The sequence below is a fragment of the Thamnophis sirtalis genome, unplaced genomic scaffold (genome assembly GCF_051295495.1).
Source record: "Thamnophis sirtalis isolate CommonGarterSnake01/CBP01778 unplaced genomic scaffold, rThaSir2_p1.2 scaffold_13, whole genome shotgun sequence".
Classification (NCBI taxonomy): domain Eukaryota; kingdom Metazoa; phylum Chordata; class Lepidosauria; order Squamata; family Natricidae; genus Thamnophis; species Thamnophis sirtalis.
Genome location: NW_028261393.1, coordinates 47,365,906 through 47,508,287, shown reverse-complemented (window position 1 = coordinate 47,508,287; position 142,382 = coordinate 47,365,906). Strand labels below are relative to the sequence as shown.

The following is a 142,382-nucleotide window of genomic DNA, read 5'->3' as shown; positions in this document are numbered from 1 at the left end:
CTAGATTTTTGTTTTAACTCTCCTAAGGAATGAAACTCTTTGCCTGCAGTGACTTTGGAGCTTAAACGCAATTCATTTCCTCAACTGAAGCAGAAAGTTATCTTGAATGGCCAGATCTGGGCAGTCTGAAGAGCAGGAAGAGAAGCAGCTCACACAAACAACACTTTCAAAGAGATAACACTTCAGTCCCAAACCAAGACAGAAATACTGTACATTCAACATGATGGCAAACCTTCCTCGATTGAACGTCTATTTCTTGTGCTGCTGTTTTCAGTGGGGTTTTTTAAACTTGCCATTCTGACATGCGGTAATCTCTGAGCTTCATTGTTTACCTGAAAATGTTTCATTAACAAACTAGGTAACACCCTGAGTGCTCATTAAAAGTGTTAGGAAATGTCGGATAAATGAAATGTCTGCAAGAAAACAGCCAATCCAGAAAGGACCCAGGACATAGTTGAACCCTGAGCTACAGATAAAGCCATGCCCACCAAGCCAGACCCACAGGACAGGTAATAAAAAAATTTGAATCCCAAATGCTGGCTTGCTGCTCACACAAATCAAGCTACACATGTGCACACCAGCTCACTACTTACGCAAGGGCTGTGTGTGCACGCATGTGCATGCAGTGGCCTGCTACCTCCATGGCCTGGTTCCCCTTTCCCCCAGCCAGGCCGCCAAGTCATAAAGATTGGGGACCGCTGTCCAGCCCCTTTTTGAAGTCTGCCGACTCTTATCTGGTGCCAATTCACCTTAACTGTTAGTAGTTCGTATCCTTGTCTATAGTTGCATGAAATACACTTGCAGTGCTTTGGAACTCTATCCTGCATGCTGATTTCTTGCACTTGACAGGAAATGTGCAACTTCCTGAATGTATAGATATATGAGAGTTAATGTAGTGATTAAGGCATCTGGCTAGAAAGCAAGAGACTGAGAATTTTACTCCCACCCTAAGGACAAAGATCGGCGGTTCGGCGGTTCGAATCCCTAGCACCACGTAACGGAATGAGCTCCCGTTACTTGTCCCAGCTTCTGCCAACCTAACAGTTCGAAAGCACGTAAAAATGCAAGTAGAAAAATAGGGACCACCTTTGGTGGGAAGGTAGCAGTGTGCTCTGCGTCCCTTTGGCATTTAGTCATGCCAGCCACATGACCCCTTCGGACAGCACTAGCTCTTTGGCTTTGAAACGGAGATGAGCGCCGCCCCCTAGAGTCGGAAACGGCTAGCACATATGTGTGAGGGGAACCTTTACCTTTACCTTACTCATCTTAGTTCTCTGATAAATTTGTGAAATTCCAGCTTTTTTCCTCCCGTGCACCACACTCTTGGGAAGAGATTATATACCTTTCAGGTGATCTGGTAGAAGTCTTCGCTTTCATTTTTGAAATTCCAGAGGATTGCGACAGGAGCTGGTGATGGGAACTTTTGTCACCATCCACCTGCCTTCTTTTCCAGTTGGACGTGAGAAGGAAAACCGCAAACTAACGTTGGAGGAAGAGGTGAAGTTCTGAGTAGGGATCGTGGCACGCCGATTGCAAGGTGATCCTTCAGAATCCTCCCTGCCTTCCCTTAAATGGCTTTTCCTTCTCAAAGGGAATCTGTAGAATTTCTCATCGGGGCTTGGAAAACAGGCAGCTTCTATTGTCAAGCAGTGGAATAAATTCTACTACGAAGAGTCTCTCCAGGCAACAGTTTCTATGGAAACCCGGGACTTGTCCTGCATCACCAAAAAGCAGGGGGGGAAACCGAAGAGAAGGTCTCCAAAGGCCTCCGACTATATCTTTCGCTGAAGGGATTCACAATACATTTGACAATGGATCTCAGGACCCCAGAGGCTTAAAGAGTCTGTGATGAAAGAGGCAGACACGGAAACAGAATCCGGGCCAGTAGGACGATGTCAAAGCCCTCCTACCATCCTTTTCAAGATGGTCCACGCCTTGTCATTTTGTTTTGTTGGTATCCGTGTGTTGCGCCTGTTACAATAACACTTCACTGATCTCCAAGTTAATTTTGTTGAGCAGCTGCGGATTCAATTTTATTCCAGTGTAGGAAGTTAGCACCCAGCTCTCTCCTAGAAGAATGAAATATTCTAGAGAATGTTAAAAAGGCAGAATATTATATTTACCTGGATGAAAAATTGAGAAATATGTTTTGTTTTTTTTAGGCAGGCAGCAGACTCACTCTTCATAGCCCCACACCCTCTTCAATAGCCCACAGCAGATGTCAGCACTTAAGAGATAAAGAGATAGCTAGGTCACTCCTCAGTTATTTTTACTAGGTATATGTACTGACTTTACAGCGGTAGAGACCAATTTGGTTCTGCACCTAATAACGGCAGCAAGACTGTTGGTGGCGCAATACTGGAAGAAGGAAGATGTGCCTACAACTCAAGAATGGACATTGAAAGTTACAAATCTAGCCAAGATGGCTAAAATATCGGCATATCTTAAAGACCACTCAAATGAGAGATATAAACGAGACTGGAAAAAATGGATTGACTATACACAAAACAAATATGGGACTAAGAAATTCCAGATAGCCTATGCTTAAGAATAGGAATAAGTTAAACTGCTTAAAGTTTGTGTAACAGCAAGAAGCTGATTTCAACGTAGAGATCTTATTGACTTCCTTTCCTTTTTTTTTTTAATCTCCTTTGTTTTAATATATTTTAGACTGTGTTTGTTAAAAAGCTACACCGTGTACGGGCTCTGGGAAGTCGGGGGGGGGGGAAGGGGCTAGGGGGGAGGGGGGAAATATAGTATGTGCTAGATTTTAAAGTAACACGATTGCACTTGTATACTGTTGCTCTTTAATTCTAGTGTAAAAATAGGACAAGCTGAATATATTGATAGATAGTAGAAATACACCGAAGGGAGGAGTAGAGGGAAAGAAGAAAGAGGGGTAGAGAGGGTGGGAGAGAGGATTGGAGGGAGGGCGAGAAGGAAGGGAGGGAGTGTATTGGGAGAGAGGAGTGATAGAGGGGGAGGGGAAGTAGGGTAGAGGGGAATGTTGGAGGGAAGAAGGAAAGTTGGAGGGGGGCGAAAGAAAGGGTGTATGGAGGGTCGAAGGGGTATATTGGGTTTGTATTTTGGGGGGTATTGTTGACAAGAGGGATGACTGTGTTTATTGTTCAATGTTATATGGCCCCGGTTATGCACAGTATATATGTGACTGTACGAAATGAAATGGAAAATAAAACATATTTACAGAAGAGATAGCTAGGTCTATTCATAAGCAAATGCCCTCACCCAAGATCCAACAAAGGTAGGATTAGCCCTCTACCTATCTAGCAACAGAACTCATCACATGGCACCTGGGGAGATTACATCACCCAGCAAGATTCAACCAAGCCTGGGGCTCAAAGGATAACCTACAAAGTTAACCCTGCATGGCCCCATGAGAGTCTGACACCCAATCAGAACACAGGCTCAAATTCAAAAGCCCAGAGAGGGTATAAAACCCAGGCACTCTCAGCATCTCTTCCCTTTTTTTCATCCAGGATCTCAAACCACGTGATCCTGTCTATCAATAAACCTTCTTTCCAAGCAACGTCCATAAATCCAGTCTCTTTCTCCCCACTTGGAACTGGACCCAGATGGACATGTCTTCCAACACCAGTATGAAACTTTTTGTTAAAAAAAACAATCCTGATTAAGAACCTCACACACACACCCTTTCTCTTCTCTCTCTCTCTCTCTCCTTTAATATAGAAAGTTGAAGCATTATAACGGTGGTGAAATTCAATTTTTTTTACTATCGGTTCTGTGCGCATGGCTTGGTGGGTGTGGTGTGGTTTGGTATAGCTTGGTGGGTGTGACTTGATGGGCGTGGCAGGGGAAGGATACTGCAAAATCTCCAATCCCGCCACACTCTGGGGCCAGCCAGAGGTGGCATTTGCCAGTTCTCCAAACTACTCAAAATTTCCACTACTGGTTCTCCAAACTACTCAAAATTTCTACTACCGGTTCTCCAGAACCTGCTGGATTTCACCTCTGCATTGTAAGCTATGAACATTTCAAAAATGTCAAAATAAATAAATAAAAATAAAACAAAGTGCTTCAGTGGAGCCATTAGCTTGGCTTAACCTTACAATAATCCAGATGTCCATTAGCAATACCGACAACTGGGCTGAATTTTGCAGCCCAGATTTGGTATCCCTATACTCTCCAGTTGAAATATGACACATCCTCAGGGTCTAATGTTGCTGGATTCGTATTGCATTTAAATTGGAAGCGGGAGTGCCAGCATTTGTGGGATTCCCCCCCCCCCCAATAAAAAAAACGTTTATTGCTCCTGGAGGGGATTAAAACTTTTGGAAACCTGAGCTCTGCTAACATCCTAGCACTGTAAGCCTAAATAAGGGAAGCAGGAAGAGGCTCCTGTTTTACTAATCATCTTAAGAGTATCTTAAATTTATGGATAGACTTGAGCTCAGCCAAGTGGAATAAAATCCATGTAGGGCCTTGACGGCTGAGGGAAGGGAAGGCAGCCCGCTCTTTGGCATGAAAACAAGATCCTTTAAAATGCTCCCAAGCTGGAACTGCATCGCCTTCGGTCCAACCTAAGCACAGTACACAAAATTGTCTTGATGAAAGAAATGTCCTTCTGGGTTCGGCTCCAAGTGGGGAAAAAGACACTGGAGACATGGAGGCTGCTTGGAAAGATGGTTTATTGGTGGACAGGACCACGTGGCTTGAGTCCTGAACAGAAAAGGGGATCACATGCTTCAATGTTGGTGGAGAAGAAGAGAAGGAAGGACTGAGATGCTGAGTCTCTGGTTTTATGCCCTCTCTGGCCTTTGATCTTGATCTTGTATTCTGATTGGTTGTCAGACTCCCATACAGGGGCAACTCTCTAGGCTGCGTTTTGAATCCAGGTTTGGTTGAGTTCTCAGATGCCATGTAGTGAGTTGGGTAAAGTGCCAATATTATCATGCCTTAATCCCATCCCCCCTGGGGCTGAAGTGGAGAAGTCTTTATTATGTAAAGGGACTAGCTTGCCCTTCTTAATGGCCCATTGACAAAGTGGGGATGGGCAGGAAGCTGCAGGCAGCTATTCTGTCTTTTAAAACATGTTTCTTTCTTTTCACATCCAGAGAAATATTCTGCCTTTTCGATATTTCCTAGGATATTCCATTTTTCTGGGAGAGGGCTGGGTGATGACTTCCTACAGTCTGTTACAACGTCCTACCTGTCAACGGCTTCTTCAGCCTCAAGCGGAATAATACACGGGCAAACAATCAATACAAACTCAAGGTAAACCGCTCCAAACTCGATTGCAGAAAATAAGACTTTAGCAACAGAGTGGTCAATGCTTGGAATGTTCTACCCGACTCCGTTGTTACATCTTCAAACACTCAAAGCTTCAACCTTAAACTGTCTACCGTGGGCCTCACCCCATTCCTAAGAGGTCGGTAAAGGGGGCGTGTATAAGTGCACCAGCATGTCTTCCGTCCCTGTCCTACTGCCCCATTTATTTGTACTCATTTCTTTTGTTCATGTCCATATTTATACTTATGCCCTGTTATCTTGTACACGTTTGACAAACGAAATATTTTTTTTAGAAAAAATCCTTTACCAGTGGCTCATAACTTTCTGGTTTGGAAACGAAAGACACCCCCTGCCTGCCACTCCTTAACCTGTGTAACTTTTAAAAGAAACAAGATAAATCTTGAGCAATGCCTGCTTAAGGGTAGAGTCTGTCTTGCAAAACAAAATGCACTGAAGATTGTTTTCCTCTTCCTAAATAAAATACCGGTCGTTTTGCCAATTTTTTCCTGAATCATTCCAAAATAGAGTCATGGAGCTGCCAAGATGCCTGGAGCCAACCCTGACTAGAACTCCATGAAATTTATTTCCACCTGGATTTTTTTTTTAAAATTTAATATAGATGTAGATACAGAATAACAGAGTTGGAAGGGACCTTGGAAGTTGTCTAATCCAACCCCCTGCCTAAGCAGGAAACTACATCATTTCTGACAAATGGCAGACCAGTCTCTTCAAATAGAATGCCTTCATATAGAATAGAATAGAGTAGAATAGAATAGAATAAGAATAGAATAAGAATAGAGTAGAATAGAGTAGAATAAGGAGTAGGGTAGGGTAGGGTAGAGTAAAGTAGAGTAGAGTAGAGTAGAGTAAGGAACAGAACAGAGGAGAGGAGAGGAGAATAGAGGATTATAGAGGGGAATAAGGAGTAAAGTAGAGTAGAGTAGAGTAGAGTAGAGTAGAGTAGAGTAGAGTAGAGTAGAGTAGAGTAGAATAGAGTAAGGAATAGAACAGAACAGAACAGAACAGAATAACAGACTTGAAGAGACCTTGTAAGTTATCTAGTCCAACTCCCTGCCCAAGAGAGACCCTACACCATTTCTGACAGATGACAGTCCAATCTCTTCAAATCGAATGCCTTCATATAGAGTAAAGTAGAGTAGGGTAGGGTAGAGTAGAGTAGAGTAGAACAGAGAAGAATAAGGAGTAGAGTAGAGTAGAGTAGAGTAGAGTAGAGTAGAGTAGAGTAGAGTAGAGTAGAGTAGAGTAGAGTAAAGGAACAGAACAGAATAGAATATAATTACAAACTTGAAGAGACCTTGTAAGTTATCTAGTCCCTGCCCAAGAGAGACCCTACACCATTTCTGTCAGATGACAGTCCAGTCTCTTCAAATAGAATGCCTTCATATAGAGTAGAGTAGAGTAGAGTAGAGTAGAGTAGAGTAGAGTAGAGTAGAGTAGAGTAGAGTAGAGTAGAGTAGAGTAGAGTAGGAATAGGAATAGGAATAGGAATAGGAATAGGAATAGGAATAGGAATAGGAATAGGAATAGGAATAGGAATAGGAATAGGAATAGGAATAGGAATAGGAATAGGAATAGGAATAAGTTTATTTATAGGCTGCCCTTTTCCCTGAGGGGACTCAGGGCGGCTAACAACTTATAGGAAGGGGATACAAACAGTAACATATAACATAACACATAATTAAAAAATAAACAACATTCATTCAACATTTGGGTGGGGGCGGATCAAATCTTTACCCCCAGGCCTGGCGGGATAGCCAGTTCTTGAGGGCTGTGCGGAAGGTCTGGACGGTGGTGAGGGTACGAATCTCCACGGGGAGATCGTTCCAGAGGGTCAGAGCTGCCACTGAAAAGGCTCTCCTCCGTGTAGTAGCCAGCCGGCACTGGCTGGCAGATGGCACTCGGAGGAGGCCTAATCTATGAGATCTAATCGGTCTCGAGGAGGTAATCGGCAGGAGGCGGTCTCTCAAGTACCCAGATCCACTACCATGAAGGGCTTTATAGGTGGTAAGAAGCACCTTGAAGCGCACACGGAGATCAACAGGTAGCCAGCGCAGCTCGCGGAGGATAGGTGTTATGTGGGTGAACCGAGGTGCACCCACAATCACTCGCGCGGCCGCATTCTGGACTAGCTGAAGTCGCCGGATGCTCTTCAAGGGCAGCCCCATGTAGAGCACGTTGCAGTATTCCAGCCTAGAGGTCACGAGAGCGCAAGTGACTGTTGTGAGGGCCTCCCGATTCAGGTAGGGTCGCAACTGGTGCACCAGGCGAACCTGGGCAAATGCCCCCCTGGTCACAGCCGACAGGTGGTGACCAAAGGTCAGCTGTGGGTCCAGGAGGACTCCCAAGTTGCGAACCCTGTCTGAGGGGTGTAAAATTTGGCCCCCCCAGCCTGAGTGATGGAACGCTAACCAAATTATTGGGAGGGAAACACAACAGCCACTCGGTCTTTTCCGGGTTGAGTACAAGCTTGTTAGCCCGCATCCAGTCCCTGACGGCCTCAAGACCCTGGCTCATCACATCCACCGCTTCATTGAGTTGGCACGGGGCGGACAGATACAGCTGCGTATCGTCCGCATATTGATGGTATCTTATCCCGTGCCTCCGAATGATCTCGCCCAGCGGTTTCATGTAGATGTTAAATAGTACGAGTAGAGTAGAATAAGGAGTAGAGTAGAGTAAGGAACAGAACAGAACAGAACAGAACAGAACAGAATAGAATTACAAATTTGAAGAGACCTTGTAAGTTATCTAGTCCAACTCCCTGCCCAAGGGAGACCTACACCATTTCTGACAGATGACAGTCCAGTCTCTTCTTGAAAGCTTCCAGTGATGAAGCTAGAATCTAGGTCTGCTTTTCCCTGAGAGCCAGCTTACTGCTTTCCTTTGCTCTCCTCTCCACTCTACACATACGTGCATCTGGGATAAGTCCCATCTGTTCCTCCCCCTCACTCAGCTTAGGCCCTGAAGACAGCTGCCTCTCCACCTCCGGGAGGACGGAAGACCCCAGCTCTGCCTCTGTCTCGCTGTTTCCTTATTGGAGCTTTCCAAAGGCCCCGAAGCTGGTCCAGGACCTCCTTCAACCTCCTCCTTGTCTGATTCTGCTGCTAGCTCTGCTGGCAGCCCACAGGGGCCACAACATTCATTTCACTTTAAACTCTGAATAGGAATGGAAGCCAAGTCTGGATTTCAAGCTCTTTCCCCAAGACACATAGTTATTTCAGAATACTTAGCGGATAAGCATGCTTTTCTGCCAGCCATCTTCTCTCAGGATTAAGCTAGCCTGCAAACAAAATGATTTATTCAGTAAGATGCGCTTGTCCTACCAATTACTCAATACTGTTTCCTCAACCCATTTAAAACCTATGTCAGATCTGATTGATGCTTCCTCCAGAACCCTGAACTACAATCTGTTAGGAAATGAGACATATCTCTCTCTCTCTATCTCTATCTCTCCCTCTCTCCCTCCCTCCCTCCCTCCCTCCCTCCCTCTCTCTCTCTCTCTCCCTCCCTCCCTCCCTCCCCCTCTCCCTCTCCCTCTCCCTCTCCCTCTCCCTCTCCCTCCCTCCCTCCCTCTCTCTCTTTCATTATGCTGAACTGGTGTTTGTTCAACATGACAATTTTTACAGGGTTCAATTTACTGCAGGTTTAAGGAAAGGGAGGCAGGTATTTGATCCAGATTAGAATGAGGAGGATTGCGGCAAATTAACCAACAGGACTGAGAATTTGGAAGCAAGAAGCTGTGGAGAATGCTGGGTTTATTTTCCTATCGCTTCCTTTACCTCAGAGGAGATATTTGTAGTCAGACAACAAATTCTGGTTCTAAGGTAAACCCAGCCTAGGAATTTCATCTTGCCGAGCCTTTCTCAATATGTTGTCTTCTAAAGCTGCTGAGCAGAATCACCTGGGATGTTCGCCACCAATGTAAAGCTAATTTCGAGAATACCAGAAAGATCTAGAAGGAAAACCAAAAATGCATAAACGTGAAACAGAGAGCAGGCTTTCTATCTCAGGACGGATCTCCATCGTGATTGAAGCTGCTCTTATTCTGAGCTAAAGCCTTAGACTGACTTCAGCCAGTCTCTGACATTTTGATTTGATTTGATTTAAATTTTACTTTATTTTATTTATTTTTATTTTATATTTTATATTTTTATTTTATATTTTATATTATTATTTATTTCATTATTTTATTTCATTATTTTATATATTTTATTTTTTATTTTGTAGTTTTTAGGTTTTAGGTTTTTGGTTTTAGACAATTTTAGATTTTAGATTTTAGATTATATTATATACTATATATACTATATATACTATATATATATATATATATATATATATATATATATATATATATATATATATATATATATATATATATATATATATATATATATATATATATATATATATACTTAAAGTCATTTATTTATTTATTTTATTTATTTATTTATTTATCAGATATATATATATATATATATATATATATATATATATATATATATATATATATATATATATATATATATATATATATATATATATATATATATATATATATATATATATATATATATATATATATATATATATATATATATATATATATATATATATATATATATATATATATATATATATATATATATATATATATATATATATATATATATTAGATTTTTTACAACCCCTGGTATGCCCAAATATGGGAGGAAGATTACTACTTCCATTCTCTGTCCTTCGGCTCGTCACAAGAGACCATCCAGGCAGAAACCCAATATTTTTACTGTTGCCTTTTTGTTACATTTTGTTGTATTTGTGCTGATAAATAAATAAAGGGAGACTAGTATAGATCTATTTCAAGCTATTTAGCTCTCATCAGCTAGCCATTCAAATCCCAGTAAGGGTATGGCTAGCTGATGAGAGCTAAATAGCTTGAAATAGATCTATACTAGTCTCCCTTTATTTATTTATCAGCACAAATACAACAAAATATAGTGTGTGTGTGTGTGTGTGTATATATATATATATATGTTTTTATTTGTGCTGATAAATAAATAAAGGAAGACTAGTATAGATCTATTTCAAGCTATTTAGCTCTCATCAGCTAGCCATATCCTTACTGGGATTCGAACCTGTGCTCTATTGCCTCCCAGGCAGGGAGTTAACCATTTGAGCTACAGAGAACGACTCCTTTTATCAGCCAGCCAGGGTGGGAGGTATATACTTAAAGTCACAACCCCTGGTATGCCCAAATGTGGGAGGAAGGTCACACTTCCACTCTCTGTCATTAGGCTCGTCACAAGAGTCCATCCAGACAGAAACCCAATATTTTTACTGTTGCCTTTGTTATATTTGTGTTTTTATTTGTGCTGATAAATAAATAAAGGAAGACTAGTATAGATCTATTTCAAGCTATTTAGCTCTCATCAGCTAGCCATATCCTTACTGGGATTCGAACCTGTGCTCTATTGCCTCCCAGGCAGGGAGTTAACCATTTGAGCTACAGAGAACGACTTGTGACTTTAAGTATATATACTTAAAGTATATATATATATTATAAATATATATTATATATTATAATATATAATATATATTATAAATATTATAAATATTTATATATATATATTATATATATATTATTATAGTATATATTTATATTTTATATTTTAAGTTTTTTTATTTTTTATTTTTTTATTTTACTTTATTATTTATATTTTATTATTCATGTTTTATCATTTATATATATATATATTTTTTACATTTGTAAACCACCCATCTTCCTCAAAGAGGGACCCCCTGTCTATGGCCCCAAAAGGGCACATCTATGCAACTGCTATGCTCTTTCCTTTCCTATCTTCCTCCCCTCCCCGATAGCAAATATTGTGTACTGCGGCAGGAAATACAAAATACCCCTTCCCAGATGCTCAAAAGAACAGATCTGTAATATACGGCTGCAAATTGCAAAACGGCGGAATTTAGTTACACTGTAAGATAAGCTTCTGAGCCACACAATAGAAAAGATTAGCCTTGTTTCGCAGGATTTATTTAAATAGAAACTCTCTGTTTTCCTTCAGGGGTAGGAAGAGGAAAAATAAACACCAGAGATGGCCGTTGTGGAGTGTGTGTGAAATAAGTTACCCCAAGTAAGTTTTGCTAAAGTATATTCAAACGCCACTTAACCTTGTTTTTCCTTCCTCGTTCTATTATTTCCTCAAGTTTTAAATTGGAGTAGGAACTCTGTGAGGTAGAAACTATGCATGTACTCTATCGTTATCAGTGGTGGGATTCAGCCAGTTCGCACCTATTCGGGAGAACCGGTTCTTAACTTTCTAAGAGGTTCAGAGAACCGGTTGTTGGAAGAAATCTTCTTTTGGTTTGTTTTTTTTCTGTTTTTTTTTCTGCTAATCCTGTAAAGAAGGCAGGAAGGAAACATTCTGGTGTTGTTTCTAGCTTAATCTTTATTGCCCTGCTTACAGAAACTGCCTCTCCGGTTAACTCTTATTACATTGTAACAGCTAAGGCAAAGTGCCCATTGACCTGAGTGACGTTGAGTTGGCCATGCCCACACGGTCACATCACCACTAAGCCCCGCCTACCCACCTGGTCATTAGGACAGAGAACCGGTTGTTAAATTATTTGAAACCCACCACTGATCGTTATAGACCCGTAATGGTGTACCTATGGCATATGTGCCAGAGGTGGCAAGCAGAGCCCTCTCAGCTGTTCTCTTGGTTTCGGGAAGGCACATGTATGCTGGCCAGCTGGTCTTTTCGGGTGCTGGAGTGCCAGAAAATGGCTCGAAAAATGGCCTGGAAAACGACCTCAAAACAGCCCGGAAAACGGCCAAAAATGGCCAAAAAACCAGGCATGTGCATATTGGCGAGCTGGTCTTCTGGTTTCCAGTTTGGGCACTCAGTGCAGAAAAGGTTCGCCATTACTGCGATAGACTATTAACGATAAATAATGTCATTTTGGAGACTCTATAAGAAACCGTCTCATTTTGAAGACTTCCTATTTTACTTTTCTCTTGAAAAAGGAATGCTTTCCTGTCTCTTTAAACCGACAAATGAAAATGCCTGTGATCACCACTTCATCCGATTGTTCCATTTTTGAGGTGTTACGCTCTCCCCTTACAATTGTCGCTCTAAATGTGTATCCCATCTGTTGTTGATTCTCTCCCTGTCACTTGTTATGTTATTTTTATATACTTGGGTGTTCTATTTTCACGTGGTTTTACTGGTTTCAGTGCCTTTTAACTAATGATTCTATGCACGGTGCATAGAAAAACCATTATTGGATTGGATAAAAATTCCATGCACAGGTGTAAAAGCACAGCTCTCAAATGTTTAGACGCACATGTTGGTTTGGCTAAAGAGCAGGTAAAATCCGAAGGAAATGTTATATGCTCTGTGATTGGATGCAGGAGAATTATCCTTTACAAGGTAAAGAGCTGAGGTGGTGCAGTGGTTACAGAGCAGTACTGCAGGCGACTTCAGCTGCAGTTCGGCAGTTCAAATCTCACCTGCTCCGGGTTGACTCAGCCTCCCATCCTTCTGAGGTGGGTAAAATGAGGACCCAGATTGTTGGGGGCAATATACCGACTCTGTAACCCCCTACAGAGGGTTGTAAAAGCACTATGAAGCGGTATATAAGTCTAAGTGCTGTGGCTATTTTCCTCCCTCCCTCCATCCCTTCCCTATCCATCCATCCATACCAGCTCAAGGTTGACTCAGCCTTCCATCCTTCTGAATTGGGTAAAATAAAGACCCAGATTGTTGAGGGCAATATACCAACTCTGTAAACCGCTTACAGAGGGTTGTAAAAGCACTATGAAGCGGTATATAAGTCTAAGTGCTATTGCTATTGCTAAAGGATGTTATTTTCAGCCAAAAAGTTAAATTAGGTTTGTTTGTTTGTTTAAATTGAGCTTTAAAATGATTGCTATTACTATAACCAACCTTGCTAATTGTAGCGTTCTTAATTTTGAGAAGGTCTCTGTATATCTTCCCTCTCTTGATCTGACCGTGGCATTTATCTGCACAGACAGAACGGTTGCCAAGACGATCAAAATGAAACCTTGGCTGTTTACGGAGTAATCAGTTCCGGTCTGATCTTCTGCCATCCTCACCCATCCTCTCTTTCAAGTCAAATTAGCTCTCAGCCAGGCCTGAATCCCAGAAGAATCACTATAGAAACCCCAAATCCCACACTGGGCCCATCTTTAATGTGAAAATGGGTCTGTCACATATTGCTTTCCGCTAGAATGAAGATGTGGCGTGTAACACGTAAAGACCCGGGAGGATGAGTTTCAACTTCAAGCTTGCTATAATAAGCACAAAGACTTTCCAACCATTTGCAGATTTTTAGCAGATTAATAGAGTTGGAAGGGACCTTGTAGGTCTTCTAGTCCAAACCCCCCACCCACCCAAGCAGGAGACTCTACACCATTTCTGACAGATGGCAGTCCAGTCTCTTCTTGAAAGCTTCCAGTGATGAAGCTCCCACAACTTCTGAAGGCAGCTTCTGTTCCATGGGTTGATTGTTCTCACTGTCACAAACTTTCTCCTTATTTCCAGGTTGAATCTCTCCTTGATCAGTTTCCATCCATTATTCCTTGTCTGGCCTTCGGCTGCTTTGGAAAATAAGCTTGACCCCCTCCTCTCTGTGGCAGCCCCTCAAATGTTGGAAGACTGCTCTCATTCCTCCCCTGGCCCTTCTCTTCACTAGACTAACCATGCCCAGTTCCTGCAACCGTTCTTCATATGTTTTAGCCTCCAATCCCCTGATCATCCTGGTTGCTCTTCTCTGCACTTTTTCTAGAGTCTCAACATCTTTTTATAGCATATGACCAAAACTGGGTGCAGTACTCTAGGTGTGGACTTACTAAGGCTTCATAGAATGGCATTAGTACCTCATTAGTGGTGAGAGGGCAGGATTTCAGAGTTTATTGACCCGTCACATTAGCTGTGGAGTGAATAGATGCTCAAAGATTTTGCATAGGAATCTTTCTTAAATCCAACAAGCTCATGCATGAAGCTTGTAGGATCCTGTTGGACAAACTACTTCTAGTTGCCTAAGACTACAAACCCCATCATCCTCTATCAGCATGGGCATGGCCCCTTTGGTAAGAAATGATGGGAGAAGCAGTTCCACATACGTATCCAGAGCAGCTAAACCAAGGAGGGAAAGTTTACAGAAGTGGCGGGGGATTTCCGATATCCTTCTACTAATTTTCTTCTAATCTGCAGTTTTCTGAAAGGGGCAGCGTTCAGCATTCTTCAAGTCAGAGTAGTAGTGCTGAGACCATAGTAAGGATGCTGTAAAAAAAATGTTTATTTTGATTGTCAGGTGTACGGGTTAATTAGATTTATAAGGAAGGGTTAACTGCAGCAAAGGCATCTCAGTGGTGTTTACCTGCAGCAACAACCCATGAACTCATTCGGAACATAGCAAAATGCAAACTCTGTTGACTGTAAAGTCAAGAGGGCTAAAATAAAAACAAAAAAGGGAGCGATTTTGGAAAGAAAATTGCAGGCAGGAGACGCAGAAGCTGCTCTCTCATTCATTCCCCCATCCTAATTGTTGTGTTCTCACTGCTGCTTTCTTTAAAGGGAGCAAGGCTTGTTTTGGGTGTTATTAGCCTGTCATCTTTAAAATCTGTGGCAAATAATTTAATTTCTCCTCCCTGCCTGGGAACAGCTCCTAACACCCTTTTGATTGGATAGTTTTAAAAAAACGGATTTCTTTCTGCAGATTCATTTCCCATAGCGATAGCACTTAAAACTTATATACCACTTCACAGTGCTTTACAGCCCTCTCTAAGCAGTTGACAGAGTCAGCCTCTTAACCCCAACAATCTGGGTCCTCATTTTACCCACCTCGGAAGCAGGGGTGGGTTCCTGCCAGTTCTAACCTCTTCTATAGAAGAGGTTCCACAAATCTACAGTGCCGTTTAAAACCGGTTCCTGCTCCCTCTCCCTGCCCATCCGCACATCATCAAGATGAAGATTGAGAGGAGGAATTCTGGGAGTTGAAGTCCACAAGTCTTAAAGCTGTCAAGTTTGAACACTCCTGGGTTTTTTTTTCTAAAGGGTTAGGAGTGCAAAGGTTTTGTAACTTGACAGCTTTAAGACTTGCGTGCTTCAAATGCCAGAGTTTCTGAGCCAACATTTTGGTTGCTAAGCAAGAGCGTTGTTAAGTGAGTTTCATCACATTTTACAAGTTAGCCACACCCACCCAGTCACATGACTGCCAAGCCACTCCCACCCAGTTACATGGCCGACAAGCCACTCCCACAAAGCAGGCCACATCTACAGAAGAGGTTCTAAAAAAATTTGAAACCCACCACTGCTCAGAAGGATGGAAAGCTGAGTCAACCTTGATCCGTTCAGGATCGAACTGCTGGCAATTGGCAGAATTGTCCTACCATATGGCATACTTGTCCCTGTGCCACCATACCACTACCATAATCATTATCCATTATCGATTTCCCACATCACTTCATAAATATTGAGTCGTGGTGGTGCAGTGGTTAGAACGCAGTACTGCAGGCTATGTCTGCTGCCTGCAGTTTGGCAGTTCGAATCTCACCAGTGTTTTGACCTAGGCTTCCCCAAACCACGAAGCAGACTCCTTGTCCTGACAAAAAAAACCACCCCTTTTTATTAAGTTACTGTGAATTCCTCTCATTCACATCCAGCAAAGTTTTTCAAGGGTGAATTTTACAGTCACAAACCTTATCTGTTTTCTTTCACTTCCTTCTAAAAAAAAATGCTTGTTGTTCTTTGTCTTTATCATGGCATTGCCATGAGTGACGGATGGAACTAATCAAAGAGACAATCAATCTAGAAAGAAGGAGAAATCCCCAACAGTGAGAATAATTAACCAGTGGAAAGTCTTGACTTCAGAAGTTGTGGGTGCGCCAACACTGGGTATTTTTAAGAAGAGGACTGGATAGCTATTTGTCTGAAATGGGGATAGATCTCCTGTTTGAGCAAGGGGCTGGACTAGAAGATCTCCAAGCTCCCTTCCAATTCTGTCATTCTGAAAACCAAGATCTCATCTGTTCTTTACACTGTTACAGTTGTGCCACGTGACTTACTGTATCGTTCATGACTTATTTATAGTCTGGCAGGAAAAGAGAGTGAACTTAGTCTAAAGGGGGGAGGGAGGTTATTTACTCTGCAAAACCATATGCATAGCTGAGGAGAGAGTCGAGATCAAGAGATCGGAACATGATATCTGCTGGAAAATATTGATTAGTTTCCTTGTAAGGCCACTTGGAAGACGAGCTGCCATTTGTGTTGTTTCCAATGACAAATGAGGAGGCTCATACCTGAAGAAAGAGAAATCAATTAGCTGTTCTTCTCTTTTGTAATAGAGAAGATAATATCTCCAAATATTGCTAAAAATATATATATCCAAATATTGCTAAAACAATTGCTAAAAAGATAATGGCACAATGAAGGAAAGGAGAATTCCTGGAACATCCCCAACAGTGGCGGGATTCAAACATTTCTACTATCAGTTCTGTGGGCGTGGCTTAGCAGTTAGCAGTTAGCCTTATATACTGCTTCATTCGGCTTTCAGCCCTCTCTAAGCGGTTTACAGAGTCAGCATATTGCCCCCACAGTCTGGGTCCTCATTTTACCCACCTCGGAAGGATGGAAGGCTGAGTCCACCTTGAGCCGGTGAGATTTGAACCGCTGAACTGCAGATAGCAGTCAGCTGAAGTGGCCTGCAATACTGCACTCTAGCCACTGCGCCACCTCGGCTCTGGTGGGTGTGGCATGGCTTTGTGATGTTGCTTTGTGGGCGTGGCAGGGGAAGAATACTGCAAAATCCCCACTTCCTCCCCACTCCAGGGGAAGAATACTGCAAAATCTCCATTCCCTCCCTACCCCACTAATCTGCTTTCCAGCTCGATTCTCCTGTGCAAGGCAACAAAAGAAGACCCAGCCGATCAGCTGGGACTCGGGAGGCAGCGAATAGATAGGGGCGGGGCCAGCCAGAGGTGGTATTTGCCGGTTCTCAGAACTACTCAAAATTTCCACTACCGGCTGAATATCATCTCTGATCCCCAGAATATCATACAGGAAGTGTGCATTAGATGCATATGTGTTTTGCAAAAAAAAAAAAAAACCTTCTTACTTTTAAATTTTTTTTATTTCATTGAAGAGTTTCATAAACAGCTTAATGATTGGTACAATGCCATCAAATTGGACACCTGAAAGCGATACAATGGTCAGATTTAAAATCAAAGTTACAGTTAACTTTGTTAAACTGGCGTCTATTCCACAGAAGGATCTAAACGGATCCTTATTGTACTCCAGGATCCCTGGGCATGTGGAGAAATCTACCGGATGGATCTAACATTTGAAATCTTGTGAATAATCAATCCATCTTCTACGTCTGAAGGCCAAGGAGATAAGTTGAAAAGGAGACAGGCCACGCCTAAGGGAATCTATCAAGAAATGGCAATATCCAGTGAGTAAAAATTTCAGTATTCAGTATTACTGTCAATCCTTATGTTGAGGGAAGCAGACTTCTTATACAAAACAAGCCAGCAGTGAAAATAGGTATATTTGATAAAGGTTACAAGCCTCAGTTTTTTCCCCCAGATCTTTTGAAAAGGATTCAGAATTTTTTTTTCTTTTGCTAAGAATATGTCTGCCACCTGCTGTTCAGTTAAGTACTTATATTAATAACTTTTAAATAATAAGAATTCAATTGCCGGTTGAAATGCCTTTGTTAGTAAATCAAAACCAGTCGAGTAAATTTATGCAGTGTTGAAAGCTGAATTTTAACAGACCTCAATAAATTTGCTTGCTTCAAAAGCAGCAAGTGTTTAGTAAGCCTCATATTCTTCATCTTACTCCTGGATTTTTCTGCTTCCAAATACAGGTAAATCCTCGACTTATCACAGTTCATTTTTGAGCAAAGTTCAACAGCTCTGAAAGAGTGACTTATGACCATTTTTCACAGTTACAACCTTTGAAGCGTTCCCCCATGATCATGTGATCGAAACTCAGATGCTTGACAATTGGTTCACACTTACGACCATTGCTGCATTCCAAGGTCATTTGATCTGCTTTTGCCACCTTCTGACAATCAAAGTCAATGGGGGAAGCCAGATTCACTTAACAACCGGGTTGTTAACTTATCAATTGCAATGATTTACTTAATAACAGTGGCAAGAATGGTCGTAAAATGGGGCAAAACTCACTTAACAAATGTCTCACTTAACAACAGAAATTCTGGGCTCAATTGTGGTCATAAGTCGAGAACTACCTGTATAGCTCTCTTCACAACAGGATAATCATTTTGTGACCCGGATCCATAAATGCTCCCCAAATTTTCTCTTGGAGCTTCTTATGATTATTGTCACCGAACATTGGGGGTATGGTTCCCTTTTATTTTAAGGCACAGATGCACAAAAACAGCAGCATAAAACTTTGGACAGACTTAAAATAGCTTTTAAAAATATAACAACCCTTTTCGGACTCTGGAAACAAAACCAAAAATCCCATTGATGGTCATGCATATCATTACCCAGTTTTCAGGCTGCTTTTGTGGACTTCTACAGAGTTGGCTAGAATAGAATAGGGTAGGGTAGGGTAGGGTAGGGTAGGGTAGGGTAGGGTAGGGTAGAGTAGAGTAGAATAGCATAGAGTAGAGTAGAGTAGAGTAGAGTAGAGTAGAGTAGAGTAGAGTAGAGTAGAGTAGAGTAGAGAATACAGAATAGAATAGAGTGGAGTAGAGTGGAGTGGAGTAGAGTAGAATAGAGTAGAACAGAGTAGAATAGAGTAGAATAGAGTAGAATAGAGTAGAATAGAGTAATAGAGAAGAGTAGAGAATACAGAATAGAATAGAATAGAGTAGGGTAGGGTAGAGTAGAGTAGAGTAGAGTAGAGTAGAGTAGAGTAGAGTAGAGTAGAGTAGAGAATACAGAATAGAATAGAGTGGAGTGGAGTAGAGTAGAATAGAGTAGAATAGAGTAGAATAGAGTAGAATAGAGTAATAGAGTAGAGTAGAGAATACAGAATAGAATAGAATAGAATAGAATAGAATAGAATAGAATAGAATAGAATAGAATAGAATAGAATAGAAAATACAGAATAGAATATAAAGAGTAGAGTAGAATACAGAATACAATATAAAGAATAGAATAGAATAAAATACAGAATACAGAATAGAATATAAAGAGTAGAGTAGAGTAGAGTAGAGTAGAGTAGAGTAGAGTAGAGTAGAGTAGAGTAGCAATAGCAATAGCAGTTAGACTTATATACCGCTTCATAGGGCTTTCAGCCCTCTCTAAGCGGTTTACAGAGTCAGCATATTGCCCCCAACAACAATCCGGGTCCTCATTTTACCCACCTCGGAAGGATGGAAGGCTGAGTCAACCCTGAGCCAGTGAGATTTGAACAGCCAAACTGCAGAACTACAGTCAGCTGAAATAGCCTGCAGTGCTGCATTTAACCACTGCGCCACCTCGGCTCTTCAGAGTAGAGTAGAGTAGAATACAGAATACAATATAAAGAATAGAATAGAATAAAATACAGAATACAGAATAGAATATAAAGAGTAGAGTAGAGTAGAGTAGAGTAGAGTAGACTAGAGTAGAGTAGAGTAGAGTAGAGTAGAGTAGAGTAGAGTAGAATACAGAATACAGAATACAATATAAAGAATAGAACAGAACAGAACAGATCAGGTTCTTAGCATTTACATCAATGGGCATCCAGCTGTTCTGCAGCTTTCTTGAATGGCCAGAGAGCTTTCATGGACAAGGACAAGCCTTTTACCATGTCAGAGGGTGGATGAATGCCATGACCAGCTCCCACCGTCTCTTCCACCACCTTCCCTGCCTCTTGTTTGGCAGATGCCAGCTTGCCAACGCTGTGAAAAAGCGGGACGTTAGGACCCAGAGGCGGCCAAGCCAAAAGAGGCATCCCATCTCTGCTTTGTGTCATCCTCCCGGATTTCTGCAGCCTTCCGCTCCTTCCCCCCCACCCCATCTCCTTCCATGGTGACTGACCACCCCTTGACATAGCCAAGGGATCGGAGCAAGCTGGGAAGCCGCCCGCAGCATCCTGATCCGAATGGCCTCCCCCCGAACTGTCACCATCGTGGCCCTCTCGGTGGCCCTGGGGCTCTTCTTTGTCTTCATGGGGACCATCAAACTGACCCCCCGGCTCAGCAAGGATGCCTACAATGAGATGGTGAGTAAATACACTGCTGGGGGTGGGAGACATTTTGCCAGCTGGCTACCCTGTTATTGTAGGAGTTTGGGCACGAATGACAGCAACGATTGGGGAAATGCAAAAAGGGACCGAATATGTACCACCCAACCCTCTCGTCTTCCTTTGCTCAGGAATCTCTTCCCCCTCCTCCATTTGCAAGGTTCCTTCGGTCCCTTCTTCCTAAGGCAGGTTCTCTTGCCATCCGATGAAGAGGGAGACAAAACTGGTAGGCTGTAAAAGAAGGGAAGGGGAAAAAGCAGTTGCAGAAGCATAGAAAGGCAGTCTAGAGCAGAAAGGACCTCTTCATTATTTCCAGGAAAAAGCAAAGGGGAGATGATTTAAATGGTTTTGGCGTCGGAAGGGATGAGGCAGCAGAGGGCTAGTGATGGATGGGGTTTTTTTTGCCAGAGGCAGAAGAGAACTTCTTCCACACCTAAGGGATTGCTTATTAGAGCGAGGAGAAGGTGGCCCACATCAATCTAGAAGACCCCCCCCCTCCCCTTCCTCCAGCGTTGTTGTGACAGACTCACAAATCGTCCCATTATTTGGCTTCCGTATTCCCGATAACCTGTTAACAGGGACCCACATGGCTCAGGTTGCCTGCAGCTCAACGCCAATGTTCTCCCTCAGAGAAGCTTCTAGAAAATGACAAATCAGGGTCTTCCGTCAGCCTGGACTAGGAAGCTGAAAGGAGAGAGGCATTCCTTGTCCATCAGAAAGCTGTTTCCAGCTCGTTCTATGTGGTTGTTTTTTTTCAATGAAGGAATCTGGTGGTGAGATCCAGTTGCGTGACAATGCAGACAGTCAAACCATGAAGAGGTTTCTTCTTTTTTTTTTGTCTGTTCCAGGAGGTCACTCATAATGCAGTAATGTTCACTCATACGACATTATGGAAATAGCCAGACTTGTAATTTCTGGGAACAAACAATAATGGAACTTTCTAGCATGGTTATTTTTTTTCTCTTCTCTTTCCTTCCATTCCATTCCATTCCTCCTTCTCTTCTCTTTCCTTCCATTTCATTCCATTCCTCCTTCTCTTCTCTTCCATTCCATTCCATTCCTCTCCATCTTCTCTTCCCTTCCCTTCCTTTCCTATCTTTTCTCTTCTCTTCCCTTCCATTCCCTTCCATTCCTCTCTATCTTACCTCCTCTTTCTTCTCTTCTCTTCCCTTCCCTTTCTTTTCCTTCCCTTCCCTTCCCTTCCTCTCTATCTTCCCTTCCCTTCCTCTCTATCTCTTCTCTTCCCTTCCCTTCCCTTCCTTTTCCTTCCCTTCCCCTTCTTATCCTGATAAGTCTTGTCTTTATTTGTATTTCCAAGAGCTTGAGATCACTGGTCAACTGAACTGCTTTTTTTTTCTTTTTAATTAATTATATTTGCACTGGCGTTGTAACAAATATTCCCTTCACTCATTGTTGTACTCATCTGGTTCACACTGTGTCGTATGGTTTGGTTTTGAAGTTATGTGACATAATCTTTCCATGATTTGCAAGAACATGTTCGATGGCATAGTGTGATGTAAGGATTGTGGCTAAGCTCACAAACGAGGGGCTTAACACAAGGTATAAATCTAGTCATTCGGACCAACAGAAGAAGGGAACAACCTCTGACTTCTCATGATGAATGAACGCCTCTTGGGCAGGATGCATATCTCATTTCAACTAAGATACTAGTACTTGTTTGTGATTTAGTGTATTGTCTGCCACTGTGATTCGAAAGGCAGAGATTATGCTGTGACTTTCTGTGTGAACCAGTCAGCTGCGTGCTACAGTACTCAATAAAAACCATAGTTAAGCATATCATAGCTTCACATGTTGTACAAACAAGAGCACTGTGGCACCATTTTTTTCAATGCATGGCTAGGAAAGGATGATGTGTATAATAACACTGCAGGTTTTTCAGATGAAACTTAATGACTCTTCCCCCCCCCCCCCCAACTCCTTATTCTGAAAAAGAGTTTTACAGCTTTAGGAAGTCTGGGTTGCTTTTTTTGTATTTATATTTGTATTTATTTATAGGTGCGCATCATTTTTTTTAATGGTTATAAGAATTCCTCTCTGCAGCTACTTCATTCACCCACCCACACATAAATACATTCTGTTGATTTGCCCACCCAATCCAATTTCTTTTCCCCAGGATGAATTATGTTTTGTTTTTTTTATACAATTTCCATTCTTTAAACCGTACACTGATTGCACAGGGACTGTAATAACAAGAATCTGTTCACAACCTGATATTATTTTATATGGGACGTTGGTGGCCTCTCAGAATATAAGACATTTATTGCTGTAGTTGCTTCATCCAGGGGCATCCGGCTTTGTCTGATCTTGGAAGCCAAGCAGGATGGGAAGCTCCCGGGGAAAGCTGAGGTGGAAAGCTGGAGTGGGAAGTCAGGAAGGAAAAAATCCTGAGTGAATGCAAAGATGAATCATCTCCATGCAGTTATCAGGAAAGCTGCCTGCCAATGAGGTCAGAAGCTCAGCTAGATTCAAAAGAGATCTTTCTTTCAAATAAATTTTATTGATAGTAGCACAGTTGTCCAGCCTTTTGGTTTGCCTGCGCTGCATTGAGTGAAGAGAAATCATTTGGGCCGTATATAAAATATAGTTAACAAGCTTTTTCTTTCTTTCTTTTTGTATTTTTGTTATCTCATGGAGCCAATTACTAGCAATCCAGGGCCACACGTTGCCATGGGCTGTGGGTTGAACATACCTGCTCTATATGCTCCACATAAATAGTCAAAGTGGTTTTCAGTAGCTGATGTATTTGACAAAGATTGCTCATGAACCATCCCTGAGAGCTGAATAAATTATTATTACCTTATCCATCCATCCATTCCAAGATTGTCTACTGACTATTTCAATGCAAGCATCCATCAAGCCATCCATCCGTCCATTAACCCATCCATCCATCCATTCATCTGTTCCAAGATTGTCTACTGACTATACCAATGCAAGTGTCCATCAATCCATCCATCATTCTATTGATCCATCCATCCATTACAAGATTGTCATACCAATGCAAGAATCCATCCATCCATCCATTCATCTATCCATCCATTCTAAGACTGTCTACTGACTATACCAATGCAAGCATCCATTAAACCATCCCATTCATCCATCCATCCATCCATCCATCCATCCATCCATCCATCCATCCATCCATCCATCCATTACAAGATTATCTACTGACTATACCAATGCAAGCTTCCATCCATTCATCTATCCATCCATCCATTCTAAGACTGTCTACTGGCTATACCAATGCAAGCATCCATTAAACCATCCTATCCATCCATCCATCCATCCATCCATCCATCCATCCATCCATCCATCCATTACAAGATTATCTACTGGCTATACCAATGCAAGCTTCCATCCATTCATCTATCCATCCATTCTAAGACTGTCTACTGGCTATACCAATGCAAGCATCCATTAAACCATCCTATCCATCCATCCATCCATCCATCCATCCATCCATCCAAGATTATCTACTGACTATACCAATGCAAGCTTCCATCCATTCATCTAGCCATCCATTCTAAGACTATCTACTGACTATACCAATGCAAGCATCCATTAAACCATCCCATCCATCCATCCATCCATCCATCCATCCATCCATTACAAGATTATCTACTGACTATACCAATGCAAGCTTCCATCCATTCATCTATCCATCCATTCTAAGACTGTCTACTGACTATACCAATGCAAGCATCCATTAAACCATCCTATCCATCCATCCATCCATCCATTACAAGATTATCTACTGACTATACCAATGCAAGCTTCCATCCATCCATCAATCCATCCATTATTGTATCCATCCATCCATCCATCCATCCAGATTGTTTACTGACTACACCAGCACAAGAGTTCCATAGGAAGTTCTCCCTCCGGAGAAACTAGAATCTAAAACCTTCTTCATCTAGCCTAGGTATTCTGCCACTGAGCTTTAGTCCCCTTCTCCAATCTTATCATACCAAATACAGACGGAAGAAGATCCCTTTGTTCATTACTGTACGTTTCCTCCTCCTTCCCATGTGATATGATTGGTATTTCCTGTTTGACTGGATCCAGAACCGATCCAAATGGTGCCCCCTCTCCTTCCCAAGGGGGACATAATAAACCATAACTCGGGTCCAAACCAGTCGTGAATGCTGTGCTCGTCTTCTTTTGCTTACAGAAGCGGGCCTACAAGACCTATGTGAGAGCACTGCCGATGCTGAAGAGGTTGGGAGTCAGCTCCATCATTCTCCGCAAGAGCATTGGAGCCCTGGAAGTGGCCTGCGGGATCGTCATGACCCTGGTCCCGGGCCGCCCCAAAGACGTAGCCAACTTTGTGCTGCTGCTGCTGGTGTTGGCCGTGCTCTTCTTTCATCAACTGGTGGGGGACCCCCTCAAGCGCTACGCCCATGCCTTGGTCTTCGGGATCCTGCTCACCTGCCGTCTGCTGATTGCACGCCAGCCTGAAGACCAGCCTCCGGAGAAGAGGACCGTGACGGTGAATGGGGAAGAGCAGCAGTTGCTGGCAGACGCAGCCCCAGAGAAGGGCAAAATCAAAGTCTCCTAGTAGGTGTCTTTGCACGGGACCTACGGACCCTCTTCACAGCTCTCGGCGCGGAAGAGCTACAACAGAGCAACCTGTTTCTTTTTTGTCCTTGATTGATTGGTTGGTTTTTGGGAAGGGTTCCGTTTTGGAGCATGGGGAAATCCTTCAAAGAGGCCAGTTAAATTTTAACCTGGCTTTACACACTCTGAACCTCTACAGCTGCCCTCTGCTATATAGCCCTCCACCTCCCACACACCAGTGTGTCATCATCATATATCGGATCTATAAAAAAAAAAAAGAAATGTGTCTCTTTGTATCGAGCGTGTAAATGTCCACGTGCATCTGTGTCTCTTGTGTGCGTGTGTGAAAGAGGTGGACAGCTGAATTGCTTTGCCTGAATTGCCTCTGTGCCAAAATGCAGTCCTTCAGGGACAGGGGGGGGGGGGAAATCCAAAATTCCCAATGCTTATTCACTTTCCAGGTTCACCTACTACGCCAAGCAATGCATGCCTCCACTCTTTCTCAGCTGATAATAAAGGATCTTGCAGAGACCATAATCCATCCACCAGGCCTCTTCTCTCCCAAGTCTGTCTGTTGGTCGTTGGCAAAAGAGCAGGGGCTATTCCCCATCTGTCCCCGTGTAAATTTGCTTCTTTGGCCATCCTTTCTTACTCACAGAAGTCACAGTTTAAGGCCGTGTTTTTCAACCAGGGAGGCTTTAAGCAGTGGTGGGATTCCATATTTACTACTACTGGTTCTGTGGGCATGGCTCAAGGGTGGGTTCCTACTGGTTCGGACCAGTTCAGTTGAACTGGTAGTACTTTGGCGGCCTGGGTTGCTGGAACTGGCAGTGACCCAAGCCTGCCACGCCCTTAAACCAGTTCTCCTAGCGGTGCTGTAGTTGCTGGCATCTTGTTCTTTGCTTCTGCGCATGCACAGAGCAAATTTTATTGCATTTAGTGGTCAAATGCCCACGCGCACGAGCCAAGCAAACACGTTAGTGCACAATTGCACGTGCACCAAACCAGCAGTAATGCCAGAAGCAACCCACCCCTGGTGTGGCTTTGTGGGCATGGCAGGGGAAGGATATTGCAAAATTCCCATTCCCTCCCCACTCCTGGGGGAAAGTTATTGCAAAATCCCCATTCCCTCACCCACCCCACTAACCTGCTTTCCAGCTCCGTTCTCCTGTGCAAGGCAACAAAAGAAGATCAGCTGGGTGGCTACGTGGGCGCGGCCAGCCTATTTTCCAGTTCTCAAAACTACTCAAAATTTCTGCTACTGGTTCTCCAGAACCTTTCAGAACTGGCTGAATACCACCTCTGGCTTTAAGATGTGTGGACTTTGATTCCCAGAATTCCCCAGGCAGTCCAAGGGTTAAGCCACACTGCTTTCAGGTGATGCTAACAGCATGTGATCAATTTTCTCTTCTGGGTAGGTCTCCCTTCTTAAGCCAAGACATTGTGAGCTCTCTGTGAATGGAGAGGTTTTTATGGTCCAATATGGGATGAACCCGAAAAGCGAGTCTCAACTATCAAGAAGAAATACATTTTTAAAAGCTATGTATAAGTACATGTGTTGCTTTATTCATATTGTCTGGTTTGCATTCTCCCCCTGCTCTTCTCTTCCCCAGCCCTTGCCCAATTTATAAAAAAAAATAAACTTTTTGAAATTTGGAGGAAATTTGCTTTTTTGTTTTAAATTATGGGACGTTGCAATTCTTTGCATATACATTTGCACACCACCACATGCATAACTGTATTGGTTTTTAATCATACCATGTATTGGTTTTGGAATGACAGGAAGCAGAGTCATGAACCCCGATAGGTAGCTGCTATCAATTCTGTTGGAACATACTGAAATGTGTTGAAATGACACTGGAGAAGATCTGAGAATAAGTCCTAAAGGTAACGTTTCAAAATGAAAAACAGCATAGTCAAAGGTGTTTGGGAGAATATGACGTATTCATCATGTATGGTACATTATTTGTAATATGTGCTCGTAGTCAGGGTTCCAACAGATGCTTTAATTGAATCATTAGCCTCGAGCCAAGCTTCAAAAGAAATCCAGTTATTTATTAGGAGCTTCATGTCAGCGTGTTCCCAAGTGAAGCCAGCTCTGACCCCACATAATTTATGGACCCAGTCACAACCCTTTTTTCCCTCCTCCCCCCATGTGTCATCAATCACATTTGCCAACAGGGCATTTTCTCGGGTTGTAGAGATCACTCCCCTCCAGCCACTGTAAGGAATCCTGGGAGACAGCCTTGAAAGAGATAAGTCTGGAATGTGCATTTGTCTTTTGCTGTCCTGCCGTTTCATTGATTTCCTATCCCCCCCACTTTCCTATGGCAACTCGAGAGGAGGCCAGGGATGCTTTGTGAGTTGACACTCATGACATCATGGGGCACATGTTGTCACTGGAGGGCTGTGACCATAGAGCTATGTGAAAATATGGGGCTATATTGCCTGTTATCCCAATGAATGAGGTTGCAAAATATTCCTTCCAGGAAATCACTGTTAAAATGACTTCATGACCCTTGGTCACATGCCTCAAAGATATAAGATTCTCTACAAGCAGCAGGTTTTTTTTTTTTTTACATTAAGACTGAACAAGTATTCTCTGTGGACGATCCATGAAACATGGCCGTCACTTCTTTCCATTAAATACTGATGTATGTTCATATCAAGATTAAGAGGGAAAAGTAAGTCTGAATTTTTCCATGCCATACTTATCCCATAGAATATTGGCCAATATATCAAGAGATTCAAACTCTATCTGCAGAAGCCAAGCATTAAATAAATCCATGTATTGTCTCTGGAGCTGTTTCAAACTCCAGTTGGAATCTCTGAAGTTCTCAGTCATGACGAATATGCTCAGTTTTCTGTGCTGAGTTCAGTTGATTTGGGCTAACAAAGGTTTGATAATACCACAAAAATGTAGAGTAACTGGCAAAAAAAAATCGCAATGGCTTTTATGTGCTGTATGCCATTTGCAAAGTTTTTTGAGAAATGCTGAACAAGATTGCTGTCCAATGTACTGAAAAGTTTGCCCTTGTACACAAATATACCATTTCCTATGGTTTGGATCTAAAAGCAATTGAATTGCAAACTTTCAGCATTAAGGCAAATTGAACTTAACATACTGGGTATAAAATATAGAACATAATTTCTTTTACGAAGTATTAGCCAGTTTTTAAATGAATATTTGGCCATTTAAAAACCAGAGCAATAAAATTTTAAACATTCAGTGTCTAGAATATTTTCTGCATATTGGAAAAAAAGACATTTTAGTGTAATTTTGTAGAAAGACCTCATATATTGCAATCCTGTATAAGTTTTCTCATAAGTAAAACTCACTGGATCTAATGGGGTTTGTTTCTACACTCCTGCTTTACTCCTTCAGTGTCCAAAAAGTTGCTTTTTGAGTGTAACCAAAGATTTGTAGTTTAAATCAAATTTGAATTTGGGATTAGAGAATTAAGGCAAATTGGTCTTTAGGAAACTCTCTGTGGATCTGTGTAAGAAAGCCCAGTTTGATAATCGTGCTTATAAATTATGAAATCTCAATACAGATAATCCTCAACTTATGACAATTGAGCCCCAAATTTTTGTTGCGAAGCGAGACATTTGTTAAGTGAGTTTTACCCCTACTTTATGACTTTTCTTGCCACAGTTGTTAAGTGAATCACTGCAGTTCTTAAATTAGTAATATAGTTGTTGAATGAATCAGGCTTACCCGTTGATTTTGCTTGTCAGAAGGTCACAAAAAGGGGATCCCCATGACACCAGGTTACTGCAAACCGTCATAAATATGAACCAGTTGTCAAGCATCTGAATTTTGATCATAGGGAATGCTGTAATGGTCGTAATTGTGGAAAATATTCATGTCACTTTTTAAAGTGCCGTTGTAAGTTTGGTCACTAAATGAACTGTTATAAGTCGAGGACTACCTTTAATTCAAAAATAGTTCAGCAGAATGGGTGAAAAATTAGGTTTTCTGTCTCTGATGGGAGAGATTAAACAACAGTTTTACTTGGCCTCAGGCTGTCCAGCAATTTTGAACTAAAAGTCTCTTTCTCCGCCCAAAAAAATCTGGTTGTGTTGGCTCAACAGGAGGAGGTGCTGTTATCCATCATATTTGGAGAGTATCAAGGGGTGGCGGTGATGAAGATCTGTCAGATTGCAATGACCCTAATCTCAATCCATATGCCAGAGATTAATAGATATCTGTGGAACATCTGGTTGGGAAAAGCTGCTTATAAAGAGTGTCCCTTCCAGCTTCATTTTTCACCTTTTGTTCCTCTTTTGCCTCAGAGCTTCCAAGTTCTAAGCTTTTTGGAAGGAGAAAAGGAGGAATGAAAAAGCCGGCATCCTGCATTACCATCACAACACATCCGTAGATAATGCCAGTCCAGTCCAAACGACCGACAAAGAAATTGAAAAGGTTCCAGACTTTTATCTCTTACCAATAACGAACATAACGGTGACTCTTAAGTCATGAAATAAAAATATATCTACTTGGGAGACAAATGACAGGTCTAGACAAAATAAGAAAGAGACATCACACTGGCAAGAAAAGTGAATATTGGCATATCATTATTTTTCCCACTTTTAACATGGCTGTGAAATCTGTAGACAAGCAGAAAGGCTAACCAGAGGAGCAACTGGGCTTTTGAAAGGCGATAGTGCAGAAAATTGGTGAGAATATCGCTTAGAATAGATAAATAATACCAAGCAGCTCACTGAAGCACTAATAAGACCTTGATACAGGTAATCCTCAATTTATAACTATAACTGAGCCCAAAATTTCCACTGCTAAGCAAGACAGTTGTGAAGTGAGTTTTGCTCCATTTTACAAGCTTCCTTGCCACCGCTATTAAGTGAACCACTGCACAGTTAAGTGAATCTGTCTTCCCTGTTTGATTTTGCTGGTCAGAAGGTCACAGAAGGTGATCACATGACCCCGGACACCACAACCGTCATAAATACAAGTCAGTTGCCGGCTCTCTGAATTTTGATGGCATGATCTTCTTGAGGATGCTGCAATGGTTGTAAGTATGAAAAACTGTCAAAAAAATTTTTTTTTCAGTGCCTTAAACCAGGGGTGTCCAAACTTGGGAACTTTAAGACCTGTGGACTTCAAATCCCAGAATTCCCGGCTGGGGAATTCTGGGAGTTGAAGTCCACAAGTCTTAAAGTTCCCAAGTTTGGACACCCCTGCCTTAAACGAATGCAAGTGTACTTGAGAAAAATAAGAATAAAATAAGGTATTTAGACGCCATCACTACCGAAGCTTGCAGCAATTTCTGCTGACACAAACTCGCAGCAACACAACGTCCATCGCGTCACTAAGAGCCAAAAGCGACAACAATTTCCAATTATCCATAGCAAATAGTCCAGTGTCGCGCATGCGCGCTTTCCTTCCAGGTTCCGCCCGGCTCTTTTAACTCCGAAGACTCGGGTGACGTCATCCTTCTACTCCGGCGTCTGAAATTGATAAGACAAGAGGAGACGAGAGAAAGCGCGCCTGCGCCTGCTCACGGCGAATCAGCGACGCTCCGGGCCGACAGTGGCAGCCGCCTAAGCCAATGGGAAAAGGTTCTGGGCGCGCCCCCCCCCCACTTCTGGCGTCCGGACGACGAGGTGCGCCTGCGCATGGGAGGGGCGAAATTTTTTTGAAACGGACGGCGGTTAAAGAGAGAAATTTGTCGCGGCGGTTGCTGTGGCAGCGGAGCGGCCTAGGTAAGGCCCTGAGACGGCAGGAGCCGGAGGGAACGGACGGCAGGAGCTGGTCGAGGAGGGCCTGGTGAGAAGAAGGAGTAAAGGCGGGAAGACTGGTTGGACCCGGAGGGCCGGGTGAAGAGGCGCCCCTGAGGTCTTTTGCACCCGCGATATCTTCCCCCTGTGGGTTGTCTGAGCCAACGCATCTTCTGCCAGGCCGGTTCCCAGCGTTCAGACGGGACTGAGCCGGGAATAACTCTCTGCCCGGCCCTCAGGTAACGTTGGCCCCGGGTTCGATTCAAGGCCCGAGCCGGTTTTGAGGCTGGGCTGCAGCCCGGCTGACTTGTTGGATTCTGGATAGGTGGGGGTGGGGGAGAGGCTCTTTTAAACTCGCCCATACCGGACTCTTAAAATCCCCCCGGGGCCGCCTTAACAGCATTGTGGGGCCCCGAGCAAAGCAGTGTACTGGGGCCCCTACGACAACTACTCCCAGGGATAAAAATGTAAATAAGGTTAAACACATATTTATTTTACTGGGGGTGGGGAGGGTGCACTGAGGGATCTCAACCAATCTCATTGTACATATGTTGTATGCTGACAATAAAGAATTATTTATTATTAGTAGCATGGGACCCCTATGCTCATGGGGCCCATGGGCAAGTGCCCATCAGGCCCATGCGTTAAGACAATCCTGAATTCCACCCCCTCCAAAATATGAGAAAGGTGCCTTAGAGGGCAGCCCAGTCCACCCCCCCTTCCCCCCCCCCTCTCACCCTTGCAACCTTTCCCAATCTGGTGCCTCTCTAGGCAGAGTGTGACGACTCCTGTCATCCAGTTCTTGCCTTGTTGCAGTTTTTTACATTGTATGTTGTATGTAGATGACATTTCCCCCCACCCCTTCAGGGGTTGTTAGATCTTTTGGTTTGCTGAGGATGTTTTTGAAGGGCTTGTGTGCTAGGAGGATGGGTAACCTCCATCTCACCTTAGGCATCTTTTTTTTTAACTATTACCATTTGGCAGACAGTACAGGACAATAAAAACAAGGACAAATAGGCTGAAAAGCAGCTTCTATCCCTGAGCAGTAACTATATTGAATTCTACAGTATAGCGCAATATTAATGCAATATCAGGGGTTTTCAATTCAATTGTATAGAATGTGAAGGATGTGTGTTTTTGTTTTATTTTTTTATAGTTTTCTTATGTATGATATACACTGAAGACGGCATTGTACAAGGTGCAATGACAATAAAAACTAAACCAAAACCTGGATAGAAGGAGCTGGGAATCAGCATTAGGAACAGGAAATTTTAAAAGTCCTTGGTGGGATAATTTTTATTTCTGTCATATTTCCCTGATAATAATGGTTGCCCACCTTCTGGCTAATAAAATCTACCTTTGGGTGTATTTAGCTGTGTTTGGCAATGAACTTGTAGTTGTTAATGTCGTTTATTGAATATATGGATTGTTTGTGTCTGTACCTATAAAAATATTCTGCAAAGTTTCTTGCTTTGCCTGTATGATTTGGTGATTTGTATTTTCAGATAGACAAAAAAAGCTGCTTTTGCAAAACTTAAAAGTGTTTTTCTCTTCCAAATTCAGGAGATAGGTCTTTAGCTCTAGTCTACACAGACTCAGGGGCCTGAGTTGCTAGGCAACTTGCTAATCAGGAAGAAGTGAAAGAATTTTGTACCCCGACATTCGGGAAAGACTGGAGTAGGGGAAATGTATGTATAACTTAATTGAGAAACTTTATTGTCACTTTGTACACTAATCGGCACACATTAAAATGAAATTTTGTTGCATACAGCTCTCAAAGGATCAGCACCTCCAATATACACTACAAAAACATGACAAAATAAATAAACAATTATGCATATACTCACATATAATACAGAGAAATCAGCACCTCCAATATACACTACAAAAACATGACAAAATAAATAAACAATTATGCATATACTCACATATATAATACAGAGAAATAACACAATCTAGTTCGGATGTATAGATGTACATGGCAAGAAAAATGAATCTTATAAAGTATGCTCCAATTTGGTGGTTTAGATGCATTTGTGTTAAGTGAGCATTGTTTTATTATAATACTGTTAATTCCTCAGAGCCTTTGAAAAGTGTAGTTGTTTATAAATTGTACAAAATAGATCACGGTGTCAAACTCGTGGCATCACATTGCTGTCATGTGACGTTTCATGATTATTTTTTCCTTTGAGGTGGGCGTGACCTGTGCATGATACATCCAGCCCGCAGGCCGCCAGTTTAACACCCCTGAAGTAGATGATATATTGGGACTTGGAGTTACCATAATGCCCCTCCTAGGAATAAGGATCATTGTAGGAAGCTGTAGTACTAAGGCTGATACTAGAACAGAATTGTTTATAAATATTGACACTATTTTATAATAATAGTATTAATATACATGTAAACATTGTTCCTGACTGCCTCTAAGAAAAAGAAAACATTTTATCTCCAGTTTGGTTTGTTTGTTTTTTCAGTTTGCTCAGGAATGCATTCCCATAGTTTGATTTCATCATAGCATTGTTGTGAGTTTATAATCCATTTCAGATGGCTTTCTTTCTTTTCCAGGTAGTTCTTTTAATGTGGATGCCACAGTTTAACATGATTGGACACAGCATTATTTCTGGCAAATGAACATAATAGGCCCTGGTGGCATTTCTATGTTTGGAATTGAAAAGGATGAAGAGAGTAGCAGCTGCTAAAAAGCAGAAGAATATACCAATTAGTTCAAGTAAACAAACTGGTATATCCACATGGATAGCAAATGGCAGCAAAAGTACACAGGAACATAAAGACCATGAAACACCTTCCAATGAAGAGACAGACTGCACCCAGGATCCTCTTGAAGAAGCACTGGTCTTTTTGACAAAAAGTAAGGATAAAAGCAAGGCTAAGCATTTAATGCCCTAAAACAAAGAAAACCCAAGCGTCTAAATAAGATCAGCTAGGTGTCACCTGGATCAAAAAAGGCAACTAAATTTGATAACGTATGTGTCATTACTGCCTTTCAGCAGAGCATTGTTTTCAACAGAACACAATTTTACTGTGTACGTCTTAGTGTAATAGTCATCTGTTTTAATTAATGTTAAATAGGATGCTTTATTCAAATGCAGTAAAAATGAGAAAATATCTAATCTTGGGTTAGATTAGAAATATATTTATGCCTATGTGGCTGTTTCCAAATACTTAAGAATGCAAATACATTTTTAAAAAAGCCTTAGTATAACATAAGTATTTATACTTTTAATTAGAATGGATATAATTTTAATGTTCACTCAATAAAGTCTTGCAAAAAAGGTCAGTAGTTGAAATCATTGTGAGATGTTCTTTATTGATCATATTTGTCATAGCATAGTTTAACACTATTTTACAAGTGATAAAAGTTAATTTTCCAATGGAGGTTCATTTTGTAGGAAATATTTTGGTGGGTTTTTTTTAACTGCTATCGAGTTAAAATTCCAGTCAATTTTCTGTGTGTTGTTACTTTTCTTTTGTAAAGTGCCCAAAGTCAATAAACACTTGAGTGGCCTCAAAATTGAATGAAATGAATAAACTTTGGTGGTGAGGGTGAAATAAGCAAAGTGGGCAGATTCTCCTATGAGATGCTTGCTGCTCACGAGGATTACACCTACTTTCATCTCATGCTTTGATTTTTTTCTTTCTAGTTAAAGATCGTACTTCTCTGAAAAATGAAGCTTTGCAGAAACACTTATTAAGTGTGGAAAAGATTGCCCAAGAAAGAGGTTTGACGCCAGAAGAAATTGATGCCTTGCTGAATATAGCACTCAGTGGCAAGTTTGGTAAGAAAAGAGAAAAAAAAAGACATATTATCTTTCTCTTTGTAAAATGTGTTCATATTTTACTTGCATGTTTCAGTACTTAAGCCTTATGAAAAATTAATCTATTCCAGCTGAAGTGATAAACACTCGACTGTTGAAGAACCTGATTCCCATTTCAACAATAACAGAGGATTCAATTGTTTCAGCTGTTTCATGGCTTTGTGTTGGCAAATGTTCTCGCAATACTCAAGTAAGTTGGCAAGCATGTCATGATATCTTGGATCTTAATAATATTTTGACTAGTATGGTGTGTCCTGTTGACATCTGCAGTTCTTTTATATCTCTCTGCGTTGAACACTAATTACTTACACTATGATCCACATTCATATCAACTGATCAATTTATGTTTTCTTCCCATTAGGTTCTCTTCTTAAAATGGTTAATTGCAATGTATGATTTGATTGATCATAAAGAAAAGGTTAATGCACTCTATGGGTTCTTCTTCAACTTCTTACAGGATGAAAAATTGGTAAGATAAAAATTAATATGTGTTTTTAAAAAAAGATTTTGTAGATACGGTGCAATAGAGATGTGCAGCATTTCAGTTTTAGATAGTGTCTATGTTGGTAGGCGAACAAACTGTTTTGTCTTGGGATCCAACGAAGAACTATGTAATACCTAACTCCTTACTTGGGTTGTAATTAAAGATACCGTCCTTAGTTGTTCAAAAAAGGAACATAATTAGGTATACTTTTACTACTGTAATGGTAGATTAGAAAGGTTTTTTTTAAAAAAAACAGATACAAAAATACCACCTGGGGCCACCTACTACATGCAGCCATGCTGTTTGTGTCTCCCAGAATGAGAAAGCTAAAGACATGCATCCTTTTCCCATTGGGAGGCTCAGCAAGGAGTGAACAGGCATTTAAAGCATTGCAGATGCTTAAGGCTCCCATTTCAGTTCCTGAAACTCCTAAAATCACTCCCAGATTGGGCCAGCCCTGTCTGTTTTTAGAGTGCTAGCCCAGTCATATGATTTAGTGCTTGCTGCAACCCTTAAGCTGATGTTTTTAAGGTACTGAAATTCAAATTGTTCAATATAATGCCACTAATGTATCCTAAGTTTAAAAGAAATGCTAATTCCTTATATTGTTTTGGAGAAGTGTAAAGCATAGACTGTGCCCAATTATGTATTTCTTTGATATATTTTTTTCTGTAGTGCCCCTTCGTCTGCCATGTGCTATATTTGCTGACCAAAAGAGAAAATGGTGAGGTGACCATTGGAATCAGAATGTGTAATGTGCTTTCAAAATAAAGTATTTTTTCTTGCTTTCTTCCTTAAAGGCTTTGAGTTACTACAGTTATTTTTTAAATTTTCATTGCTAGCCTATTCTATTGATTCAAATTACCTGCAAATGAGGAGGTTTTTTTTGGTTTGTTTTTAGAACAGGTGTTCAACTCTTTAGTTTATAAGATTATAACACATAGAATAAGGGAAGCTAGTCAATTTTGCTTGTATATGCTATTCTAGCCTGAGTCTAGTATGTTCATCTCTTAGAATAAAAGTATCTTTTCCTTTTTATATATAGCCTCGTCAAGACCAGAATATAAAATCTTAAAAAACACCAAATAATTAGACAATATTTATCTTTCTTCCTAGTAAAACCTTTCCGTGTGCGACGACTCTTAGATTTAAGATCCAAGATGGTGAGTCATTTGAAACCAATGACATGTGAAATACAATTTATAAAATTTAAATTCACATCTGTGATGGGATAACTTTTGCACAGGGTGAAAACAAATCAATATCCAGTATTTATTTATTTCCATTTTTATCTCAGTGTTCAGTTTTTAAGAGATGGTTTTTAAATATAAATATACCAATACCAAATACATATACTGTGCATATTTAAAAATCTAGTTAAAACAATTGATATGTTAAAGTCACTGGCATCCATTATATATTACATGATTAGTAAATTATATTTTAAGAAATGTGATAAAGCAATATAGAAGGATCTAATGTTCTGACAGCTGATTAAGACTTCTCTTGAGAAGTGATGCTCTGCAAACAACAATGTATATAACCCATAAATAAGAGGGTGCCCACCAAATGCTTATGTCAGTAGAGACTTCTTTATTCGATTCTTCTCTTTTCACAACTGCTCTCACACATAAGGATTTAGAATAATCCTCAGCTTCCTAGACTTGTGAGTTATAATAAGAGGACTTTACTTTCATCCTTTTCCGGCAATTAATTTTAGACTTTGTTTTTGTTTTTATGTTTTCTCAGGGATCAGAAGCTCCATTGCAGGCTCTTCTCTTAATGTATAAAAGCTTTGCTCCAAGCATGGTGGCTTCAAATGTGTTCCAAAGCACAAAGGTGAAAGGATGACTGAATGGGAGGGTTATCCTTTGATTTCTCTATGGGAGGACTACCCCAGGTTCTTCAGTTCTTCATGATTGCAGGAAGGAACATATGAAGTGGTGTGCATTTGTGTGTAGTTAGAACCTGTAGACCAGAGAAGAAGAGTGAGTAAACTGTGAAGCAGAAGATGAAAACTCTTCCTACACAATCCTTTCTAAAATAATCTCATATCCTTATACCAAAGACTTGGTAAAATTGAGTACCATCATATAAATGACTTCAATGAAAATAGAAATCATTGAATTGGAGTTTAATCCACAATGAGTTGAATGGTCTTCTGCCATTCAACTCTTAAGTTTTACCCATCTAAACATTTGAAAAAGGAAAGCTTGCATATATTTTTAATTCCCCATGAGAATACGTGGAATTAAATATTAAATTAAATATACATGGAAATAATATATGCATAGACATATACACAGACACACGCTGTTTTCATCTTGGATAATGGAAACTTTCACTTTCACCACAGATGCAATTTAAGAACTCAGAAAACCAGTGGAAAACTGCAATTGGTAACCTAAAGCAACGGATTTATGGCATTTCACCTACATCACAACCAGTTTTAGCATTTCAGCCCCCAAAGAAAGTAAGTTACTTTAGATTGTTTAAATGCGGTTCCTAGTCTGATTGTGTGTCAATTTTTTCATTGACGTTTTTGGCAGTTGTTACTTTCTAGACTATTAGATTGCTCCTCTTTATAATTCACAATCAGTTTCTTTAGTATTTGCCAAACCATGTTCCATTACAATAGTAACTGATTTCTTGATGCTTCATCTTTTTTTCTCTTTCTCATCTTAACATCTACATAAATATTTTTTTTGGGGGGGCAGTGTTCATATTTAATTTTTTCTGATTTTACTAATTCAATTGAGTGCGCAAAGGCTCTGAAATTTTCTTTCCTCTGTCTTGGTCCTGCCTTGAATTTCCATATTGAATATGGTGCCCACCCTCTCTCTGTGTGTGTCTTTGTGTATTTGTGTGTGTGTAAGGATGGGGATGATTCATTAAAGAAATCATATTTAGAAAAGAGTAATTGAGTTGAAGACTCTTATTTCATCACAACAGAATTATACCTATGAATTGCTAGGGTTGGATTTCTGCTTTTTGTAGAAATGGAATTCAAAATTGATGATACCTGAGAGTAACAGCAACTCTGATTACTCGGCTCAGAGTTCTACGGCCAATTGCATCGATTTCAATAGTCATCCTGAATTCTTCCCAGTGCAGCATCTTCAGACTTTCTCCCAGCTTTTGGAGAACATCCATTGTTTAGAAGTAAGTGGCTGACATCCAAGGGAACAGAAACAACAAAGGATGGGAGTGCAAGTGCTTGGTTTAGCACCCTGAAGCTTGTTAATATATTACAATAATAAATGCCTGTCTAATATCATGCAAATCAAAAAATTATAGAATGGATCACTGTTTTTAAAAGACCTGAAAGTACCTACTGGTTACAATGGACTGTAAAAACATGAACTTCTATTAGGGATTATTATACATTCCTGATCATTTAGATGTGTACTGTTTTGTCTTAGGCAAGTTTTCTTTTTTAATTCAAGCCAGAGGGGGGGAAATATTTTCTAAACAGAACTGAAAAAGTAAATACCATTAAATTACTGTAGCAATTAAAGCATCTTCTGGGTGTTTGTTTAAAAACGATCAAGAAACAAAGTAGCATTAGTTCAACCATGTCTACTGTGCCTGTTAGTTGACAATGTCTTCTCCTGATTGCTTTCCTAGCTTCCTTCCCAAATAGGCTCAGTGTTGGGAAATCACCTGTTGCTCCACTACGTTAATTGTGTCACAGACGATGTCGTTTACCAGAGGATGTACTATTGGCTTGGCCAGACCTTCAGAGAAGGTAGGGGAACTCCTCCTTGTGACTGGTGCCCTTTAAGTGAAGATAAATAGCAAGTGGCCCTCAACTTACAACCATTCATTTAGTGACTGTTAGAAGTTACAACAGCAATGAGAAAAGTGACGTATTACCTTTTTTTGCCCTTATGACCATTGCAGCTTCCCTGTGGTTACGTGCTCAGTATTCAGATGCTTGGCAACTGTCTCGTATTTATGACAGTTTCAGTGTAATGGAGTTATGTGATTAGCTTTGGCGACCTTCTGACAAGCAAATAGGGAAGGCTGATTCATTTAACAACCAAGTTACTAACTTAACAACTGTCGTGATTCACTGAACTGTGGCAAAAAAGATCGTAAAATGGGGCAAAGCTCACTTAACAAGTGTTTCACTTAGCAATGGTAATTTTGGTCCCAATTGTGGTTGTAAGTCGAGGACTACCTGTATGCTAAAACATACTGTTCAGGGGTGGTATTCACTTACTTTCCCTGCCGGTTCGCAAACGGTAGCACCTATCCACGCATGTGTTTAGCATTCCGCACATGCGCTTTGGCTTGAAAACGTGCCTAAATAGGACGGCATAGAGCTGGGGCGGGTGAGCGGGCTCACCTGCGATTTCCACAACTGGTTCGGGCGAACCAGTCCAAACCAGCTGAATACCACTTCTGATACTGTTGCTTGCACATATAATGGCTTATTATTTCTCAGAGAGGCAAAGAAGAAGAAAGGATTCTAACCAAACAATTTTTTCCCCTCTATTTTCTTATTTATAACACAGAATGCCCTTGGACTAAGATTGAAAACCAGAAATATGAACTGGAATTCAAAGAATTCTTGGACACCGTTTTGGAAGCTGAATGCTTCTTACAGGTTAGTTTAAGCTTTTCCTTTCCGTGATTATCAAAAGAATGTTTTTGCCCTTGGCATCAATCACCAGGCTGTGTATTGGAATGGCAGCAGCATGCCATTCCGGAGGGCATAGGATGGGGCACGTAGAGAGGTCAGCACAATTGAATATAGGAAGGTGGGAGACTATGGATTGGCCACTTGTAGGAGAGGCAGGCCAGGTGTCTTATACCAGTTCTGCATTTCAGCCCCCCAGTCCTTTTCCCTGATCTGGCAGTCCTTCTATCCTTAATCAATCCTCCTTTATCTGAGATCTAATCCAAGATGAGAGGCTTGGTTCGGAGGAGAAGGTTCACTTTGTGGAAATATGCCCAACTAGGTTTTGGATGTGGCATCAGCTAAGACTCCACAGTACCACTCAGTGTTGGTTGGGAGTGAGAGGTCCCACCCTATATCCCTATTATGTGGGGTTCTGCAGGATTTGGTAGTCTCTCCACTCTCCGTGTTAAATAGAACATCCCCAGGAAGCCACTGGATGAGATTATTCATCACCATGGGGAAGGTATCATCATGAAGGTACCTCGCCCCATGGCATCTCCTTCCCTGTCCAACTAACTGATACCACTGATGTCTTGTCCCAGAGTGGACAATTAAGAGCCTGCTGCCCAGGAGAAAGTTGGAGAATTTATTTGGAAGGAAATCTGGGTTTCCCTGATAAGAGTTTATGCTTTTCAGGAGGGCTTCTCGTCTTGTGAAGAATTTTTGTACCGAAGTCTGCCCTTCTGGGATGGTTGCTGCTGTAGGTCACAAGTCCTGCAGATGATCAGTTGGATTCCCCTCAGCAGCTTCTCAGGTACATGATGCAGACTCAACCAATCTTGCCCTGTTCTGTAGTCCAGTGCTTCTGGTTTCAAAATTGCTCTTTGTTTGTTTCTTCATTTTCAGAAATGAAACCTTATCTCTGCAAGCCGTTGACACAGCTGTTTTTCACCTCATCACTTTATTTTAAGGTAAATGAAGGGCCCTCTGAATAGACATTTTGACACAACAAACTTGATTTATGTCATACTAAGGAAATATGCCCTCTGCCAGCTATCATTTTTCCAAAACGTTAACAATTTTTATCCAAGCTGCAGGAAACAATATTTGGGTTCGCTGACTAATGCAGGGCTACTTATGCCAAAAGAAGTGTGCAGTTTTCTCTTACATACTTTTTTGCAATGAGATAGAATCTTACAAAAATGTCTTGCTCTGTTTCTGTCTTTTGATTGCTGTCTGTCTGTCTATAAAATTAGCATCATAGCATAGTTCCTTAAGACTGAATTGCAGCTATTCAATATGTGTTTTTTATGTCCTTGTTCTTCTATAGTGTAGTGTTCTTGAAAGCCTGAGGGAACTGCTACTGAACTGGCTGAATTGGCACTTCTTACAAGCAGATATGGCAGCTGAGTTAAATGCAGGAGTCCTGTAAGTATCATCTTTTTAAAACGTGGTCCCATCTGTTTTGCACTATGATTTCCAGCTGGAAGCCGGGAAGAAATATACTCTTATACGTAAAAGTCATTTCCTAAGCGAATGCTCATGTTTGTGTCTCATTCTGCTGCAGGAACACTTCTGTTTCAAGCCTGGTTAATTCTATAACAGAACTCATCCATTTTGTTGGCCGGCTTTCAACCATTGCCCTGCACTTGGAGAACAACTCTGCTTTTTTAATGCACTTTGTTCTGGATTTCTATGAAATAGTATGTAAGCTACTCCATTCCAAGCATTTAGATAACACACTTGGATAGTATTAGTGAAGAGATTCTAATAGATGTGTTGGATGTATTCGCTGCCTTGAATAACTTGTAAAAATAATAAAGGCAGTAGATAGATAGATGGATGGATGATAGGATGATTGATTGATTGATAGACAGAAACAGACAGATGGAAAAGGAAGGAATTTAAAGGATTCAAAACCTTTTGTTCATACAGAACCCATTATTTTTCTTAGAACAATGCTTCTCCAATTTCAGAAAGATTGCAGCCAAGGGAACCTCAACAAAAAAAAATAATCTGTTTAGGACAGCAATAAAAACAACTAAGAGATAACAATCAAACTATTCCAAAAATAATTTGTTTAAGATTCACACTATTAAGTAGCTCCAATTGAAACAATCTTCTCCAATAAATCGATTTGGCGGTGGGGGGCACTTCTAAAAGTTTCTATATAGTAGAAAGTCCAATAGTAGCAGCAATCTCGTTACCCTATGTTTTTTTATATCTATAGTAAATCTGTATTGAGTTTTGCGTCATGATTGGAGCCCGGTGTGAATAGGAGGATGACAAGGATATGAGACTCTCAGTTTTTATATGTAACCACTGTACTGAAATCCCTTCCCTATTCTAGGTATGTGACATGTTTCAGAAGTACCAGATCCCTTTGCTTGTGATCCCTCCTGCAGGAGTTTTCTATCCAGCACTTCTCAGCATGGATTCTGTCACAGTTGACCAGCTATGCCACATTATGTTCAGGTAATAGGGCCTTTCCTTGGTTTTTCTTCCCTATGCTATTTTTAACCTTTCAAACCATCTGGGAGGCCGTATAATCTCTATGGTACTGGGTAAACCAGTGCAGGTAGTCAGTCCTCAGTGTATGACCACAGTTGAGCCCAGAATGTATGTTGTGAAGAGAGAAATTTGTTAAGTGAGCTTTGCCCCTTTTTATGGCTTTTTTTGCCACATTTGTTAAGTGAACCCTTGCAGTTGTTAAATTAGTAGCACGGTTAAGTGAATCTGATTCCCCTTTGACTTTGCTTCTCAATGGGAATCACTTGACTCTGCAGCTGTTACAAATATGAGTCAGTTGCCAAACGTTCAAATTTTATGCCCAGATGTGAAGACATATCTTTTCATTGCTCATCTTTTCCTTCCGTAAAACATTGTGCCAAGATCTGCTTTCTTCGGCCAAGAAGCCCAAGCTCAAATTTGATAAACAAGATAATTATAAAAATGAATTCCCAGTTGATGACTTGTTTCTCTTAAACCTACTGTTGCCTTGGTTACTCGCTTTCATCCTTTTCCCCCAGAAAGAGTGACTGAAAGGGGACAAGAGTCGTCTCAGACAGCGATTTCATAAGCGTGTGTAAGCCATCTCTCCAGCCACCCTGTAAAATTAAGAGTCAACTTTTTCATATTAAATAGCACTTCCCAAACATCACACCCATCAAATCCGACATGATTTGATGGGCAGATAACTGTCATAAAATTACAAGAATCGTCTTGGTGAAGCTTAAATCATTGGAACTCCAGTTTTAATTGTGTAGAACATAGTGGTGTTAATTGGGGACACAATGCCCTGTTTGCTGGTGGTCAGCAAAGGACTGAGTTATTGAGGTCAACTGTGAATCTGGATTTGTTTTTACAAGGCTCGTGGCTCAGCAATGTTGTTTTTCAGCAGTTTTGCTTCTAGTACTTGGCGCCTGAGAATTCACCAGTTGCTGAATACTATGTTAGGATTCTTTACGTTAGTTTTCTCCCTTCAAAAGCTGCGGACAGTCCACCCAGAAAGAAGCAGTCGGGGAGTTATGTTGAAAATTATATTCATTATATGGAGTTTGGGCTTACTCTTGGGGGATTTCCAGTTTTTACAGGAAAAGTTGCAATGGCCCTGAAAAAAAGGATCGTTTTTCACGCTTACGACCATTGCAGCCTCCCCATGGTCACATGATCAAAATTCAGACGCTTGGCAACTGGTTCATATTTATGACAGGTTGCAGTGGCCTGGAGTTATCGGATCCCCTTTTGTGACCTTCTGACAAGCAACATCCCTTAACAACCGTGTTACTAAACTTAACAACTTTCCATAAAGCCAGACGGGAAAGATTTCTTGATGCCTAAAATGTTGGGAATGGGGACCAGCAATGCAAGCAGCCAAGAAATCAGCTATCTTTCTTAGCTATCGCTTATGGGTTGGAATTTTAGCAGTCCTGATTGGAGTTGAAAAAAATAGTCAAACCCTCTTGTTTGTTTCTATTTTAGGTATCGGACCAATTTGATAGCTGCAAAGAAATACCTACAATCCAAAAAGGTACAATAAAACAAGGCACAGTGCCTGCTATGTCATTACCATAATATAGTAGTTAGCTTTTCTCTCTCTTACCTTTCAAATTTGTTTTCCAAAGTTACTGTACCTGTTCAAAGATTCCACTTATTTTTCTGACTTTGCCTGAGAAAGCAATTTTTGCCTTTGGTCTTTTCATAAGATCTGGGTCTGGTATTCTGCAAGTAATGCAAACGGTTGCTTTTAGGAAGGGTGAAAGAGCTATTGCAAACCTTGTCTTCCTTGATCCTCTCAGGCATCGCTGCAGATTAAGTTTAACAGACAGATTTGCCAAGAATACAATCAATATATAACAAGCATGGTCGGATGCCTGTGGACCTCAAACGTCTTCCAGATGGACTCCCACCCTCAGGGGATTTATATGGAGCCTGGAGTGCTGGAGAAGACCTCCGTGCAGGAATACAGAAAGGCCTTGAACATAGTGTACCATCCGGCCTTTACAGGTTATGCTATACTCTTTATGCAGCAGGTAAATGGAGGTTTTATCTTTGAGGGTCTATTTTGTCAAATTTTGTTCACTGAATATACTTAAATCTTTGTTGTGTCCTTCACTCGTCTTCATTGTGTCCTGTTTTATTCATTGGTATAGTGTGGTTCAACTGCAACTATGCTATAAAATCTCAAGCTTTCATGTACTTGTCAAGAATGAGTTTGAGTCTGTCTCTCTCTCTCTCTCCCTTTCTTTCTCTCTCTCTCTCTCTCACTCTCTCTCTCTCTCACACACACACACACACTTATAGCAATGCCTAAAGAAATTTAGACGTGCTAAAGATTTCTCCATGAAGGTGCTCTGCTTCCCTCCGAGACTCATGTTTCCTTTTCTTTTTCCTGACTAGTAAGAAACAGAATTAGGGGCTAATGAATATTTATAGAAATGGGCATCATTTTTAGGCAAGGCATCAAAATCATTACCTTGTTTTCCTACATAACAGATTAATTATGCTAATTTGTCCATGCTGACATGAACAGTGATCTCTCATCAATCTAACTGCTCTTAATATATAGGACCAGCCATTATTCAGGGAGAAAAGATGGTAGGAAAAAATGTCACAATGTTGTTTACCTCCACTGGGGGAGCCTCACATCTCCAGGAGACAAACCGCAGCAATTCCTTTCAAAGAGTTCGACATAGTTCACCTCAGAGCAATTTTTGTTTTGTTTTGCTGAACATTATTTTCATCCCTGTCTGTCGAAGTCTGTGGTATCTATAATACATCAGGGCTTTGCAGTGAGATCTCATATCCTAGGAGCACTATAGAAAATGAACAATTTGATTCTTCTTTCTAAGTGCTTTGGTGAAAGCAGATTTGTCATGAATAAGCATTTCCCTTCAATTGCTAAAGACAAAGCAGCCCTTTGGGGGAATCTTTGGCAATTGCTAGCTTCAATGACTGGTAGGCATGTTCAGTTTTCTGACGAGATAGAAACTGCCTTATGCCGATAATGACCAATCCGGATTTAATAAATCACTATAATATGAAATGGAGATTATCCTGCCAAAGAGATGGAGGAATAAGGTGAGGAGTCCTCTTGAAAGCAGAAATAGCGAGAAGCTCATTGCAGAGAATTAAATGTCCCCAGCAATTAAGTCCATTACAATTCAGTTTATAGTGGAACGGCAATAGCTTCACGGCAGTAAGAGCTATCTGTTCTGTAAGTGGCCTACCTAGATTTATTTATTTTTTTAATTCACTGAATTTCCCCATGTTGAACTCGAGATCCAGGTATATTCTGAAATCAATCTAATACAGAAGTGTCAAACTCAAGGCCCGGGGTCTGGCCTCCGGGGTGCTTACATCAGGCCTGCAGGGCTGCCCTGGAAACAGTGAAGGATCAGCCCGCAGTGCCTCTTCCAGTGAAAATGGAGCTCTGTTTTCACTGGCAGAGGATTGCAGGAGGACATCGCAGCCGAAAACAGAGTTCACGAGGGCCAATGGTGGCACTTCCAAGCTCCATTTTCGCTGGCGGAAAGTTGCAGGTGGCCATTACAACTGAAACGGAACTTGGGAACCTGTTTTCGCTGGCAGAGCACTCAGGCCACCATAGGCACCCCCCGACACGAGTGGCATCGAGCTGGTCACGCCCATCCAGCCCTCCAAGGTCAAACACAACCCTGATGCGGCCCTCAATGAAATTGAGTTTGACAACCCTGATCTAATACAAGCCAACTGACATAGGACCATTGTAAAATCCCAGGTTTGCATGAATGTATCCTAATTTCATGACGTAGCTTAGAGATACCGATAGACCTGATTTTATTTTTAGAACCCCAAAAGCATCCTTATGGTACCTTTTGTCCTTTAGCAGTATCGTATTATTCTCGGAAAGGGCATGTTTTTGATGTGGTTTCTAGGCCATATTAACCAATAACTTCCTTAAATATCTGTTCCAGGCTCAAAAAAATTTTTTTTAATTGTCCTTTTCTTTTCAGATACAATCAGAACACAAAATCCCGGATATCAAGCTAATTCAGGTAAAAAAAGTCATACGTTTTGAAAAGGATTAAATTTCTTGGGAAGTTTGATATATTGTAACCAGTTGGGCATTGCTTCTGAGAATAAAATTGTACAATGATAAATGACTCCACACGGCTAGGTGTGAGTTACAAAATATTAGTACTTCTAGGCTCATTCCTTTGTAAATTGATCTGGGAATTAAGAGGCTGCACAGAAAATGAGTGTATATTGTATGGAAAAGGAGACCGGGATGGGGGCCCAGATGGGGAGGTCTCACTGTGAGGCTGTGAGTTTGATCCTAGGTAACGGCATATTTTTCTCTTTCTGAGCGCAACGTGTTATTCTCTGCTTGGAACTCCATGTAGGCGTCAGGAAGGGCATCCAGCCAGTAAACACTCAAGCTCCGTTCAGTCGCCCTGATGCATGGGATTATAGGGTCGTAAAAAATTGCATGGCAAAGAAGAATTTCTGTACCTGAAGACGTAAACTACTCTAATGCTTTATCTGCAGGGGAAGAGATGGGATTGGTACTTGGAATATTTGTACTCCCAAGAATTACAAGGGTTGAAAGTCTTCATTGAAAGTAGCATCAGTCGTGTATTTCGACCGTCTCAAACAAAACCAGGCAACTACCAGTAAATGGGTATTGAAGATTGACTCTTGTGAATGGATTTCTTCCCGCCTTCTCCTGTCGAAGGTAATCTTGGATTCTAATGGACTCCTGTTTCTGGAGAGAGGGATCCTTTCAGTGCATCCGTACTGATATCCGTACAGATTCTTCTTGGTAACAATAATGGCACACCTTCAGATTTTTGCCCAGCTGGTCTTTGTGACATTAAACCTTTCCTCCTTGGGTAAAGGGCTCTTTGGCCTTGAGAGTACAAGCTTACTCTCACGAAAGAAATAGAGCATGCCTAATTCCTGTTGCTAACTTTTTGCTTTGTTTTGGAATTAAGCAACCCGATTCAGTTCATTATTGGAAACATTCAAGCAAATTACGGCAGGATTTTCCAGCCTTTGACCTTTTTTGGGCAGCTAAATTATCATCTTTCACTGATAAACCGCACAGCCCTCCCACTGGATTGAACAATAGGCTAATGCAGGTTTTTCTTCTGACTTGTAGATAAATTGTAAATAATTGTATAGAATGTATTTATGCATAAAATGCTCTGTAATATAAATTAAACAGTGTTTTGGCTTTGGTTTGTTACAGTGAAACCTCAATTGTATGGATTTTGGTTTTCTGAATGTTGCATGTGGTTGGTGAAATTCTATTGCAGTTTGTGCATATGACATTTGTATGAAGACTTTCTGAAAAAGATACAAATCCAAGTTTCTCAGTCTGATGTACTCCTATTCTTAACCAAGGTCTTTGTTTTCAGTTTATTTACATTTAAACCAGCTAAGTCTTCAATTTCTTCATTGTTCAATACTATTCTGAGGCTGTGTAAAATCAAATCTATATCATCAGCAAAAGTCCTCTAATTATAAGCCTCTTTAACTTTTCAAACCAATTATTTTCTCATCCTGTCTACTGTCTGGAACTAACATAGAAAGCAAAGGGACATCCTTGCTTTGATTTCTTCTGTATTTCACATGGTTTCATTAAATCACTATTAATAATATGCACCTTCTAAGGTATGTATATTGATTTAATCCTTTGAATAAAATTCTCCCAAAAGTCCATGTCCTTCCAAAACTATAAACATAAAAGACCAATTCAAATTGTTAAAAAGTTTTTTCTGCATCCAGAAAAATCAGTGCCACTTGCGTCTCATTATGTTGTTCCAGATGCTCTATTACTATGATGGTGAAAGGTGGCACAGAGAACCTTCTCTGTAGGCACGTCAGCAGTTGCCCCAGCCCAGCTCCACCACGCAGGCAGGCGTGCCTCCCACCGGCCAGCTGGTCTTCGGGTCTCTGCTGTGCATGTGCAGGGGACATGCAGGGGATGCACATGCATGGGGGGCACATGTGAAGGGGATGCTCACATTTTGGGGCTTCATGCAGTGCCCCCACGCCCCATTTTGGTTTCCAGGTTGGTTCAGGCCTTCCAGGCCCAAAACGGGAGCATGGGGGCTGCATGCTGCCCTCGACACCCCGTTTTGGGCCTGGGAAGTCACCTGCAGCCAAAAATGTGGGGGGGGGCAGATGCATGCGTGGGGTGCACAGGGGGTTGCATGTGTGTTGCATTATGTGGGCGGGGGGCGTGCTTTCAGCATAGAACGACAAAAAGGTTAGCCACCACTGCTCTATTATATTCAATATAATTCTCACATTATCTCTTAATTGTCTTTTGGTAAAAACTCACATTGACCATCGAGTAAAATCCTGTAAAATCTTTATCGGCCAATATTGATGTAAATACTTTTGTCAAATTAAGTTTGGCAATAAAGCAGTATTAGTCTCTTTCCAAGATTCTGGCATAGCAGATCCCAGCAAAATGGAATTCATCGCTCTTTTCAGCGGTTGCAAATGTTAGTTTTCAAAACATTTATAGTGTGAACTTTGTATTCCATCAGGCTCTGTTTTTGGTGTTCTATGGTGCTTTATTTTGATATTTTTATGGCTTCTGAAATTTCAAATGTTATATTTTGTTTCACATTCATGAAATTTGTTTCTAGATTGTGAAAGCTTGGATGAATTCTGTTTGGGCTTTTTTCAAATATTCATCAGTTTTTTTTTCCCAGGGAGACCTATCTTTTGTACAAATTTGCATTAAAATTATGGAAGTATTTCTGAATGCTCCCATTATCTGTTAATACAGTGTCACCTTACTGAACCTTTAATTTTCTTTTCTTTTCTCCTGATAGACCAACCATTGCTTCTCTCCCTTCCTCTCTGAATGGTAAAACGGCTTGCTGAGTATTCCAGCTGTGCTCATTCTGGCCCACTTGTATTTGTGCTCTGCAATCCCTAATGGCTTTGATTTATGAATAAATCAGGAACCTCTGATTTAAGAAAGGTGCAGCTGGATCTATTTGGAAAACTGAACAGTTTAAAGCAAAGCTTGACAGTGGGTGGTTTTCCTAAGGTTTTTCCTCATCTCAAGTAAGAAGAAAACGGCTTAAACTAATTGGTTACAGTTTCCTCCTCAACTTCTCCAACCAACCCCAAATCAGATTTTGATAACAAGTCTAGCCTGACATGTCAGTCTGCCTCGGACATACAGTATGTGCTTCACTTTTATCTTTAGGCAATTTGAGCCTCCCTGCTCTGACAGCAATTCTTGTAAAAGCCTGGCTTTCAGACTGCTTGGTGTTCAAAGCGAAAGGTGGATAGTTCTCACAAACAGCGGATAAGGTAGGCAGCTTAGCTCTGGGATGCGCCTCTTCCTTTGAAGTTCCTCCATGCACAAGTTATCCTACATATATAACATGTCAAGTTAATGAGCAGCCATCCAAACGTTGGAGCTCCAATTACGAGAAGTCTTCTCTTGGCCAATAGGAAAGCATCAGCTGCTGCTATCCAGTAACAGCTGGCAGACTCGAGGTTGCCAACTCATGGGCTAGAAGCCAGCCTTCTCTCCAAGAAATTGAATTTTCTACGTGCCTGGAGAAGTCATCATTCCCAGTGGCGTCGAAGGCTCAAGTTGGCATTTCTAAGTGAAGAAAAGCCTCAAATAATGGGGTATAAATGAATGTGCTTTGCCTTCCCTGAAAATAAGACGTCCCCAGATAATAAGCCCAATCGGGCTTTTGAGTGCGTTCCCGAAAACATTGCAACGCAGCAGCAGCCATGAGGTGACCATGCCCGCTGCCTCTTGCACCTCAAAAATAATAAGACCTCCCCGAAAATAAGGCTAAGCGCTTATTTCAGGGGTCAAAAGAAAATAAGGCTGTCTTATTTTCGGGGAAACATGGTAGTTGTCAAGCCTCAATGGCTCTCATCGTTTCTGAATGAAAGAAGCCTTTGCAGAGATCTGCTGAGAGCAGTTCCAGCTCTCTGCCTTTCTTTGTTAATGCTCACCGTATTGGTTTAAACCTAAATGTACTTCTCTATGATTGCTGTGGTTCCTCTTGTTCATTACTTACAGGTGGGAGAAGAGAATCGGAGATTTGCGGGAGAGAATTGAAGTTCAAGATGTTCAATAGCATTTTTTAACAGATTTTTTTTTAGTTGAATGGATGACGTCGGGCAGTAGGGTGCCCAGAAGACCATAGAAAAACTTTGAATAAAGAGGATGGAGAGTGATTCAACTACCATTCAGGCCAATTTGGAGCAAAGTGCATGGACATGTCCAATTTCACTCCCTGTCTTGTTCAAGGGCTATAATAAAGTGATTGCAAATAGGATATAATTGGAAATTTTCAACGATCTACCTCCATCCCAAGGAGACAGTTTGAAGAGTTGACAGCAAAGGAAGAGAAAACCCTGATTTACGTTTGAAACTCTGAATTACGTATGAGTGGTGATATTTGCCTTGACCACAGATGGACAAAAAATACAGAATATTGGGGCTGAAGACATCTCACCTAATTTTTTAGTATTCCATATGCCTCCAGGTTTTTTTGATCTGCTTTATTTCTCCTTGATTTTCTGACAACTTTAGGAGAAAGTCAAGCCAGAGTTCTCCCTCAAGGAACAAAGGACCCAGCTCAAAATATACTACTTCAGAAACCTTTCTGGAAAATGCCCTAATCTTGGGTAAGATGGACAGAAAGAGAAGAAGAGGTGAAGGGACTCCATTACAGCAACAGTGGGTGCTCCCTTAGAAGTTCTGAAGATCTTCTGTCAGGGACCGAATGTCACAGAAAAAATCTATTGGGTTGTGAAGAGTTGAGACTGAGTTTTGGAACATTATAAATAAATTGGGAGAAACTCCCCAAGAGCATCAAGTTACATGTTTCAACTGCTGTTTGAACTCCACTCATTTAATTTTACAACCATCTTTAAACATTCTTCAATCAGAAATGGATTCTAGGTTGAATTAACCTTTAATTAAATTAACAAGCACATTCCAGCAATGGTACCACAATCCTTGACTGGCTTTCCTCTATGGCACTATACGCACTATGGTGACTGATTGCGGCTATTCCCATAAATTTCCACCAACCAAGGGCTTAAATTTTAAATTTGGGGTTCTTTGTTTATGTTCTAGTTTTTAAAGTCTGCAATTTGCATTCTGGGTGGGTTTTTTTTAAATAAAAAATTGTTTTGTGTGTGTTTGTGTATATATGTATGTATGTATATCCTCAGTGTCCATACAATTCTCCAGCCATGTTATGTGTTCAACAAGATGATCTTTGCTCTCCTCACAGAATAAAAGGAGCTAGAAGCAAAGAGCATCTTTTAGTGTATTTATTTCTTAAATGTCCCTCTCCTAACTTACAAGCCCGTTATCTAATTCCCCTGGGGTCTCCCCCAGTTAATTCTTCTGCTATAAACGTCCATTTTATTTATCTGCCACATTTACAATCTGCCACTTTCTGGGAGCGGTAAAACTGACCCATAAATCATGCCCCAAGCCGAAAAATGAATATCAACCAACCAATTTGGCATGGCTAGAAGATGCAAAAGAGCCATCAATAACCTGGGGAGAGGCAGTTCCAAAGCGGTGGGGGCCACCACTGACGTGACCAGTCGCCTGGCCCACAGCCCACGGGTGGGGTGGGGTGGGGTGGATGGAGGGAATTCAAAGCTCGAGGATCTTCCTGGAGATGATTTTCCTCCTTGCTGCCAGAGCCATCCAGTTGCCCCAAAAGTTGCCAGCTTCTATCTCTCCTCCCCCCCAGTAGCCAAACTCCTCGTTCCTTTGATCTCCCCCCTCCCTTACTCCAAGCAGGACCCCCCATGTGTGTGGGGGGGGGAGCGTTCTCCCTTCCCCTCGCCCCATCCACGCAGCCTTCCTTCAAGCCAGGGCGGGCGGCGCATGGACTCGCCCGGAGGAGGCGCGCGTGGAACGGCACGCCTCGCTTTTGCCCGCTCGGCGCCCCCGATTCCAGTCGGTCCCCGCAGGAGAAGATCCCGCAGGTCGCGCGGCGGCAGGGGGCGATCCCCGACCTCCCCCCCCGCCGCCGGATCGACCCTTCCTCCTCTTGCTCTTCCTTCCCTTCGCCTCTTCCTCTTCCTCCCCCTCGCCCGGGGGGGCGGACGCGCCTCGCTTTCTGCCTTTGCAAAAGAGCCATTTTCCCCCTCCTTCCCTTCCTCCTTCTCCTCCTCCCGCCGCTTCCTCGCCGACCGGCTCCGGGTGCAGCACGTTGGCTTTCGCGGCAGCCATCGCCGCCAGGGGCCAGCGTCGAGCGATCTGCTGGATCTCCGCTTCGTCCTTCGGGGCGGCGATGCGATCGCCTGGCCAGGCTCTCTGGTCGCCGTTGTGGCCCCCGGAGGAGGAAGCCTCGATCCGGGCAGGCTGAAGAGCAGCAGCTGCCGCGTCTTCCCTAGCCGCCGGGGAAACCCCTCCAGGTAGGCCGGCTGGAGCATCCTCTCCCTCCATCCTCACCATCTTCATCCCCATCCAGCTTCTGTGCTTCCCCGCCATCCTCTTCTTCCTCCTCCTCCTCCTCCTCCTCCTCCTCCTTCCTCCCGGCGCCCTTGCCAGAAGGGTCTCCTTTCCCTTCTCCTTGTTTCAGCACCCCCACCCTCTCCCCAATTTCACAGCTGATTTTCCAGTGAGATGTTCTACAAACCGAGATTTTACCCCAAGGGAATAGAGCACCCAGCATTTTAACATCCGCGGTGAAGGAGGGAGCCCCTTCCCCCAGAAGGCTCTCCCAGAGCACCCTACCTCTTCCCTGCAGCCCCCTGCCCAAATCTTCCCAGAGACCAACAAAAAATTGATCCCAGCGACATCTCTCTGGAAATAAGAGGGTGTAGGAAAAGGGCCGTAACTTTGCTCAGGAGGCAACACCCTAAAAAAGCTGGGATGCCTAGTTCTGCGAGAATGGGGGAGGAGGGCAGATAAGCAGGATAGCCCACCTTTTGGGGGAAGAGGAGACCCAGATTAGCCGCTACCTTTAAAAGGGGTCTAAAACCAATGCTATGATCAGCTGCTCTTGAGCGAGATGACTTTACAGGCTCCCATGCCCTTGTTCTCCGATGTGTGGTCATCCAGCCGAGGATCAGAAAATGTGGGAAGAGGAGACATTAGTACAAATTTCAGGGCAGGCTGGCAAGAATCCGAAGAGAAAACTGGCAAAGGACGCCTTATGGTTTTTACCTTTAAAAAACCACAATCCCCAAACAAGGCACTTCCAACTGGAAGTACTTCCCATCATGCATGCCAGGTCCCTTTGCTTTAAAATAAAATTTACACACACACACACACCAGACTGTTTGACCCAAGTCGATACTGCAGTCCTAGGGATGAGTTATGAAGAGGGAATCAAGCAACTAGAGCTTGAAATCGGTGATTTTGGGAGGCTGGCAATACCAGGGGATGCGCGAATACAGATGTATTGTGGTTGATTTCAGGGGCTTCCCGGTGATCATTTCAATCAGGTTAAGGCTGGGTCAGCTGGATTTTTTTTAACTAGGGTCTTCTTTTAATTTTGTACATAATGGGGCACCGTCACCCTGCAGATACAAATAGTGAGCTGGGCCAAGAAACTGGGCTCGCACATTGCTGGAAGCCCGGGGTTATGCACACCTCTCCCAAGTTCTGGGTGCAGCTTCCAAGCCCCTCTAGAGGTTTCCTCCCAATCGAAATATTTCACAGGACAAAAAGAAGGGAATGGTTTAAAAGGATGGGAAACAATGTCAAAGATGTTCAGAGAGTGTTAATCAAACACGAACCTTGTTTTCCATTCTGGCACCATTTTATTATTATTATTACGGTATTATTTTTGGAGAGTGGCTCTTTAGCACACCACTCCAGAATCAAGAGATTCTCATCCTAAAACAATTTTATCTAGCCCAGTCTTACACTTAACTTGGCTTCTTGTATAAATCATTCTTGACAATATTTGCAAAACCAATTTAGATTATTTGCTGAATCTGATTTGCCTTTCATAGCAGGATAAATCATTTGACATGGAAGGATATTTCTTTCTGAGGTGGTGACTTTGATATCTTGACACACAGAAATTTAACTAAGATATAACTTTGAACTCTGGTGCTGGAGAAGACTCCTGCAAGTCCCTTGGACTGCAAGGCGATCAAACGGGTCAGTCCTAGAGGAGATCAACCCTGACTGCTCTTTAGAAGGCCAGATCCTGAAGATGAAACTCAAATACTTTGGCCACCTAATGAGAAGGAAGGACTCCCTAGAGAAGAGCCTAATTCTGGGAAAGATGGAGGGCAAAAGAAGAAGGGGACGACAGAGAATGAGGTGGCTGGATGGAATCATTGAAACAGTAGGCATGAGCTTAAATGGACTCCAGAGGATGGTAGGGGACAGGAAGGCCTGGAGGAACATTGTCCATAGGGTTGCAATAGGTCAGACATGACTTCGCAATTAACAACAGCAACAAAAAGGAATTAAACACATTGATTGATCTATTCCACCAACTAGTATTCAAAATATTCCAGAGAATCCTGAGGTGCCATTCACTAACATCAGCTTTCCAAGCAATAGGAAGAATGGCACTGAACCTCCAAATGCATAACTACACAATATTGTGATTGCTTCCTTTTTAATTAAAAAAATGGACCAGAAATTATAATAATTGAAAGTGCAAAGGCTAAAGAAAATTATCTTAAAACCATCGGAAGCACTAGCTAGAAAGTAGAAACATTTTCTAGCTAGTGAGATAGGGCAATAAAAGTTCAAGAATTGTACACTTGAATTGTGCACTAGTCTACACTTTACTTTAAAGAATCCAATAAAAATAGTGTAGATGTATTAGGGCAGGAGCCCAGAATATTTCTTTAGCTAACAAAAGGCTGCCCACAGAGACTGGTGTTGGCATTTCTGGACAGTATGGTGTTATTCTCACCACAAACAAAATCACAAATTAGCCAACCGTATTTCAGCCTGTTGTGTTATTCATGTATAGTAAGTTGCATGGTCTAAGATGGTTGAGTGAAAGGAGGGAACTGGAGTTATTAATACAATACAATACAATACAATACAATACAATACAATACAATACAATACAATACAATACAATACAATAGCAGAGTTGGAAGGGACCTTGGAGGTCTTCCAGTCCAACCCCCTGCCTAGGCAAGAAACCCTATACCATTTCAGACAAATGACTATCCAACTATTACAGGTGAGCTAGTTGAGTGAACTCAAGGTATGATAGGTAGAGTGGAGCCCTTCCATTTTTCTGGTGGTCTAGGTTGTTAGCTACAGGTATTTGGAATTCAACTGAATCACTTATTTATAAATCAGTCAGACATGCTTTGTCATCTCTCTTTAAACATTCCTTTTTTAAACATCACACTCTTATCCTTTGGAGTAAATTATGTTTTCATTATGGTGCAGGTTGTCATGACTGCACTTTCTGTCACTAATGTGGCTTCAAAAACTCTGATAGTTCTTTAACTCATATGATTTGGTCTTGCTCTGTTATAGCTTTCTTCTATTTTCACATTAATATATACTTAGCATAACCTTGGAGAAAATATGTTTAGTCTCTCACTATAACATTTAATTACGTTCTTGATAAAATGAATGGATGTATAATCTTATGGGTTGCTTTGACTTTACCAAGTTTGGGGTACAGCAATGACAATAATTTTAATCAAGTGAAAAGACATTTTATGTCTTCTGATTTTAAGGAATGGGTCCAAGGTTTAAGTGTGTTATATTTTAAAAGTTTTTTAAAATATCTTTTAAAAGTTTTTTTAAAAAGCCTTTATGTTTAAAAAATAAAAGATGACATAATGTGTAGCTGTAGCTGCATAGTACAGATTTAAGAATTAAGCATTTTAAGAATTAAATTTATTTCAAGTACCTATTAATATTTTTTTATATATTTTTAGTTTTGGTTGTGCTCAGTTCATTTAATCACCGTGCTAAGCTAAATGTCTAGTTCTTTTTCTTTCTCATATTACCATTATTTCATCTTATTTTTTTTCTCTACATTTCGTGATTGTAGTACGAAAAGCCATGTTTCGAAAACAACGTTTTGAACTAGCCCCCTAAACAAATTCTATCAAAGTCTTTACTGCCAAAAGCTTCAGTGGACTTCCTTTTTAGCTGGAACTCAAAGAGGTCCTAACAGTGCCTAGAAAATGCCTTGTACTTTGTCTGTGGCCCGAACAATTGGAAAAGCAAAGTACAGTTCTGAAAGTGAAAAGAGATCTATTACACACAAATGCCTCTCAGATCATGCTGTGGTCCCTGGAAAAGAGATGCTCGCAGCCCGAGTAGAATAATAGTAGTAATACTAGCAATTGAAACCATGGTTTTTACAAGCAGAGCCATAAAAGTTGCAAAATGCAGTGAAATCCATTCTTTTGTTCCATGATGCTGTTATTTGCTCATTTATACAATACAATAGCAGAGTTGGAAGGGACCTTGGAGGTCTTCTAGTCCAACCCTCTGCCTAGGCAGGAAACCCTATACCGTTCCAGACAAATGACTATCCAACATCTTCTTAAAAACTTCCAGTGTTGGAGCATTCACAACTTCTGGAGGCAAGCTGTTCCACTGATTAATTGTTCTAACTGTCAGGAAATTTCTCCTCAGTTCTAAGTTGCTTCTCTCCTTGATTAGTTTCCACCCATTGCTTCTTGTTTAATCACCTTTTATGCTGTCTTGATCACAAAGCAGACTTTAGCCAGCATACTGCACGTAGTTGGATTAATAATAATGATAATAACACCCCAGACTTAACAACTGTTGATAAAAAAGACAAAAAGTATGGATATTGGATGTGGCAGGACATGGAGACAGCAGAACAGAAGAGAAAGGGAAAGATAAAAAATAGAAAGACCTGAAAATAGGAGAGGAATGTGGCAAAAGATTTCTAAAATCTTGCCCAAAAAAGTACAGGAGGAGTCTCAGTTGCCACGAGTGAACACTGATTCAAACATATTACCACACTCACACATAGACCCACAAATGCACAATGTTGCTTTACTCTCGATCTCCAGGGAGAGGCACTCCAAGTTTTCCTCTGCTTGATTTGATGTCGCTTCCTCGAATCTTTCAGAACTTCAGAACTTTTCATTCCTTTCTCCTTGTTCATCCGGTGGCTTTCTAGTCTTCGGTCTCCCACAAGCCGTTGGTTTCATCTGGTTTGAAAAAGTGGGGTGGAGAGGGGGACCCCAGAGAGATTTTGCTTCCTGGATGAGCCTGTTCTAAGCAATTCCCTCCCAAAGAGCGAGCAAGCGATTTGGCTTTGTAATATTTCAGGGGAAGTTTCCAAACAGCAAGGAGGTGAGATAGCTTTCCAACCATAACAACCCATGGTGGTGCAGTGGTTAGAATGCAGTACTGCATGCTACTTCTGCCGGCTGCCTGCAATTTGGCAGTTCGAATCTCACCAGGCTCAAGGTTGACTCAGCCTGCCATCCTTCCGAGGTCAGTAAATTGAGGACCCAGATTGTGGGGGGGTGGGGGAAATATGCTGACTGTAAACCGCTTGGAGGGGGCTGGAAAGCACTGTGAAGCGGTATATAAATATAAGAGCTATTGCTATAACATATGCTTTGAGTGTCTAGATCAGAGGGCTTCAGGCTTTGCCAAGCTTTGGAAACATTTCCATGAACTATGTCAATAATATTTAAAAATAATTTGAACACATAATGCTCAATGACAGTGAAACATTCAGTTATGTTTAATGTAAACCAGTGATGTTAATCCTAATTGATGCACAAAAACTTGTAACCAAATGACATGCTTGATGAAATGGAGGAAAGTTTTTTTTTCTTCTCTTGCTTTGTTTTGTATGGGGTTTTTTTTTGTTTAAAAAGAATAAAAATACATCTAAAAAAAATATTTTAAAATAAATCAACTCAATGAATTAAAACCTGGCTCTATCCATTGTCTCATTGCCCCATAATAGGGGTGTCCCATTCTGGAAGTAGCTAATAGATTAAAAGATTTCCCCCCTTCCGCCACATCTATTCATTGGCCCTTTGCAGCCACATTCTCCTTTCCAAGGGTAAATTTCCTGTCAGTGAGAAAAATTAACCAGTGGAACGGCTTGCCTCCAGAAGTTGTGGGTGCTCCATCACTGGAGTCCCAAAGGTGCTTTTTTTTTTCCAAGAGGCAACTGGACGGTCTGGTTTTTCTTTGAAGACGTTTCCCTTCTCATCCAAGAAGCTTCTTCAGCTCTGACTGGATGGTGGGGAATGGGAGGATTTATACTCCTTGCAGACAGCTGAAGAAGCTTCTTGGATGGGTAAGCGAAATATCTTCAAAGAAAAATGCAGAAAGTCCAGTCGCCTCTTGAAAAAGCACCTTTGGGACAACCATGATCTCCGTAGACATCCATCGCTGGAGGTTTTCAAGAAGAGACTGGACCGCCATTTTGTCTGGAAAGATCTTAGTTTCCTACTGGGAGCTCCACAGTCCTTTCCAACTTCGCTATTCTATATTCTTTGCAATGTAAATTTCATTGTTTTAACTTTTCGTCCCTAAATGTTTTTAAGCCTTTGCTAATTTTTGATATTGGAAGCTCGGTTGTGAGGTGGGTGGCCTACAGAATTGAACAAATAAATAAATCCCGCGACCTCTGAACTGGGGGCTGGGGAATTCTGGGAGTTGAAGTACATCCATCTTAAAACAGCCAAGGTTGAGATTCTGCTGTCGATCCTGGGGAAAGATGGAATGACACTTCTTCGTCTTCTGCCTTCCTTTCAGTTGCCACTGCTCAGCCAGGGGTTGGTCCTCATGAGCGCCTGTTCTAATGCAGCCCATGGTCATGCAGGGATGCTCATTCACCCTCCCCAGATGTCGTGAATGGCACAACGCCGGGACATCCCGTCGCAACAGCACCTCCTACCCTCACTCTCAGGTAAGACCTTTAAGCTCCACCCAAACGGCTGTCTTTGCCTTACCTGTGCACGGGGTTACTCTGTGGCTTAGCACTTCACCTGCATGGATCTGATAAAGAAAATGATCCCTAAACTTGCAACCATGGAACCAGGCTCATAATATGGGCACCAACCTGAAATTTCATTTCTTTTTTTCATCCAGCTGGCTTTCATGGTGAAGGTGGGACTGGAACTCACAGTCACCTGGTGATTGGCCCAAAGTCATCCAGTCAGCTTTCATGCCTATGGCAGGATTAGAACTCACTACATCCTGGTGATTGGCCCAAGGGTCACCAAGATGACTTTAAATGGCTATTGCAAGACTTGAACTCACGGTCTCTGCTTTCTAGTTTGGTGCCTTAGCCACTAGGTCAAAGTGTCTATTTCCCCTGCTGTAACTGGCCTTCTGTTTTCTACTCCAGCCTTACTCCATGACCAGGGTGGCGGGCAAATACTTTCTGAGTTATTTAAAAAATGCAAGGGTTGGAGAAGTTTCTCCATACCATCCATGATAGTTTGTAGAAGGTCATCAACAGAGAGAGGTTTAGCCCTCAGAACGGCGCTAAAGCGAGGCAAAACTGCATCCCGTTTTGGTTGCCACAATGTAAAAAAAAACAGGGAGACTCTAGAAAGAGTGCAGAGAAGAGCAACAAAAATGATTAGGGGACTGGAAGCTACTGGAAGTTTTGAAGAAGATGTTGGATAACCATTTGTCTGAAGTGGTGTAGGGTTTCCTGCCTAAGCAGGGGGTTGGACTAGAAGAACTCCAAGGTCCCTTCCAACTCTGCTATTCTATTCCATTCCATTCTATTCTATTCTATAGAGGTGTTGTGTAGCACATCAGGCTGGTTGATGGAAGAAGAAAGTGTCAGAGCTGGAACAAAAGTGAGAAGGGACTTTTCATCCCGTGCTTGTAGGCGAGTTGGAGCAAGGAAATGCCCTTTGAAGCAAAAATCTGTGGGAGAACCTTGTTGATGGGAATGGAATCCTCTTGGTGAAAACAATGCATGTTTTCCTTCTTTGGTGCTAAGGATTGGGTGTGAGCCACAAATTCCTGCCCTCCCAAGAGAAAACAGACCCCTTAAGAATTCCAGATGCATTAAAATGGAAAAATGCATAAGAATTGAAGTACTAGAGGAGATGTATAAATAATATAATGAGGATTATATAAACTTGATAAATGTGATAAGAGATTATTAACAATGTTAGCGCAAACTGGATCAATATAAATGAAACTTAGTTAAATTTGTTCATATGTAATAGAGAAACGTTTACGTAGAACAAGGAAGATATAGATGAAGGTAGAGATAACGATGAGGAGTTAGGCATTTTTTTAATAGATATGTTTGAACAATATAATAAGGATTACTTAAATTTGAGAAATGTGATAGAGATTACTAATATTGCTATTGTGAATTGGATTAATATGAATGATACCCAGAACCAATGCTCTTCACACACAATATAAAAGCATAACTTAAAAAAAATATTAAAAAAAAAGATTCCAGATGTTAGTGTCAGAAGAATAATTTGGGGTTCCAACTGGAACTGGGACTGCGCAAGAATAAATAAAATAAGAGCCAGACAGTTGTGAGGAAAGAAGAAATATTCATTTCTAAAAGCAAAACAGTTTCTCCTTAAGGGCAGGCTGCAGAGAAATGGGGAACAGCAGGATATTTTTTATAGAGAGAGTTTTATAGGGTGAGTTCCGTAGGATGAGGTGTCTATATGCTGATTCTAGGGTGATGCTTGAGAGGTTTATATAGGTGTGTTTATTCTTGGGAACAAGCAATTCCACTGGGAGGCCTAATTTAATTAACTCTGTTTGTGTTTGCAGACAGTATCCTTTGATAAGTGGATTAGGTTTAGGTAACGTATTTGGGTTCGAGGAAGTTTGCTAATTTTAGTCGATTAAAACTTAGTTGCAGCTTGACTGTCAGTTACTATCTAGTGGAGACACTGATTCTCAAACCGTGGTGGAATCTGTTAATATTTTAAGGGACGATGGAAACAGTATCATGAGTAAATTATACAGTATTTGAATACAAAACATCTCCCTAAACCACATGCCACCGTCATCCCTTCAAAAGTGTGGCATAGAGATGGAAGGGGATCTGTGAATCTCCCACCTAGAACTTCAGAAGTGCAATTTTCAGTAGCCCCAGATGGGATGGTCCATGGAAGTTAGCAAAGTGTGGACCCCCCCCCCTCCAAAGCACCCCTCTTGCCTGTATGATGGGTTTCAAGAGCATGGGAATTGGAGTCCTGAGCTAGGACAGCAGTATGGGCAAAGGGAGAGGGTCGCATGCCTTTAAGAGCAGGCTGGAGAAGCAGTTTTGCAGACGAGAGGCAGTGGGCAAGGGCCCCATATTTGCATAGCTACTAAAGATGGACAAATCCCATCCTTTTGCTCCTGTCAGTTATTGATTTCATCACATCACTCCCTTGAATATTGGGGGAACTAGAAGGAAGGCTGAGAATATGGCTCTTCAGTTGAAAGCTTTCACTGCATGGATTCCATGGATTCCATGACCACGTGGCTGAACATTTCTTCCATCAGATTCCGAGAGCCTCAACCATTGTTTGAATGGAATAGGATGGAATGGAATGGAATAGAATAGAATAGAATTCTTTATTAGCGAAGTGTCATTGGACACACAAGGAATTTGTCTTTGGTGCAGATCCTCTCAGTGTACATAAAAAGACAAGATACATTCGTCAAAAAGCATAAGGTACAACAGTTACTGATAGCCATATAAGTACTTGGGAATAACAAATAAGCAATCAGGAAACAATCAATATCAATATAAATCCTAAGGATACAAGCAACAAAGTTACAGTCCTGCAGTCATAAGTGGGAGGAGATGGGTGATAGGAACGATGAGAAGACTCATAGTAATAGTAATGCAGCCTTAGTGAATGGTTTGACAGTGTCGAGGGAATTAGTTGTTTAGCAGAGTGATGGCATTGGGGAGAAAACTGTCCCTGTGTCTAGTTGTTCTGGTGTGCAGTGCCCTATAGCATCATTTTGAGGGTAAGAGTTGAAACAATTTATGTCCAGGATGCGAGGGGTATGTAGATATTTTCACAGCCCTCTTTTTGACTCGTGCAGTATACTGGTCCTCAATGGAAGGCAGGTTGGTAGCCATGTTTTTTTTCTGCAGTTCTAATTATCCGTTGAAATCTGTGTCTGTCTTGTTGGGTTGCAGAGCCAAACCAGACAGTTATGGAGGTGCCGATGACAGACTCAATCATTCCTCTAGAGAACTGTATCAGCAACTCTTTGGGCAGTTTGAGCTTCGTGAGTTGGCGCAGAAAAAAGCATTCTTTGTTGTGCTTTTTTGTTGTAGAAGAATATTTCTTTCTACCCATTCCCGATTCCGTAGGGCTACGTCAAATGTGATGTGGGATCTTCATCCCAAGCCCATTTCTAGCACAGACCCTGCCTCCCCTCCCCTCCCCTCCCTCCTCTCCCTGTGCCTGGAAGATCTCATCCCAAAGGCCGTCCCAATCCCGGTTGACCCAGCTTCCTTTTGCCTGAGACATGAAAAGTCAAGCGTGACTGTCACACGTCCATGCTTGGGGGAGTTCAAGAGCCTCCTCACCCGTAACATTTAAGCCTTCCTTGCCCGTAAGCAGTTCTACGTTCTCTCCCTTGTTGTCCCCCTCCCCCGCCCCTCCCGAGTCAACATGGCTTGGAAGTTGCTGGAATTCCACCTAGACAAAGCCCCAATTCACGCAGAGAACGGTCGGCTGTCATTGTGCCACCACCTCCTGCAGATTCCAAAGCGGGCAACGCCTGAAGGCAACAAGCAACATCTCTGGGCCCTCCCTGCCCTGCCCTTTCTGTCCCTTCTCCCTTCCCCGTTTCTTCTCAACATTTGTTTTGGGAGGGGAGGTTGTTTGGAGACATAGGGAGCTGGCAGCCAGGCAGGGGCTTCCCCATGGAGCTCTACTCCAACTTCTGAATAGGTAAGCCATGGTCTACAGAGGTTGAATGCCTGCCTTGATCTCCAAAGAAAGCCACTGTGCAGAGATCTGATGTGCCGATGGGGAGAATTGAGAGAAGGGGAGGAGTGGATTGGCCAAACGGACTTCTCTTGTAGTGGTAACGACTGGTAGTTTGAGACGGAAGCTGGAAAACGGCAGACAAGTAATTCAAGAATGTTTGAGTTCAATTATGGATGAATGGTTGCAGACATTTTGATTGCCACAATGTAAAAAAGATGTTGAGACTCTGGAAAGAGTGCAGAGAAGAACAACAAAGAGGATTAGAGGATTGGAGGCTAAAACATATGAAGAACGGTTGCAAGAACTGGGTATGTCTAGTTTAATGAAAAGAAGGACTAAGGGAAACATGATAGCAGTGTTCCAATATCTCAGGGGCTGCCCCAAAGAAGAGGGAGTCAAGCTATTCTCCAAAGCACCTGAAGGCAGGACAAGAAGCAATGGGTGGAAACTAATCAAGGAGAGAAGCAACTTAGAACTAAGGAGAAATTTCCTGACAGTGAGAACAATTGACCAGTGGAACAGAAGTTGCCTCCAGAAGTTGTGAATGCTCCAACACTGGAAGTTTTTAAGAAGAGATTAAATAACCATTTGTCTGAAGTGGTGTAGCATTTCATGCCTATGCAGGGGGTTGGACTAGAAGACCTCCAAGGTCCCTTCCAACTCTGTTATTCTATGGTGAATTTTACCTACGAGGTTCAGTCCAACTCTGTTAAATCTGTTTTTTAAAAGAGAATGGATAACCATTTGTCTGAAATGCTATAGGGTTTCCTGCCTAGGCAGGGGGTTGGACTAGAAAACCTCCAAAGTCGCTTCCAACTCTGTTATTCTGTTCTATTCTAAGTTGATGGAGTAGGTTGAAATGTCAAAACTGACTACTCTGCTCAACGAAAAGAACATAAATACTTTGGTTTCCACATTGAAACCGCTTCTGAACTTCATGCTCGAGGTAGAAAAGAATGAAACTTTTATTTGGGGTTTCACAGGTTAGACTGATAGACTTTTCTAGAAATGACTGGTTCATAATATTATGGGGAAACAAAAAGTTGTGATTTGTTGTGAATGCCTTATTCTACTGTAACAGGTCGGAAGTCAATGCTTCTTTTTCTTTCCCTACCCTTCCTCATTTTTCTTTGCCCTCTCCCCTTTCCTCTTCACATCTTCTTATTTGCTTTTGTGTTTTGTATTTATAATACTTTATCATCATCTTCTTCTTTTGACGACCCCATAATCCCTTGCGGGGTGGAGTCTGGGCAAACGAATGGAGCTAGCAGAGTGTTTACTGGCCCGATGCCCTTCCCGTCACCAATGCAGAGTTTTGTTCGGCAGATACAGTCTCATTGTGTGCACAGAGATAGAAATATTTGTCTCTACCTAGGATCGAACTCACAGCCTCCTGATTGGGAGGCGAGAACTCCACCTGTAGGCTACTGAACCACTCCAATTTATAATACTTTATAGCCCAATAAAAATGTATTTTTTTAAAAAGGCTAGTTGATTTCAAATGAAGAAGGGAGCAATGCCCCATTTCACATTGAGTCTTGGCGCTGGCACCTCCTCTGGCATTGCTCCATGAATGGTGACCTGACCTGGCAGCCTGATCTCTGAGGTTGCTTCTGCCGTCCGTCTTCTTTAAAGAATTTGGATTCCGATAAGAGTTCTCCCCTTGGGCTTCGGGTAACTACGATGGTTACAGAGCAGGCTGAGTTAGTCTGCTTGGGCACGTGGAAAATCCCAGGCGAACACAGTAAGATGCACCACAGCTTTGATGTGAATGATTTATAAAGGGCATCTTTTTAAGCCGGAGCTGGCAGTATTTTCTCTCGCTCTCTTTCTCTCTTTTCATAAATCTGTATTGCTTTTGATGTTGTGGTGTATTAAGGGGAGAGGAGCCTGTCAAATCAAGCCTGGCTTGAAATGGGCAAAGCCGGGCAAACTCTTGACAAGGCTAGGCTGCTATTCAGGGTATATATTCAGGGTATATCTCAATGGAATAAGAAGGTAAGTTTTTATCCGTTACAAATGAGGCAATGCTCCCTAAAATTAGAATAGTGGCTCTGTTAGCATGGAAAGATTTTTGGAACGTGGAGAAACTCTTTGGAACAGCCCTTTTGCCATCTCTAACTCGATCTCTGTCTGGCTGTCTCTCTCTGTCTCTCATCTATATCCATCCATCCATCCATCCATCCATCCATCCATCCATCCATCCATCTGTGTGTGTATATTCTATCATCTCTATCATTTATCTGTCCTTCTATCTCTCTATAAGGGACGCAATGGCTCAGTGGCTAAGACACTGAGCTTGTCGCTCAGAAAGGTTGGCGGTTTGGTGGTTCAAATCCCTAGCTCTGCGTAACGGATTGAGCTCCTGTTACTTGTCCCAGCTTCTGCCAACCTAGCAGTTCGAAAGCACGTAAAAAATGCAAGTAGAAAAATAGGGACCACCTTTGGTGGGAAGGTAAAAGCGTTCTGTGCACCTTCGGCACATTTAGTCATGCGGGCCATATGAACACAGAGACATCTTCGGACAGTGCTGGCTCTTTGGCTTTGAAACGGAGATGAGCACTGCCCCCTAGAGTTGAGAACGACTAGCACACATGTGCAAGGGGAACCTTTACCTTATCTATCTATATCTACAGTATTTATCATCTTTCTATATATCATTTTTCTTTCTTTCTTTCTTTCTATCTATCTATCTATCTATCTATCTATCTATCTTTCTATCATCTATCTACCATTATCTTAGTTCTCTCTCTAATCTTGTTTCTTTAACCTGTTATATCTATTTATCATATTTCTCTCTCACACACGCTCTCTCTCTCTCTCTCCATTTCCCTTGCTCTCTTGTTCACTCTCTTTGCATAAAACTATTTCAGGTCTCCAATTAGTAACCATTAATTTGCAGAGTGCAATTGTTCATCTCCCTCATTTTCTCTACGTTTCCTGATAAAATAATTCCTTAATGGCCTGTGATAGAGGCATAATGAAAATGTTACAGGTCTGCTTTGAACAAGATTTTAAAAAAAAAAGTCAGTCCGTGGTAGGAGACTGTATTGGAGAAGTCCTCCATTCAGCTACCTACCGGATTTCTAACTGGGTTTGTGCTCCTGCAGACTGTGGAATATTAGGACAGATAAGGCTGCTCTCAAAAGTAAACCTTCCATGAAGAAGTTGATGATGCTTAAATGTAGCCATGCTAAAACACTTGGGACAAAAGAACTGCAGATGGAAGCAGTACTAAAGTATCCCATTTTCTGTGTCACTGGTATTTGCTCTGCAGTAATAATCTCTTTGTAGTGAAATCTCGCTTTAATTGCCAAGAGGAAAAAAAAGATCCATTGCAACTCTCATTGGGAATCAAATCCCAATTGAAGCCAACACAGGGTGCCTGAAGAATTCAAAACATTTTTGAGCCCCATTTTTCTCTCTGACATCTTTGGGGTTTTTCCCCCCAGCAGATTTTTTAAAAAAAAATGCAAGCAGGTAACAAGCGGTTTGTCGTGCAATCAACCAGAAATTCAGACTGGATTTGACATTTTAATTCATCTATTGAGTCTTTCCCAAGGACACTGTGGGCAGATGATGTTTGGTAGTATTAAAAGTACCGTTGCAGGTTATGGGCTGCTCCCAGTGAAGCTGCCTTTCGCAATTGACTGACAGTGATTTTGTCAATGCCGATGGTGTTCCAGTGTTGCTCCAGTTGTTTTGGGATTGTACCAAAGCCACTAATGGTTATGGGTACTATTATTATTGTTATTATACAATTGTATCACAGCGGCCAGTTGTTTCACCGGACTTGGCATTGGTTACTAGTCGGGCCCCACCCAGGGGCCTAGGACGTTGTAACGTATTTTCGTAATGTGCGTGCAGATCCAAGCAGTGCGGCTTTTTGCATTTGACTGATGGTGATTTTGTCAATTTTTAACTGTTTTAAATGTAATTTCAGTGCTTTTGGAATAGCACCCAGTGTGCCAATTACCACTGAAATTACCACTGCTGGTTTGTGCCATAATCGTTGAATTTCGATTTTTAAGTCCTGGTATTTCACAATTTTTTCATGTTCCTTCTCGTCGACCCTGCTATCACCTGGTATTGCGATGTCTATGATTGTAACCTTATTTTTCTCAATCAGTGTGATGTCTGGTGTATTATGCGCCAGTATTTTGTCTGTCTGTATGCGAAAATCCCATAAGATCTTGACCATCTGATTTTCGGTGACTTTTTCAGGCTTATGTTCCCACCAGTTGGTTGTTGTTTTAATATTATACTTTTTGCACAAATTCCACTGGATCATTTGTGGTGCTGAATTGTGCCGCAATTTATAATCAGTCTGCGTGATTTTTTTACAGCAGCTGATTATTATTATTATTATTATTATTATTATTATTATCATCATCATCATCATCATCATCATCATCATCATCATCATCATCATCATAGTTATTGTTGTCATCCAATTTATTTTGCTGCCCATCTCACTGTTCAAGGCAACTCTGAGCTGGGAAAGGCTAACATATAAAACCAACAGCGGAAACAGTAGCCCGATGGTAGCCTTTGTTTTAAAAAAAAGATCATTGAAATAAAACGTTTGGGAAAAGCAGCTTCTTAGAACAAAATGGCAAATGGATTGCACCTCTTGCAGTGCTGTTTGCTTTTGAACCTCTTTGGTTAGAGAAGAAATTGGGTACTCTGCTTAAGGGGAAAAAAGGATTTGGTCTGCAGTGATTTGATTTGGGGTGCTTCTCTTTGCGATTGCCGAAACGCACAGAAATCGAAAGTGGGCATGCATGCCCCTGAAATAACGTGGTGCTGTGAAATGTGCCAAGCTGAAACGGGGAAATGGTACTGTTTGGTGTTTACATTGCCAGACTCCCTCCGTGTTGATCTGGCACAAGGGAGCCTGCCGAGAGGGAAACCAACACGAATTTGATAAAAGACAGAGTGCAAGAAGCTAACACAGGAGCAGACAGATGGCCAAATGCCCTCCTGAGGTGCCCTTCCCCAATTTTAAACGCCTACAACACATTATGACACACTTTGAGTGAATGGAAGATGTGCATTCATTCAGAGCATCTTGGCTTATGACAATCTGGGTCGAAGCTTCAGAATGCAAACTATGAGCTGGGTCAAAAAAAAAGCAATAAGAGAAAATAAATACCTCGAAGTGTGTGTGTTCTGTAGTTGAGTAGCAACAAGCTGAATAGAAAATGTGGGGAAAAGGAAAGCCTCCCTTGAGTTGAGGTCAACTGCTGAGGGCTTCATGGAAGCATCAATGTAGCTTTTGTGGAAAATGGGATATGGGACCTGGAAGTGGTTTTCTGGTGTCTCCTTCTGGGATGTTTTTTAACACATCCCACTTTAACCTTTGGCCGGGGATGGCCTTCTGTTGAATGATCAACCAGTACCAGACTTGCTCCGTTGTGTGACATCAGCCAAAGATAGCTAGGTGATCCTGGATGGATGGTCAGCACCAGGGGTGGGTTTCTCGCCCCGTTCCAACCGGTTCGGTTGGAACGAGGCTGGTGACGTCCTCGCGCACGCGCGCGGCGCACGCATGCGTACTAGCGTCTGTGCAATGCTCCAGCTGTTCCTGGAGGATCGCGCAGGCGCTGTATGCGTCCTGCGCATGCGTGGAAGCGCAGAATTCGGCAAAACCGGGTAAGGAGCGGGCGCGCGCGGGCGCGGGGGGGGGGGCTTCGCCGTTCCCGGAAGTTACTTACTTACGGGTTCGGCGACCAACCGGATCGCAGGGACCGCCGCGAACCGGTTGAAACCCACCCCTGGTCTGCACAATAGCTTCCCATGGTTCACCGACAAAAGGGCGACCAACAAAAGTGCGCCGAACTAAACCGCGGTGACAAAACCGTAAGTTCTAAACTGCGCCGACGAATGAGTGCTGAAGCGTGCCGACAACAGCGCGCCGACAGAGGTGCGCTCTAAACCTAACCCTAACCCTAAACCTAACCCTTACCTTAACTTAAATCGCACTTCTGTCGGCGCGCTGTTGTCGAAACTTTACTCCAAGCAAATGTTTGCCGTGAGCTGCTGACTCTCCATCACCCCATGAAGTGTACTCCCCTCCCTTTCAAGCACAATTTTGGTTGCTAATATTATTCTGCCTTTCTGCCCATGGGATGCCCAATGTAACAAGTAACTAAAACTCAAAGATCTAAATAATCATCAGCCGCAGGGGGGAGCCTGCAAGGTGGCTGTATTAGAGGAGTTGATTGGTATTCTCTCGCAATCTTGGTTTTCCAATTTTTTAATTCTAATTTGCACTTCAGTGTTTTAATACCTGTCATGCTGCTTTAATTGTCCCTGAGGTTCTAGGACAACCAGTGTCACATTCTATGAGAAAGACAGCTACATAAATCTGCTGAATAAATAAATGGCAATTATTTAGGGGGGGCGGGCAGGGGACAGGATGCCTGAATCAAATTGATTCTGTTCCTTTTGTGCTTTCCCCTTCCTTGATCAGGCTCTCTGTCTTCACACTTAGGTTAAAACAGCCCACGATGGCACCATACCAGCCAGCCTGAACCAAAAGCCTCCCAACGGTGCTGTTGGGCCCCAGATGACCTTGGAAATGAATCTGTGCTGGAATGAGATTAAGAAGAAATCACACAGCCTTCGGTAAGCGGGATCAAATGTCCCGAGTGTAACTTTGCTTCGACGTCTTCTCTTTTCTCTCCTTCCCGGGTTCGACATCTCCTTTGTCTCCTCAGGGCTCGCCTTGAGGCCTTCTCGGATCACAGCGGCAAGCTACAGATTCCTTTGCAGGAGATCATTGACTGGCTTAGCCAAAAAGATGAGGAAATTTCTGCCCAGCTACCACTCCGTGGGGACGTTCTCCTGGTACAGCAGGAGAAAGAGAGGCATACGGTAAGCACCAACAGTCCATGCCAATCCTAGCATCATGCAGAGGATCTGAGAAAGCCAACAGGTTTCCCAACCCCTCATGCATGGTTAGGGAAAATGATAAAGCAACTTATAGCTTTAAAGCAAGAAATAATCCTGTGAGGTATATTACCAGAAAAATATGACAAAGGGGTGGTATATGTAATATTGCATGGGTTGACAGCATTTGCACAATATTGGAAAAATGAGGGAATTCCTACAGATGCAAACATAATTTAAAAAATATTAGACTGTGCGGAAATGGATAGATTAACATTAAAGATAGAAGATAAAGAAGATACAGAATATTTTTTAATATGGGATTTTTTTTACCAATGGTTAGACAATAAAGGTAGAAATTAGAAGTTGGAAGAATACCACTATGTACAAGTAAATATTATTATTCTTATTATTGTTGTTATGTATAAGTAAATTGATCCAGACAATATGTTTTTTTATTAAGCACTCATGTACGTTAAAGAAAAATATACAAATAAAATTTATATATAGATTTAAAAAAAAGAAGTTTCCAGAGATCTATCTCTGATTCCCCCCTCCCCCCGGTGGACGAAAATGCTAAAATAATATTTATTTATTTGTTTGATTTTTATCCCACGTCTTTGGAGATTCTCAATCATCTTGGTCTCGGTTGTCCCTTTTCCCCAAGGCAACTGGGCTTTCCTGTTTTTTTTTTCCTTTGAAAACATTTCGCTTCTCATCCAAGCATCTTCTAAACCGAACTGAACCGAAGAAGCTTTTGGGGTGAGAAGTGAAACATTTTCAAAGGAAGAAAAAAAAACGAAAACCAGGAAAGTCCAATTGCCTTTTGGAAAAAACACCTTTAGGATGCTTTTATCCCAGCTTTACCATTTTTTTTTTATAAATACCAGTAACTCATATTGGGGTTGAGGTAGAGCTTAATCAGTCCATTAACATTCCTCTGGTGTGTCTTGAGCTCATGATGTCCTCAAGTCCACTTCCAAAATCTACATTGAGAAGGTTGCAAGGGTGACCCTTTCCAGAGTCCTAAAGCTGCCATTTCTAACTAGTACATAAGATCCAAAAAAGAGTTGATTCAACCAAAGCAAATAGTGAGTTTATAAGGCAGTGTTTCTCAACCTTGGCAACTTGAAGATGTCCGGACTTCAAGTCCCAGAATTCCCCAGCCAGCGAATGCTGGCTGGGGAATTCTGGGAGTTGAAGTCCGGACATCTTCAAGTTGCCAAGGTTGAGAAACACTGTTATAAGGGCTTTTATCTTGTGTATGGACACAGTATTTACTGGAGTTCCCTTCAGTTCTTCTGGTCTTCTCTCCCTGATGTAGGCCTTCATGGAAGAAGTGAAGTCTCGGGGACCATACATTTATTCCGTTTTGGAGTCGGCTCAAGTTTTCCTTACTCAGCACCCATTTGAAGAAGTGGAAGATGTAAATCTTGACAGCAAAGGTTGGCACATCTGCTTGTTTTCTCCCTCCGTCTGGCCTCGCGCTTTCCAAACATTTTCTCTTATTCTTAACTCCCTCAGAACTTAAAAAGTCTGCCAGCTCAGCGGGGGGGGGGGGGATGTGTGTTGGCTTGTGAATTGGTCTTTCAACCTAACTTCTCATCTTGAAAAACAATCTCTCCAAACAGTATTAGTGGATACCGTAATGCCTTCCTGCTTTTCAAAGGAATATTGAGCCACGGTGGCGCAGTAGTTAGAGTGCAGTACTGCAGGCTACTTCTGCCGATCGCCGGCTGCCAGCAGTTTGGCAGATCGAATCTCACCAGGGTCAAGGTTGACTCAGCCTTCCATCCTTTCGAGGTCGGTAAAATGAGGACCAAGATTGTTGGGCACGAGCGGCTGACTCTGTAAACCGCTTAGAGAGGGCTGTGAAAGGACCGTGAAGCAGTATATAAATCTAAGTGCTATTGCTCCTGCTAGTATCTTAGGGAGACCTTTATTAATAGTTTATGGCTTAAAAGCAGGGGTGAAATGCTAGTGGCTCAGACCGGTAGTTAAAAAAAAATGCTACTGGTATTTTCGATGATCAGCTGTGACACACGATTTATATTAGCTAGAATCGTTGGATTTCCTGCTTTCTAGCTAATCTAAATTACGTGGCATAGTGGATTCCCCCCAACCCCCCACCGGCTGTTCTACTTCCCTTTGCAGACTCGGAAGGCTTCAAAATGTTCCTTTTTTAGCGCTGCGCGATTGCACCTCAGGTGCGCATGCACACACAAAGGGCGCGCAAAGCTCACGCTCGGTAGCAGACTCACTGAACCAGTAGCAGGCGTCAGAGGAGGTCACTGCTGCTTAAAAGCCCAGTCCAGCCAAAGTCCTTTGATAGGAAAAGATTGCCCAGAATGAATAAGAACCTTTCTGAAGGAACTGGGAAAATCAAATATTCAAAATTAGGATGCCTAGTGGACCCAAATTATTGATAGCCAGCTATTCCAGCAACAGTACATCAAGGGTTGTCTCTTGACTGGGATGCCAGGCAGGTAGCCGTGATCTTCCCATGGATATCATTCCATTCCTCTTCTCCAAACCGTCATCTCTCAATCTACCCCTGCTGAGTATGCTCTGTCTTCATTGAATGTTCATTTTTCCTCTCTGCCCACAGATACTTTCCCCCTTTCCCTTAAATACATTTTTATACTTCTTCATATGTGACCTTGGGAAGTTTCTTCTGTATCCATGATACAGACTTCCCATGCACTCATAAATTCAGGAGGCCCCACCATTCATGCAGAGGAAATGAGTACATTTGTGGATGTTAACCTGGAACCATAGTGAAAACAATGCTATCCAACTTTCCTTCCCTCGCATCTCCTCCTCCTCCTTTTTCCTCCCAAAACCTGTTCGCCTTCTATTTTTAATCTACTGCTAATTTATTTATCGCTGAAATATGTACAACCTCCTGAATCATAAGCAGCATAAAATAGATGCCAGCTGTTGGTTATCACAAGTAGAACAGAGTGATCAACCTCCTCTCCATACTGGTGAGTTTCTGACCAAAATGGTATATTTCAGAATGGTCCTCTTGTTCAGGGGTCTCCAACCTTGGCAACTTTAAGACTTGTGGACTTCAACTCCCAGAATTGGGAGTTGAAGTCCACAGTTCTTAAAGTTGCCAAGATTGGAGACCCCTGAACAAGAGGACCATTGGTCTGATCCTATAAGTTGTTCTAATGTTCTCCTCTCCACTCTGATGTTTGAAAGTTCATTGGTCTTTTAAAAGAAAGTCTGTTAAAAAAAAGACTTTCTTTTTTTAATAAAAAGTTTTTTGCTTTTTTATTTTCCAACATATAAACATTTCATCTTTCCTTAAACTGTGTGTCGTCTGGGTGCAGATATCTATGTGCAACAGCTTTCTGCATTTACAACATATTTCACATTAATATTAATTCTCTAATCTTAAAATTACAATATATTAAGCAATTGAACATTATTAACCTATTCATTTTCCTCTTAACGTATCTTCTAATAAAAATATGAAACTAACATTAATCATGATTATCTTCATCATTATAATACTAACAATTGTCATCTTGTTTACACCTCTATCCTAATGTATTTTCTACTCATCTTCTTCTCTCATTTCCAATTTCCCCTTTTTTCCCTCTAACCATTGATAAAATACTTCTCAAAGTCTATCAGATTTTCTGATGACACCATTGCAGTACTTGAAATTCAACATCAGGTCTTCTCCCTCCTCAATGCTCTCTTTTTTAGATGTCTCCCCAAGACACCGGATCCAGAATATCAGCCGTTTTGTGTGGAAGCAGGCAACGGTGGCCAGCGAACTGTGGGAGAAGCTGACCGCCCGCTGTGTCGACCAGCACCGTCACATTGAGAGGACTCTAGAGCAGCTGCTGGAGATCAAGGCGACCATGGAAGAACTCAGCACCACCCTCAACCAAGCTGAAAGTGTGCAAGAGACATGGGAGCCCATTGGAGACCTCTTCATCGATTCTTTGCCAGAGCACATCCAGGCCACCAAGGTAATCTTTGGTTACTCATCCTGCACTTGTCTAAGAGATCTGCAGGCAAGGGTCGGCAACCTGCGGCTCTGGAGCCGCATGTGGCTCTTTCATCTCTCTGCTGAGGCTCCTGGTCACTGGCGGTAAAAGGAAAAATGGTCGGTAAAAGGAAAAAGGGTGCTGTGCTAGGAGGAGACTATGGTGGGGGAACCGGACTTGTGGTTGGCTCCAGAATTGAATGGGGGCATGTAGTTAGGACCTTTGTGGCTCTTTGAGTGTTTAAGGTTGCTGACCCCTGAATTAAGCAGAGGAAGAAACTGTAGATTCAGCATCTCATTGTGCATTAAGACTAGAAGCATGCAAAGTAACTAGAGTCCAATGTTGTGTTGAGTCAGGTCTGTAGAGTAGAGGCCAGCGAGGCGCTCCTCGACCTGAGTGACCTTGAGTTGGCCATGCCTGCCCAGTCACATGACCACCTAGCCACGCCCACCCAGCCAATCATTAGTCAGATCATATTAGTGGTCCACAGGATTTAAAACTGTGAATTTAGTGGTCCCTGAGGTCCGAAAGGTTGGTGATCCCTGTTCTAGGTTACTTAATTATTTGCTTTCTTTCTGTCTCTGTCTCTTCCCCTCCCCTGCTCTTTAATCTCTCCTGCTTTTTCTTGGACGGATGTGGCTCCCCAGTTGTTCCAAGAGGAGCTCTCCCCCATGAAAGACGGGGTGAAACTTGTGAACGACCTTGCACACCAGCTGGCTATCTCCGACGTTCACCTGTCCATGGAGAACTCCCGTGCTCTCGAACAGATCAACACACGCTGGAAACAACTACAGGTGAGACACCTTGGACAAAACTTGGAGCTGTGATGGTGAACATGTGGCACCCGTTCCCGCAGTGGCACGCAGAGCCCTGTTGCCTGGCATGCACGTCGTCGCCCATTCCTCTTCCGGATTTCTTGCGTGCGTGCGCATGTGATGATTAGCTGACCTTCATGTGTGTGGCAGGGCCAGAAACTGAAAGAGCTGGTCTTCCGTTTTCAGGCCTGAGCATGTGTGCCAGCCAGCTGATCGCCACATGTGCATGTGTGCCAGTAACCAGAAGACTAGCTTGCCAGTACCCGTGCCGGAAATCAGAAGTTCATTTCTGGTGCACGCATACCCCCCTAAACAACTCCTCTTTCAGGTTGCAGCCGAACAACCACACACGCATGCTCCGTTTTCAGCAGTCGGTGCCGTAAAGGTTTGCCGTCACTGACTTGGAGCAACCTGGTGCCTAGTCTGGTCTGCTTTCGACCCAGATCCTCCTCCCCCACTCCCATACTTCCCAAAATATAGACAAGCGGACTTGGAAGCAACCTGTTGTGTATGTTTTTATCGGTTATTATCGGTTGGGTTATTACCCAACTTCAGCTTTCCCTGTGAATGGGCACATTTGGGTTGTGCTGAACTACTAATCCCATGGGGAGGATTCGGCGGGAGAACAGCTGGCCTCTAGATGTTGCTCAGCCACGAACTGCTTGCTCGGACCGAAAGGCTGAACTTTTCGCACAACTTAAGTTTTGATGGGTCCATCTTCCACACAGGTCTCCATCAATGACCGTCTGAAGCACCTTCAAGATGCTCACCGGGACTTTGGGCCAGGATCTCAACACTTCCTCTCAAGTAGGTGCACTGGGGATATTTTTTCTAAATGGGGAATTGCTCTCATTTTATATACTCGTGGGATTTTATACACCGGTGGCATAAAATGAGAGCAACCACTTCCTTCTAGCACTGATGATGTTACCTAATAAGGTAATGAAACATCTGCAAGAAAACAACCAAGCTCAGAGAGCACCAAGGAATCTACAGTCCTTTTCATCTTCCTCCTTATTCCTCTCCCTTATAGCAATAGCAATAGCAGTTAGACTTATATACTGCTTCATAGAGCTTTCAGCCCCCTCTAAGCGGTTTACAGAGTCAGCATATTGCCCCCAACAACAATCCGGGTCCTCATTTTACCCACCCCGGAAGGATGGAAGGCTGAGTCAACCCTGAGCCGGTGAGATTTGAACAGCCGAACTGCAGAACTGCAGTCAGCTGAAGTAGCCTGCAGTGCTGCATTTAACCACTGCGCCACCTCGGCTATGATGAAGTTACCTAGTTGGGTAATGAAACATCTGCAAGAAAACAAGCAAGCTCAGAGAGCACCAAGGACCCCATAGTCCTTCTCCTCCTCCTCCTCCTGTCTCCTCCTCTCCCTTCTAGCACCGATAATGTTACCTCGTAAGGTAATGAAACATCTGGAAGAAAACAAGCAAGCTCAGAGAGCACCAAGGACCCCATAGTCCTTCTCCTCCTCCTCCTCCTCCTCCTGTCTCCTCCTCTCCCTTCTAGCACCGATAATGTTACCTCGTAAGGTAATGAAACATCTGGAAGAAAACAAGCAAGCTCAGAGAGCACCAAGGACCCCACAGTTCAACCTTGAGCTAACAAACATTCTCTTGCTTTTCCTTTGCAGCCTCAGTCCAGGTCCCCTGGGAGAGAGCCATTTCTCCCAATAAAGTCCCTTACTACATCAAGTGAGTATCAAGTTATCTCTTACAAAGCTTCCTCCGGTATCTCGACCTTCATTGCTCTTAGCAACCTTCAGCCCTCTTGCCATATCTTTTTCTTTAAACCTTCATTTGTACCTTGTAAAAATCAATATCATTGATTTCCCCCCCTCCCTGTACCAATCAGTTATGTTCTCAATGCAGGAGCCGGAGTGTATTTTTGTATTATTTATATGAGCCTTGGACTCGTGATATTTGTTTCCATCCAAGCTTCCAACTTAAGTATTATTATTATTACCAAAATTCAATAAGCGTGTTGTTAGGGGAGGTTTTCCTGAGCATTTCCCCACCCACCCCCCATCCTAGATCCATGAAGTATCTGAGTTTGTGTCTTTGCAACTGTGTGACAAGCATACTGTGCTTCCCCGAAAATAAGACCGGTTCTTATATTAATTTTTGCTCCAAAAGATCCATTAGGTTAGGTCTTATTTTGTGAAAATATGATACTAAATGCTTCCATCTGGCTGACAATCTTGTCGCTGGTTGGTGCCACAATTTTGAGACAACCTAGCGGTTGGGAAGGAGGAGCACGGCGTGCCAGAGGAGACTGTATGGCAAGGAACGGGTTTTCTGGTCAGCTCCACAATCGATAGGGCTTTCAGTTAGGACAGGTAGTGGAAAAAGGACACCACGCTAGGAGGACACTCTATGGTGGGGGAACCAGACTTCCAGTTGGCAGAGGAAAAGGGCACCATGCTAGGAGGAGACTCTATGATGGGGGAACTGGACTTCCAGTTGGCAGAGGAAAAAGACACCACACTAGGAGACTCTATGGTGGGGGAACCGGACTTCCGGTTGGCAGAGGAAAAAGGACACCACGCTAGGAGGAGACTCTATGGTGGGGGAACCGGACTTCCGGTTGGCAGAGGAAAAAGACACCACGCTAGGAGGAGACTCTATGGTGGGGGAACCAGACTTCCGGTTGGCAGAGGAAAAAGACACCACACTAGGAGACTCTATGGTGGGGGAACCGGACTTCCAGTTGGCAGAGGAAAAAGACACTACACTAGGAGGAGACTCTATGGTGGGGGAACCGGACTTCCGGTTGGCAGAGGAAAAAGACAACATGCTAGGAGGAGACTCTATGGTGGGGGGAACCGGACTTCCAGTTGGCAGAGGAAAAAGACAACATGCTAGGAGGAGACTCTCTGGTGGGGGAACTGGACTTCCGGTCATCTCCAGACTTCCGGTTAGGACCTTTATGGCTCCTGGTGTTTTCTGTGGGAAATGGGTCCAAATGGCTCTTGAGTGGTTACAGTTGCCGACCCCTGGGTTAGGTCTTATTTTGGGGGAAACAGGATAATTAAAGCAGCCTTGCATCTTAATTTATTTCTACTTTATTTTTCTAGCCACCAAGCCCAGACCACATGTTGGGACCATCCAAAGATGACTGAATTATACCAAACGCTGGGTAAGAAACACAGTACGGGTGACCCTCGACTTAACGACCACAATTGAACCCAATGTTTCCATGGCTAAGGGAAACGTGTGTTGAGTGAGCTTTGTCCCGTTTTATGACCTTCCTTGCCACTAGTTAGGTGAAATTGCTGCAATTGTTTAAGTTAGGGACATCGTCGTTAACTGAATCTGGCTTCTTCATGGACTTTGCTTGTTAGAAAGGGGATCACTTAACCCTGGAGAACTGCGACCGTCATCAGTACGAGTCAGTTGCCAAGCATTTGAATTGTGATCATGTGACCACGCGGATACTGCAACGGTCATTAAGTGTGAAAAATGGTCTTTAAGTGTGAAAACTGTTTTCAGTACTGTTATAACTTTGAATGGTCAATAAATGAATTTTTGCAAATCAACAGCTACCTTGGAATGCCATCTCATGGACAGTGGGAACTATCAATAAACTCTAGAACAATCTTTCCCTGCCCTTCACCACCAAATACGTTATACCTATAATTCCCAGGCTGAGTACCACCTGAGAAAACCCCGGAGTTGCAGTTCCAACATGTTTTGGATAGTCTTAAAAAGGCATAGGGATTATTCTGGGGACCCAGATAGTTGGGGGCAATAGGCTGACTCTGTAAACCACTTAGAGAGGGCTGTAAAGCATTGTGAAGTGGTATATGTCTAAGTGCTATTGCAAGCTAACTTTGCCTATTGTCAGGAGTTCGATCCTGACCAGCTCAAGGCTGACTCAACCTTCTGTGCTTCCGAAATTCAGTCAAATGAGGACCCAGATTGTTGGGGGAGGGGGGGAAAGGCTGACTCTGTAAACCGCTTAGAGAGGGCTGTAAAAGCACTGTGAAGCGGTATATAAGTCTAAATGCTATTGCTGTAGCTGATTGGATGTTGCATTAGGAGCCACGGTGGCACAGTGGTTAGAAAGCAGAAAGCTGACTGTGCTTAGGGTTGACTCAGCCTTCCATCCTTCCGAGGTAGGTAAAATGAGATTGTTGGAGCCAAAATGCTGACTCTGAAAACCGCTTAGAGAGGGCTATAAAGTGCTGTGAAGTGGCATATAAGTCTTAAGTGCCATTGCTATTATTGGGAGCCAAGGATCTCCAATATTGTCAAGGGAAAGGATATGAAATTGATGGCTTCTTTCCTTTCTCTTCTTTTCATTTTTCAGCTGACTTAAATAACATCAAGTATTCTGCTTACCGTACGGCCATGAAGCTACGCCGGGTACAGAAGGCTTTGAGATGTAAGCCCTTGTCCTTCCTTGGGTTTCCTTCCTCCATCCTCTCAAGTTGTATTCGCCTCCGATAGAATTCAGATCGGTCTGCACCACAAACTTCATATGTGTCCTTGAAGGAGATGTACACATGTGCTATCTTGTCTGCACACCCATCTCCTCCCGGATGACATTAGTCGAAATGGTATAGCTACTGCTTTTCCTTCCTTCCTTCCTTCCTTCCTTCCTTCCTTCCTTCCTTCCTTCCTTCCTTCCTTCCTTCCTTCCTTCCTTCCTTCCTTCTGTCCTTCCTTCCTTCCTTCCTTCTCTCCCACCCACCCTCCCTCCTACCTACCTACCTACCTACCTACCTACCTACCCTCCCAGTGGTTAGAATGCAGTGTTGCAAGCTAATTTTGCCGATTGCCAGCAATTCGATCTTCTCTGGCTCAAGGTTGACTCAGCCTTCCATCCTTCCAAGGTGGGTAAAATGAGGCCTCAGGTTGTTGGGGGCCATAGGCTGACTCTGCAAACTGCTTAGAGAGGGCTGCCAAGGACTGTGAAGTGATATATAAGTCTATGTGATATTGCTATTGAGATGTGTTGTGGCTGCTTTCCTCTCCCCCCCCCCCCCCAATTTGTCTCCCCACAATAATCTCCTGGTTTGGGCCCTCCTTTTTTTTCCTACCCCACAGTGGATCTGGTGACGTTGTCCACAGCCTTGGAGGTGTTTAATGAACATGAGCTCCAGCCCAGTGACCACGTGATGGACGTGGTGGAAGTGATCCATTGCTTGACCGCTCTGTATGAGCGGCTGGAGGAGGAAAGAGGCATCCTGGTCAACGTCCCTCTCTGCGTGGACATGAGCTTGAATTGGCTGCTCAACGTTTTTGACAGGTACTGGGGACAGACACCTGTGCAGAGAGAAAATACTTGTTAAAACCTCTCTTCCCCCCCCCTCCCTCCCTCTCTCTCTGATTGTTACTTCAGAAAAAAGCAGTCATTTCCTCATTCATCCCCCTGGCGAAAATGAGATGATTACTGTAAGTCAAGGGCGTCAAACTCGAGGCCCACTGGGTTCTTAGCAGTGGTGGGATTCAGCCAGTTCGCACCTATTTGGGAGAACCAGTTGGTAACTTTCTAAGTAGTTCAGAGAACCGATTGTTGGAAGAAATCTCATTTTGGCTTTTTCCACTTTGCAGGGCTAATCCTGTAAGGAAGGCAGGAAGGAAACATTCTGGTGTTGTTTCTAGCCTAACCTTTATTGCCCTGCTTACAGAAACTGCCTCTCCAGTTAACCCTTATTACATTGTCACAGCTAAGGCGAAGCGTCCATCGACCCGAGTGACCTTGAGTTGGACACACCCACCCAGTCATTTGACCACTGAGCCCCACCTCCCAAGATGGTCATTAGGGCAGAGAACCGGTTGTTAAATTATTTGAATCCCACCACTGGTACTTAGACTCTGGAAACAGCTCCCGAGCTCCGTTTTCAGCTGCCATGGCCTCCTGCAACCCTCTGCCGGTGAGAACGGAGCTCGGGAGCCCATTTTCATTGGCAGAGCGCTCAGGCACCACAGGTACCCCCAAGAGGAGTGACGTCGAGCTGGCTAAGCTCATCCTGGCCACGCCCACCCCGTCCTCCTGAGGTCAAACACAACCCTGATGCGGCCCTCAATGAAATCGCGTTTGAACACCCCTGCTGTAAGTCCCGTCTGAAGCATGAGCCGCAGTGGCCCAGTGGTTAGAATGCAGTATTGCAGGCTACTTCTGCTGTCTGTGAAGGAAAGGAATTTACACAGTGGTGTAAATAAAAGAGGTTTTGCAGGGACCAAGATTTTGCTTCTTGCTTCCTAAGGAAGCCCGGGTCAGAACAGACACGGGGAATTTGAACCGAAGTGGAATTCCTTAGCTTCTCCAGGCCTCTCCTCTCTCGTTCCGGGAGGGGAGGCTAAGAACTATGCATGGAAACAACAAAGAGGCAGATGGCGACGGAATAAAAAGAAGCTTTGTAAATTAGAGCTCCCCGTTCTTCTGGCTAGCTGGCAAAAGACGGAGCTTTTATCAGGGAACAGAGGACAAAGGTTTCACCCCGCTCCTTTTCCTTTCAGTGGGCGCAGCGGGAAGATGCGGGCGCTCTCCTTCAAGACGGGCATCGCGTGTCTCTGCGGCACGGAGGTGAAGGAGAAATTCCAGTGTGAGTCACTTCTGCAGAAGACGGCTGGTGGAATCCGAGGGGGAGGCTTCCAGATTTAGCAAGGATGAAGGATGAGAGTCATGGGCAGCTGCATCCAAGGAAAAAGTCCTTGGTCTGGATGGCAGCCGTGTTTCATAGCTCTCCGGCTCTTAATTTTGACAGGGGTGGAAAGCTGCTTCACCAAGAGGCAAGAGCTATAGGGAACGACAAACGGGATGTGGTGGCTCAGTGTCTAAGACGCTGAGCTTATCGATCAGAAAAGTCAGCTCTTCAGTGGTTCGAATCCCTAGCGCCGTGTAACGGAGTGAGCTCCCGTTACTTGTCCCAGCTTCTGCCAACGTAGCAGTTCAAAAGCACATAAAAAATGCAAGTAAAAAAATAGAGACCATCTTTGGTGGGAAGGTAACAGCGTTCCATGCGCCTTCGGCGTTTAGGCATGGTTCCTACTGACGAACCCAACCCAGCAAGTACTGATGAGATGATCCAATCTCTTAATCCAAAGCTTTATTTATCCTTTTGGCACAGGATGAAAGCAAAACCAAGTTTGGTTAATTCCCCTGAAATTCAATATAATTAAAGCATAAAATCTTCCCTCCCCCTATTAATGCAAGGTCACATTGTCCAAGTAGGTGTCCAGGTGTTGTTATGGGAAAACATCCATGCCTCTGGCCAACAGCTGCTGGCGTGTCCTTGATTCCCACGAGACAGTTTCTTTTTATCGTCTGGAATGTACATTCCAACGTCTCCCTCCCTCCCCCATCTGTTGGCAAGCTGTGAAACAGTAAAAAATGAAAGCATACCCTTTGAATACCCTTTGAAAGTTGACATGTGCTTGATATGTGCATATTCACATATCAGCCATTGTGTCTTTTCCCAAAGACAGCTGGGACTATAGTTCAGGGAGAATGTAAAGAATTGGAGTCTTCGCGGAACTAAAATTTCTCCTCCGCATTTTTAACAGTTCAGACATAGGTTTGAGTCAAGCTTATTTTCTTCCTATGAAACCGGAAAGATGGCATGGGGAAGGCTGTGATTTCAGCTGCTCTTCCTCTTCTCTCTCCTCCCTGTAATCTATGCATGCCAGGGGTGGTATTCACTTACCTTCCCTACCAGTTGGCAAATGTGAGCCTGTGTGTGCACTTTTGTCAAACAAAGGGCCTAAATAGATGGGCGGGGCCACCTACTATGTGGTGGCTCAGTGTCTAAGATGCTGAGCTTATCGATCAGAAAGGTCAGCTGTTCAGTGGTTCGAATCCCTAGCGCTGTGTAACGGAGTGAGCTCCCGTTACTTGTCCCAGCTTCTGCCAACCTAACAGTTCAAAAACACATAAAAAATGCAAGTAAAAAAATAGGGACCATCTTTGGAGGGAAGGTAACAGCGTGGGTGGGCCAGAGTGGGTGGGCGGGGCCACCTATGATTTCCGCTATCGGTTCAGGCGAACCATTCCAAACCAGTAGAATCCCAGCTCTGATGCATGCCCTTCCTTCCTTCCTTCCTTCCTTCCTTCCTTCCTTCCTTCCTTCCTTCCTTCCTTCCTTCCTTCCTTCCTGTTTTCAGACCTCTTCAGCCAGGTGGCCAATTCCAGTGGGCTCTGCGACCAGAGGCATCTCGGCATCTTGCTCCATGAAGCCATCCAAGTCCCGCGACAGCTGGGGGAAGTGGCGGCCTTCGGGGGTAGCAATGTGGAGCCCAGCGTGCGCAGCTGTTTCCGTTTTGTAAGTGAAGCTATTTCCGCTTTTCCCAGGAGCATTTGTATATGTCTGTGGGGGCGGGGGGTGGGCAGAGAGTTTAGAAAAATCAAAATGGCAGATTGGAACTCTGTTACCTTTTTACGTGCAGCACGCATGCAACACGCATGTAAAAAAGGAGTAAGACTTTGATCAGATAACTGCAGCCATCATCTTTTGACAAACATGTAATTAGGGATGGGCTGCTACGGATTTGGATTTGGAGGAAAAAATATCTACTGTGAACTCCACGTAGGCATCAGGAAGGGTCTCCGGCCAATAAATGCTCAGTTCTATCCAGTTGCCCTGACTCTACCCTATGAATTCAGGGATTACAGGATCCTAAAAAAAGGAGTTTTATATTACAGATTCAGAGGAAAAAAGTGTACAGCTTGAACGTTGTGGGATTTGATTGTCTCCTTTCCTTCTTCTAGGGAAATGGCAAAGCATCCATTGAGGCAGCTCAGTTCCTGGAATGGGCAAACTTAGAGCCACAGTCAATGGTGTGGCTGGCCGTCCTCCACCGAGTAGCCATTGCTGAGCAAGTAAAACACCAGACTAAGTGCTCCATCTGCAGGCAATGTCCCATCAAAGGTTTCAGGTATGGAAAGTAACACGGGGGGGGGGGGGTGTCTTTCAATTCTTCTGGAAGGCTGGTGGGTACAAACAGATCCTTTTAACAGAATAACAACAGAATTGTAAGGGACCTTGTTGGTCAGCTAGTCCCAGGGGTCAGCAACCCACGGTTCTGGAGCCGCATGTGGCTCTTTCATCCCTCTGCTGCGGCTCCCGCTTGCTCAAAATATGTATTACATCCACCAATGTGCGACACCCACTGGCACATGATTTATTGAGCTTTTCAACCCCCGTTAGGCCAACCATGGTTAAATCCAAGAGAAGAAAACTTCCAGAAGAAAAGAGAACGTTTAATTCAACTACATATACTAGTTTTGTGGCCGCTTAGGAAATAGTCAGGCGTGGGAAGGGTTTTGTGGCTCCCAATGTTTTCTCTTCTGTGGGAAACGGGTCCAAATGGCTCTTTTGAGTGTTTAAGGTTGCCGACCCATGATCTAGTCCAGCCCCCGCCCCCTCAAGCATGAGACCTTTTACCATTTCCAACAAGCATCTATCAAGTCTCTTCCTTAAAGCTTCCACTGATGAAGCACCCACAACTTCTGAAGGCAAGCTGTTCCATTGGTTTTTACTCCCTGTGCAGATCTAATGAGGCAGAAGTAATAGTCATACAATTCGGGCTGCAGCTTAATTCTCTGTTCTGACCCCCCTCCGTACAGTGAGTCACGCCGACAATTACTGCTAGACAATTTATTCACAGTAAATTGACACACCGACAAGACTTTGGCAGACTTCCCAGATAAGAAATATACACCAGAGCTTCTCCAGCTTTAGTATAATAGTTGAATCCTGCAAACAGCCTCCTCCCAAAGTCTCTCCTTATATACTCTCTTGGGAAGAGCCTAATCACAACCACCTGAGTCCAATTATCTCCTTTGTCTCCTTAATTGTTGCCTGCGCTTATCTGCCTGTCTCTGCTGGGCATCCGGGACCAATTCCCTCTGCCCCTCATCACTGCTCAAGGGCGTGACATCTTCACCACTGCTCCAGGACCTGACGTCATGGGCACACTCCCTTTGGCTTTCACTGCTGCTCCATGCCTCAGGCGCCTCCTGGTGGCCAACCAGCCTCTCTGGTCCCTGCTCGGAGTCTGAACCCTGTCCAGGGTTCTCCACATCTTCCAGAGCTGAATCATAGGGTCCCTCGCTATCGGAGTCTGATTGCAGCTCCAACAGCTTCTGCTGGGCCACAACAATTCTCTGTGATGTTTGACCCTCTAGCAAACATGACCGGGCCCATTAGATGTAGGCCAGAGGTCGCCATCTCTTGTCAAAACTCTCTTGGCCATCACACCTTCCCTCCTCCTGTCTTGGGGCAGAGTTTGGTTGTTTCGACTACTACTAGTTGTCTTCCAAGGGGGGGAATATCATCTAATCTCCTCCCCACCAACCCCCGACCCCAGCAAATGAGAGACATAAGATCCCAATTTTTGCTGCCCTTCTGGATTTAGTGCAGTGGTGGGATTCAATTGTTTTTTACTACCGCCTCTGTGGGCGTGGCTTGGTGGGCATGGCAGGGGAAGGATACTGCAAAATCCCCATTCCTTCCCCACTCCAAGGCAAGGATACTGTAAAAATCCCCATTCCCTCCCCACCCCACCAACCTGCTTTCCAGTTCCGTCCTCCTGTGCAGGGCAACAGAAGAAGACCCAGCCGATCAGTTGAGACTCAGGAGGCAATGAATAGATGGGGGCGGGGCCAGCCAGAGGTGATATTTGCCGGTTCTCCGAACTACTCAAACTTTCTGCTACTAGTTCGCTAGAACCGGTCGGAACTGACTGAATACCACCTCTGATTTAGTGCCTCTGATGTCATTTTTCAGGTAGCCAGGTCAAAAGCATTTGATTTGAGCCTGACTTGGCAGTAGATGAACAAACAGTTTGAAAAAGACACATGGCACCCTCAAGACAGCTGCAACATTTTTAGCAAAAGGATGAAGTTTTAAAAAAAGGGATGAGACACAAAAGTTCTTTCTTTTTAAGATTGGAGGCGCAACAAGGCCAAACAATATAAATAGCCCTGTTGTTTTGTTTTGTTTTTAGCTAAAGGAAAAGAAGGCTAGTTAAACAGTTAACATGTAATCTACGTTATTCCTATAATCCCACATCACTCTGATCATCGATATCCCCAAATCAGTCTTTCATTTCCTTCCTCCACAGTTTCTCACAAAAAGTAAAAATCAAAATCAAAAATGGCTTCCAAATAGAACTAAAATCGATCAATCAGCACTGTCAATTTTGCCAATTTCATCAACCTCACCATCCGTTCTTCCATTGTGGGTCTCTTCCCTCTTTGTGCATGCAGAAATCATCGCTGCAATCGTACTTAAAAGCAAAATTCCAGACGAAAGACCAATCCGCTGTTGACGTGATAAACTCTACGTTTACTTAACCACGCCTCAAACGCTGCACACAAAATGATTGGAAACCCGCATGCCAAATGCATTCATTGCACCTCGGGAGTCCAACTCTGATTTATGAACTGACGACAGTATCTCCCTTCGCTCCGAAGTGTAGCCATCATAAGCCATTAGCAGCGTGAAACAGTGCAGCTCTTTTTATTCAAATACCCCTGGCCGAATCAATCATTTTGATAGATCTAAACTGTTCATCAGCTAAGAAATGTATAGCCCTAAGTGGCCAGTCTGCATTTAGTGCCTCTGATGTCACTTTTCAGGTAACCAGATTCAAAAAAGGATTCGGTTTGAGCCAGACTTGGCAGTAGAGGGATAAACAGTTTGAAAAGGACATAAGGCTCCCTCAAGACAGCTGCGACGTTTTTTTAAACAAAAGGATGAAGTTAAAAAAAAAGGGATGAGACACAAAAGTTCTTTCTTTTCAGAAGGAAAAGAAGGAAAAGAAAAAAGAAAATAGGAACAAGAGATTAGTAAAATAAAATGAAATATGTTAATCATGGTAATGGTATGTAGCTAATTAAGATGTGATTGAACTATACTAATATTATTAATTGTGCAAATTATTAAGTAAAATGTTGATTAAGATATACAGTGTGTTACCTATAGAAAATAGATGGAAATGAAATGATAAATTTGGGATTTTTCCCCTAAAAGGATAAAAATGACATGTTTTATGTATATGTTTATGTATGTATGTATGTATGTACGTACGTGTGTATGTACGTGTGTGTGTGTGTGTGTATATATATATATATATTGCAATTGTGCTGATAACACCACACACACAGACACAGATATATATATATATGATCTAAAATTGGAAAATATGGGGGAAAATAATATGGCTAAAATGGGAAATGGAAATATAATGGAATATGAATTATATACATGTGAAAATGTTAAAGGGGGGAAACCGAACAACACTCTGTTTACAAAAGAATTTTAAATATGTAACAAAAGATTAAAAAACTTTGTTTAAAAAAAAGTTCTTTCTTTTTAAGAACTTCTTAAGATTGGAGACGCAACAAGACCAAACAATCTAAATAGCCCTGTTGGGTTTTGTTTTTTTTTAGCTAAAGGGAAAGAAGTCCAAGGAAGATTATGAATCAATCAATAAAAGCAGGGGTGTCAAACTCAAGGAAGACCTGTGGGCCACATCTGGCCCACGGGGTGTTTAGATGTGGCCCAGAGGGCTGCCTCTGCCAGTGAAAACGAAGCTCAGGAGGGCGGTGCGGGGCCCTCCCAGGCTCCGTTTCCAGCCGCGGTGGCCTCCTGCTGTCCTCTGCCGGTGCAAACGGAGTTCGGGGAGGGTGCACATCCCCCTCCCCCCCCCCAGAGCTCCCTTTTCACTGGCAGAGAGTGGCAGGAGGCTCTCATGGCAAAAACAGAGTTTGTGAGCCCATTTTAGCTGACAGAGCCCTCAGGCCACCACAGATGCCCTCGACATGTGACACCAAGTTGGCCAGGCTCCCCCTGGCCATGCCCCCCCCCAAGGTCAAATACAACCCTGATGTGACCCTCAATGAAATTGAGTTTGACATCCCTGAATAAGAGAGAAAGTTTTTCATTGCCATAATCAAAATCCTTCATAGACTTAGCGCTGTTAGGAATGGGTCATTAGGGGGCAGTCAGTTTTCTCCCGTCGCCAAGTGTCAACTGTTTTCGGCTTTGATCAGCCTCAGGGAACAAGAACAAAGCCGAGACCCCACCCCATCCCCTGCCTCTTACTCCTCCATGTCCCAAACTTCAGCTGAGTTGGATCCTTCCCGTACTTCTAGCCATGCACAGGTTTTTCAGAAGATCAAGAAGAGAAGCTTGCAGTGCCATGCAAAGGGACAAGATGCTGCGGTGACCTAGAGGGGGAGCTCTAACCTCACAATCAGGAGGTTGAGAGTTCAATCCTAGTAGAAGCAGATATAGGGTCTCCTGCTTGGGCAGTGGGTTGGACTAGATGACTGGCAAGGTACCTTCCAACCAGTGGTGGGTTTCAAAAAATTTTGGAACCTCTTCTGTAGGTGTGGCCTGCTTTCCGGGTCCACTGGTGGAACCTCTTCTAACCGGTTTGGTAGATTTGATGAACCGGTTCTACCGAATAGGTGCGAACTGGTAGGAACCCACTAATGCTTCCAACTCTGTTAATCTGTTAAAGATTCAGCTGTGCTTCCAACAGAATCCCGCTGCCAGATCTCGATTCCGAAAACCGATATTTCAGGGTGCAATTTAAAAACATAAAAAAAGCAATATATCCGAAGGGAAATCTGTATTAGCTTTAACAGGTTTGGATTTATTTATTTATTTTTAAGTTTGAAAAGTTTGTTTAAATTGGATTGCATCCCACTCTGCAGAGTCTGTCCTGTTTATCCTGGTTTGGTGCAATTCAGACGAGTTTTGGTTGTGCAGGCATTGGATGAACATCAATATTTGATTTTATGACTGGTATAAGACAAGGTGACAAGACTGGAACAAACTGTATATATTGTGATTGGACAGAAGGATTGACAATGTATCAAGTAGGCTAATGGTCAATGGTTGAGACTAGCTGTATATAATGTGAATGTATGGTCACTTCGACTTCGCGGTACTGCATTGTTTTAAATGTAAAAATAATAAAAATATATTGGGAAAAAAATATTTGGGTTTGCCGGTTTAACCAGGAACAATTTTTGGGTCGCTCCAGGTACCGCAGCCTCAAGCAGTTCAATGTGGACATTTGCCAGGCTTGCTTCTTGACGGGACGAGCCAGCAAGGGGAACAAGCTGCATTATCCCATCATGGAATATTATACGATGGTAAGAGATGGAAGGCATTGTCAGCCAAGATCTATGTGCGGTGGTTGGATGATGCCGAAGTGAAGCTGTGCTTAGCATCCTTATGGGGCAGGCCGTGCAGTCCTGCATAGGCCTAAGGGTAGAACTTGCTACTTATTGTGACCCGACAAATGCGTGCACGACAAAAGCATGCCGACAAAACCGCGGCGCTAAAACCGCGACGTCATCAATGCGACGTCATCAACACGGCGACAACAGCACGCCGACAGAAGCGCGGTTTAAGTTAAGGTAAGGGTTAGGGTTAGGGTTAGGTTTACAACACACTTCTATCGCCGCGCTTCAGCGCTCATTCGTCGGCGCGCTTTAGAACTCGCAGTTTTGTCGTCACAGTTTAGTCGGGCGTGCTTTTGTCACTCGCCCTTTTGTCGGTGAACCGCTACTTATTACTTGATCTCTCTTTTTAATGAAAAAAAAAAGAATAAGGCAAGAATAAGGATTGGAGATGAAGTGTTTTTTTTCTGGTGAAACTGGTATATCACAGCAACCTGTCTACCCAACTTTGGGATGAAGCATACTGCTTTTGCTTTCGCCCTTTCAGGCCCAATCCAGGGGGACTTCGCAGGCAGTCACTTCCACGCCAAACTATAAACTATGTTTATATTTTTATTTTACTGCCAGAGAAATAAAGGGAGACTAGTATAGATGTTTTTCAAGCTATTTAGCTCTCGTCAGCTAGCCATGCCTTTCTGTTCTGACCCCCCTCCGTACGGTGAGTCATGCCGACACAAGATTACTGCTAGACAATTTATTCACAGTAAATTAACACACCGACAAGACTTTGGCAGCAACCCAGACTTCCACAGATAAGAAATACACACCAGAGCTTCTCCAGCTTTAGTATAATAGTTGAGTCCTGCAAACAGTGTCCTCCCAAAGTCTCTTCTTATATACTCTCTTGAGAGGAGCCTAATCACAACCACCTGGCCACAATTATCTTCTATATCTCCGTAGTTGCTGTCAGCGCTTATCTGCCCGTCTTTGCCTGGTGTCCGGGACCAACTCCCTTAGCTTCTCCCCCCTCTGCTCCAGGGCCTGACGCCAGGGACCAACTCCCTTTGGCTTTCACCGCTGCTCCATGCCTCAGGCGCCTCCTGGTGGCCAACCAGTCTCTCTGGTCCCTGCTCAGAGTCTGAACCCTGTCCAGGGTTCTCCACATCTTCCAGACCCGACTCATAAGGTCCCTCGCTATTGGAGTCTGTTTGCAGCTTCAACGGCTCCTGCTGGGCCACAACACCTTTCTAGCCTAATATGCCAGCAGCCCAGGTTCGAATCCCAGAAGGGTATGGCTTCGTATAAGTCTCTCTTTATTTCTTTGTCGATGAAATTCAATACTTTGTCAATTCAATACTTCAGATGATTGGGCATCCTGGATTGATTCAATACTCAGCAAACTGAATATTGAAATGTGCTTAGTGAATCTCCGGACTTCAAAATTGACCAATCATATCAACAACTAGTTCATTTCTCAGGGGCTGTTTGTAACAATGGTCCGTGGGTTTAATTAGGATAAATAATCGGGTCATAAATTGTAAATTGGGATCTGGCGAAAAGACTTATAAATCTTATGAACAAATTTTTGTTTAGATCTTGTTATGAAGGTATAATCAATCTGGGTCAGAAGAGAGGAGACATTGACACAAATAGCAAACAACTCCTTTTTTTAACTATAATAATAATAAGGAAATGTTAATGGGTACTTTTGGTGATTATTAAGTAGAAATGTTAACATCTCTTAGATCTGTCTTAGATTTTAAATGTTTATTTTGTTAACACGTAATCAACTACGATAATAATAATGAAATGATAACCTTAATTAGTAAAATAAACTGGAATAAATTTTAATCCTGGATTTAGGGAAAAGACATATAAATCTTATTAATAAGTTTCTGTTTAGAGCTGTTTATAACAGTATAATCTCTTTTGGGCCTGAGGAGAGGAGAGGTGAGATAAATAGTAAATAATTTTTAGTTAACTACAATAATAACAAGGAAATGTTAATGGATAATATTTAATGATATAGACAGGTGTGTTGTACTAGTAAAAGCAAATTGGACAGAAGCGTTAATTTGTGAGTTGCGGGGGGGAAAGGAGAGAGAATATTAGTAGTTATCCTACTAACTAACTCTTTTTTAGAATATGCAATAAAGATGTAGTTATGGCAGACTCATTGAGATTGCGAAAGTATGCCAGTAGGTGGTTGTGTCTTCAAATATAAATGATTTTAGATAAAAACACGTTTAAGTAACTGTAATCAAATGAAAATTGTGGTACAGTGATAGTAAAATACATAAATTCTAAAATGTACAAACTTAATTTGAATGAAGTATATGTAATGATTGTGGAAGAAACGCACAAAATGTATCTGTAACCAATTGACACGCTTTCTACAAGATGTAACAAAAGATGATGCTTTTTTTTCTTATGTTTTTGTTTTATAAAAACAATAAAAAATTTAAAAAACAACAATGGTCCATGGAAATGACCTTGGCAGTCCAGGGGAAAGAGCTGCAGCCAAGGGCACAATTGGCTAAGGGTCAACTTAACCTACAGGACGAATGAGGGCGTGGCAAACATCACAGAAGGGACCCTCCCTTAGTTTCTTGAGCTGTAAAGGCAAGGGGTGGGAGAGACCTACTTTCAAACTTGCAAGATTCAATTAATGTAAACTTACAATAAAGTAGAGCTAGAATAAAATAGAATTCTTTCTTGCCCAAGTGTGATTGGACCCACAAGGAATTTCTCTTTGGTGCAGATGCTCTCAGTGTACATAAGGAGAATAAAAATACATTCGTCAAGAATAAAAAGATACAACACTTAATGATAGTCATAGGTTACTAATAAGCAATCAAATCGTACTGGGAAACAAATAAAACAATATAAATTGAAAGATACAAGCAGCATGGTTATAGTCATAAGCTGGAAGCGATAGGTAATAGGAAGGGAGAGAAGAATAGCAATACAGTCTGAGTAAATTATTTGACAGTGTGGTGGGAATTATTTGTTTAGCAGAGTGATGGCATTAAGGAAAAAGCACTCCTTGTGTCTAGTTCTGGTGTGCAGTGCTCTATAGTGTCGTTTTGAGGGTAGGAGTTGAAATAATTTATGTCCAGGATGTGAAGGGTCTGTAGATATTTTCACAGCCCCCTTTTTGACTCGTGCAGTGTACAGGTCCTCAATGGAAGGCAGGTTGGTAGCCATTGTTTTTTCTGGAGTCTCTGTCTGTCTTGTTGGGTTGGAGAGCCAAACCAGACAGTTATGGAGGTGAAGATGACAGATTCAATGGTTCCTCTGTAGAACTGAATCAGCAGTTTGAGCTAGTGCTTCTGGATGTACTTCTTGCCTGGATTAGCTTGCAAGGCTGATGCTATTCGCCAGGATTCAGAATAGCTCAACAACTCCTGGCTTCCCCATCTCCTGATTATAATCTTCCCAAAGATCTGTCCTGCTCCTGTTGGACTCAGCCAAGTGCCAGGCTGAAGGTGTCCCTGGCTCTTAATCCTGGTTCTTGGCAGACCTCAATCCTGAAGGTATCCCTGGTTCTTTGCAGACCACTTCCAGCGAGAACATGAGGGATTTTGCTACCACCTTGAAAAACAAGTTCCGTTCCAAGCAGTACTTCAGCAAGCATCCCCAGAGGGGGTACCTGCCGGTCCAATCCGTGCTGGAGGCAGATGTCGTCGAAACGTGAGTTGAAAGTGGAGAGACAGCTGTGAAGTCCTCTTGCTTTCCACTTCCCAGCTCCTCTGAGCAACCAGAGCTGGGTTTGGGCATTTGGGACGCCGCTTTCTCTTTTATAAAAGATTGGAAACCTTTTATGGGCTTTTTGCTGCCAATGGATAAGAAGGAACTGGTGATTTCTGGGTTTACCAATTAATAAGGGATGGATATGAGGGGAGCGGTGCAGTGGCCTAGAGGTGGCGCTCTCGCCTCACAATCAAGCAGCTGTGAGTTCAATCCTAGGTAGCGGCTGATGTGAGTCAATATCTGCATTGGCGACAGGAAAGGCATCCAGCCAGTAAACATTCAGCTCCATTCAATTGCCCCAATTCCACCTTGCAAGGGATTATAGGGTCGTTAAAAAATTTTAAAAAAAAGAAAAAAAGGGGGATGGATTATGAGGGGGAAGGAAGCCCAATTATGTCTATTCGCTCTTTTTTCCTTTATAATTTTAGCAATAGCAATAACAATAGCAGTTAGACTTATATACCGCTTCATAGGGCTTTCAGCCCTCTCTAAGCGGTTTACAGAGTCAGCATATTGCCCCCAACAACAATCCGGGTCCTCATTTTACCCACCTCGGAAGGATGGAAGGCTGAGTCAACCTTGAGCCAGTGAGATTAGAACCGCTGAACTGCAGATAACAGTCAGCTAAAGTGGCCTGCAGTACTGCACCCCTAACCACTGTGCCACCTCGGCTCATTTATTCTATATCTTTTTGCGTTTATCTTTCCAACATGCAAAAACTTTTTAATAAGTTAAAAATGTAGGTAAATTCTAGTATCCCAACTAGAATCTCCCACTAATGTAGCAAATGTTTTCATTGATCGACTTATTTGTCTTTTTAAATTGTTATGCTTCTTTTGGGTGTTTTTTCCAGGCCAGCCTCTTCTCCGATGTTGCCACATGCTGACACCCATTCTCGGATCGAGCACTTTGCTAGCAGGTGAGACTTGGAAGCTCTCACGGAAGGAACCATTGTGGCCCATCAGGGGCCAGTGAAGTGTCTGACATTATATTTGAGGCAGTGATGGGTTTCAAAAAAATTTGGACCCTCTTCTGTAGGTGTGGCCTGCTTTCCGGGTCCACTGGTGGAACCTCTTCTAACCGGTTCGGTAGATTTGACGAACCGGTTCTACCGAATAGGTGCGAACTGGTAGGAACCCACCTCTGATTTGAGGTCATTAGATCCCTCAGCTGAATGAGAGGGCCAATCCCAAGGACAAACAGTAAGTGGAAGGAAATGGTACACTCAGTTAAAAAGGTAGAGGAAGAAGCAGCCAACTCAGCTGGTCTACTCTAGGTAGTAAGGTAAAGGTTCCCCTCGCACATAGGTGCTAGTCGTTCCCGACTCTAGGGGGGCCGTGCTCATCTCCGTTTCAAAACCAAAGAGAGACGCCTCCATGGTCATGTGGCCGGCATGACTAAACGCCGAAGGCGCACGGAACGCTGACCTTCCCACCAAAGGTGGTCCCTGTTTTTCTACTTGCATATTTTACCTGCTTTCGGACGGCTAGGTTGGTAGAAGCTGAGACACATAACGGGAGCTCACTCGGTTACGCAGTGCTAGGGATTCGAACCGCTGAACTGCCGACCTTTCTGATCCACAAGTTCAACCTCTGAGCTACCGGGTCCCTTCTAGGCGATAAAGCGGTAGACCATTTTCTTTAATCAAATAATTTAATCAAATTCATCTCACCAAGAGTGATTCCGGGTGGCACGCAACCACAATGTAAAAAAAAGAAAAAAGCACAGGGACAAACTGTTAAAATCCACATTAGTAATCATCACGAAAACGTCAGGATGCGAAGCTTAGATGACAAGGGGGCTAATCGTTTGTCTACGGACTCTCTGTTTTTATCAACACCTCTCCATTAATTAATTAGGAAAGAAAGACCACAAGACTCCATGTGTGGAAATCAAGTGTACTTTTACTAATTAAGAATGATTAAAGGCATAGCGAAGCGAAGTCAGATTATTTAGGCGCGAAAGCAATTGATATATAGAATAGCCCATTCCCCACCCCTTGGCATCACAGTCCCAGTCCAATCATAATTCTTGCAAGTGTCAGGTGTGAGATAACTTCAAAAGGCATCACGAAGATGGAATGTCGGTGCCGTTAGTCCTGGCGGGAAACACCCACGCATGCGTAGTCCGATCAGTCGGTGAACTCCAGAACCTTCCTCCAGCACAATGAGTAACCCCTCCCAAATACCATGCCCTCCCTCCCCGTTTCATGGCAGCCGAAGTGATAGCAAAGCAGAGGCTGACAGTTTTCTTCTCTTGTAGGCTTGCGGAGATGGAAAGCCAGACGTCTTCCTTCTACAACGACAACCTGTCTCCAGATGATAGCCTGTGAGTTGCAACTTCTCACTTTCCCCTCCACCCTTTCCCTCTCTCTTATTTTGCATATCGATTCTTGGGCAAGCCGGATCCCGTCTCAGGCCTAATCTTAGCCCAGCCAGCCGGCTCACCTTGCAATGATGGGAAATTGAGGAGGCCAGAAGACACCAGGCAGAGGGACATACCGTATTTTTCAGAGTATAAGAAGCACCTTTCCCCCACCCCCCCCAAAAAAGAGGGTGAAAATCTGGGTGCGTCTTATACACTGAATTCATCATTTTTGGCTTACTGAACCTTCCCTCCTTTGCAAAAATAGATGTGCAGAGGGTTTGGGAGGCTTGCAAAGTGCTCCTGGGGGCTGGGGAGGGCAAAAATGAGCAAAAAATGGGCTGTTTCCCCCCCCCAGTCCCCAGGAGCACTCTACAAGCCTCCCCAAGTTCTGCATGCCCCCCCCTTTTTTTTTTCAAAAACCAAGGCGCAGAGGTTTTGGGAAGCCTGCAGAGTGCAAAACCTTTTTTTTTTTAATTTACCTCTTCAAAATCATGGTGCGTCTTACACTCCGTTGCGTCTTATAGTCCGAAAAATACGGCAGTTCCTAATCATCTGGTTAGATTGATTTGACTGGCCTAATGTGGGGTCTAAAAATCAACCACCCCTCTTCGATTGGGTCGCTTCTGAGTTTGAGAGGGCTTTAGGCTGAGCATCCTCTGGTGCAGGAGTCTCCCAACCTTGTGCAACTTTAAGACTTGTGGACTTCCACTCCCAGAATTCCTTTCAGATCCTTGTGGGGGACAAAGTTGGCAAGTTAAGAAGACTCAACGTCGATCTTCCACAAGGTTCTGTATGGCACCCTCACTGTTTAATCTTTATATAGCAGTTAGACTTATATACCGCTTCATAGGGCTTTCAGCCCTCTCTAAGCGGTTTACAGAGTCAGCATATTGCCCCCAACAACAATCTGGGTCCTCATTTTACCCACCTCGGAAGGATGGAAGGCTGAGTCAACCCTGAGCCGGTGAGATTTGAACAGCCGAACTGCAGAACTGCAGTCAGCTGAAGTAGCCTGCAGTGCTGCATTTAACCACTGCGCCACCTTGGCTCATATCTCAGGTATGCCACCTACAAGGGGACGTAAATTTGGATATGCTGCGGCTCTGCTTAGCGTCCTTATGGAGCATGGTTGCACAGACCTGCATAGATAGGGCTTTGGGGTACAACTATTTGCCACCTACTACTGATCTTCTCTCTTTGTTTTAATGAAAAAGGCAAAAGGCAAGAATAAGGACAGGAGAATCCAGGGAAGAATACTTCAGGTGGTTCTCTCAACCTGAACTTCATACCTCAGGAATTCTGGGAGTTGAAGTCCACAAGTCTTAAAGTTGCCAAGGTTAGAGACCCCCTGCTCTGGTGGTCCATCTCCTCTGCCAGGTGTCCAGTTGGTCATGGAAAGCATCCGATTGCCCTTTCCGGTTTCCCAAAATTGCCCCCAGGACAATGTATCCTGTGGGTGCTACTTCTTCCTGACCCTGCTGGTCCAAGAAATCCTTTAAAGGGAATCACGGGGCAGATATGGTCCTTCTGGGGTTGATAGGTAAAAGGTAAAGGTTCCCCCGCACATGTGTGTTAGCCGTTCATGACTCTAGGGGGCCAGGCTCATCTCCGTTTCAAAGCTGAAGAGCCAGCGCTGTCTCCGTGGTCATGTGGCTGGCATGACTAAACGCCGAAGGCGCACGGAACGCTGTGACCTTCCCACAAAAGGTGGTCCCTATTTTTCTACTTGCATTTTTTACGTGCTTTCGAACTGCTAGGTTGGCAGTCGGGGTTGATAGACCTTGGCCATCGCATGAGCATCCAGACGTTCCCACCTGTCTCATCTCTTGGAAGCTTTGGTCCCTTTGGCATCTCCATCTCTTCTCCATCGATTCACATCCTTTTCTCACAACCCGGTTGCTCTTCTCTCCACTACCTCAACCTCATCATAGCTCTATTCACAACAGGGATGAAGATCAATATCTTTTGCGCCATTCCAGCCCTGTCACCGACGGAGAACCTATCTCCAGCCAAGAGGCCCAGGATGGCACCAGGACAGATGATAAAGGAGAACTGGAAAGAATTTTGGCCCACCTGGAGGATGAAAACAGGTAAGATGGTGTTGATCACTGGAGTGGTGGCCTCTGCAGGGGAAGAACATGCTCTACTGCAGCACTCCAGAAATCCTTCCTTGGGTCCACCAGATCTGGTCTTCTAAAATCCAGGTAATTGCTAGGGAGCAGTTATTCTTGTTGTGGCCCACCAGTGGCCTACGGAGCTGGCAGCAGATTCGGACAGTGGGGAGGTTGGGGAGGAACATGGACCAGTCCTGGAGTTTGGAGAAGGTTTGGACAAAGGCTCTGCGTTGGAGGCAGAGATGGAGCCAGAGCCATCTGGCAGTTATCAGCTGCCTTCAGAGTCAGACATCAGTGAGGCAGAAGAACAGCTGGAGCCAGCGTGCACATGTGCAGAGTTGCCAGGCGAAGGGAACAGCTAAGGAGCAATGGCCAACTTCGGAGCAAGGCCATAAGTAAGGCGGATAAATGACCCCTCTCATAGGGCATAAAAGAGGAGCAAAAAGGGAGTGGAGTTTGCAGGAGACAATTAGTTCACTTAATTGGTTCATGGCTCTCAGAGGCTCCTTGCCAAGTTTTGAAGAGCTGGCAGCTCTCCAGGCCAGATAAGGTCTGTGACTGTATATAGCAATAGCAGTTAGACTTATATACCGCTTCATAGGGCTTTCAGCCCTCTCTAAGCGGTTTACAGAGTCAGCATATTGCCCCCAACAACAATCCGGGTCCTCATTTTACCCACCTCGGAAGGATGGAAGGCTGAGTCAACCCTGAGCTGGTGAGATTTGAACAGCCGAACTGCAGAACTGCAGTCAGCTGAAGTAGCCTGCAGTGCTGCATTTAACCACTGCGCCACCTCGGCTCTATATTCACCCTTGAAAGACTTTGCTGTAATGTGAATGAGAGGAATTCACAGTAAATTAATAAAAAGGGTGTTTTTGTGAGGGCAAGGAGTCTGCTTCGTGGTTTGGGGAAGCCTACGCCAGAACCATTCTATCTATTCAACCCTTAGTTCTTGGCAGCTAAGAATTGGTTTTCTGTATTTTTTCTTCTTCTCTCTTCAATTTAAATTTTTGAAGGCCAGATCTGGTAACCCAACCCTTATTACCATAATGTAATCACTGAAGCACAATATGGCAAACCTCATGTGAGCTGTGTTTCTAAATAGGCAGGGAGTTATAAGCCAAAAAATAGCTCCCATCATCCCCAGTCAATATTCCGGGAACCAGATTGGTAAGGATAACACACACACACACAAACGCCAATCTGGTGAGTTGTTGCTGGTCGCTCGGTGAGATCGAAAGGTTTCGATCCAGACTGCAAATATTCAGACAACCAGTAGATGGCAGCAAAGAGATAGGGAAAACCTTAATTGTTGGGATGCTCTCTGAGCTTGGTTGTTTTCTGGAAGAGGTTTCATTATCCAACTCGGTGACATCACCAGTGCACTGATGATGTTACCTAGTTGGGTAATGAAACGCCTGCAAGGAAACAACCAAGCTCAGAGAGCACCAAGGACCCCACAACTCCTCCTCAACTTCCTCCTTCTCCTCCTCCTCCTCCTCCTCCTCCTCCTCCTCCTCCTCCTCCTCCTCCTCCTCCTCCTCCTCCTCCTCCTCCCACTCCTTTCTAGCACTGATGATGTTACCTAGTTGGGTAATGAAACGCCTGCAAGGAAACAACCAAGCTCAGAGAGCACCAAGGACCCCACAGTCCTCCTCAACTTCCTCTCCCTCCTCCTCCTCCTCCTCTTCTTCCTCTTCTTCTCCCACTCCTTTCTAGCACTGATGATGCTACCAAGTTAGGGTAATGAAACGTCTGCAAGAAAACAACCAAGCTCAGAGAGCACCAAGGACCTCTCATTTTAACCCTGAGCTACGAATGTTCTCTTCCGTGAAAAACCTTAATTTTCTGCTGCCGTCTAGCGATTGAGACCTGGTGGCTCTAACGGGTTTCCTTCCCGCAGGGTCCTTCAGGGGGAGCTGAGACGTCTGAAGTGGAAGCACGAAGAGGCAGCCGAGTCCGCCCAAGGGGCTCCTGATACGGCCCAGGATCCACCCAGTGAAGAGCTCTTGGCTGAAGCCCGCATTCTTCGACAGCACAAGAGCCGCCTGGAGACCCGGATGCAAATCCTGGAGGACCACAACAAGCAGTTGGAATCTCAGCTGCAGCGCCTGAGGGAGCTGCTTCTTCAGGTAACTGCACACCTAGGGGTGAAATCCAGCAGGTTCTGACAGGTTCTGGAGAACCGGTAGTGGAAATTTTGTATAGTTTGCAGAACCGGTAGTGGAAATGTTGAGTAGTTCGGAGAACCAGCAAATGCCACCTCTGGCTGGCCCCAGAATGGAGTGGGAACGGAGATTTTGCAGTATCCTTCCCCTGGAGTGGGGTGGGAATGAGGATTTTACAGTATCCTTCCCCTGGAGTGGGGAGGGAATGGAGATTTTACAGTATCCTTCCCCTGGAGTGGGGAGGGAATGGAGATTTTACAGTATCCTTCCCCTGGAGTGGGGAGGGAATGGAGATTTTGCAGTATCCTTCCCCTGGAGTGGGGAGGGAATGGAGATTTTACAGTATCCTTCCCCTGGAGTGGGGAGGGAATGGAGATTTTGCAGTATCCTTCCCCTGGAGTGGGGAGGGAATGGAGATTTTGCAGTATCCTTCCCCTGGAGTGGGGAGGGAATGGAGATTTTGCAGTATCCTTCCCCTGGAGTGGGGAGGGAAAGGAGATTTTGCAGTATCCTTCCCCTGGAGTGTGGAGGGAATGGAGATTTTGCAGTATTCTTCCCCTGGAGTGGGGAGGGAATGGAGATTTTGCAGTATCCTTCCCCTGGAGTGGGGAGGGAATGGAGATTTTGCAGTATCCTTCCCCTGGAGTGGGGAGGGAATGGAGATTTTGCAGTATCCTTCCCCTGGAGTGGGGAGGGAATGGAGATTTTGCAGTATCCTTCCCCTGGAGTGGGGAGGGAATGGAGATTTTGCAGTATCCTTCCCCTGGAGTGGGGAGGGAATGGAGATTTTACAGTATCCTTCCCCTGGAGTGGGGAGGGAATGGAGATTTTGCAGTATCCTTCCCCTGGAGTGGGGAGGGAATGGAGATTTTGCAGTATCCTTCCCCTGGAGTGGGGAGGGAATGGAGATTTTGCAGTATCCTTCCCTTGGAGTGGGGAGGGAATGGGGATTTTGCAGTATCCTTCCACTGCCACTCCCACCAAGCCACGGCCACAGAACCGGTAGTAAAAAAAACGAATTTCACCACTGTGCACACCAGTTTTTATTCTGTAGAAGTGGACAGGTTCAGGTGTGGGATTCAGCCGGTTTAGAAGCGTTCGGATGAACCAATCGCCCCTCCCCTTTCCCTGCTTTTTTAGTTCAGTTGATTTGCACAGCACAGTGGAGGCTCCCGAGCGTCAGCTGTTTTACTCACTGGTGCTGACATAGAAGGCAAGTTTTTAAGCTTAAAATGGGTGATTTTTTAATGCTGCATGCGTGTGCAAAGCACGCATTAGGTGTATGCGCATGCAAAGTGCACATGCGTGTGCAAAACCCCCACTCACCGAACTGGTTATTAAACCAGTTGCATCCCACCACTGGATGCAGCTGGATGGTCTCCAGAGTGAGCGAACCCCACCAAATGGTTCCAATCTGCTTGTTCCCATTTCCTGCAGAAAATCCGATATTTAACTCCCAAGCAGGAAAAAAGAGAACAAAGGCACTTTATTGCAGTCCTATCTTCACTTCATCTTAGTTTCTGCCTCCCCCTGCATTAACAAGTCTTGACATGTTGCGGTAATCATTTCCATCGATGTTGTGCTGTTTCTCTTTTGTAGAATGTTTCTGGCGCTGAGGTTCGCAAGCACAATTTGCAACCCGAGGCTCGCCCAGAGCTCTTAGCTTAATTTCAACATCTGCTGCAGGCCTTTGTTAATTTTCTTTGCCATCTTCCCAGCCACCAGCCAATTCCAAAGAAGAAGGCTCTGTTGCGTCCACCGTGGCTTCTTCTCCTCAACCATCAGAAGGCAGTCAGACTAGGGAAAAAGATGCGAGCACTCCAAACACAGAAATGGCAGGTGGGTGTCTTGTGATGCTGTGAAGTTCTCGGCAAAGTATCTTCTCCCAGAGTTCCTCCTTTAGACACTTGGTGACTCGCTAAAAAATGGGCTTCTTGGAGCACATGTTGAAGTCTACACCTCTTCAGGTTGCCAAGGTTGAAGACCAGCGACTCGATGTTTAAAGTCACCTTTCACCAGAGGGTTACGGTCATTGCCCAGAGGAGCATGGGTTGGCCTCTCCCCTCTTTGGAAGAGCTGTTTAGCTCCCGCTGCTTTAAGAAAGTTCAAAACATTCTTAAAGATCCATCTCATCCTGGGGCCCCCTTTTTTTTTGAACTATTACCATCTGGCAGACGGTACAGGATAATAAAAACAAGGACAAATAGGCTGAAAAACAGCTTATATCCCAGGGCAATAACCATATTGAATTCTGCTGTAGAGTATTAATGAAACATAGGATTTTCAGTTCAATTGTATAGAATGTGAAGGATGTGTGGTTGTGTTTTATTTTTATAGTTATAATGTACACTGAAGATGGCATTTAATTTTCATTGCATGATGTGCAATGACAATAAACTAAACTAAACTAGTATCTGGGCAGAGAACAACAGAGAGGGGGGGGGGGGGGAAATGATATGACAAATTTACAAAAGTACCAGTAAATGCAAAACTTAAAATACGTAGCAGCCAAGAAAACAACACGGTCAACTATGTTGATAGAAGTAGGACTGGGGTCTTTGCAATGCTAGGTGTAGTAAGTTCCCTTATATCACCCCAAGAGTATTCGGGAGGTAGATAGAGAAATCTTGGCTGCTTTTCTCGTCTCTTGGCATGACCAGTTTTCTTCTCCTTTCTCGCAGATGAAGTAGAGACAAAGTCCCAGGATGTCAGCCTGTGTCTAGAAGATATCATGGAGAAATTACGGAATGCTTTCCCCAATAACGGAGGTAGTGTGTGCAATGAACAGTTTCCAACAAGTATGTTCAGTTGGAGGGATTTTCTGATGACCCATATTATCTCAGTTTAAGTCTGCCTCCCAGCAGCAAGGACGCATGTGGCAAGGCATAAAACAACTTTCACACACATATTTTGTGTGGATATTTTCCCCAGTCAATTGTCTTAAGAGAGATCAGACTTCCGGCTCGAATGAGCTCCCGTTACTTTTCCCAGCTTCTGCCAACCTGGCAGTTCGAAAGCGCGTAAAAATGCAAGTAGAAAAGTAGGAACCACCTTTGGTGGGAAGGTAACAGCGTTCCATGCACCTTTAGTGTTTAGTCATGCCAGCCACATGACAACAGAGATGTCTTCGGACAGGGCTGGCTCTTCGACTTTGAAATGGAGATGAGCACCGCCCCCTAGAGTCAGGAACAACTAGCACATGTGTGTGAGGGGAACGTTTCCCTTTAAGTTACAATCCCCTTTTCTCCTAACAGGACAAAGATCTAAGCCCTTGGCCCTGTTGAAGAAGTCTCTCAAGTTCTCCTAGAGACTTAGAATTGTCCGCTGCGGGTATAAGCCACCATCTTTCTTAGCCATTGCTTCCGGCTCATGGGCTTCTGATTGGCGCCTGGAATTCCCAGTCTCTAATGATTTGCTAATTGCTTTGCCCAGCTTGTTAATATTAAACCTGCTTTTGCTCAGTGGCAATGTCTTACACCAAGATGTATCCATCCTCCTTGTGACGTTGCTTCATCCCTTCTAAAAACCAGTGTAGGATGTAGATAACGTCCAGTCTCCAAGGTGGGGTGTGGGAGGAGTCACTGGATGGGTATTGTTACGGCTCAATTGCTGGAGACTGAGATAAATCTGAGGACACTCCCTTTGTTCCTCCTGGTGACTCCCCAGATTAACCTCAGTCTTCGGCCTAACAGGAGCTATTCAGTGACTCTCCAGTGAATAGTAATTATTCCCCATAAGATGTGAAAAATCTTTGCGTGCCATCTTGTTGCACACATTCCATAAATCCTGACAAAGGACATGACCCTCATCAAAATAACTCGGATCCATACAGACTTCAAAAATAATTGGACCAGGGGTGAAATCAAGTTAACTTTGCTACCGGTTCTCAAAGGTGAGCGCACGAAACACCTTTCGCACAGGACTTTCTGTGCATGTGCAGAATGTCAAAAATGGGACATGATAGCGTCCGGGTAGACGAGTGGAGCCTCTTGCCGCCACCGCTACTGGTTTGCCTGAACCGGCTAGAACTGGCTGAATTTCACCACTGGATTGGACCCAGACCAGAGGTGGGTTGCTCCTGGTTCGGCCCGGATCGGGCGGCCCGGTAATTGCGGGGACGGGAGGCTCCACCCACCCACCCGGACACTTCTGAGCATGCAGAGAAGTGTCTTGCGCACGTGCGAGCGAGCACGCACGAGCGAACCGGTAGTAAAAAAAATGGAAACCCACCGCCAACCCAAACGCTTTGGATCTCCCGCCAACACAGGGTCTCTGCCCTTCATGAAATCAGCACACTCTTTTTCAAGCTTCTGCGGGAGTTGAAAAAAGCTGTGGCTGCTTGAAGAGACATAATCTGTTCCTAGAATTGAGCATTGCTGCTTTCCCAAACTGTATCTGTATATATAAAAATGGCTTTGTGTGTGTGTGTGTGTGTGTGTGTGTGTGTGTGTGTGTGTGTGTGTGTGTGTGTGTGGTGTTCCAGCATAACTCTGGAACGCCTCAAGCAATTTCAACCAAACTTGGGTACACAGGTGACTTACTCTCTGGAAACAAATACCATGGGAGTAAGACACCTCTAACACCCCGTGGGTGGGTGTTTTCTGTTACGATACAGCCTGTTGTGCCTTAAAATGGCTTCTGCTGTACTGCCCTAAAATGGCTTATAGTGTACAGCGCAGTGGGGTTGCTATTGTAATGGCTTTACAGGACTCCACAAGGCGGCTCCCTCTGGTAAGGGGGCAAATCCAACATTAGAAATGACGTTTGGGCCGGAAATTTCCCTCCTATAAATAAATACCCGGGCAACCCCGGGTTATCAGCACTAGTTTTTAATTATAAACCAACGGGCACCATCACGAACATCATTGGATATGACTCTGTTTCATTTTCTCTTCCAGGTCCAACCTCCCTAATCTAACACCTCCCGAAGGCTAGAGGCTTTATCTAACCGGTTCTTGTCAACTGCTATTCTCCTTTCTCTTCACTTCTGTCTTTCCCTCACACGGCGGGTGTCACCCGCATCCTCAAAGGAGAGCTATTCAGGATCTGTGCAAGCTTTGACTCTCTGGAGACCTCTGCTTAAGAGACTTCAGGGGACTTGCCGGAAGAGAGTTCTAGGATCAGCGGCACGAAGTCCTAACTGGGTGCCCAAAAGAGGACCCAGGTTCAAGGAACTGTGAAAGCCCCCCACAGAAAGTTCGAGGGGACAAATCTTTCCCGCCAAAACAAAACGCCAACAAAAAACAAACAAGGGGTGTGTGTTCTCTTTGACGGTCTGTGAATTGTGGTTGCCTTTCGTGAGATCACCCTTGAAGCTGGGGCGACCCACTGAGGATTTAGCTTAAGCCAGCGGTCAAATAGTTGTTTAAGGAAGCGGAGATGTGAAGCTACTTTCGTTAAGAACTGATTGACAGATATTTCAAACAAAAAGACGATTTAAGAACGTGGGAAGAAAATTACGGTTTCCTGACGAATATTTTGGAAATGACGGTGTTATTTCTACGCCTAACACAGCGCTCTGTGGAAATGATGGAAGAAACCGGCAGAAACCTCACAGAATTCGAAGAGAAAGAACAGGATTTTTGGAAAGGCATCATTTTAGCAGCAGCAGCAGCAGCCTTATGAGTGATAAGCTTTATAACAAAAAGCCTTATAGTTTTATTTGTGTGTGTGTGTGCGTGCGTGTACAGACACACACACACACCCATAAATACAATGTTGTCTATCTTGTATTTAAGTGCTGTTACGGACTCCATCATGCATTAAATTCTAATTCCTGGTTGTATGTTTATTTCGGCTGGCCTCTTTCGATCTGTCTTATTTGCTGCTGCTGCTGAATTTTGTTTTGGAGGGTTTTGGTTTTTTTAGCCTAATGGAAGAAAGTTTGTTTTAGCATAGTTTAAAAAAAAAAAAGGCTAGATTTGTCTTTTGGCACTGGATTGATCTCCGCTGCCTGGTTTTCTTTCATCCATCCGATTTTCCCAACGGTGCTGTTTTTTTCAAGAGGCAACTGGACTTTCTGGTTTTTCTTGGAAGACGTTTCGCTTCTCCTCCAAGAAGCTTCTTCAGCTCTGGCTGGATGTGGTGGGGAACATTGCAGCATGAAACCCTTGGCTGTGGATCAATGAGGTTACGGAAAATGCACAGGGCGAGGTCTTCCCATGCGCCTTCAGTATTAGACCATAGAGTGAAAGCATAATTGACTGAAATGCTACCCAGGGTCTTGTGCTACCAATAGTAGAGAATAACAATAATTAAGGTTTCGTATTGCAGGGTCCTTGGTGCTCTCTGAGCTTGACTGTTTGCTTGCAGATGTCTCATAACCCAACTGGATAACATCATCAGTGCTAGAAGGGAGTAGGGTTTGCTCCCTATATAGTAGATTGCCCTTCCAGTTTTGGTGGGGTTGTGGTTTCTCCTTTGTAGTTTCTTTGTTTCCGTCTTGTTTGTCTGGTGGTAATCCCTGCTTATCTGGATGTTGGTTGTTGGAGAGGACAGTTTTGGTCTTTTTGTTTCCATCTTGTTTGTCTGGTGGTAATCCCTGCTTATCTGCAGTGGTGGGATCCAACATTTTTTACTACCAGTTCTGTGGTCGTGGCTTGGTGACCGTGGCATGATGGCCATGGCAGGGGAAGGATACTGTAAAATCTCCATTCCTTCCCTATCGGCTGGGACTCGGGAGACAGAGAATAGATGGGGGGGGGCAGTCAGGGGTGGTATTTACCGGTTCTCTGAACTACTCAAAATTTCTGCTACGGGTTATCTAGAACTCATCAGAAGCTGCTGAATAGCACCTCTTGTTTATCTGGATGTTGGTTGCTGTTTTGGTCTTTTTGTTTCTTTCTTAGCTTTGTTGTTGTCTCTTTTGAACTCTGTGTAAATATGGTTCACCTCATGTGTCTTGATGTTATCTAGTTGGGTAATAAAACATTTGCAATCAAAGAACCAAGCTCCGAGAGCACCAAGGACTCCAGAAATTTCAAATAGATTTTTCTAGAAAGGAGCTCTTCTAAGCTTTAAAATAAACATTTTGAAGAGACAGTTTCGTCTTCTGGGAAACCATCCTTTGCATATTTCATTTCACGGAAAATTGCTTTTGGTCAAAAAGAAGACGTGAGCAAGAAAAACGTACAAACACACCGGATAAATTATGTATGGCTTCTCGCTGCTGGAGTGTTACGTTTTAACCAACATGATCCTTGTTGGAATCATTTGAGATATTTTTTTAATTTCCACTGATTTGTAATAAATGTACATTGGTGTGTAAGAACACAAGGCGGAAAAACCCCAAATTTCTCCCACAGGGACATAAGCGTGATGGGCGATACAGATTCCATTGTATCTATGGGATTTTTTTAAAAAAGGGAATGAGCAGAAGCGTCTGTATGAAAAGCAAAATTCAGGAGGGGATTAGAAATCATGCTCCCTGCGGTTGCATCGTGTGTTAGCTTCGGTGGGTGTGCAAAGCATGCATCCACAACACTCACATGCATTCAGTGTGCATTTTGTCACGGCACTGGCACATGGGTGCCCGTTAGGAGCAGCGTCTATGGAAATTCTCAGCCATCCGGGTCTTGGTTGTCTCAAAGCAGTTTTTTTCTTAAAGGCAACTGGCATTTTTTTTTACTTGAAGACATTTCACTTCTCCTCCGAGAAGCTTCTTCGGTTCTGTACCAATGGTGCCAATGATGACTGTTGGAATATCTTTCCAGTCATTAGAAAGGGTATATTTACAACCCTGAAGGCAAGGCCTCAAGGTGGGTTGGTTGGAGATTGTGAACTACGATTTTGTTCTAAAGCAAACATCACTTGGGTTTTTAGTCAAGTAGGTTGGATGGTTTGCGTAGGGTCGAAATTTAATGTGTAACGTTTGGAGCAAGATCTCAGCGTACAGCATTTTTCCCTTGCAGAGTATGGACTGGAGAGCGGATAATAGGAGAATATTGGTAGCTCAGGGTTGAAAGGTGGAGTCCGTGATGCTCTCTGGTGTTCGTGGTTTTCTTGCAGACGTTTCACTACCCAGCTGGGTAATATCCTCAGTGCACTGATCGTCAGCGCATGGATGATGTAACCTAGTTTAGGTAATGAAGCATCTACAAGAAAACAGACTCAAGAGAGCCCCAAGGACTGAAGAGCATACCTGTTCCAAAAGGAGCAGAGGTGGGTTGCTCCCAATTCAGCCGAACCAGTAGTGGAATTCAGGCCTGGGTCGCAGAACTGGCAGCGACTCAGCCTGCCATGCCCCTGAACCGGTTCACTCGACACCACTGGGCTGCGGCCATTTTGGTTTTTGGTGATTCTGCATGCACAGTTGACTGTAAATTATTCTGCACTTGTGCAAAGAACAATTTATATTGAACAGTTCATGCCCACACAGCGTGCATTTGGCATGCGGATGGGGGGGGGTTGAACCAGTAGTAAAACCAGCAGCAACGCACCCCTGAAATGAAGGCGTGCTTCTTGAAACCTCTCTTAGAAAGTTACACCGTTTGTGGCTCTCGTTTGTTAAAAGTTGTTGCTGTAGCACACCTCACCTCGGGGTTTTACTTTTCAATTGGTGATGATGCCAAGAGTGGTTCTTCATTAGAACATTGCAAATTGTCAGGAAGGCTACAGATCAGTGGTGGGATTCAACCAGTTCGCACCAGTTCGGGAGAACCGGTTGTTAACTTTCTGAGCAGTTTGGTGAACTGGTTGTCGGAAGAAATCATTAGGGCAGAGAACCGGTTGTTAAATTATTTGAATCCCACCACTGCTACAGATGTTGAAAGTAGGTTAATCCGGGAAGGATGCTGTAGCGCGTAGGGTTACATTATAAAGTGGAGGAAGAGACTGCGGCGTTTTTGAATATTTGGGTAGGTTCCATGCGGTCAATATTTAAAGACTGTCTGGGATGGTTGCGGGCTATATAGAAGGAGGCAGATCTGGAGCTGCTGTCTGGATTTGCAGCCTCTCTGCAGGAAACCAGGTTGAATGGGAGGTCTAACAGGAGATGGTGAGGCAGCCTCTTGGAATTAATGCCTTTGGGTTGCGTTCGGCTGTGATTCCCGCTATTCTACTCCCACAGGTGGCCAGCCCTTTCTATTTTTGGTGGTTTTTCTCCATGGGAGAACTGGGGAATGGAACCCCACAAGAGCGATATGTTTTCCTGGTACAGTTTCGTACCAATCCCGTATAGAGTTTCAGTTTGATATGTATGAAACTGGGCTAGTTTCCTTCTCTAGATGCTTCTTGAAATTACTAGGATTAGGAAGCAGAAGTTGGCTTGCAACGTCCTGTTCAGTGTTGGTGAGAATGTTCCTGGTTGACCCCAAGATTAATATTCGACTAACAATCAAGGGAGGGACGCGGTGGCTGAGTGGCTAAGACGCTGAGCTTGTCGATCAGAAAGGTCGGCGGTTCGGCAGTTCGAATCCCTAGCTCCGCGTTATGGAGTGAGCTCCCGTTCCTTGTCCCAGCTTCTGCCAACCTAGCAGTTCGAAAGCACGTAAAAATGAAAGTAGAAAAATAGGGACCACTTTTGGTGGGAAGGTAACAGCATTCCGTGCGTCTTCGGCATTGAGTCATGCCGGCCACATGACCACGGAGATGTCTTCGGACAGCGCTGGTTCTTCGGCTTTGAAATGGAGATGAGCACCGCCCCCTAGAGTCAGGAACGACTAGCACATATGTTCGAGGGGAACCTTTACCTTAACAATCAAGCAATAAACAATACCTCAATCAAGTGACTGCCAACTCAGACAAACAGTCAGACAGTAAACAACATTCAAACATTAAACCTCACCAAGATCACTCCCACCGATACTGACAGGGCAAGCCACTAGAATATAAATTGAGACCAAATCCCAATCCCTTCTATCACTGATGATGTTACCTAGTTGGGTCATTAAACATCTGCAAGAAAACCCAGCTCAGAGAGCACCAAGGACCCAACAGTGAAGGATGTAACAGCTGGCGATGCCCTTTTAATGTATATAGATTGGCTGCCTGATCCTTTCTACGACATCTGGCCATTGCCAGCACTGATTCTCTGGAAGTGCAGCATGCCATCGCAAAAAAGAGATGGCTATCATATTCTTCCCCTTTGATCTTCCCGGACATCTTTTGTGGTCCATCCACAGAAGAGGACCAGCCAAGAATAAACTCAGATTGGTTTTGCGATGGAATGAGGGGAGGAATCACTGGGTTCAAAGCAAGCGAATGTGAGGCCCGATACAGTAAACTAATCTGAACAGATTCTAATGTCTTCACTCACCTCTTCTCCCATTTCTTCTGTTCTGCAAAACGCCGACAATAAATTTGTATTTCTGTTCTTTCGTTTGGTGCCTTCATTGGGATTGTTGCTTGCCTTGGAAAACGGGGCCAAGATCTGGGTTGCATCTTCTGTTCATTACATGGAAATGCATTACTTATATTCCTCGACCTACAGCAGTTCTTTTAGTGACCGGAATTGCAAGAACACCAAAAAAAGTGATTTATGACCGTTTTTCATAGTTACGACCATTGCAACATCCCCGTGGTCACGCTCACAATTATGACCATTGCAGCGTTCCGAGGTCGTCTGATTTTTTACAACCTTCCAACAAGCCAAGTCAGTGGGGAAAGCAGATTCATTTAGCAACCGTGTGACTAATTTAACAACTGCATGGGATTCACTTAACGACTCTGGCGAGGAAGGTCATAAAACGAGGCAAAATTCACAACAAAGGTCTCACTTAGCTATATACATATACATATACATATACATATACATCTATTAGATTTTTTTACAACCCCCGGTATGCCCAAATATGGGAGGAAGATCACTACTTCCATTCTCTGTCCTTCGGCTCGTCACAAGAGACCATCCAGACAGAAACCCAATATTTTTACTGTTGCCTTTTTGTTACCTTTTTGTTGTATTTGTGCTGATAAATAAATAAAGGGAGACTAGTATAGATCTATTTCAAGCTATTTAGCTCTCACCAGCTAGCCATACCCTTACTGGTTCAAATCCCAGTAAGGGTATGGCTAGCTGATGAGAGCTAAATAGCTTGAAATAGATCTATACTAGTCTCCCTTTATTTATTTATCAGCACAAATACAACACACACACACACACACACACACACACATATATATGGTTGTAAGTCGAGGACTGCCTGTATTTGATGTTACATGGGTCTGGGGTTCCACCACAAAACCGCGGTCGACTAAAGCGTGTGTGACTAAAGCGCGGTGACAAAACTGCGCCGTCAAAAGCGCGCGACAACAGCGCGCCGACAGAAGCGCGCTGTAACATAACCCTAAACCTAACCCTAAACCTAACCCTAACCCTAAACCTAACCCTAACCCTAACCCTAACCCTAAACCTTACGTTAAGTTAAATCGCGCTTCTGTCGGCGCGCTTTTGACATCGCGGTTTTAGCGCCGCGGTGTTGTCGGCGCGCTTTTGATGTTCGCGGTTATGTCGTGCCACGGGGTCTGGGAATATCAAATCTCCATCCTTCCCTTCCCATAACATCAGGAAAGATATTTCTTCCACTTTACGCTTATAAAACTTCACAAGAAGCTTCGAGGGTAAAAGTCAGTGAATTATTCCCTTACTGACGGTTGCCCAAACCCTTTAATTTATTTTTTCTCAGGCCGGGGGGGTAGAATTCAAACATCCAGATATTATTGCATTTTAAAGCAAAGGCCCTGAAAGGTTTTTAGATGTCAACCCAGGAGACCCCTGCAAGTTATTTGGGTGAGCAGAACATGAAATAAATTGAAAGCTGTCCAAATAATTCATGGAATCGGATGAAAATGTGATTAAACCAATCTAGGGTTTGTTTAGTTTTTTTTATCCTAGCTTGCACTTACCGTTTTGGGCAGTACATTTCTTGAAAGGTCAAAGTAGCCCAATTGAGTTCCAACGGACATTGCTCACTTTTATTTGAAAGTTTATTGAGTGTTAGCAATCACTATTTCATCTTTACTAATGGAAAACACCAGCAGATTTACGGCGTTAAAAGGTCACTCAATATTTAATTTCACAAAAACACCGCCAGAATCAAAGAAAGGCCAGCCAGGAGCCAGGAGACGTTCTCTTGGGTTTAGATGTAATGAAATAAGAGTAGAAAGAACTGTTAGTTCCGCTTTATAAATCCTTTGTAAGACCACACCTGGAATACTGCAACCAGTTTTGGTCACCGCGTTACAAAAAAAGACATTGAGACTTTGGAAAAAGGACAAAGAAGAGAAACTAAGAAGATTAAAGGCTTGGAGACAATAAACATAGGAAGAACAGTTGCAGGAATTGGGTACGGCCAGTCTAGAGAAAAGAAGGACTCGGTGGGACATGCAGAGGTGGGTTCCTATCAGTTCGCACCTATTCGGTAGAACCGGTTCGTCAAATCTACCGAACCGGTTAGAAGAGGTTCAACCAGTGGACCCAGAAAGCAGGCCACACCTACAGAAGAGGTTCCACATTTTTTTGAAACCCACCACTGGTCCTTGGATATGATTATTCTACACTATCATGCTCCTATTTATAAAACTCACTGCCTCTGTGAAAGGTAAGGATGACTACTGCGTGTGTGGTGCAATCAGAACATTGCGTGTGTTGAAGTTGTTTTAACGCAAACCAAAGATGCCTTTTAAAAAACAAGTTTACATCACATTCTTATGCATGCCAGTGCTGTGTGTGAGGTAATTTAAGGTGGTTCTGACAAGTGTCGTCGGCATCTTCATATCCGATCACATGGGCGGCAAGCCACTCCCATCTGGTCACATGGGCGGCAAGCCACTCCCACAAAGGAGGCCACACCCACAGAGTAGATTCGAACAATTTTTGAAACCCACCACTGGGGACATGATAGCAGTATTCCAGTATTTGAGGAGCTGCCAACCAATGGGAGGTCAACTTTATTTTCCAATGCACCAGAAGGCAAGACGAGAAACAATGGATGGAAACTAATCAAGGAGAGAAGCTAATTAAACGAATTAGAGAGAAACTTCCTAACAGTGAGGTCAATTACTGTATTTTTCAGAGTATAAGATGCACCTTCCCCCCCCTAAAAGAGGGTGGTCTTATACACTGAACGTAGACCCAGCGACACACTGGCCCCAACCCTTTGGCCTCTGCCTCCCAATAATTTACCTCCTTGCAACAAAGGGGGTGTTTGCGGAGGCTTCCATAAACTATAGCAATCCCTGCAGCCTGTAACAGCTGATGATCGGGAGAAATTGAAAGTGAAACGCTGTTTGCTCCACATGGCAAATTGCTGGGAGGCAGATTTATTTTTCTTGTGCTAATCAGGCTGTTTGCTGCAAGGCGGTAAATCAACTATAAATCCCTATAGAATGTTTAAATTATTAACTTATTTTTTAAAAGACTGCTTTATTATTATTCTAGACAACGTAACAAAATGAAGAAGCTTTTTAAAATAAATCCTTGATCTGAAGAGGCCCAGTGTTATTGTTTTAAAAAGTGCTGTTCTTTTAAATAGCGGAGAATAACTATACTTCCAGAAAGCACATCAATTTTAACAACATCTGTACAAGTATAGTCTGAAATGTAACACTACAAACAGTGTATATTGTCTGTACTGTTTGTTGCAAGGAGGCAAATTGCTGGGAGGCAGAGGCAGATATTTTTCCCTTTGTTTTCCTCCCCAAAATCTAGGTGCGTCTTATACTCTGGAGTGTCTTATACTCCAAAAAATACAGTAACCAGTGGAATAGAAGTTGCCTTCAGAAGTTGGGGATGCTTCATCACTGGAGGTTTTTAAGACAAGATTGGACAGCCACCTGTCTGAAATAGTATAGGGTCTCCTGCTTGAACAAGGGGTTGGACTAGAAGACCTCCAAGGTCCCTTCCAGCTCTATTCCAATTGACTGATTGACTGCTAAAGAGCCGAGGTGGCGCAGTGGTTAGAGTGTAGTACTTCAGCTGACTGTTATCTGCAGTTCGGCTGTTCAAATCTCACCGGCTCAGGGTTGACTCAGCCTTCCATCCTTCCGAGGTGGGTGAAATGAGGACCCAGACTGTGGGGGCGATATGCTGACTCTGTAAACCGCTTAGAGAGGGCTGAAAGCCCTATGAAGCGGTATATAAGTCTAACTGCTATTGGTATTGCTATTGCTAAATGACTTATTAGAATGATGAGATCTTAGTGTTGGGATGTTATTTCTCAAGAGGTCGAGGTGGCTCCTTCAGACGAAGGCCATAAGAACCTTCAAGTTGGGTCTCTTCCCAAAGGTAAGCTAATCAACTGGCTCTCTCTCATACTGTCATTTTCAGATTATTCTCCTTCTTGGAAAGCAGTTTTCTCCTGCATCAAGGCAGTCTGATCTGGGATAGAAGCATGCCATTGCCCTGCTGTTTCCAACCCAGCCATCTCCCCTGAGTAAACGTTTTGTCCTTTGTCTTCTGCACAATGCATGAGAAATGATGCATCATCCCTGTTCCATTCCTGACATCTGAAAGCATCCCCAAAGAGGTTCTTCTCCTCAGATTTGCTCAGTGCCTCCTCTTTTTTTCAGGATCTTCCCACGTGACTTGCGAATCCACCTGCTCCACGTTGGAAGGTCTTCCCTGCGGTCCTATCTTTGAATGTTTAGCTTCAGTGCTGGGAATTAGTTCTGCCTCAAAATAGTTCACTCCTAAATCATCCCATTCAACCTTTTCCTGTGTTACAGAGCTGTCCAGAATGTTGATTCCTTCCTTATCACGTCCAACGTTTTCTTGGTGGTTCTCTCTCGCTTCCCTGATGCTCGACTTTGCGCTTGAACCATAAGTGGTGACTTCTTCCCCATTTTCTTCAGCCGCTGACCCGCTGACTTCAGGGCTCGCCTCATAACAACTTGGATTTGTCTCGTGTCCAAATAATATTTCTGGCTTGGAATGGTCACCGATGTCCCCTTTTTCCATCCTCAAAGCTGCTTCTTCTACCCAATCCAAATCATTTGATGCCTCCATTCCTCTTCGGGACTTTTCTTGTTGGATTTGAGAACAATCCTCTTCTTCAAAATACTTGACTTTCGTACCTTTCTTGAGATGTTCTTCTGATCCAAGATCCACATTGGCCTTTTTCCCATGGGGATGATGACCTTCAGTTTCTCTGTTCTCACAGCTTCCTTCGTATTCTCCCTTTCCAGTGAAAATCTCCAGCCCAATCCTCACTTCAATCTCATGATGTCCTTCTCTGGATTCTTCTTCAGTCTCACGGTGTCCTTCTCTGGATTCTTCTTCAATCTCACGGTGTCCTTCTCTGGATTCTTCTTCAGTCTCACGGTGTCCTTCTCTGGATTCTTCTTCAGTCTCACGGTGTCCTTCTCTGGATTCTTCTTCAATCTCACGGTGTCCTTCTCTGGATTCTTCTCCAGTCTCATGGTGTCCTTCTCTGGATTCTTCTTCCATGACATTCATGGACTTTGCTGCCATCCCATAAGAGTTACTATAGGTGGCTCTGAGGTCTTGCTTTTCTCTCAGTGTTATAAAATCAATCTCTCCATTTTCATCCCAGCCCTTGGAATTCACTTCCACAGCTTCAACCTTTCCTTTCACCTCCTGTAGTCCCGGCCCTGATTGTTGTTGATTCTTAGAACTTTCTACTGTGCAGTTTTCAGAATCAGGAAATAATTGCCTTTCCTTCTGGTCATCTTGTGCTCCTCTTTCACTTGCAGCCACTGTTTCTTCCATTTCTTCCTGAGAGACAAAATCTTCTCTCTCTCTTTCCTCAACCTTTACTAACATCCCTTTCTCTTCTTTGGCTACTTCTCCTTCGTTTGTTTCATTCTTTTTGGCCCCAAATTCTCTCTTGCACTTCATAGCTTCTGGGTTGTTAGGCGTCTTTTCTGCTGCAAAACCATTGCCAGCCTCCTCTTCTTGTTCCGCAGACGTTTCTTCAGATACTTCACTTGCCCCTTTTGAGAGAGGCTGCTGGAACAGATCCCGGTATCTCTTGCGATCCTCCACGTGTTTTGATCTCAACCTCTCTCCCAGGATCCTTAACTCTTTTCTCACTGCGGCCGCCAGCGAAGGATCCAGTTGGGCTGCCTTCATGAAATCTGCTCGGGCTTCCTTCTCATTCCAGACGGCAGCGTGAGCTTTTGCCCGCTTGAAGTAGGCCTTGACATTTTCTAGGAAAGAACAAAGATGGTTCACACTTTATGTTTTTTCCTAAACAAATCTTACAAAATGTGATCGTTCACAGCCACTTCTCAGATGTAGCCCTTGGTGATAACCCGGGACATGGCCCCTTTATTGCTCCCAATTTCCCCAAACACTCCCATGTTTCTGGCCAGCCCCAGAGCAAGATGATGTCACACACACACACTCCACACACACACAAACAGCCTCTGGCTGCAAATAGTCAATCACTGTGTACCCCAAGGCTGCACAGCAATAAATCCAGCAGGGCAAATCAAGGAGTTCAGGAAGCAAAGGATCCGGGTAATTAGACCAGAAGGCCAGAAAGAATGCAAGGACTCTTGGGAAGTTCAAGTCGGTACTCAACAATTCAGGAACTAAGCATTTGTTCCTGACAAATGCCCTTCCCTGCAGCTTCTCCTTAAGTTCCCCAGGTGTGCCTTGTGAAGATTGGCAGGGCATTCTTCTCCCAAGCAGCCTGCACAGTCTGCGCTGTTCTCGCCTTCTCTCCACTCTCCATGCTCTCGGATCAGGAGGGGGTGGTCGTTCCTCGCCTGAGCTCTGTCTCTCATGCTCATCCTGCCCCTGTATACAAGTTGTCCTAATCCTGAAAGGTCCCGGCCTAACTGGCCCCACCCTTCCTCATTTTCTTCCGAAGCCAATGAAGCTGCCCCCTCAATCTCTGTCATCTGAAGTTCCACTTCATTTCCCCCCCACAGATTCATGCTCCAATGGGGGCATGACACCCTTTATGTTCAAGGACCATTGCTATTGAGATGAGAAGACCAAATCGTATACAGAAATTATTCTGTCACACAAACAACATAATCCTATGGAAATATGGCCTCTACCGCAAACCATAATGTACAGAGGGAGTAACTTGAGGAACAGGAGGAAGAGCATAAGCAAGACAACCGTCCAATAAAAGAAATAGGAGTCCAAGGTAGAAATGTAACTTGAGAAAATGTAACTCAGATAGGACCCTCATAAATCATAGTTTGCACCCAACAATGGCTAATTTCACCAAGGAAAACAGATCAAAGTGATTGCCGTACCCTTATGTTTCTGTAGAACTTCTGAGGTGTGTTCCAACACTTCGTAGTATTCCCCTAACTCTAGCAGGCACTGGCAGTAATTCAACACAAGTGGAGTGATGAGGTTCTCCAGCGTCAGCCATTCTTCCTCCCATGGCTTCTCCTGCAAAAAGTTCCAGAAAAGAAGGACATGTGAAGAATCCCAACCAAACAGTGGTGGGATTCAAATAATTTAACAACTGGTTCTCTGCCCTAATGACCATCTGGGTAGGTGGAGCTTGGTGGTCATGTGACTGGGTAGGCATGGCCAACTCAAGGTCACTCAGGTCGATGGGCGCTTCGCCTTAGCTGTTCCAATGTAATAAGGGTTAACCAGAGAGGCAGTTTCTGTAAGCAGGTCAATAAAGATCAGGCTAGAAACAACACCAGAATGTTTCCTTTCTGCCTTCCTTACAGGATTAGCCCTGTAAAGTGGAAAAAAACAAAAGGAGATTTCTTCCAACAACCGGTTCTCTAAACTACTTAGAAAGTTACCAATTGGTTCTCCCAAATAGGTGTGAACTGGCCGAATCCCATCACTGCAACCAGACCACAGGCCCATCAAAAGACGGGCACATTTTATCATATGTGGTGGAGTTGTGCTAAAACAAAAAAGAATTGGGCAAAAATACACAGGTGGCTAGAAAAGAGAATAGGGAAACAACATATACATTTTTAAATCTGAACTGTTTTTTATTAGGGATGATATCAGAACAATTTGATAAGAGAAGTTTGTATTTAGTATTATATTTTTTAACAGCAGCAACAGAGGTGGTATTCAGCAGGTTCTGACCAGTTCTGGAGAACCGGTAGTGGAACTTTTGAGTAGTTTGGAGAACCGGTAAATGCCACCTCTGACTGGCCCTGCCCCCATCTATTCTGTGCCTCCTGAATTCCTGCTGATCGGGAGGAAAATTTGCAGTAACCTTCCCCTGGAGTGGGGAAGGAATGGAGATTTTACAACATCCTTCCCCTGCCACGCCCACCAAGCCACGTCATGCCCACCAAGCCACACCCACAGAACCAGTAGTAAAATATTTTGAATCCCACCACTGAGCAGCAAGGATTATATTTGCACAACGTTGGAAAGATGAAGAAACACTTCAAGATGAAGAGATAATTAGGAAGATACCGGATTGTGCAGAAATGGATAGACTTACATTGAAAATTAAACAGAAGGAAGACACAGAATATTATCAAACTTGGAATTTATTTTACTAATGGTTGGGGGAAAAGGGGTGGAGAGTAAGAATGGCATTTGTATTGTTAGGCAAATTAAATACTCAAACAACACGATGTTTATCTAAGGAATGTAATTAAGAAAAATTAAAAGAAATTTTGTCAACTAATTTTTGTTTAGAATATGTTATAAAGGTTTAAGGCTATTGGATGACTCTGTAATAATTAATGAAATGCCATTAGGTGGTTGTGTCTTTAACTATGGATTATTCTAGGCAAAAGGACACTAAAACAATTTCAGTCAAATGAGAACTGTGATATGTTGAAAGTAAGACTCATTAAGAACTTTGACATTTGATACGAATGCCGTAATGACTGTGGAAGAGATGCACGAAAGCTAATTATAACCAATTGACACACTTTCTACACGATGTAATGTAAGATTATTATTTTGTGTGTGTGTTGTTTGTTTAATAAAAATTTAAAAAATTGTAAAAAAAAAGAGAAAAATTAATACAATTTATTTCATTTCAAAAAAACATTGCCCCATCTGTTCTGTGCCCCACAGAAATGCATTTGAGAAGCCTACATAAGCCAAAAAAACTGTCGGCTGTGACCAGGGGGGCCTTTGCCCAGGTTCGCCTGGTGCATCATCAATTTTTTTTTTGACATTTTTTAGACATTTTATTAAGATTTATAGGCCGCCCTTTTCCCTGAGGGGACTCAGGGCGGCTTACAATCACAGGGAAGGGGGTGCAATACCAAAGACAGACAATATGTGAACAGAATAAAATAATAAAACACAACTTGCATTCAACAGTCAACACTCGGGCGGGTAAATTGGGAACCTATCCCCAGGCCTGATGGGAGAGCCAGGTCTTAAGGGCTGCGCGGAAGGTCTGGATGGTGGTGAGAGTACGAATCTCGATGGGGAGATCGTTCCACAGGGTCGGAGCTGCAATAGAAAAGGCTCTCCTCCGTGTAGTCGCCAGTCGGCATTGACTGGCAGATGGGATTCGGAGGAGGCCCAGTCTGTGCGATCTGATCGGTCGAAGGGAGGTAATCAGCAGAAGGCGGTCTCTCAAGTACCCAGATCCACTACCATGGAGTGCTTTAAAGGTGGTCATCAGTACCCTGAAGCGCACCCGGAGATCGACAGGTAGCCAGTGCAGCTCGCGGAGGATAGGTGTAATGTGGGCGAACCGCGGTGCGCCCACTATCACTCGCGCGGCTGCATTCTGGACTAACTGCAGTCGCCGGATGCACTTCAAGGGCAACCCCATGTAGAGCCCATTGCAGTATCCAATTGCGGCCCTACTTGGATCGGGAGGCACTTCAAACGGTCACTCACGCCCTAGTCACCTCAAGGCTGGATTACTGCAACGAGCTCTACATGGGGCTACCTTGAAAAGTGTTCAGAGACTGCAACTGTTCCAGAATGCAGCCGCGCGAGCGATATTGGGTGTACCTAGGTACACCCACGTTACACCTATCCTCCGCGAGCTGCACTGGCTACCTATTGGTCTCCGGACACAATTCAAGGTGTTGGTTATAACCTTTAAAGCCCTTCATGGCTTAGGACCAGCATACCTGCGAGACCGCCTACTGCCACATTCCTCCCAACGGGTGGGCCTCCTTCAGATGCCGTCAGCCAGACAATGTTGGCTAGTGGCTCCCCAGAGGAGGGCCTTCTCTGTGGCTGCTCCGTCACTTTGGAATGAGCTACCCCCAGAAATCCAGACCTTGCCCACTCTCATGGCCTTCAGAAAAGCCATTAAAACCTGGCAATTCCGGCAGGCCTGGGGCTGTTGACCGCATTGTTGAGGTCCAGCCCCGATCAAAGCGAATGTATGTGTGTTGATTTTAACCTGTTTTTTTTTTAAACTATTTCTTTTTTCTTCGTTGTAAGCCGCCTGGAGTCCTCCCGGATTGGGTGGCCTATAAATCGTATAAATAAATAAATAAATAAATAAATAAATAAATAAATAAATAAATAAATAAATAATGAATGAATGAATGAATGAATGAATGAATGAATGAATGAATGAATGAATGAATAAATAAATAAATAAAACAAACAGAAGGACACTGATTCTCACAATAGACGAATGGCTGCAAAAGTTGATGGAATTCACAGAAATGGCTACATTAAAAGAACTTAAAAGGCCTGCCATTATCATGATTAGCTTATAGCTCGAACAGCATTTCTTCAAAACGAAGGAGGTCTTCTGCAGTCCCGACGTAAGCCTAAGACTGAAAACCAGGGTCATCAGATGCTACATCTTTTCTACCCTGCTCTACGGAGTGGAGAGTCAGTCTCTGACACAAAGCCACTTGAAGGAATTAGAAGCATTTGAAATGTGGATTTACAGGCAGCTGCTATAGGCAGTAGTTGGGTCGATAAAATCAGAAAGGAGGAGGCGATAAAGCCAAGGGAAATCATCAAAAGCATTAACAAAAGTGAAAGTTGGAATATTTTGGACCTGTGATGAAAAATACAGCATCCTTCACTTAATCCTCCAGGAAAAAATTGAAGGCAAACGAGGTTCCAGGCAGAAGAAAGAACATCATGGCTTCAAAATCTAAGGGACGGGTTTGGCCAAAACTAAGCAGCACTTCTTCATGAGGCTGTTGATAAAAATAGGATCACCTACATCAGAGGTGGGTTCCTACCAGTTCGCACCAGTTCGGTAGAACCGGTTCGTCAAATCTACCAAACCGGTTAGAAGAGGTTCCACCAGTGGACCCGGAAAGCAGGCCACACCTACAGAAGAGGTTCCAAAAAATTTTGAAACCCACCCACCACTGAGACACACACACACACACACACACACACACACACACACACACAGAGTCACAAAGAGAGAGAAAGAGAAAGGAAGGAAGGAAGGAAGGAAGGAAGGAAGGAAGGAAGGAAGGAAGGAAGGAAGGAAGGAAGGAAGAAAGAAAGAAAAAAGTGAGAGAGAGATGAAAGAAAAAAAAGGAAAAGGGATAGAGAGACAAAAGGAAGGAAAGAGAGAGAGAGAGAGAGAGAGAGAGAGAGAAAACACATGGCTGGCCACTCCCACAAAGGAGGCCACACCCACAGAGTAGGTTCGAAAAAAATTTGAAACCCACCACTGACCTACATGATTGCCAACATCTGATGACGGATACGGCACAAGGCGAAGAAGAAGAAAAGGGCTGCAGGAACTTGAGAATCACATTAAACCACCTAAAGAAACGGTGACCAGGCTCCTCAGCTAGGGGAGGGGGCCTGCGAGGGGAATGCAACCTGGCTGGGGAGGGGCTGATGATATCCCTAGTCCTCCTCCCAGCCACTCTGGTTCGAGGGGCCTCCTGCCTAGGCCTGTCCCTCCTGGATGACTTGGAGGAGCAGTTCCTAGGAAGCGATCTCCCGCTAGACCCAGGGCCTACCTCTCGAGAGGTTCTCTCGCCTGGGTCTGAACCCCCTGGAGAGCTTGGGGCTCCCTTGCTCCGGGTGACTTCTGCCATCACAGTACTCACGATTAGGTGTTTTCTCACTCTCTCTACCTCCTCTCTCCAAGTTGTGGTCTCTATGCTCGCGGATCCAGCGCTCCTTTGGATCCGCTGAGTTCTTCCTCCGCGGGCCGAAAGAAACCTGGGCACCTATCTGGGCTGAAATCTCCCCGGATAGCCGGCGGAGTTGGGGCCCGAAAGAAATAAAACTAAATTCGGAGAGTCACCAAATAGCTCCTGTTAGGCCGAAGACTGAGGTTAATCTGGGGAGTCACCAGGAGGAACAGAGGGAGTGTCCTCAGATTTACCTCAGTCTCCAGGCAATTGGGCCATAACAATATCCATTCAGTGACTCCTCCCACACCCCACCTCAGAGACAGTATTTTATATCTGAGGTGCTTCTAAGACCCTCATAAAGAAACTTTCAGTTGAGAGGGCAAATCGGAAGAACGCCTTACCAAAGGCTCCCTACCCAAGGTCTTAACATCCAACACAGAAGTACATCTTCTTATTCCATCCATCTCTCACCTTCACCTGGAGATTGCGCAAACAGATGACCGCTTCCTGATACTTCTCTGCAGCTTCCTTGAATTTCCTGGACAAGACCAGTCGGTTTCCCTCCGTGTGTAATTTTGGCACAGCAGCTAACTTCTCATCATTGCTCATGGCCCACGTGTCTCTTCTGTAGGAAGAAGGGTCCTCCACCTTGAGAAACCAGGAAAGCAATGGGGGGGGGGGTTTATAAATTCTGCTTATCCGATTTACAACCCATCGTGTCCTTCACTACCTGTCAGAACAGATTAACCTGATACAACAGCAAACTGGTCTATTTTTAAAATGAAAATAAGCAGGGAAGTTACTTAAAAATCAAGGTAAGGGTGTAAGAAAAGAGACTGTGGAATCCAGCATAGGGGAAATTAACAGATTAATTAACAAATTAATAGAGTTGGAAGGGACCTTGTGGGCCATCTAGTCCAACCCCCACCCAAGCAGGAGATCCTACACCATTTCTGACAGAGGGCAGTCCAGTCTCTTCCAGGGATGAAGCTCCCACAACTTCTGTGTAAATATGTTTTATTTTCATTTCATTTCATACAGTCACATATATACTGTGCATAACCGGGGCCATATAACATTGAACAATAAACACAGCCCTCCCTCTTGTCAACAATACCCCCCAAAATACAAACCCAATATACCATTTCGACCCTCTGTACACCCTTTCTTTCGCCCCCCTCCAACTTTCCTTTCTTCCCTCCAATATTCCCCTCTACCCTACTTCCCCTCCCCCTCTATCACTCCTCTCTCCCAATACACTCCCTCCCTTCCATCTCACCCTCCCTCCAATTCTCTCTCCCACCCTCTCTACCCCTCTTTCTTCTTTCCCTCTACTCCTCCCTTCGGTGTATTTCTACTATCTATCAATATATTCAGCTTGTCCTGTTTTTACACTAGAATTAAAGAGCAACAGTATACAAGTGCAGTCAGGTTACTTTAAAATCTAGCACACACTATATTTCCCCCCTCCCCCCTAAGACCCCACCTCCCTCCCCCCCCCAACTTCTGAAGGCAACTTCTCTTCCATGGGTGGATTGTTCTCACTGTCAGAAAATTTCTCCTTATTCGCAGGCTGAATCTCACCTTGTTCTGTTTTCATCCATTCTTCCTTGTCTGGCCTTTGGGTGCTTTGGAAAACAGCTTGAGCCCCCTCCTCTCTGTGGCAGCCCCTCAAATATTGGAAGACTGCTATCCTGTCTCCCCTGGTCCTTCTCTTCACTAGACTAGCCATGCCCAGTTCCAGAGTTTATTAGATAAGAAGTTCCACACATGTTAAGGTTGCCAAGGTTGAGGCCAGAAGAGCTGAAAATGCCTTTTGGAAGTGAACTCACTTTGAATAGCTCCATGATGAAGATGAGGGGCTGAGGTGTCCTCTGTAGCTCATCCAGATCTTCGTAGCCGGTGCTGTGATACTCAAACATGTTGCCCATCCCGCAATGGTGACTCTGTCCGTGGAGAGGATCTTTGCCTTCCGCAATTTGCCTTAAGCCTTTGGAGACCAAAGCATACATTCCTGTATGCTGGAAACACAGACGGGCGACAAATTAGACCAAATTCAGTGGTGGGATTCAAATAATTTAACAACCGGTTCTCTGCCCTAATCACCAGCTGGGTGGCTTGGTGGTCATGTGACCGGGTGGCTGTGGCCAACTCAGCATCACTCACTTCGATGGGCGCTTCGTCTTAGTTGTTACAATGCAGTAAGGGTTAACCGGAGAGACAGTTTCTGTAAGCAGGGCAATAAAGATCAGACTAGAAACAACACCAGAATGTTTCCTTCCTGCATTCTTTGCAGGATTAGCCCAGTAAAGTGGAAAAAACAAAAGGAGAATTCTTCCAACAACCAACCGGTTCTCCAAAGTGCTTAGAAAGTTAACAACCGGTTCTGCCGAATAGGTGCGAACCGGCTGAATCTCACCACTGATCCAATTGCTCACAGAGAGCGGAGCAACAGAAGACCCAATAAACAGGGAACATGGGAAGGGAGGTGACCTCAGACAGCAGAAGAAAAAGGAAGCTCTCTTCTAAAGAAGAGAAGAGAAGAAGGCAATTTCTATGGTCATGTGACCAGCATGTCAAAACACTGGTACCTTCTAAGTGCTACCTATTAATCTACTTTTTTTCTCTCATGCATGCTTTGGAACTGTTAAGTGGGCAGGAGCTGAAGCAAGGGATGGGAGCTCACCCCCTTGTGTGATGCTAGGGTCTTCAACCGGGCTGGCAGCCAGCTGACAAGCTCCCTGTCTTTAACCCCTGAGCCATTAATTAAGCCCACCTTTTTACCCAAATATACTACTGATCTAATAGAGAGACGGCACTGTCCGTTCAAACATAAGCTTCATCTTAGTAACACTCACTACAGCGTCGCACCAGAACTCCGCCACTTCATGGATCCTCATGGAGGTCAGCAACGTCTCCCATACTTCGATTTTGAACATCTTCCCCACAATGATCTCCATGGGAACCCCGCTATTCCGGCTGTCATCAATCACTGTCCGCTCAAAATTGTCTTTCAGGGTCTGGAAGTGGAAGGTGATCTGCATCAAAGGAAGATTACAGTGAATCCTGGTTGGGGGACGGGGGGACGGATGGACCTGACTGGCTTTAGATATACAGGTCTTTGTTGGGAGTATACTCTTGGGTAGGCAATATAGCTTCATATACACTACCAAATGGTCGACATTGCTTTAAATGGGTGAATGTACTTATCAGCTGTAATTAACTTTACAATCAAATGTAATTAACTTTGCAATAAGAGGGAGCCAGGAAAGCTCACTCTCTCTCTCTGCTTGTCTATGCTTGATAACTACTTGCTCACTTGATGACTGGAAGGTGAACTGCGACTGTAAGCAATTGTTTGTTTTTTGACTTGTGTTTGGACAAATGCCTACTATCACTGCTTGTGAAGCAATTATCAGTAGTAAAGCTACTTGTTTTTACCAGCAGTGTCTGAGACTATTCGTGTGTTTCTTCTACTAGCAACGTTCCTTCTCTCTAGCTGTACATTCCGCTGCGCTACTTTCTGTCTCCCAACGGAGATACCCCTAACAGTCTTTGTTTCCAATGTTTAGCAGCTTTTTCTTGCTAGATGGAATCTCGATCATAACTTATTCTCCTTTCTCCAGCAACGACTGAATGGCATCGGCCAGTAATGCAACAGTGTTAATCCATCCTGAGAAAACCTCCCTCCCTCCCTCCCTCCCTCCCTCCCTCCCTCTCTCTCTTTATGTGTGTCTGTTTGATTTTTTTAGTTTTGGGGTTCTGCCTTGTTGGAGGCACTCTCCTAGTTTAGGAGTCACAGCATTGAGTTTTCCTATGACTATTGGGGCTACGGACCTGAAATTGATGTACAATACAATACAATAACAGAGTTGGAAGGGACCTTGGAGGTCTTCTAGTCCAACCCCCTGCCAAGGCAGGAAACCCTATACCATTTCAGACAAATGGCTATCCAACATCTTCTTAAAGACTTCCAGTGTTGGAGCATTCACAACTTCTGGAGGCAAGTTGTTCCACTGATTAATTGTTCTAACTGTCAGGAAATTTCTCCTCAGTTCTAAGTTGCTTCTTTCCTTGATTAGTTTCCACCCATTGCTTCTTGTTCTACCCTGAGGTGCTTTGGAGAATAATTTGACTCCCTCTTCTTTGTGGCAGCCCCTGAGATATTGGGACACTGCTATCATGTCTCCCCTAGTCCTTCTTTTCATCAAACTAGACATACCCAATTCCTGCAACCGTTCTTCGTATGTTTTAGCCTCCAGTCTCCTAATCATCTTTGTTGCCCTTCTCTGCACTCTTTCTAGAGTCTCAACATCTTTTTTACATCGTGGTGACCAAAACTGAATGCAGAATTCCAAGTGTGGCCTTACCAAGGCACACAGACATGTCTGTCTGTCTATCATCTATTTAGCTATTGGAGGCCCCACATTGTTGGGGGGGCAAGAGGCCAACTCTGTAAACTGCTTAGATGGGGCACTGTGAAGCGGTATATAAGTCTATTGCTAATACTATTATCTGTCCTTCCTCCTAGGTGGGCAGGACCTGGTGCAAGGATGGGAGCTCACCCCATCACACAGCACTCGGGTCTCAAACCCAGATAGTCAGTTTTCCAGCTGACAAGCTCAGCATGAATAGTGGTGAGAGTGCAGTACTGCAGGCTATTTTTGCTGACTGCCGGCTGCCTGCAATTTGGCAGTCCAAATCCCACCAGGCTCAAGGTTGATCCAGCCTTCCATCCTTCCGAGGTGGGTAAAATGAGGAGTCAGATTGTTGGGGGCAAAATGCCGACTCTGTAAACCGCTTAGGGAGGGCTGGAAATCACTGTGAAATGTTATTATAAGTCTAAGTGTGATTGCTAAGTGCTATCTCTCTACGCAAACATTGTTTTCCTTAAAATAATTTTTATAAACTTAGAACCTAAACACAAAGAAATAGAAGAGAAATGAGGAAAAAGATATAGAAGAAAAATAGGAAAGATAGAAAGATTAAAGAAAAAAACCAATATAGATTGATAAAAAACAAAGAGTATTTCTAGAGAGAAATTGCACTGCAAACTGGGCATTCCCAATGAATGAGATCTGCTCTCCAAAAAACCCCAGCTATTATGTGGCTTATTATGGCTACTTACAGTCCCCATCTTAAACTCAACATAGCTAGTTAGTGCATGTAGATATTTACCTTGCTCCCATCTTGAAAATGAGGCAGTTTCCCGTGACCTCCGTGCAAAATTTTCTTCTTGACTCCTTCCATGCTAAGGAGGTAGGTTTCTTCCATAGCTATGACGTGGTGATTCACCTTTCCTTCAAATCTGGGCAAAGGCAATTCTTCTCTTTACACCACAGGACACTTCAACCTACCTCATTTCCAATTATTTTATACCTGCGTGACTCAACAGTTGCAACCAACTCTAGAGAACTATCTAGAAGCTCCTCACAGCGCGAAGGACTAGAGGCTGAGAACATCGCTTCAAAGGCTCAGCAGAAGTTTTAACATTCGCTAATCTTCTTTCAGCCAGGTTAATGCAGGATTTGCAGTCTTAAAAATGTAAAATTAGATCAAGCTAAACAAAAGGGTGCTACCAATAATAGCTTTCCGGAAGATACTAGAAAATTCCTACAAGGACTGCAGGCATATGAAGATCTGGCTGTTCCCTTAAGCATTGGGATAGGATGGGGAAATTGAGCTGTAAGGATGTTTGGTGTGGTTCCTGGGGGGGGGGGGGGGGAGATACCTTCATTTCCATTTTTTATGGATTGTTGTTAACCACCTAGTATCATTTATATGAGATTGGCGGCCATATAAGTCCTCTAAATAAAAAGTTTTGAAGGAGAAACTCAGATGTGGAATGTGTTACTCCAGGCTGTAGATAAAACTTACATAACAGTATAGGTAATCTTCAGGTTAAAGGGTGTCTCAGTGGCTAAAACACTGAGCTTGTCGATCAAAAAGTTTGGCAGTTTGAATCCCTAGCACTGCGTAACTGAGTGAGCTCCCATTACTTGTCCAAAGCTTCTGCCAACCTGGCAGTAAAAATGCCAGTAGAAAAATAGGAACCACCTTTGATAGGAAGGTAACAGCGTTCCATGCGTCTTAAGTCATGCTGGCTACATGACCACAGAGACATCTTCGGACAGCGCTGGCTCTTCGGCTTTGAAACAGAGATGAGCATCGTCCCCTAGAGTAGGGAATGACTAGCACATATGTCTTTACTTTTACCTAATCCTCAATTTATGACTTCAATTGAGCCCAAAATGTCTGCTGCTAAGCAAGATATTTGTTAGGTGAGTTTTGCCCCATTTTACAACTTTTCGGGCCACAGTTGTTAAGTGAATCACCACAGTTCGCAACACGGCTGTTAGGTAAAACTGGCTTTCTCATTGACATTGGTTGTCAGAAGGTCGCAAAAGGATAATCACATAAACCGCCATAAATCTGTTGCCAAGTGCTGAATTTTGATCACATCACTATGGGAATGCTGCAGTAATTATAAGTATGAAAAATGGTCGTAAGTTTCTTTTCTCAGTAACAGTTAACTTCAAACTGTCATTAAATAAACTGTTGTAAGTTGACAACTACCGTATTTTTTTGGAGTATAAGATGCACCAAGATTTTGAGGAGGCAATTTTTTAAAAAGTTTTTGCAATCTGCAGATCTCCCAAAAATGGCTCATTTTTTTGTAAAAAAAGGGGGGGGCATGCATAGCCTTTAAAAGGCTTATAGAGTGCTCCTGGGGTCTGGGGGGAGGGCAGAAATGAGCAAAAAACAGCCTATTTTCCTCTCATTTTTGCCTTCCCCAGACCCCAGGAGCATTCTGGAAGCCTCCTAAAGGTTATGCATGTCCATTTTTGCAAAGGGGCAGGGTTCTGGGAAGCCAAAAATGCTGTATTCAGTGTATAAGACGCACCCAGATTTTCACCCCCTTTTTTGAGGGAAAAAGGTGCATCTTATACTCCGAAAAATACGGTATATGTTGCTCCATACATTTGTATTAGGCAGGGCAATAATTTTCCTCCCTAAGATGGAACATCTTAGACAAACTAATCCTAATTCTTCCTCCCCTTTCATTGTACTTTTGGACTGTTTTCTTATTCTGATTCCATACTTGGCATCTATATTTAAGCCTAAACTTTGTATATTATAATTCCCACAAGAGCAAATCCTTTTCAAGAGATTGGCAATCACCAAGCAAGGGCCCTAACACAAGGACTCTAGTACTTTATCACAAACAGAATTCTTGGGAATAAAAATGTCTTTGTTTCTTTCCCAGACATCTAGGAAAACATCTTTTTCTAAGGCAAATCTAGAAGCATACTAAAAAGCAGAGACATCACCCTGCCAACAAAAGTGTGTATGATCAAGCTTATGGTTTTCCAAAATGCAATGAATGGCTGTGAAAGTTGGACCATAAGAAAGGCTGAGCGCCAAAGAATGGAGGCCTTTGAGCTCTGGTGTTGGAGAAGACTCCTGTGAGTCCCTTGGACTGCAAGGCCATCCAACCAGTCGGTCCTAGAGGAGATCCACCCTGACTGCTCTTTAGAAGGCCAGATCCTGAAGAGGAACTCCAATACTTTGGCCGCCTAATGAGAAGGAAGGACTCCCTGGAGAAGAGCCTCATGCTGGGAAAGATGGAGGGCAAAAGAAGAAGGGGACGACAGAGAATGTGGTGACTGGATGGAGTCACTGAAACAATAGGCGTGAGCTTAAATGGACTCCAGAGGATGGTAGAGGACAGGAAGTCCTGGAGGAATGTTGTCCATGGGGTTGCGATGGGTCGGACACAACTTCACAACTAACAACAACAAGGCATGCTGGCTGGGGAAATTCTGAAAATGGACGTTTGCACAGCTTCAAGTTGCTAAGGTAAATTTTTGCCACTATCATTTTTTGAAATTGGAGCTGTTGTGAGAATGATTGCTAGATGGTTGGGCCATTATAGAATCGAGGTGGCGCAGTGGTTAGAGTGCTGTACTGCAGCCACTTCAGCTGACTGTTATCTGCAGTTCGGCGGTTCAAATCTCACCGGCTCAGGGTTGACTCAGCCTTCCATCCTTCCGAGGTGGGCAAAATGAGGACCCAGATTGTGGGGGCGATATACTGACTCTGTAAACCGCTTAGAGAGGGCTGAAAGCCCTATGAAGCGGTATATAAGTCTAACTGCTATTGCTTCTGCTATTATATCAAAAATACTTGAAGAGTTTCAAATAATCGATGAAATATATTCCAAATAACATATAATATATATACACAGAAAACTTTGTTTTTATTTCATAATGTTCTTGAAGACAAGACTGCGCAGAGAGGAATGTTAGGAGGCAAACTTTTCTCTCACACCATCAGTATTTCCAAATATGCAGAGTGTTGTCATCCCTCATGCCAGAAAGAATTGATTTCATGCTATTTAAAACACTGCGACATTGGCTCCTCGGAAATCAGAAAAGATGCAGAGATGAAAAAAGAACCAAAGATTGTCCTGACGTGAATTTTGCTTTCGGCAATGAAACACTCTTTTTGTGGCCATCTTCCAGGAAATCCCGTTCTTTGCAAAACATTCACGTTTTCTGCATGTTTTCTACACATGCTATTTGTAAACCATAACTCCTGGAGCCTGGCTAGAATCTGCGGGCCGCAGCACCAAGAGAAGAAACTTCTTAGTTCAATATCAGAACTTCTGTTCTTGGAAGTTGAAATGTTCATTTTTCCATCAGAGCTTCTAGCTGCTCTTGAAGAGATGCCAGCTGCAGAGAAAGGAGGAGAAATGAAAAAAAAAAACTATTATTAAACAATGAAATCTACAACCAGTCCCATCTTTCTCCTTCAAATAAAGGTCCACGGATCTTTCTGATGCAGGAGGGGGTGCACAGGTAAACCCACCAGTGGCTGGCCAGGTTAGGTGGTCTTAATAGAATTGACCTTATAAATTCATATTAGCTTGGCTTTTCATTCTAGTGCCCTGGGGTTCCAACTATGACTTTTAGCTTGAGTGAACTTTCTCTCCAACTTCCCCATAAGTATTAAAAATAGTGCTTAACAGTGTGGCAAGACCCCGTAAAAGAGGGGCACAGGAAGCCAGGCGTGGGTGAGAGATAGAACAGAGGTGAAACAGCTAACATTCCAAATGAACTTCTCCTTTTCGAAATGTCATGCTTGTCTCGTGTATGGAAACGCCTTGAGAATGCACAGTGTGGAACACGGCATAAAAGTAGCATCCTGGGCAGAGCCCAGGCAGTTCAGATTTTGGTGTGTGAGCACGCTGAACTCGATGCATCAAATAAACCTGTTTCTCTCACCTTCGTGGTCTTGAGTCCTGGTCTTTCATAAGTAGATTACAAACCTCAAATCTGCTGCAACATTTCCATTAGTTCCCCGATCTCTCTATCTCTAGGCAGACAATCTTTCCTATTATTCCTAACCCGTACGATAATCCTTTCTTCTCACTTTTATAAAAGGTGATCTCGCTAGGTCCATAGTTTCAACACAAAAATGGGCCTGAGTGGGAGGACGTGAATGGAAGCTTTTTCTGTGTAGAGATTTTGGGAACATAGCAATGAAGAAGAAGGGAAACATCAAGGCGTTCTCCTAAAGTCATGACCCGCATTTGATTTCCTCAGGGCTGTCTAGACAATGCAAAATGTTCTCCTCACGGTTGCTGAATCTTGTCCTTGTGGGTTTGTTCTCCAGCGCATGGCCCACCATTGAAGACTCATCAGGACAAGATCCAGCAGTCCATCTGCATTTAAGACAGCAAAGCCCACATTTTGGATAGAGTGGATTGCTGGTTTGAAAGAGGGCATCTGTCTCAAATTGAACAGCCTTCTCTCAACACAGGAGGAGGGATACAACATTATCTGTCTCCAGTTTACAACACAGTCCTTTCAGCAGTTCCAAAAGGGCTCCACACCCAGTTGTACCACTCGGTTGACCCTAAGGACACAGATAAACCTTCAAGTGGCCTCAATGACGCTCTAAAAAGAATGCAAATGACCAGCTGTCTGCCAAGGAGTATAAATCTTTTCATTCCACACCACCCAGTCAGATCTGAAGAAGCTTCTTGGATGAGAAGCGAAACCTCTTCAGAGAATAACAAGAAAGTCCAGTTGCCTCCTTGAAAAAGCACCTTTGGGACAACAGTGATCTGGATGACACAGAATCTCCACAAACGTATCTCCTTCATGGATTTCTCAGCCTTCATCAGAGCTAATCTGAATTGCTAAAAAAACAACAACTCAGAAGCAATTGCATTTGTGAATTGTCTAATTCACAAAACAGGGTCTCCACAATATCTTTTTTTTTAAAGGATCTATTCTGATATTATAGATATCAAGCAAAAGACCACCCCCAAATCCCAGCCAGCTCAGCCAAGCAACATTCACTTGTAACCACGAAGTTGCTCTGATGGGTTTCCACTCATACGTGCACAATGGATGGAAGTTACCAGCAATTCAGAGCGTAGTCAAATGCTGGGTAACCGCTTAGTGCCCTGCAAATATTTTCCCAGGCTAGCCTACCAGTGAATGGTTCGCTTCTGTGTTTTGAACGTTCATCCCAGCTAAAATTGCTGCACCTTGTGGGTTTCTAAAAGCCTTCTTTCCACTCAGAATTCTACCGAAACGGCAGAAATCTTACCTGCTGTTTCTCTCGATCTTCTTGTTGTTTGAACTCATCCAGCACAGCTTGGAGACGTGTCTGGGAATTAGACCGATAACAAAGAGGTTATCTATGAGTGCAGTGGTTAGAGTGCAGTACTGCAGGCTACTTCTGCTGATTGCCAGCTGACTGCAATTTGGCAGTTCGAATCTCACCAGGCTCAAGGTTGACTCAGCTTCCATCCTTCCGAGGTGGGTAAAATGAGGACCCAGATTGTTGGGGACAATATGCTGACTCTGTAAACCGCTTAGAGAGGGCTGTAAAAGCACTGCGAAGCGGTATATAAGTCTAAGTGCCATTGCTAGTCTTGCCTTAGCATGAAAGGTGGCCAGGTGATCTTGGGTCAGCCCCCATCTCTTAGCACAACCCACCTCTCAATTTTTTCTGGTATAGCACCAGAAAAATTGCAATAAGCAAAATATATATTCAATATTGCATATCTTAACAGCAGCGAGGATTATATTTGCACAACGTTGGAAAAAAGGAATACCACGAGACGAAGAGACAATTAAGAGGATGCTGGATTGTGCAGAAATGGACAGACTCACATTGAAGGTTAAACAGATGCAGAACATTTTCAAACATGGAATTGATTCTACCAGGGGTTGAGGGGGGGGGAAGGGGGGTGGAGGTTAAGAATCCAATCTGTACTGTTAAGCAAATAAAATAACCCAATCACCAGGAGCAGGTGAGTTCTAGTCCCGCCTTAGGCATGAAAGATGGCTGGGTGATCTTGAGCAGTGTTTCTCAACCTTGGCAACTTGAAGATGTCCGGACTTCAACTCCCAGAATTCCCCAGCCAGCGAATGCTGGCTGGGGAATTCTGGGAGTTGAAGTCCGGACATCTTCAAGTTGCCAAGGTTGAGAAACACTGATCTTGAGCACAGCCCACCTCTCAAAAGGTTGTTGTTCGGGGGAAAACAGGAAGAGGAAGGAGTGTGTTCGCTGCCTTGGGTTTCTAAACAATAATAAAGGTGGGATAAAAAAATTAATTCCAGAGTCACCTTGAGGGCCAGATTCTCCACTTTCATGATGAGGTCTTCTTGGCGTTTCCTGCGCTCCTGGGTCTCTTGCAGTTTGCCCTTCAGGTTGTCAATTTGCTTCTGGATTCCAGCCGCTACAAAGAGAGAAATAATAAATCAAGGGCTGTCCTGGTAACTGTTCTGACCGAGGCTTCCCAAGAGCCTGAAGCAAAGTCCTGGTCCCGACAAAAACCCCTTTTATTAACTGACTATGAATTCTGTTCATTCACATCCAGCAAAGTCTTTCAAGGGAGGATTTACGGTCACAGACCTTATCTAGCTTGGAGAGCTGCCAGGCCAAAATCTGCAAAACTTGGCAAGGAGTCTCGGAGAGTCACAAACCAATTAAGCGAACTAATGGTCTCCTGCAAACTCAACTCCCCTTTTGCTCCTCTTTTATTTCCTCTGGGAAGGGCCATTCATCATCCACCTGTGACCTTACTTCCAAGTCGACCCCTGTTCTTTAGCTGTTCCCTTCGTCTGGCAACTCTGTGCATGCGCACACTGGGAACAGGCTCCAGCTGTTCCTCTGCCTCACTGATGTCTGACTCTGAAGGCAGCTGATAACTGCCAGATGGCTCTGGCCCCCTCTCTACCTCCGACACAGAACCCTCATCATTCCCCAGACTTCATGACTGGCCCATGTTCCTCCCCTACCTCCTCACTGTCCGAATCTGCTGCCAGTTCCCCTGACCACTGGCCAGCCACAACAGTAATAAACCCAGGGCTGCCCCCAGGACCACCCAAAATCCCCTAACCCCATAGCACAGCTTCCTTTCCCACCAGCTCCTAACCGATTTGGCTGGTTCCTTCGTTCTCTTGCTGCTGGGAACTGGATTCGTTCAGCTTGCCCTGCAGCCTCCTCTCCAAGTCTTCCTCTGTATCCATCACGTTCAGATCTTCGTCGTCATGGTGATCTCTCTCATCTTCATCGCTGCTGCTGCTGCTGATTTCATTAAACATCTCCCGGAGTTCGTCACGTTCTGCTGGTTGGACAGGGAAAGGAAAAGGAGCCAATTACTCCTCAATGTTACCGCATTGTGTCTTGTTCAGAAGACTGGCTAATCTGGTCTCTACACCTCAATGCCCCCCCCCCCTAGCCATTTGGTTAGCAACAGCAATAGAAGTTAGACTTATATACCGCTTCATAGGGCTTTCAGCCCTCTCTAAGCGGTTTACAGAGTCAGCATATCGCCCCCACAGTCTGGGCCCTCATTTCACCCACCTCGGAAGGATGGAAGGCTGAGTCAACCTTGAGCCAGTGAGATTAGAACCGCTGAACTGCAGATAACAGTCAGCTGAAGTGGCCTGCAGTACTGCACTCTAACCACTGCGCCACCTCGGCTCTTTAGGACAGGGGTCAGCAACCTGCAGCTCTGGAGTCGCATGTGGCTCTTTCATTCCTCTGCTGCGGCTCCGTCTCCAGTCGGCTCCACAATTGATAGGGCTTTCGGTTAGGACAGGGAGAAGAAAAAGGACGCCGCACTAGGAGTAGACTCTATGGTGATGGTGGTGGGAAAGTGGACTTCCGGTCAGCAGAGGAAAAACAACACCGCACTAGGAGGAGACTCTATGGTGGGGGAACTGAACCTCCAGTTGGCTCCAGAATTGAACAGGGGACTTCTGTTTAGGGCCTTTGTGGCTCTGAGTGTTCAAGGATGCTGACCCCTGGGTTAGGGCTATCCTGATTGCAGAACTCCAGGGGATCACAAGGTGGCAACAGAGAGCTGGAGGAAATATTAATGCTTTGCCGCCATCTAGTGGCTGTTCAAGAATTGGCAATGCTGGGGTAGCATCCTAAAATGTGACCATACCTGAAGATCCATGGCCTTGTTTATGCCCGGTCATGCCAGGAGAAGAAATATCCAGGCCTGTAAGCAGCCCATGATTCTCAGCTTCCTTCGTTTCATCTTCTGCAATCACTTCCCAGCCTGAATTCAGGCACGGTCAAGTTAAGGGAAATGTAATTCAATTCAATAGGGAATGACATCATCAAGAAACAGAATTTGCATGTTGGATAAATTATTCTTGCATTTTCCCCACCAGCCTCACTCAATTTGATGAAGGGAAGTTCAGCTTTAGAAATGGTGTCCCAAAGAGAGAATTCCAGTCAAATTCCCATGGATGGAACATAACGCCTCTGACTTACCGTATTTTTAGGAGTATGAGACGCACCTTTTTCCTCAAAAAAGAGGGTGAAAATCTGGGTGCGTCTTATATACACTGAATGCAGCATTTTTGGCCTACCGAAACCTCGCCCCCTTTGCAAGGATGGACGTGCAGAGGGTTTGCACAGAGGCTTGGGCATACCAGGGGTTGTGACACTAAATACATACCTACTTCCCTGGCTCAGCTGATAAGGAGGAGAACCTTGTGGCTTAGTGGTTAACACACTGCTTAATATGTAATACAGCACAGGTTCAAATCCCAATAAAGGTATGGCTAGCTGATGAGAGCTAAATAGCTTGAAATAGATTTATACTAGTCTCTCTTTATTTATTTATTTATCAGCACAAATGCAACACAAATGTAACAAAGGCAACAGTAAAAATAATGACTTTCTGTCGTGATGGTTTCTTGCGATGAGCTAATAGACAGAGAAAGGAAGCAGTCTGCTTCCTTCCATATTTGGGCATACCAGGGGTTGTGACACTAAATACATACCTACTTCCCTGGCTCAGCTGATAAGGAGGAGAACCTTGTGGCTTAGTGGTTAACACTACTGCTTAATATGTAATACAGCACAGGTTCAAATCCCAGTAAGGGTATGGCTAGCTGATGAGAGCTAAATAACTTGAAATAGATCTATACTAGTCTCCCTTTATTTATTTATTTATCAGCAAAAATGCAACATTATATATATATGTGTGTGTGTGTGTGTGTGTGTGTGTGTGTGTGTGTGTGTGTGTGCGCGCGCGCACACACACACATATTTTGCAGAAAACGAGGCGTACAGAGGGTTTGGGAGGCCTGCAGAGTGCAAAAACTTTTTTTAAAAAAAATTACCTCTTCAAAACCATGCCACGTCTTATACTCCGGTGCGTCTTATAGTCCGAAAAATACGGTACTTACAAGGTGATTTAAGTAACACATTGACGCCTTTAGTGGCTTTCCATACTTCTACTCAAACTCACAGAAAGTTGTAATGGGGAAAAAGAAACCCCACCAATTCCTGGGGACAATTCCGGGGTTTTCGGTGAGAAATCGTTAGAAAATTTCAGCCACCTGGGTTGGAAATTTCATCCCATTTTTTAAAAAAATTCGGTGAAACATTTCTAAAGCCCTTTGATGCCCAAGTTTAGGTGGTTCCCGGTTTTCCAGTAGCAGCCAAGCATGGATCGCTCCCCACTACAGATAGTTCTCAACTTACAACTAGCTATTCATTTAGCGACCAGTCAAAGTTACAAAAGGCCTGAAAAAAGCGAGTAAGGACCGTTTTGCTGCCTCCTTGTGGTCATGTGATAAAAAACCAGGCACTTGGCAACTGGCATGTACTTATGACAGTTCCACTGTCCTGGGTCATGCAATCACCGTTTGTAAACTTTTCCAGCAGGGTTTCAACACGTCAACGAGAAGCCGGGTTTGCTTAACGATCCCCTGGTTCATTTAACAACTTCCATGATTTGCTTAACAACGGTGGCAAAAAGAGTCATAAAGTGGGGCAAAACTCACTTAACGACAGCCTTGCTTAGCAGAATGGGAATCTGGGGCTCAGTTGTGGTCTTGAGGACTGGCTATTCATTTCAAAATAAATCTTTGGGGGGGAGGATACGGACACTGACGGCTTCGGCATCTGTGCTGAGAAGGCGCTTCACTTCTTTCTCCACATCTGGAGACTCGATATACTGCAACAGAGAAAAGGAGGAAAAAGAGAGAGATTGTATAATCCCAGCTGAGTTCTTGCCTCTAGAGCACTTTAGTGGTTTATTTCTTACCACCTGCTAGGTTCTCTAAAATATTCAAAAATATATCTGGCAACTGTTGGAAATGTAACCCAAAAACGGGGACATATTACCATATGTGGTGGGACTGTGTTAAAGCAAAAGAAAAGAAAAAGAAATTGGGCAAAATACATAAAAAGATGGGAAAACACAAAGATTTTAAATCTGAGCTTTTTCTGTTAGGTATAGGCACCAGAAAAATGTGATAAGCAAAATGAGCCGCGGTGGCGCAGTGATTAGAGTGCAGTAATTCAGGCTACTTCAAGAGCCAAGGTGGCGCAGCACTGCAGGCTACTTCAGCTGACTGCAGTTCAGCAGTTCGGCTGTTCAAATCCCACCAGGCTCAAGGTTGACTCAGCCTTCCATCCTTCCAAGGTGGGTAAAATGAGGACCTGGATTGTTGTTGGGGCAATATGCTGACTCTGTAAACCGCTTAGAGAGGGCTGAAAGCCCTATGAAGCGGTATATAAGTCTAACTATTGCTATTGCTACTTCTGCTGATCACCAGCTGCCAGCAGTTTGGCAGTTCGAATCTCACCAGGCTCAAGGTTGACTCAGCTTTCCATCCTTCCAAGGTGAATAAAATGAGGACCCAGATTGTTGGGGGCAATGGGCTGACTCTATAAACCACTTAGAGAGGACTGTCAAGCACTGTGAAGCAGTATATAAGTCTTATTTTGTAATTGCTATTGCTATATTTAATATTGCATGTCTCAACAGCAGCGAGGATTATATTTGCACAACATTGGAAAAATGAAGAAATACCACGGGACGAAGGGGTAATTAGGAAGATACTGGATTGTGCAGAAATGGACAGACTCACATTGAAGGTTAAACAGAGAGAAGATACAGAATATTATCAAATATGGAATTTATTCTACCAGTGGTTGGGGGAAAAAACGGGGTGGAGATTAAGATTGTAATCTGTACTGCTAAGAAAATAAAATAACCCAGACAACACGATGTTTATTAAGCACCAACAAAATGTAAATGATAAAAAATTCATAAAACTTTTTAAAAAAAGAAAGAGTTTATTTCTCTCCTAACTTTCTGCTGTGGGGCACATCCATGTATAGCCATCAACTTCACCTTTCACATTCACTTCTGCACAATTATGCAAGGCTTCCCACTAGCATTCTGCCTCTCCATGTCGTAGGTCAAAACTTCCTCCACCTGGTCATCGAAAAGGCACAAAAACTAATAGCTTGCTGCAAAGGTGGGTTTTTTTCCCCCCAAGAGGCAACTGGACTCTTGTTTTTCTTTGAAGACATCTCGCTTCTCATTCAAGAAGCTTCTTCAGCTCCAGAAGAAGCTTCTTAGATGAGAAGTGAAATGTCTTCAAAGAAAAACCACGGAAGTGCAGTTGCCCCTTGAAAAAAAAAGTACCTTTGGCAATGAATTGGGCTAAAAGAATATGTGCGAAACCTTAAATGGCAAGGAAAAGTAAGAAAAATAGATGGATAATTCAGACCAGGGAACAGGAGAGAAAAAGAGCAATAGAGGGCTTAACTGAAGAACAAGAATAGGGAGGAAAAAGGAACATAAAATGGAAAACAGCTAGAGGTTTCCACTGGAGTAAAATAGGCTAATAGATGAAACAGGGAATGAGAACTTGGATTAATTTTGAAGGGTCAATTAATGACGTGGCACGACAAAACGGCGCTCGACTAAAGCGTGCCCGATTAAACCGCGTCGCTGACGTCATCAACAGGGCGACAACAGCGAGCGTGGAGAAAGAAGGGCGCTTTAATAGCGCTTTGAAAGCAAGCCGATTCAAGTTAAGGTAAGGATTAGGTTTAGGGTTAGGTTTAGGATTAGGTTTAGGGTTAGGTTAAGGGTTAGGTTAAGGGTTAGGTTTAGGATTAGGTTTATGGGGGTTAGGTTTAGGTTTAGGGGTTAATTTTAGGTTTAGCGTTTACAGCATGCTTGTCTCCGCACTGTTGTCGCCCTGTGATGACGTTAGCTACGCGGTTTCGTCGAGCGTGCTTTAGTCCAACGCGGTTTTGTGGTGGAACCATTAATGATGCTGTAGATGTATTAAAAAGGAAATCAGGGTAAAATGGAAAATATGAAAAGAGAACACTAGAGCTGAAATTGGAACAGAATTATGATGTAAAATGGATTGTGTACATGGGAAGATGTAAAAAGGAAAAACACCGGACAACACTTTGTTCTTAAATATGTATGTGTAACCAAAAATAAAATAAAAACTTGATTAAAAAATAAAAATAAAAAAGTACCATTGGGACAGCCATGACATGGAGGACCAAGGATCTCCACAAACATTTAGTAACTTGCTGCTAATCCACACACACACACACACACACACACACACTGTGTTCCTTGTTCCAGGTTTTATTTGTGCGTGTGTGAATGGGGTCGGGGGGGGGGATGGGGGGGGATGGAGAAGATTGGGAAACAGGGTCAGTGTAGAATGACACCTTGGCTTCAAGAGGAAGGGATGAAATCTCAGGAGCTTGGAGGTGGGGCCAAGTAGGTATTCCCACCCAGAAGCAACTTCTCAGGTCATAGCTCCAGAGGAACTTAATTGTCTATCTTCTCAAGTTGCACCCAAGTGTTGTGGAGGACTATGCTCAGCAACCATGCGCCTCAAAAGTATCTCAAAGGAAGGGTGACCATCATCCCTTTTGAGCGTTTTCCTCATTCTCAAAGCAGGTTTCAAAACTTCCCACTTAGAATAAACTTCCTAAAACAACGTAAGAATAAACTAAGATACTGTCTTACCCTGCATTACTATTACTATTAATCTTCTCATTGTTCCTATCCCCCACCTCCTCCCACTTAGGACTGCATGACTGCAACTTTGATGCTTGTATCCTTATGATTTATATTGTTTCCTAATATGATTTGATTGCGTATTTGTACCCTATGACTAACATCAAGTGCTGTACCTTATGATTCTTGACAAATGTACCTTTTCTTTTATGTACACTGAGAGCATCTGCACCAAAGACAAATTATTTGTGTGTCCAATCACGCTTGGCCAATAAAGAATTCTACTCTATTCTATCCTTGACTCAAATTCCCAATTGAGCTTTACATTTGGACTCTGGCTTCCGTAAGCAACAGATCTCGAAGGCTCACGTACATGACTCACCTTCTTCTTAGCCGTCTTTCGGAAGCGCCTCTTTCGGACGTTCTTCAACGGGAGAGTAACTGCAAGAAGAAAACAAGTGAATTGGCAAAGGGAAGATAGAACAGGAGGGGGCAGCCAACTGGTCTTTGGGGTGTAGAGGAGATGCTAGCGTTCTGAACCAAAGACAGGAAGAGCAATGGGTCTCATCGTCCTTCACGATGAAGGTGTAGTGGCCCACGAGCAGATTCGGTCAGTGAGAAGGTTGGGGAGGAACATGGGCCAGTCCTGGAGTCTGGGGAAGGCTCTGATGAGGGCTCTGTGGACACAGAGGAAGACTTGGAGAGGAGGCTGCAGGGCAAGCTGAACGAATCCAGTTCCCAGCAGAAAGAGAACGAAGGAACCAGCCAAATCGGTTAGGAACTGATGGGAAAGGAAGCTGTGCTATGGGGTTAGGGGATTTTGGGTGGTCCTTCAGCCCTGGGTTTATTACTGTTGTGGCCCGCCAGCAAAGCTGGGAACAGATTCGGAAAGTGAGGAGGTTGGGGAGGAACATGGGCCACTCCTGGAGTCTGGGGAAGGCTCTGATGAGGGCTCTGTGTTGGAGGCAGAGAGGGGGCCAGAGCCGTCTGACAGTTATCAGCTGCCTTCAGAGTCAGACATCAGTGAGGCAGACGAACAGCTGGAGCCTGTTCCCAGTGTGCGCATGCGCAGAGTTGCCAGACGAAGGGAACAGCTAAAGAACAGGGGTCAACTTGGGAGTAAGGCCACAGGTGGAGGATGAATGGCCCCTCCCAGAGGAAATAAAAGAGAAGCAAAAGGGGAGTGGAGTTTGCAGGAGACAGTGAGTTCGCTTAATTGGTTCGTGACTCTCCGAGACTCCTTGCCAAGTTTTGCAGATCTCGGCCTGGCAGCTCTCCAAGCCGGATAAGGTCTGTGACTGTAAATCCTCCCTTGAAAGACTTTGCTGGATGTGAATGAGCAGAATTCACAGTCAATTAATAAAAGGGGGTTTTGACCAGGAGTTTGCTTCATGCTCTTGGGAAGGCAGAATGGTGGCGGCATGGAGGTAGGGGACAATGCACAGATTAAGGCTCGCTAGCGTAGGTGTATGACCCAAGAGCTACTCACTGCCATGATTCCAGATAAATTTCTTCTCCCGGTCTTTATCCTTCTTCTTGTTGGCTCTAGCGTCAGTACTAACGGATGGTTCCTCTAAAGGAGGGTAGAGTTCTCCATCCACAGTGCACACAAGCATCTGAACTCCGCGACGGAATAAAAGAAAAATTGACTGTTATCAGAGAGAAATTAGAGGGTGTAAAAAGCCCAAGGAAAGTTATGTTACATCAAAGCACAGGCTTGCTTCGTTCAGTCTTGTCAGAGTGGTCAGTCAACCAGTTATCAGTGAGAAATTTGTAATATGAGCACAAATTGCTCAGTATTGGGAGATAAGACTCTGAATTTTCATAACTAGTTGCCACTGTCTTTTTTTTCAATCCACCATCACGTTGTCTAATTTCCTTTCAAGCTTCTATCAGTCCAGAACTGATGGGAGTTTTAAGCTCCAGGATGGCAGTTTGTTAGAAATGCTGCACCCTCAAAGGACTGTTAAGATCAACTGTATTCCATAACTGTTTGTGGTTTGGAGGAAAAAATAATAATTACAGATTTAAGAGGGGAAATGGAAAGAAGACATGCCTATGAAAATGAAAAGCAAAACCATCTTGGCTGAGCTTTCTGATTGGTGGGAGGGCTCGTGAATTAATTCGGGCATCTTTTGGAAACTTGACATCTACCTGGCAAATGTCGGCCGTTTTGTAGAAGGTCTTCTTATCGATGGTTTTCAAGCTTTCCATTGTGCAGGGCAAGTCCACCAACTTGGCAGCTAAGGGGACACGGTCCACTCGCACAATCCCGTGACGGCCATCCGCTGCAGGAATAAGGAAACGGGGGAATTGCTACGTCAGGGGTGTCAAACTCAAGGCCCACGGGCCAGATCCGGCCTGCGGGGTGCTTAGAACTGGCCCGTGGGGCCGCCTTGGAAAACAGCAAATGACCAGCCCAGGGTGCCTCTCTGTGTGGCCCCTCCGAGCTCTGTTTTCACCGGCAGAGGGCTGCAGGAGGCTGTCATGGTCCAAAACAGAGCTCAAGATGGCCATGCCCACACACCCACACACCCACACATACACACACACACCAGCTCCATTTTTGCTGGCATATTGGCTGTAGGAGGCTGTCGCAGCCGAAAACGGATGTCGAGCTGGCCACACCACACGCACACACCCCGAGGTCAAAACACAACCTT

At 43.6% G+C, this 142,382-nt stretch overlaps 5 protein-coding genes across 11 annotated transcripts in view; 3 read left to right on the top strand and 2 right to left on the bottom strand.

Annotated features, from left to right (window-relative positions):
- Positions 1-20,036: 20,036 nt before the first annotated feature.
- On the top strand, positions 20,037-25,648 carry TMEM35A (transmembrane protein 35A). The gene is made up of 2 exons (XM_087727517.1): positions 20,037-20,507; positions 24,718-25,648. The coding sequence occupies exons 1-2, from the start codon at positions 20,388-20,390 to the stop codon at positions 25,102-25,104; spliced, it is 507 nt and encodes a 168-aa protein (XP_087583643.1). The 5' UTR covers positions 20,037-20,387; the 3' UTR covers positions 25,105-25,648.
- Positions 25,649-33,424: 7,776 nt separating this feature from the next.
- Positions 33,425-47,644, top strand: CENPI (centromere protein I). Its single transcript, XM_014064429.2, has 20 exons — positions 33,425-33,711; positions 34,505-34,639; positions 34,750-34,868; positions 35,040-35,147; positions 35,838-35,886; positions 36,279-36,325; positions 36,912-37,001; positions 37,519-37,635; positions 38,160-38,324; positions 38,790-38,910; positions 39,683-39,774; positions 40,486-40,603; positions 40,696-40,760; positions 41,120-41,217; positions 41,357-41,492; positions 42,140-42,264; positions 43,771-43,819; positions 44,088-44,321; positions 46,284-46,325; positions 46,819-47,644. The coding sequence occupies exons 1-20, from the start codon at positions 33,519-33,521 to the stop codon at positions 46,945-46,947; spliced, it is 2,232 nt and encodes a 743-aa protein (XP_013919904.2). The 5' UTR covers positions 33,425-33,518; the 3' UTR covers positions 46,948-47,644.
- Positions 47,645-52,249: 4,605 nt separating this feature from the next.
- Positions 52,250-104,940, top strand: DRP2 (dystrophin related protein 2). 2 transcript variants are annotated; one of them, XM_087728391.1, is made up of 24 exons: positions 52,250-52,713; positions 59,009-59,162; positions 69,689-69,822; positions 69,915-70,071; positions 71,411-71,531; positions 73,807-74,075; positions 74,741-74,887; positions 75,637-75,715; positions 76,554-76,614; positions 77,997-78,058; positions 79,232-79,306; positions 79,972-80,173; positions 81,388-81,473; positions 83,032-83,189; positions 83,636-83,802; positions 88,927-89,038; positions 92,625-92,761; positions 93,675-93,740; positions 95,084-95,149; positions 97,135-97,278; positions 99,206-99,434; positions 101,189-101,309; positions 102,152-102,238; positions 104,369-104,940. In XM_087728391.1, exons 2-24 carry the CDS (start codon positions 59,055-59,057, stop codon positions 104,386-104,388), a joined length of 2,808 nt encoding a protein of 935 aa, XP_087584517.1. In that variant the 5' UTR covers positions 52,250-52,713; positions 59,009-59,054; the 3' UTR covers positions 104,389-104,940. The 2 variants fall into 2 exon arrangements, with proteins under 2 accessions (XP_087584517.1, XP_087584518.1); XM_087728392.1 differs by lacking the exons at positions 93,675-93,740; positions 95,084-95,149; positions 97,135-97,278; ... (2 more) ...; positions 102,152-102,238; positions 104,369-104,940 and having other exon boundaries at positions 92,625-92,765.
- A 7,842-nt stretch (positions 104,941-112,782) lies between these two features.
- On the bottom strand, positions 112,783-126,776 carry LOC148043182 (uncharacterized). The gene is made up of 6 exons (XM_087728306.1): positions 126,555-126,776; positions 124,235-124,414; positions 123,209-123,397; positions 121,848-122,024; positions 116,643-116,784; positions 112,783-115,577 (listed from the first exon to the last, which is right to left on the bottom strand). The coding sequence occupies exons 1-6, from the start codon at positions 126,648-126,650 to the stop codon at positions 113,956-113,958; spliced, it is 2,406 nt and encodes an 801-aa protein (XP_087584432.1). The 5' UTR covers positions 126,651-126,776; the 3' UTR covers positions 112,783-113,955.
- A 2,839-nt stretch (positions 126,777-129,615) lies between these two features.
- TAF7L (TATA-box binding protein associated factor 7 like) overlaps positions 129,616-142,382 on the bottom strand; it is a 19,993-nt gene continuing 7,226 nt past the window's right edge. For 3 of the 6 annotated variants that reach the window (XM_087728073.1, XM_087728075.1, XM_087728078.1), the window contains 9 exons: positions 141,874-142,007; positions 141,209-141,335; positions 140,093-140,160; positions 136,815-136,887; positions 134,857-134,973; positions 133,837-134,028; positions 133,025-133,137; positions 132,000-132,059; positions 129,616-130,111 (listed from right to left, as the gene is read on the bottom strand). In XM_087728073.1, the coding sequence (XP_087584199.1) occupies positions 130,067-130,111; positions 132,000-132,059; positions 133,025-133,137; positions 133,837-134,028; positions 134,857-134,973; positions 136,815-136,887; positions 140,093-140,160; positions 141,209-141,335; positions 141,874-142,007 (929 nt within the window). In that variant the 3' untranslated portion in view covers positions 129,616-130,066. The remainder of the gene's footprint in view (positions 130,112-131,999; positions 132,060-133,024; positions 133,138-133,836; positions 134,029-134,856; positions 134,974-136,814; positions 136,888-140,092; positions 140,161-141,208; positions 141,336-141,873; positions 142,008-142,382) is intronic. The other 3 variants (XM_087728074.1, XM_087728076.1, XM_087728077.1) reach the window with 3 other exon arrangements.

What these genes read in the sequence shown, in the direction of transcription:
- TMEM35A (XM_087727517.1), top strand. Translation starts at nt 20,388, where the DNA reads ATGGCCTCCCCCCGAACTGTCACCATCGTGGCCCTCTCGGTGGCCCTG. An exon ending in AGGATGCCTACAATGAGATG is followed by an intron (nt 20,508 to 24,717) that starts GTGAGTAAATAC and finishes TTTTGCTTACAG; the next exon opens with AAGCGGGCCTACAAGACCTA.
- CENPI (XM_014064429.2), top strand. Translation starts at nt 33,519, where the DNA reads ATGAAGAGAGTAGCAGCTGCTAAAAAGCAGAAGAATATACCAATTAGT. An exon ending in TCTTACAGGATGAAAAATTG is followed by an intron (nt 35,148 to 35,837) that starts GTAAGATAAAAA and finishes TTTTTTCTGTAG; the next exon opens with TGCCCCTTCGTCTGCCATGT. An exon ending in CTATACTCTTTATGCAGCAG is followed by an intron (nt 44,322 to 46,283) that starts GTAAATGGAGGT and finishes TTTTCTTTTCAG; the next exon opens with ATACAATCAGAACACAAAAT.
- LOC148043182 (XM_087728306.1), bottom strand. Translation starts at nt 126,650, where the DNA reads ATGGAAGAAACCTACCTCCTTAGCATGGAAGGAGTCAAGAAGAAAATT. An exon ending in AGTTCTGGTGCGACGCTGTA is followed by an intron (nt 123,398 to 124,234) that starts GTGAGTGTTACT and finishes CTGTGTTTCCAG; the next exon opens with CATACAGGAATGTATGCTTT. An exon ending in TCATCATGGAGCTATTCAAA is followed by an intron (nt 122,025 to 123,208) that starts GTGAGTTCACTT and finishes TGGTTTCTCAAG; the next exon opens with GTGGAGGACCCTTCTTCCTA.
- DRP2 (XM_087728391.1), top strand. Translation starts at nt 59,055, where the DNA reads ATGCAGCCCATGGTCATGCAGGGATGCTCATTCACCCTCCCCAGATGT. An exon ending in TGAATTATACCAAACGCTGG is followed by an intron (nt 78,059 to 79,231) that starts GTAAGAAACACA and finishes TTCATTTTTCAG; the next exon opens with CTGACTTAAATAACATCAAG. An exon ending in CTGTCTCCAGATGATAGCCT is followed by an intron (nt 95,150 to 97,134) that starts GTGAGTTGCAAC and finishes TATTCACAACAG; the next exon opens with GGATGAAGATCAATATCTTT.